The sequence below is a fragment of the Chelon labrosus genome (genome assembly GCF_963514085.1).
Source record: "Chelon labrosus genome assembly, chromosome: 15".
NCBI lineage: Eukaryota > Metazoa > Chordata > Actinopteri > Mugiliformes > Mugilidae > Chelon > Chelon labrosus.
Genome location: NC_140348.1, coordinates 25,308,054 through 25,418,955, shown reverse-complemented (window position 1 = coordinate 25,418,955; position 110,902 = coordinate 25,308,054). Strand labels below are relative to the sequence as shown.

Sequence of the window (110,902 nt, the reverse complement as noted above, 5' to 3'; positions counted from 1 at the left end):
TTTTTGAATCACAGAGCAATGAGTCCAAATAAGAATTTTCTAAAAGATGTGTGGACTATTTCTTTTATAGCCCGTAGATGTAAACGTTACCTGCGTCTATAAATGGATTATGAGATTATTATCAGTGTCTTTCCGTCATTTGTTTTCTTCGATCCGTTTCAGAAAAAGCTTTCAGATCACAGGGAGGGATGTATGTTCTGTGACGAAATTATTCCAATGTTCCTGTAGACAAGCGGCGCTCCAGCACGGCTCTAAAGAATCGATTTTAAAACGTTCCCTCGGCCTACTTCTTTTTATTGCCACTGTCAAGTCGCACATAGCTGAGCTGGCGGACGCTGCATTCAAGTTCAGTGTCGATTTCTTCGCGCATTTGCTTCATTCGGGCCCTTTTCTGAGACTGAAATAAGGAAGGTGTCAGTGCTGGTTTCAGGAATTAACAGTTTCCAGCAGGTGGATGCAGTGCCGGTGATGCACGGCTGCGTAAAAGTGAATATATATCGCGACGAAACAGGCTCCAGAGATTCGTAAACGACACAGTGCCGTGATATCCGCTTAGGGACTTGTCCGTTTAAAAGAGTAGCTGTGGATAAATGGGTGTTTTTAGCTTCCTTTCACGGGCGTCGTGGGCGGCCTGTTGCTCTCTGGACGGCGACAGGCGGCCAGCGCGTCCGGTGAACCTGATCCAGTAACACTAGAAGCGCGGCCGACACGGCGCAGAGCTCGCCGGGTACAGCCGAGTAAAACACTGAGCGGAGACTTTATCATGTGATGAGGATTTCCTGAGTCGTTTGATGCATTTCAGTCACTGCCTGGATGGCACTGGTGAACTTCCTCTACGTCCCCAGAACCCACAAAGTGCAGCAACAGCTGATTATGGTGTGTGGTGTGTATGCTGGTTAATGGTGTGTATAAATGTGATAATATACGAGGAAAACTTCTTCTGGTGGTTTTAAGGTTTTAAATGGGCCCCTGGTTTTATAACCTCTACACGCACATCCGGGAGCACCAACCTTGACCTCTCCCTACTCTCTTCCCCATCTGTCGACATCAACGAATGTATTTTCCTCTTCCCCCCCTTCTCTCCCTCTTCCGCCTCCTCCAACACACACATCCTCACACACACACACACACAGTCCCAGTCAAGGCGGGACATTGATCAAAGCCCGCAGAGCCTCTCGGACTCGGGGAGCGCGCAGGGGGAATCGCTATATGTAAATGGAAGCGCGTCGCCTGGTTCCGTCATAAATCAGTCAGGCTGCATGCGTAATGCTGTGGTGGAGGTGCAGCGGCACTCTGCATGCGCGATAGACGCAGGGGCCTGGCCGCACCTTGTGTGTGTGTGTGTGTGTGTGTGTGTGTGTGTGTGTGTGCGTGGATGTATTTCACGGAGGTTCAGTGTTTAATCTTTTATTATATCTTGATGTTATAGAGGGAGGAATTAGAAAAGACCAGCCGCAGGCCGCGCTCAGGTGTGTGTAGCTACAAATGAACAGGAGACACCGCGGTATATTTTCTGCTCCATATGTAGGCCACACTCTGCCATCTTTAACTTTATTTTTTTTCCTATTCAGCACTTTTATTCGCTTGTTAGGGCGCCTACAACTTTCATCAGCCTATATATTCAGAACATATATGCAGCACTGTGACCGGATGGACAGCGGGATACTCTGAGGGAGGTTTTTTTTTTTTTTAATTTATTTATTTTTTAAATGGTAAGGAGGGAGTTTATGTTTCATGAGGAGCTTGGAGAGAGCGGAGAGAGCCGACAGAGCATCGGACGGACGGTGGTCACATACGCGCCTTCCCCTGCACGCACGACAGCTCCGGGGAAATTGAAGGACTGGGGGCGCATTTCAATATATGGAAATGACCGGGGAGGTGGGGTGGGTGGGTGGGGGGGCTCCCGAGATAAATCAGCTCCGCACACAGTACCCCCCCCCCCCCCCCCCCCCCCCCCCTTTTCCACGCTCATCTTCATACCTTCATTTCTCTCTCGCCCTCTGTGTCTCTCTTTTGTTGCTTTTTTTTTTTTTTTTTTTTTTTGCTGTGAACCCGGAGTGTAAAAAAAAAAAAAAAAAAACGCGGAGCGTGAAGTGACTTTACCAAAACACAAAGTCAGAATTAAAAGGCAGCCATCAAAGTGAGTTCAGCGTGAGGTGGACGCGGCCTAGCGCTCGTGTTTTTTAGGAGAATGAGAGGATCTGAGCGCCGGTCTGCGAGCAAATATAAAAGAAGGCGACTAAAAATCCACGACCCGATATAATTTACACTCGGATGTATGAATACTGAATTTACAGGGGAGTGGGCTGCACGCAGAAACATAAAAAGAAAAGTGTTCAGTTGTTTTAAGAACCTTTCCAGCGCCGAACCAAACCTAATATTGGTTTTATGTCATTTATAACTAGTCAGAGGGATCCAGTAAATTAGAGGGGCTCTAGCTCAATTCTTTTACACCTGTTTGTTCTCTTATTCCACTGCCATCATTTATAAACCGATTGCATTATATTATTTGGTGTTAAACAAATCGACCAGGCTGAAACGTGACGATCTAGATTAAAAAGACATTCCGTTTTTTCGCGTTTCGGTTTTTTCGGTGTGTTTCTGCTGCGAATTTCCTCCAGATCTCTGTTAAATCTTAAGCTATTTTACGCAGGAATTTCAAGATGTGTGTATGCACACACACACCTATACACACACACAGCACCAGCACCCTTCCATCCAAAAAAGCTTTACAATAATAACGGGCTGGATTTTCGCAATTCGCCCATTATCACATCTGGGGATGTGCGCGCACGCCGCCGCGTCGGGCCGGTGGTATTAGATGAAATCAGGCGGGATTACACGGCTATAGAGAAAAAAAATAATAATTCAGATCCCTTCCACCTCCCAATCCCCATCCCTTCCTCAGTTTGACGTGAGAGGTAAGTTTCGAGTCAGACAGAGAGCACTGCGGTCCAATTAAGCAGACGCAAAGGGGGCGTCCAAAGTTTTGCGCAGATCACCATCGCAGTGCATGTTTTGAGCTTTTTCAATGAAAAGGGGGATCTTTACATTATGTCACACAGTGGGACCAGCTGGAGACCCCCTAAAGGGCCCCAGACTCCAACCAGCAAGAGTCGATGCCTCTCTTCACCACCTCCATCCATCCATCCATCCATCCTTATGCTCTAATGTATACAGGCGTGTTTATGACCCCCAGTAGTTAAGTCGTTGTTAATTTTCCATTAAATGGTTGTTGTGAAGATGAATGGCGGGGGGAGAATGGTACACTTGGGACGGCCGGGCATTCATTTCCCCCCCGTCCGAGAGGATCGGTGCACGGAAACCTAAAGCCACAGGGATCAGTAAAGGAAGACGCGTCTGGAGAGGCCTGTTTGTGGTGGGGATGTAAAGAGGCACCTAAACACACCACGGTTCAAGCAGTGCAGGTTTAATGTAACCATGTCAAATCATTTTGGGAGCATTTGTTTTATTTTTATTTTTGCAGGATTAAATGAACATTTTATTTGGGAATTAATTTACGCAAAATCACATCAATAAACTATATGTGAGATGTTGTAAAATGTAAACCTGTTCGCTGTGAGGTCGTCTGAACAGCTGATAAATGCTCGTAAATCTCCCACCGTTTCTTGCTCAAAGGAACCTCAGCAGCAGAACAGAGCCAGAGCTCAGCTGCTCGACTCTTGCATGTTGGAGGGAATGAACTCATCCTGTCAGCCTGTCATGTCTGACTGAGCCCTAACGTGTACAGAGCACCGCTGAAACGGAGAAAAAAAAAAAGCTCCGCTGCTTCCAACAGAGGAGACTCTGGAGCTCCAATGCTTCTAAACGCGGAGTCTAGCTCCCCCTAGTGTCCGGATAGAGCCACTGCAGGAGCGTGTCAAAAAATGTGAAATAGGGGGGGCCCCTCGGAAGACTGCAGCCTCCACAAAGGGCCCGGTTCTTACAGAACCGACCCGAATACATGATTCGATTTATCATATTAAAAAACGAACTATTAAAATATTATTTATTCCTGTAAAATATGGAAAAAACTTTTGAATCTTTTGCGGAAATTTGAGAATAAAAGCAAAAAAAAAAAAAATAATAATGATCTGATAAAGACATTTGTTACGACTGAATTAGCGGATTATTTATGAAGACAACAGAGCTATCAAATCAAATTCAGATGGCACGATTTACCGTCCAGAGCGCCGCTTCTTTGTTTTTGCCTCGGCAAATGTTTGGTGTGCGGAAACAAAACCCCTCAAAAATCCCCGAAATCCCCTTTCAGAGCTGTGGATCTTTAAGGTTTATTGTATGGAATAAAATCATGTTCAGATGTCGGATCAGTCTCCGGCGTCGTTTCCCCCACAACTTTATCACAAGGCGAGAAAAACGACGTCTCTCCGTGTGTAGGTGAGACGCCTGTTCTCAGACTGCTATTTAATTTGATTTATTAATGAGACGTGTTAGTCAAATTGTAGTATTGTAAAACTGTACAAGATTTTTGTTTTATTCTAAAACTGTAAAAGAAAAAAAATTACAAATATCTATTATAGCTGTAGTTATACTTTCTAATACCTGCATAGCTAATGTCAGTGAAAACATTGGTTGTGGATCAGTAATCCATCAGATTGATCCTGGCCAGTGATCAGAGTCTGTAAATGAAGTTGGATCCAGTTAATCTTATCTTTCTACCTGCGGAAGGAAGTGTGAGCGGGTCCCTCCTCCGGGAGCTTACCGATAAATCATGTCTTTTTAATGAATATCAATAGAAGAAGGAAAAAAAAAGTGGAAAGAAAGACGGAAGAGGGGGAAGCGTACGCAGGGGCCCGGCCATCTAATTAGATTAAGCGGCGGTGCGGGCGGCCGGACGGACGGACGGGGGAATACTGCGGTAATGACTGCTGTGGAGGCAGCCGCTTTCTAATGGTTTCTGGAGGAGGGGGCTTCAAACTATTAACACCGAGGGTGGCGGTAAAGGGGGTGAGGGTGGGAGGGGGGCGCATAACAAATCTAATCTGACATGACAGCCTTCGGTTAGACCCGAGCCTCATCGGCTGACTGCAAAACTTGTTCACAAACTGCGTGTGTGGACGAAGCGCGACGGCTGACAACGTGTTATTATCACAAGAGCTCAATTAGCCATCAGAGCCTATTGTTACTGGAGCTGCACCATGAAGACTCTGAAACCACGGATTCCGGTGGTTTCCCTCTTAAACAAGTCACCACACTAAAGACTTTAAATTAACGAACGACCGCAGCCAAAACCGAGCCAATGATTTGTGTGGCCCCCCGAACCGAGCACCATTCAAAATAAATAAATAAATCAAGTTAAAACAAGACACCAGGATTGCATGTTCTATTAAAGGTGATGCTTCTGTTCCAGTCAGACTGGAGGACTCCAGGATCTGAGGACAGGCATGTACCTTCTACACTAAGAGCTACCAGACATGTGCAGGGCAACCAAAATGACAACTGACCTCGTTTGTAATCTGCATCTTTCTGTAGACGATAGTAGAAAGAAACACTGAATCATAATCCACAAGACATGAACCTCACTTTAATACAAATTAGAGCAGATTCAACTTTATTGTCAGTGCATATAGTACAGGTACATACACACAACGAAATGCAGTTTGGCCTCTAAGTGGAAATAGTAAAAAGTGCAAAATGAACCCTTTTAGTAATTGAAAATGTAATTTTGTCTTATGATGATTTATTCCAAGCTGAGGGTGGACAACTTCCATGATTTCCAGCTATTTTATGGCACCCATTAATATCATACCAGTAAGTTTATTTTATTTATTTTAATGTTATGATGTTTTCTGGTGAAGTTGAAAAGGAACCCAGTCAGAGCGGACCTTGTTAAAAACATTGGTTAAATAAGTAAATACATAAAAAATTTATAAAATAAAATAAAGCACAACCTGTTATTTTGAACCTTATATAGACTGTTACAAATGCATTAACACAAGCAGAACAAATACAGTAATGGACAGGTGCACACTGTGAAATCTGCATTTGTTTCAAACAGCATATGTTCGTTTTTTCATTTTATTTGTCCTTTTTATTATTTGTCTCCACAACAATGCTTTCAATGCTCACTAAACTATACTGAAATAAACTAAAGAGGAGCGACATCAACACTGACATCAACACTCTAATGCAGTTCTCTATATTCACCGCATGGTGGCAATAAAGAGCTAGAAATTTTCACCTCCTGCCCGAGACAAGAATCTAAATTTATTTATTTATTTATTTATTTAGTGAGCTGTTTTACACGTTTACCAGACTTTGAATGTTCCAGTATTTTTTAGTCTACCTTCCGGTTGAATTGCCACATTTCTGTTTCATTCAATATCAGAACAGTCATGAAGCTCAGATTTAATGCAGGACTGTTATAGTAGGATGAAGTTTCACTGGTGTACCTAATGTTTTGGTTAAGACGCTTTATTGTTATGTTGCACTCTACTGAGGATCAGGTTTCTTGGCCTGACAAGTCGTTCCGAGTCCCGCCACAAGGTGTCAGTATTGTCCCGGGATTAGAACCACAACAGTTCAAATCTAAACCGGAACTAAAACTAAAACTAACAGGGGGGACGTGGTGCTAAATTACTTCTGCTCACTTACTATAACGTTGTTAAAACTTTAAGCATAGTCTGAGAAGAAGAAGAATTGAGTCATTGCACATCTTCAGGCTCTGGATCTGGACTCTGAAATGCAAGATGGCGAGTGGACTGGAGAAATCTTCACAGAAAACGAGGCAAGTGTCTGATGAGCTTGTGTGGTTTAGCAGCTGTTTTACACCAGACTTTAAATGTTCCAGTATTTTTTTAGTCGACCTTTTTGTGCAAGTCCGTGCTTTTTGAGTCTTTTCTGAGTTTAGCCCTTGGGGACAATAAAGTTTATTTTAAATACATATATTTACATATACACAGTAAAGGATAGTTTCATATATTTCAAATGCGCCTTATTAAAATGCTCATGGTTCAGCAACATTATGTTGCTCAAAGAATGAGGTCAGCTGACTACCTCAATATACTGAATGACCAGGTTATTCCATCAATGGATTATTTTTTCTTCCCTGATGTTCACGGGCATATTCCAAGATGACATTTTCACATTGGCCACCACAGAGTCCAGACCTTAACCCCATTGAGAATCTTTGGGATGTGCTGGAGAAGGCTTTGTGCAGTGGTCAGACTCTCCATCATCAATACAAGATCTGACAACACTGGATGGAAATAAATCTGGTGTCATTGCAGAAGCTTATGGAAACAATGCCACAGAGAATGCGTGCTTTATTCAAAGCTAAAGGTGGTCCAACGAAATATTAGAGTGTGTGACTTTTTTTTTTTTTTGGCCAGGCAGTGTATTAACTACCTAAAATGACAGAAACCATCTTTGAAAAGCATGTGTGGAGCTTATGACCTATACTGCAGCCAGCCACCAGGGGGAGCCTGTATCCCTGGGAAAATAGTGTCAGTTTTTTCAAGGAAGTGGGGACACATTGTCCATGTTTATCTACAGTCTATAGTCTATTATATAATTGATAGAATAGAACATCTTTGATGTTATTGAAACATGTACAACAAAATTAAGTGCAGTCCGTTCAGTGCAAAAGTTAAATGTAATAAAATATATGCTAAGACATGAAAGACAAACACATCGACATTCCGTATTTATTGCGCAATCCCTTAAGGAATATGAATGAATTATGCTTTAGCAGCCTTTAATACAATAATAGCTGTCGTATAGAGACGATTTTCACTTTCGTTAGCTCCAGTTTTTATCGACCTGTATCGTCTGCCATCAGACTTTGTGACCAGGGTGCGATGAGTCCTTCAGTATATTTTTGGCCTTCCTGAGGTGACGTGAGCAGTTCAGACAGCTGTGGATTCAGGCTGTGGTTTGTAGTACTGGTGAATTGTTGACACACGTTTCTGTTATTTTGACAACCCCAATTTTGGTCAGTGGGTTTGGCTAAATAACAGAAACACTTCACTCCAGTGTAACAGCACCACAAACTACATCCTCCAAAATGATCTTCCCATTGAATTACCACCTTTCCTTTCTGTTTCATTCAACATCAGAGCAGTCATGGAGAACAGATTTAATGCAGGACTGTTATAGTAGGATGAATTTTCACTGGTGTACTAATGTTTTGGCTAAGACGCTTTATTGTTATATTACACTGAGGATCAGGTTTCTTGGCCTGACAAGTCGTTCCGAGTCTCGCCACGAGGTGTCAGTATTGTCCCGGGATTAGAACCACAACAGTTCAAATCTAAACTGGAACTAAAACTAACAGGGAGGACTCACAGCGAGACAATGTGGTGCTAAATTATTTCTGCTCACTTTCTATAACGTTGTTAAAACTTGCAGCATAGTCTGAAAAGAAGAAGAAGAGGAACTATGTGATTTCATTGCACAACATCAGGCGGCTCTGGATCTGGACTCTGCAAGATGGCAAGTGGATGGAGAAAATATCTTCACAGAAAACGAGGCAAGTGTGTCTGTTTGATGAAATGGATCCGTTGCTGTGAAGAAAGAGTAGAATATACTGCGACACTATCAAACCAAACGTCAGCCCTACACTGGTGTAGAACGAGAGCAGAGAGTTCAGCTAATGGCAGCTAGCCTGAAGCTGCAAAACTGTTTTTATTTCAAGCTAACAAAGCACAAGGAAAATGCCACAATAACCAATTCTGAGGTCCTCATCTTATTGACGGACATGTGATGCCTGTTGGACAACAAGAGTGCGTCACTAAAGTTGCAGGATTAATGTTCCTGGAAGAGAAAAAGGCAAGCAACATTAGCATGTCTAGAAACACAGTTGTGCCAGACTCGTCGATTGCATTGCCCATCGTGATATATCAAGCATCATTTATCTACATTTATTCGCAGATACACCTCACCTGAGTGGCTCATCACTGCGTTTATGTTTCCGTATATGGCCCTCAGTGAAAAAGGATTGGGCACCTCTGCTGTAAAGCGTCTTGAATGATTGGACTAAACCATTTTGTACGTAAGCTTCAACAACACAGGAGTCATTACAAACCTTTCCACTGCACCACCTCTCTTTGTGTTCTGTCTTGAAGTCAGTGGATGCAGGAGAAAGCTGAAATATGAAATATCTTTATATAATGACAAAATGTATGTATAACCACGATAAAAACATAAAGGCTCAAAATTTGTTTGTCTGTGTTAAAAAAAAAATGTCTCCGAAGTCACGGGCTTCAGAATAACTTGAGACCACTCGGTTCGAAAAAGCCAAGATCTTCTTCCACACAGTCTTTTATTTGTAAATAATAAAAATGAACTCTTGAATATAAAACATACACATCAGTAGAGCCACATCTGTTATACAAACAAGAACTGTTGCAGTGAATACTTCATCTTTCATCGAGAATTGTGGTTTGGGAGTGGGGAGCCATGGGCTGTAAACAATCAGTATTCCTGGAGTAATACTGACAAAGGAAAGGGCAGTCGGCCGTACCGCCAAAGGGTTTCAACAAAAATACAAAAAAAAAAAGAAACAAAAACTGCAAAATATGTCTGCAAAATCAGATTTCTCATTGGCTTTAGAAGTCCAGTCCAAACCAACGTAAACGTGGGAAAGAGGAGATTTAAGGGCGTGAACGTAAAACTTTATTTCCGATTTGTTCTGCTTATATTTTCTGCAACTGGGACAAAAATAAAGGCCTGCTAGCGCCCCTCGTGGCTCGATGCCGCTCAACGGCCCGAGCACTAAAGGTGAGTTTCCCTCAACGAGACCAGGAATGTCGTGTGTCAGCGATGTTTTGTTTGTTCATAACTTAAGTTCAAGCCGCTCATCCTGATTCGTATGTACAAGGTGTGCATGTGTGTGTGACGGGCGTACAGTCGGATACTCTTTTTATATTCATAGATCTATATCTTTTATAATTTCTGTCAAACTCATAATGATACTTCATATACATTTAGCTGTTATACACACATTCTCTATCTCTGTCTCTCGCCCCAGCTGTCTTAAACTACAGTTTAGATGCCTACATCCTCAGATACGCTGGGGGCTCGAGTATACTCAGTACTACAGAACAGCACTGGTTTCCAAAGGGTTCAAAGAAAAAACTTAAACAAAGACAATTTTTTTTAGGAGACTTCCTAATATGGATATTTAGACCCAGAGTGGTAGGCGTGGCCTGGGTGGAGTTGATTCCCCCCCTCTTTATTGGTCCGCTCCGGCTAGGGGGGCGGGGATGGCTTGACTTTTCTCGGTTTGTATTCATATTCAGTACGAGCAAACTGTACAAGAACATGCAACATACAAGCTGGCCTAAAAGTATGTGGAACTAACACACACACAGTCTAGTCTTTTTTTCTGGTTTTTGTTTTTTTGAGAATTGTTCGTTTAATTTGTCTCGTCTTTCGATTTTACAAAAGAGGAAAAAGAAAAAAATAAAGAGTAGAGAACGGAACGAAAAGAACAAACGAACGGAAACGAAAGAAACGTGCATGCAGCTTGGGGCCGGGGGCAGGGCGTCCCCGAGTCATGCTGCTCCCTCCTACGGGGGGATGTGGGGGGGAGTCTGAGGGGTCGGGAAGGCGGAGGAGACGGGTTTTTGGGGGCTGGGGGGGCGGGAGGTGACAGGGTCTTCGAGCAAATGCGACCGGGCCTTTTATTTTATGGTAGGCCTGTGGCACACCGCCGCTCGAAAACCAAACGTACACAGAGGGAGTCTGCACCTTGTGGTACCATTCTGAGCTCTAGGTCAAACAAAGACAAATAAAATGATACCAAATGAAAAATCAAAGCAGGTAATAATTAATTTGGCCTCTGTTTTCTTTCTTCTTCAGACACAGAAAAGTTTTTGCCTCTATCCGAATGAAGGAGCCAAGCTTTCCTTGTGCTTCTTGTACATCTCACAACAAGGCTAAGAATGTGCACGTGCATGTGCAGGCTCCCTTTTTTTCCTCAAAGGTTACCGAACTGTGCCACACCACTGCCCCTCGTGCTCGGCTAAGACACTGTAAGCACGGTAACACCTGCAGAGACGACAGCCGACCTCTAGATAGCTGCATGAGGCTGCAACAGTTTGCTACTTACTCCCCACACATTGTTGACACCACGTTTCCCTGTGGCCTAACAGTAAGCTCTACTCTGATTGGCTGGCTGGAGGACTATTAGATAGAGGACTCCACCGCTTCGATCTGAGGTCGTGATAGGGGCTGCACAAAAAAAAAAGAATAAAGAAACTGAAGAATGTTGGACGGAAACCTCTCACTGCTGCAGCCCAGAGGAGAAAAAGAAATTAAAGCTCTGAAAACAACAAAGTGTAAGGAGTAGGAAGGGGGAAGGTGTGAGACGTGATTGTCAGACTCCAGCTAAGCTTTGATTGGCTAGTTCTGTCTCTCCCTCTCTCTCTTTCTCTCTCTCATTCCCTGTCTCTCCGTCTCTGGCTTTTCATTGGTTGACCGAGGGCTTCCTGTTGTCGTCCTCGGTGGGCGTGTCCTCGCCCTCTGCTCAGTTGTGGTCCAGTAGCTGTGGTCCATTTATTTATTTTGTCGTTTAAGGGGCATTGGAGGGGGGCGGGAGTAGGCGGTCCCCATCCGGTCACTAGGACCGAACACCGGGCGGCGGTCCTGAGCTGTCCAGTGACGTCTGAGACGCCAGCCGCGTGAGCGGAGCTAATGTAGGGTCCACCAGCGACGACGGCGGGAACAGTTTGTACCAGCCGATTACCGTGCTCGAGAGGTCCAGGTCCTCCAATAGGATCTGTGCTACACCCATGAAACATTTGTGGTCCAATCGTCCGTAGTCGCCCCATACTATTACCTAGAGGAGTGAATGGTAGATGAGGTGAATTAGTGAGTGTTAAACTGGGAAGAGAAACACATTCAGACAATCACAACCCGTTTTAGGGTTAGTGTTTTACACCTGCGGCATTTAGACCATTTCAATCAAACCATACTCATTTGACTGCACAGTTTGGTCTCCATGTTAATTTACATAGCAATGGTTCCCTTACAGATACATGCACCGGTCCAGAACACAGAACTTTCTCCTTTTGCTTATTTTCTTGCTCTTGATTCAGGCTTATCGGAAAAATAAGTGGGGTGAATGTTTTCACATGACTTTTAGTGATGCAGTTAATTTGCTTGGATCTTTTCCCAGGGAAACCAATAGGAAAACGCTCTTAAGTTTGAAAAACTCATTCACTGATTGCAGACCAGATTGTCTAAATCAAGTCTCAGACCATTTAAGAAATATACTAGTCATTATATGCATGTAATATGCAAGTTCAAGAAACACAGAAGCAAAAATGGCAAATCAAGTCTTAAGTCATCCAAAAAAAACCTTCAGGTCAGGTCTCAAGGTCTAGTTTCAAGTCAACTAAAACATGTAAGAGAAGTCTCAGTTTGTGTAAATGGAGACAAGTCTAATGAAATTCCATTAAGTGAAGTTTCAGGTAACTCTAGTGAAATTAGGGATGTAATTTGAAAAACAAAAATAGTTTAGTTCTCCATGTCTCTGGGACTCAGCTTCAGATTGTTCTTCCAGGAACCAATAATTTCATTAGAAGAATTACAGGCTCTCGCAGCTTTTAATTCTAGTCTCTTGTAGTGCAAGCTAACTATGTCCCTGTTCAGACCTGGTATTAACATGACTCCTGGGTGATCCGATCACAAGTGGGCAGCTTTAAATACAGGTGTGAACACACCCGAGATGCATTGAGGACACTATTCTTTATTCCAATAATCAAAAGCAATTTTGTTTATCCTTCATTTACATCCTTTAATGGGCATACTCATGCCCATCAGTGAGTGATTAAAAAAAATTGTTGGTCATTACCTGAAGCACCTTGCCCTGGGGACTTTCATCAAAGAGCAGGTGCTGCTGGTAGAGCGGCTCCAGCGTCTTACGTGCAATCTTGGTTTTCTTTTTGGCTTTACATGTTCCGTTATCCAGCAGGTACACCTTCACGTAGGGAGCTGAGGATAAAGTTAAGAGGGAGTAAGCAGGAAGAAGAAGAGGCAGGATCTAACGGCTTTAGGGTGAATTTTACTGCGAGTGTTTGGTCTAAAGTTGGAGTCTGTTACCTGGGAGGGATTTGGAGCCTGGTTTAGGGGTAAGGCCACGTGCCCTGATCACCTCCACCTCCAGCTGGCCTTTCTTATCCATCAAACCAATCTGAACATCACCTGTAATGGTACGGGTGGTATGTGCAAACACATTTAACGTTCACGACAGCAGAACCTGATATGTGTAGTTTCTTTTCTGCACTACAAATAGAAATGTTGTCTGATGGAGCTGTCACTCACCCATCGCAGGTGTTGCCAGTGTTTGCCGGCCCACCAGCTGACCGGGACCTAATCCGTCCAGGAAGTCACTGAACTGACTGTCGGCACCTAATCGCATTCCTGAGAAGATCAGACTGAGACAAACAAACACTTGTTACTCACTGACCTTATGGTGCAGGGACATGTACACTGTGCCACAACATAGTTTAATCATCATGTGATTAATAGTACTGTAAAACAATCAGGTAGGTTGAAGGTTTTCTGGACCATGTCCATTTTGAGAAAATGACCTAAATTATCGCGCATAGGATATGTTTCTTCTTGGATCTTTAAGGTGCCTGTAGTATCTAACACCAATACATCAGGAGCAGATCCTTTAAGTCCTGTAGGTTGTTTAGGTCTTTACACCTTCCAGGTTCTCCCGATTTCAACAAACTGACTATGAGAACGGACATTTACCATCAGAAACATCTCGGAGCTTTTTGCTTGATCTTTAAGGCTCATTTAAAGTACAGCTAGACATGGATGCCATAAGCTACGTATGTAGCCTACGCCGGTGCAAGCCATTTATACTTGCCATTTATGTTTGTATCTCCAAACCTCCTGAGTTAACCTTTTCTCAATGTGTTCCATCTTTTTTGATCCAAAACAATACTGTAGCTACGGCGTCAAATTGACGCAAAGGTATAAACCACACGTACGTAGCGTGTACGTACTTCCCCTCAGAGCTGTAGCTGTTCATGCTGCCATCGGTCGATTCTCTGCTGGCCTGCCGGTTCATGGCCGTTCCTCCTCGGGGATACTCCACCGCCATGCCGGTCTCCACGCTCCTCTGGATGGTGCTGCTGCCGGCCTTACCCGCCTTCTTTCCCGTTGGCGCCTCTGCGGCAAACACAGAAAAATTATGTTTAGCTTATAAACCTGGCGCCAATGTCTCGTTTTAACCAAGGCTCTTTCTCAGTTATCAGGCATCTCTTGTCATACCTACCCAAAACTCAAATCAGACGTGTATTTGAGCACAATAAAAATAAATTACCAGGTAAATATTTTCACAGGTTGAGCATTTCCACTTGTATAAATCCAAGGTAGCCATTTTGAAAAGCCTGATAACTATAGGCTGAGGTTTATCTCTGTGCAGGACATCCCATGCAAAAAACATCCATGGTGACCTCACCAACGTGTGAAATGAAAACACTAAATAAACTACACTGCTGTACAACTGTGTGCACATTTTATTTTAAGATAATCACATCTATGATCTTTTGAAATTGGAAGAAACATGTTCTTTAAGGTGATGAGGTCACTGCAGGAAGATCTGGATACAAATAAAAAAAAATGTCCAATGACACCTTGAATGTTTAGCAGGGTTGCAAAGGTAAAACTCAGAGGGTTGAAGAAATCAAACAGTGAACGTTCAACTGTAAAGGAAGGGTTCAGCTCATTTTAAAAGCCGCTGCTCCATTAGATTTAGCCAAATTCTCACATCTGTATCCACAATTATCTGCCGTAAGCCATGCGTGCCAGCAAAACCAAACTATATAATATATTTAAGAATCAATCCAGTCGGGCTTTTCTCTAGAGCTGAACCAGCCTTTGAACATACTGGAGGAAGAGGAGGGTGGAGTAAGGAAGCGTGCCGGAGACAGTTCAGGAAGGGCTTACGGAGAGCTAGGAACATTTATCTTCTAAACAAAACTACTCTTGCACTCGGGATTGTTCTTTCTGGGTCTAACACTCTGCCTGAGTTTGGTCTATTTTGTCTGCATCTGTACATGTATTCAGCACTTAACATTCTAAAGCATGATATACGCATGGTTGTATGATTATCACACACCCCCTAAGTAATATATTACACTGTGTGTGGTCTACATGTCACCGCTGAACTCTCTCCCTGTGGTGTCCTGTAATGTTCCCTACAGTGTCTGACTTCCTGCCTTTTTGCTTTACCTTTCTGTCTTTCCGCCGCCTTACCCGCCGCCTCTGAAATAACACACACAACAACAACAAAGCCAATAAACAACAATAACAACAACAACATCAGCAGCAGCAGCGCGCTGGATACGCTGTTAAACTATGCACTTATTGAAAGATTCTGCAGGACTTTGTGAATGTGTGAGTGCATGTGTGCGTGATAACCCCCTAAAAAGATGAAAATCTTCAAGTTATTTCTGAAAAAAGGAGTGTCATTGCTATGGGGTGGGGGTGCCTGGTCTGGTCTAGGTGGGTGCTATATGTCTAAGTAACATCCACACCAATGAATGCCAGGTCCAGAAGTTTCCCATCAGAACACTGAATTATCACGAGATGGTCAGTGTTATTTACTTTACTCCTGTCAGTGGTTTTAATGTTGTGGCTGATTGGTGTATAATATAAAATGATTCATTTGATAAATTGACTAGTAGTGTTATAATGTAACACCAGCTCTCAGTGCTGACCTTCTTACCTTGATGTGATGATCTAGAATAGATCTGTCTGGTTATAGTTACACATACAACACAGCCCACGTCTGATCACCGTAGCTACTGTTGAACCAGAGAGGGCAGTAGAACACTGCTTTATTTAGCCTGGCAATTAGATGATGCTTAAAAGCCACCCACACCCTTTTAATATACCTTTCCAGCAAAGCTTGTCATTTCTGCTTTAATGACCAACACTGCACTGGTTTACTTTGTCCATCATCTGCCAAAGACAAAGACTAAACGATTTACTACACAATATAAAACAGACTACTTGCCCTTAGAGGCTGCCAGTCTTCTCTGCAATGATATGCATTTAATGTAATTACACTGATGGACTGAACTTCAATATAGAAAGGAAATATAGATTTATTTGCGTGTCTGTCTTTGTTTATATGATTGTCCTGCTTGCGTTTCCTCCTTTGACTGTGAGTGTGCACGATGACCTCTCGGGCCGTCTGCCGGTCTGCCCTCTGACCTGTCTGGCTGAGCTGCGAGGTGCTCCGGCTCCGTCTGGACGGCAGGATGGCGACGACACGTTGGCTCAGGCTCGAGCGCCGCTTCTTGATCCCGCTCCCCAGGCTCCCGAGCGCCGTGTCTGATTGGCTGCCGTCCGCGTGCTCCATGCCGTAGATCTCCCCGCTCACGCTGGTGCTCTTCATCATGTTGCGGCCGGACACGCGGATGGCTCGGCTGATCGTCACAGTGCACAGCATCGGCCCAGTTCATTTCACGTTAAATGATTAGCATGAGACAGAAAGTTAAAAGTCAGCATGTGTGTGTGTGTGTGTGTGTGTGTGTATGTGTACCTGAAGCGTCCCCGGGGTCTCTCTGACTGGATGGACATGTAGCTGGTGCTACTGATGCGTGAGGCACTGCTGGTTCGAGAGATGGCTGACACGTCGCTGACATCACTGTCTGAGGACTTATGGGAAACATTTTCACTACTCCTCCTGTGGTCCTTATAGTGCTGCAGACAAAAGGTTGTTAGCAGACAGAGAGTGAAAGGCTGTGAGACTGAATCGATCATTTTTACATTAACAGATGAAACGTAATGTAAAGAAAGTTGTTCAAGTCATTTAGATTCTGATCTGATCCTGTCAGTCCCTCTGGGCTATGGCAACTATAGATCCATTCATAAGTAATTGCTACAAGTACAGCAATATATACCGATCAGGCATAACATTATGACCACCTTCCTAATATTGTGCAGGTCTCCCTTGTGGTGACTCATCAGAGAATGGACATGGGCCTTCTGAGGGTGTCCTGTGGAGTCTGGCAACACAATGTTGTTAGTGGGGGGGCCTTTGAGGGGAGGGGCCTCTGTGGATCATCCCACAGATACTTGATCAGTTTGGGATCTAGTGAATCTGGAGGCCAGGTCAACACCTTGTGCTGTTCTTCATGTTTTTCCTTTTTTTTAGTTGTTCCTAAAGTGTTTTTGTGTGTGTGTCTGTGTCAGGCTGCATCCTGCTGGGGATGGCTGCTGCCATCAAGGAGTGTCATTGCTATGGGGTGGGGGTGCCTGGTCTGGTCTAGGTGGGTGCTACATGTCTAAGTAACATCCACACCAATGAATGCCAGGTCCAGAAGTTTCCCAGCAGAACACTGAACTGACACAAGATGGTTTAAATGTTATTTACTTCTCCTGTAAGTGGTCATAATGTTGTGGCTGATCGGTGTACATTATCACAACCACCACGTTCAAGCACTTTTTCACCTTGAAATAAAATATTTGAATATATCAAGTACTAGTGTAGAGAAACGTTAACTGTTCTTACTATTAACATCCAGTTTAACGTCCTTTATCAGGCTCTCTGCAGTAACATTATTTTACATCCTCACTTACATTTTGTTTTTTGTTATTACTTCATACACATTTTATTCCCTGTCACAGATTTAGCTGACAGGCCCGTTTTAGCCAGATTGTGCTGATCATCAGTACTGTCAGATTTATATCATTTCACATTTAGCCAAACAGAGGACAGTGTCAAACTACAAAAACACAACAAGATAAAATGTAAAGCTGCTGGCATTTACACGTTTTGCGAGTCACAATATCACCTTTAAACTGTCAGTTAGAGATAGAAAAGCAGCCAGAGTGGATTATATATACGTCTGTATTTTAAGTTTAAGGTGATATTTTGAGCGACTGCCCACTTGGAACCGATTCATTCTATTGAGTGGTCTTCGCCATTACTGTAACATATTTTATTAGTTTCTGGAGCAAGCCGGTGCACTTGGCCGCGGTGCACTTCAGCCGCATCACGGCTCACGCTCTCTGGCGGGAATCTTTATTGTCTCCCTCCACTCTCCTGATGAGTTTATTTTAAAGTGAACTGTCAGGCTGAATGAAGCCAAAGAAAAACAAAATTAAAAAAAGTTGTTTCCCCACCTCCCGTTTGCTCTTGAGCGCTCGGTCCAGGTCCTGTTGGCTGGAGGTGGTGGCGGCTGACACCCGGTTGGAATGAACCCTTATCTGGAGCTCACGTATCCGCTCCTCTGCTACCAGGGCTGCGCGACACAAACACGAAGAAAGTTGATATATAAACTCCAACGTAATCCGATGGTGAAATAAAAATTTACCTCGTACGGTGCAAAAAAATTACGTCACATCGATGAATTGGGAAGAAAACAGGAAGAAAACATAAAGCAGTCTGTGATGGCTGAACTTACTAATCACCCCTCACACACAGCTCATTGAGAGAAAGATATTGCACCGATAATGTACATTTACCTATTTATTAGGCATTCATTTGCATTTTCTCTATTCTTTATAGTCCAAACTGGCAAAACACATGATGAATTAGCAAAAAGGGCTGGTTGGGGTCTTTCTGTGCAGATGTTGCATGTTCTCCCTGTGCCTGTGTGTGTTTTGTGTCTGTAGAGGATAAGCGGTAATAGACAGATATATGATGCTTTATGATGCCGTGGATATTTCCGACTGTTAGCAGTTCAGCCATGAGCAGGATCAATAAATGTAAATGAACGGTTACAGTGACTCTCCGGCCCCGTTCAGACCTCACATTAACATCCGACCTGGGCAAACCGATCTCAAGTGTCCAGCTTTTAGTGCCTGTGTTCAGACCTGGAGTTAATAAACGTGTCTGCAGCCAGCTCTAAAGATCTGATCTGAGTTCCTCTGTGAGCAAATAAACTCCGACATCATCTGGGGCGCAGCAGAATATTTCGACAGTGGACGGTCGGACTATTCTTCATACTCATACCTTGTTCTACGGTGCTGCTCTTGGGGGGAAGCTGTGGGAGCTGCCTCACTTTGCGGCCCGATGAGGACGTCACCGAGGAAGACAGAGACGCACCGCCTTGGAGGTGGCCCCTAACACAGAATGAGATGAGAGTAAAGCAGACGGAAGTGAGAGTGACATGAGAGAGAGGCCAAGAGTGGGTAGAAACAAGGATGAAAAGAATGGAAATGAAAAGGAGAGAAACTTTATATTTGATGTCCAGGGACACTGCAAGTCATTCACTCCAGTTCACACATTATTATTTAAACACACGAAGAAGAGAATGTAAAAAAATCTGAATATACAAGCAGGGAAAAACTTCTCATAACAGACGACCTATTATTATTTCATGTTACTAATCTGAGCAACATTACAAAATAAAATAAAGAAAGTGACAGAAGGAGCTCGAGGGAAAGCATCGATTTTGGAAACGACAGAACAGCAACAGTTGGCGAAACATCAGCGGCGGTGTCATAGTCACAAAGTGAAGCAAAGTGAAGCTTGTTCAGGGGGGGTTGACAGTGAGGGATCCCGGCGCCAGAAAAGAGCAGCAAATCAAGGTTTAGGGTGAAACGACAGAGGGAGAAGGTGAAAGCCTCGGAGCGTATAAATCCCAGCAAATCTGCTGATGTTCATTCACTCGCATCCGTTCTCACAAAAAGACCCAAGGACGGGGACCGTTCACAAAAGCCTTCATGTTCAAGTTCATCAGTTTCATTAATGTAAGATCAATTTGTTTTCCTTCTCTAAAAACTATAGAGTTTCTCATTGTATGTAATGTTTATAAGTGTGAATCTTCCATTGAATCCTGTAACTATTATCAGATTTTATTAATTAGCTAAAAACATTACCCCCTTACCCTTACGTAAATGTATGCATGTATTTAACACTAACTAAAGCATTTCCATCCACTCAGAAACGGACACAGCACATGTCCATACAACACATACACAATAAAACACACAAACACTGAACAGCGGCAGCAGCATCTGTCGCAGCAAAGATCTTCCACAGAAACACAATCATACACATACTGCACTGATAAAGGTATGTAGGACTGAGGGGGGCAGACCTGTCCTTATCCTCTCCACCACAGTCTCTACAGTAAACGAATGAGGATCAGTGTAAAAGGGGAGGAATCCCCTTACCAAGGGGCTGCAGAGGGGCCTTCTTTCCTCTGGAGCCCCTTAAGATGGAGGTGGGCTTGAATCTGGTGCACGTACAAACACACACACAAGTGCGCACAATCACACGATACGAACCCAGTTAGATTGTGTAAGAAGCAGCAGCAGCAGCATGCAGGATAAAGAAATAAATGGGGTTGAAAATATGGGGTTGAGAACAAAAATATGGAAGGAAGGGAAAAAAAAAAAAAGCAGAATATAAATAAATAAATAAATAAATAAATAATAATGCCAAAGGAGATGTCAGGTTTTTAAATCTTTTAAATCAGTTCATTTGTTCAATTGTAACCATACATACAGTAAAATACACACTACCTGACCACGGTTTGTGCTACATTAAATCTAAGACTGCTGATCTGCAACTGCAAAATTATTCCCAACAGTCTATGCTTTTCATGTTATGGCTTGTCTGTCTCTCAGCTGCGGTGCTTCTGGCAGTGTAATTTTTGCGTTAGAGCTTTTATAAAATCATATTTTAACCATCATATGTTGTCAAAGAATTCTGCCTGGGCCTTCACAATTAAAACTGCAGGCGGCTGAAGCTTGAAACACATTGTAATGACGCTGTTCCTTTAACCAATCACATTTCAAGTTTGTATTCCTAGGCCTTCTCTGTGGCCTACAGCAGCGTCAGCGTTTTCTGCACAACCAAATTGTCACCATTAACATTTTGATAGCTATTTGTTGAACCCACAATGGTGGCAGGTGGAGAGGTTGCAGATCTTCTTAGACATTTTTACAGCAGACTTTGAAGGAAAAACTGGATATTATGAGGAAAGGCTGCCCAACCCTGGAGCTAGCTAGCCTGACCCAGCCAGGGAAAGGATGTGTTCAGCACTTTCAGGTCAGCAACTATGAGCGCTACCCTTGGCTGACAGGCTCCGAGGAGAAGTCTAAATAGTTTCTTAAGTTCTGGTGAGTAAAATGAATTATATTTACATCTTTTAAGTATATTTTTGTCATTTTATTGGGCCGACATTGTTGCTTCTGTTGGATTTGACGTATGTGGGTGAGTTTCTTGCTTTGGAAATGACATTCATCTAGCTATATGAGATACCCGTCTACAATGCAACGTCCTGTTTTATTGCATATACGTATGATGTTGATGGTTTGTACAGCAGTGGCATCATAACGATCGTATTAAGAGGTGTTTTGAATAAAGTTGGAGGTCATTGAAAGCCAAGGCGGAAAATGCCGGCCGGCCAATGATCAGAAACATATCAGAGGTGTTGCTCTGTGGTATTTTGCAAATTAAAATCAGGTTTGCAAGGGTTCGTCTTTAAGGTTCTGAGCCACTGCACATACTAGTGTGTTCTTTAACTATATTTTTATAACATATATTGCCAGCCACTTCAAACCTTAAAGTACATGCTGTCGTAAAATCTTTGTCTTATTCACAGGGATGCTATCCACCATCATTGTACTACTAAAAAATGTCTTCTTCCAAACTGGGTGAGTGATTTTCTTTTTAAAAAAGCCCTCAAGGTCTGCCTGTAAATAATCCTGTTTGACATGTGCTGAGTCAACAGTACATGTCTTACCTGCTACTGTCAGAGAGCTTCCTGCCAAGAGTGTGACATTCAGGTATTTCCAGGGTCCGAGGCTGCCTAAAGAATGGTGGATGAGCAAAGGGGACAATACAGAACAGAACAGAACAGAACAAAAAAAAGATGGATGTATGGGTGGATGAGAGGATGGAGGATAAATCATTTAGATTTAGAAGAGCCCGTCATTGGCCTTATAAGTTTATGATGTGGAAAACAGGAAATAGGAGGCATGCCGTGATGGATGGTATGACAATGAGAGGAGTGAGGATGTCACACACTCATGCTTCATCTGTAACTGTGTGTGTGTGTGTGCATAGATGTGTGTGTGTACCTCATCTTTGTACTGAGGTGAATTAAACTCTCTTGAGAAGGAAGCAGCATCCATATTCTCCATTCACGGACATGAGGATGACAAGGATGATACGAGCACAGCAACACACACACACACACACACACACACACACACACACACACACACAGACACACACACAGTCACACCACTTATGAAATGAATTATGGATATTATGAAGTCTAAGTCATTGCCGAGCACTAAGCCTTGAAAAGGAGAGAGGGAGAGAGGCTTCTCAAAGACTGAGAGAAGAGGGGGCGAGCACACAGAAGCTGCGGATGTAAATTCCCCGAACAAAAAGAATACTCGGGAAGGACTGCGGGAAGCAAACGCAGCAGGGGAAGGAGTTTTCACACCATAGCCAGAACAAACTACCTTCAGTTCAACAGAGCACAAGAACCTGGCACTGAAGATTTGCGCAAGGAAGGAAGGAAGGATAGAGAGTCAACAGAACAGAACCACGGCGACGACAATCACAACCAAACACTGCCGCTACGACTCTGCTCGAGGGGGGAAAAAAGCAATACTGAGCAACCCTTCACACAATGGGAGTGACAAATTACGAAACAAAACAGAACTTGGCTACGTCAAGTTCTACATTGTGTTCACTCTCACTGTGTTCAGCTCATCTACTACCACACAGTTCACAGGAGGAAGCTAAGTTGGGGGGGGGGGAGAAAAGATCCAGGAATTGCTCGTGGTTTTATCTCGTATCTGGTCAAATGCACAAACAGTGCAGCTTCTCTAATTTCAGTTTAGAGCAGTTTTCACTTAGCTATGCCAAGATGTTAGCACAGCCTTGCAGTGAGAGGAAACAGATAGCCTGGCAAACACAATCTGCCCATCAGCATCTATAAGACTCACTAATTAACAGATAATATCTTTCTATATTTAAAAAAATGGAAATTTGGACTAAGCCAGGCTGATCGTTTCCCACCTGTTCAAGTCTTGATGCTACATCCATCTTGAAAATATTCAATGGTGCGAATATGCCTACATCTCAAAATGTCTATGCAAAACTCTCTTGCAAAAAACAACAAACATTAAACTGAATTTGTTTTCTGTGATACAAGATAAAGCCACTCACTCCACTGTTAGCAGAATAGGGAGATTTGGAAGAGTTTAAACTGAAAATTCACTCCCAGCTATCACATCAACATCAGAACTCAGCAAAGAGATTAGTGCAAATATGAGGAGGAAGAGCTTGACATCTGCCTGAACCTAATAAGACCCAACTGGGAATGTTTTTTTCTGAGAATGAAAAAAAAATAGAAAAAAATATACAAAAAATACCTAAAATTCTGCTTTGGTGTTAAAAACTCAACAGAAAATCTTTAGGGTATGGGTCGTTGTGGCATCAGATTTAGAGGCACAAGTCAAGCTCCAAGCGGAAGCAGCTGGGGCTCCACGAAAGGGTACCTGTCATCTTCTGGGGAGGCATGTTGGATAAGAATCCTGGGACTTGCCGGACGTCTTCGGGGCAGGGAATGGGACAAAGTTTTTCTACGTGTACACATACAAAATACGTCACCCATATGACCAAATCAGCAAGCCATTACACAGTCAGAGAGCCATGTTATTCCATTGCAAGGTATGCATAGTCAATTGCTTCCTGCGGTTGCCACGACGACTTGTATAGTTTGACCGCTTGGGGGCAACAGGACAAACTGCAAAGTCAGTAATACTGTTCCCTCTTAAAGTTCTTATGGCTAACTTGTTAGCAGACATGCAGCACCATCGCCTTTAATTTGGAGTTGTGTGTTCTTGTCTAATGCGCGGTTTATGCTTCTGCGTTAATTTGACAGCCCAGACCCTAAGCAGACCCCTGACGTGCACCTCCTCATGAATGGAACTACGCGACGCAGACCAAAAGTGATTGGTCCATTTGGTAGTAGCTTGTTTCCACTTTAGTATTTCCGGCTGCTTCTCCATTTTCTAATTGATTGTTTTGGATCAATAAAGATGCAACATATTGAGGAAAGGTTAACTGAGGAGGTTCGGAGATACAAGCATTTGTACTTCCAACAAAAGTTTCAGTTGCATGGTTGAAAGTGAAGCAGGAAGTGGAAACAAAAATGAACCCGACTGGCAAAAAAGACACAGCACCGACTGGAGTTTGGGTGGAGTTATTTCAGAGCGAGTCAGACTGACGAGCGCACAAGTATAAATGAGTTACGGCATTTAGTCTTGCAGAAGCATAAACCGCACTTAGCTCCTAATTTCCCCATTTTTTATGTTTTCAAGGACAGTGTTTTCTTGTTGAGATGAAAATTCAATCGTGTAATTTTGTTGCTGAAGCAAAACACCAACAATAAACCTACAGAACAGCACGAAGACCTGGTTTGCAGTCTGGTCACACTATGAACGTTATCACTTCACAGTTGGCATAGAAGATGAACGATGCACACATCTTTCAATGCACATATATAATGTAGCGTGAGTTTTAATTTAAGACAGACAAGAAGAAATCCAAAAACTTGTGATCAGACCTTGACAATGGTGGGAATAGATATGCTGGTATTAGTAGGAAATGACGCTGACCAGTGAGCACTTGACAAGTCAACCAAAGCCTGGTTGTTTGGGGCTAAGCAGGATAAAGTGTAGTGTTTAGCCAGAGTAGGTAGCAGGTTTGGTGAGGTATACAGCGAGAGGTGCACCAATTCTGTTGTCAGAGGGTCAGTTACACCAACTGAATGTCTGGGAAGGTTCTCAGTCATCCAGGTCATGGTATATCCAAGAAGCGTTAAAGAGAGGCAACTGGACTTGGAGTTTTTTTGAGAAGAGATTTCGCCACTCATCCGAGTAGCTTCTTCAGTTCTAAGGGACAGGGGGGAAGTTGAGGTCAAATAGGAACAAGTCAAGCAGTTTTTTGATGGGCTACACCCACAGATGTTCCTTTTTAACCTCAACAACCCACCAGGCCCTTGCAACTGAAGTAGCTACTCGAATGAGTGGCGAAACGTCTTCTCAAAAAAACTCCAAGTTGCCCTTCTTTAACGTATGTTGGATACACCAAATGAACAAGAAGCTGTGCAGAAACCTGTATTTTGATACTCAGAGTTAATTTTGGCACAGTGTTTCTAAGACAATTCTAACATTTAATAAAAGTACAGAGAATGCTACGTGCCCATGTGAATGATCGCTGCACCTTCAAACAAAGTTTGAGGATTGAAGCAATGTACAGGAGTTGCTGGGTGGAACAGCAGGAAGACTATAGTGGTGCACAAAAGTGTGGGTGAAGTGAGGAGGGGAGGGGGCGTTTAATTACGCTATAGTGTAGGATCATTCAGAGGAGAAGGAACTACAAAGACCACGGAAAGCTGAAGACAGGAAACTACAGGAGGACTACAGGAAAGGGTTTGGGTACAGAGGCTGGTACCTTTCAGTCTCTGGTGAGGGGGCATGAGTGTCTGGAGTCAGACAGTTGGCACTAGCACTCCTAACCCTGTCCAGAGAAGGCTGCAGATCACTAGATGCACCACAGCACCACAACATGCCATCCAATGGAGGAAGAGAAGGGAGGAGAGGAAGGAGAGACAGGAATAAGAGGAGGAAACAATCACAAAGAGAGAGAAACAATGGACAAACAGAATAAGTATTTTAAAAGAAAGGTTAAGATTCCCAAAATCATGATGCTAGTCTGAGAACTAAACCAAGGCTGACTGGCTGGCTGTCGAGGTTGTTATGGAGATGGAGTGAAAATGTGTCTTGTAACTGTCACGGCCAAGGGTGGAATAACTGCACTTCTCTCTCTCGACCTGTTCGGCTTAAACCTAAATGTTTAACCATCAGTATGTGTGTGTTTGGCGTCTTACCTAAGTGCCACCTCATCAGTGGACATTAAAACGCGGTGTGGGATGGAGTGGCGTGTTGCCATGACCGCTTTCAAATGCATGACAGAGCTTTGTCTTATGACATGCAGGAAACTGAAAAGAGCATGCATTTGGAAATTAAAGAATAAACTAAATCCGTGAAGCTCCTGCTGCTGTGGAAAACACTCACATAAAAGGAGCTGCACAACATTCCGTGTCTCCTTTTACTATGGGTATGCAGTTATTGCTAAAAGACTAATAAACGCTTGTATGCAAGTTGAGAAAAGTTCACACTGATACCAGAAAATGTCTAAAAGCTTCAGTATTCTTCAAATGAAGCATTAACCACAGCTATGTCATGAAGCCACTGGTTAAATGTACTGACGTGTGAAACTTCTGGCATTTGTTTTGGGAGTCTTTCATCTTCCTTTGGAAACGTGCATCATCATCCTCCTCTTTGCACGACTCTTTTTGAACAGAAGTAGTGTTTGCACGACTCTTTTTGTACAAACACACATGATCCTTTGAGTGAGATGGAGGAGCGCATGTGTTGCAGCAACAGGACGACCATGACGGCAGCCACACACCATCTTTGAGTGTCCCTGTTCCCAGAAGTAAAAGTTCTGCTTATTTTACTTTATAGACGGTTTTAGGTGACTCAGAGTTGGGACTACTGCCACGGCTTGCACGGCCATGAAGCTCTTCTGTTAAATTAGTAGTCCAAAAAGATGACTGCATTAGTCTCTGGTTCTTTGACAAAACGTCGAAGGTGCAAACGTGTGCACAAAAAGTTCAAGGGAGACGTTTAATCGTCACGCCCCCGTGTGCATTTGGACAAGGAACGCCTAATCTTCAGGATTAAAATTTGTTTTATGCTCCAGCCACAGCGGGCAGAAGCCAGAGATGACGTTGTGGAGGAAGGTGCTCTTTGCAAATTGGAGGTTCTGGGTCAGTTTTGTTGAATTCAGTGACTCTGACGTCCTATTCTTCTCTCTTTCTTCTAAAGTCACTCTATTTCTGATTCATCCCACTGATGGGATTCCTCCCCAAAGCAATGGGAGTTGACATGCTCATGGACTTTGCAGCATTTAGACCCATCTCTTTCTATGCTCATGAACAAAACATGATTTCTTGTAAATAAAACCAGCAGAACTGTCACATTATCCGGTACAGCCCCGTGTTTCTACATATCATCTGCACCGAGGAATAAAAAGTGACAGACATCCTTCCAGATTTAAGCACTTTGTTCATTTGAAGCATACTGAACCCACGACTGGAGACTTACCTGTTTGCCTGTCTGCAGAACAAAAGCGGCATCTTAGGAGGCAACGTGTTATTGTGGCTGGAAGATCTCCTGACGATAGCATGCATGCAGCAGACACAAGTAGGAAATGAAGGAATGGGCGAAAGAGGAGGGGAAAAAAACAACAAGTGTATGGGAGCGCTTGGAGAACAGACAGAAAAATACTACAGGGTAAAAGAAGTGGCGACTTATCCAGTGATTTTATATGACATACGCAATATTCAGCACAACTGAACCCTGAGTAAAGTTTGTGGTGACGGTCAGTTTAGCCCACTGGAAGCTTTTAATCACATTTTACTTTAAGATATTCACCATTAAATCAAGGTATGGCATGTCATGTTTAACATCTGTCAGTTTCATTCTCATACAGCCATCTATCTACATGTTCCTAGAAAAGTGCATCACTGCACTAAAATCACTGGCTAAGCTTGTAGCTGCAGCGCCGCATGACAAGCAGGAAAGCATCGAAAGCTCGCTCTCATCTCTACAAGCAACCACGCTCTCGCAAACACATCCGTGTGTATGGACAGACAAACAGCTTATTATTATGGTCCCATCGGTTATGTTTGCATGAGGAGAACTTTTATCTAATGAGACACACAGATGTATTCTCAAGAGTGCAACTTACCTCTTTGGCTAATATGGCAAACTGAGACCCATGTGGATGTGACTACAGTGCATGTGATACTGGTAAACAACTTGCTGATCTTAAACAGGGTAATGAAAGACAGGATTGATGCATAATCATTGGCTTGATTTGTACAAGCAGGGAACCAGTGAGGGAACACTTTGTCTTGATTCTAGCCTAAGCAGTTCTGATGGCCTGGCTGCAGGAAAGCATCAGTCTGAGTGGTCCTGTAGTGTCCTCTTGTGGATTTGAGACAGTGGTGCAACTGAACAACCACCAGCTCATTGGCCTTGTTTTTAACTTACAGTATAGATATGGTGCTTACATTTGAAGTGATTTTTTTATATATATATATATATATGTATTTTTGGATTTGTCTTACTGTCAATAAATCCCATGAGCAGAACCAAAATTATTAATGAATGCATCAGAGAGGCTTAGAGAGTCAGGGTCCGTGTACTTTTTGATATTTCAGGTTTGGTTTTAGACTCTAAAATAAAAACAAAATAGGATTTTATTTTTTTTAATATTATTTTGATTTAAAAAAGCAAAAAAAAAAAAAAAAACATGCACAATTTAGCTTTTGTTCTGTAATATATGATAAAAGGGAAACAGTTATTATTTGATTCATATAAAAATGGAAGTTTTTGTAGGTGAAAAACAAGAAGAACTTTTCTGTAGGTCAAAACGGAGCACGGGCGTGACTTTTAAGCACTATTTTAGACTTTATGACATGAGGTGCGTCATCTGAGTTTATCTCTGAGCGATTGTCTGAAGCCTGAAGGTGATGCCCCAGGCTGTCGTAACGAGAGAGAGTGCTGTACACGTGTTGATTGCAACAAATTCCAGACGTATTTCCTATTTCGTTTTTGTCTTTGAATTGTTGCAAAGAAAGAAAATTAAGCTTCTCTTTTTTATTTTAGACTGCACAATAAAAGAAAGGTGTATTTTTTTTTTTTAATTTTATGTTTTTGGATTTAAAAATAAAAATGAAATAACAGTAATTCTTTCAGCTTTTGTTTCTGGTTATAAAAGCAAACTTCCCAAAACTTAGCAAAATACCAAAAAATGCATGGACCAGTCACGGACAAGGTCAAAAGTTTCACGGGATTTGTTGACAATGACAAAAATATACCTAATTTTTAATCCGTCTGATATTTTCCTACTCTTTTATCCTTTTCTAAACAATATTTTCAGCGGTAGACATTGTTTAAGGAGCTAAAATAAGAGAAAAATAAAAAAAATAAATACAACACACATTAAACTACGCCTCTCCCAGAGGTTAAGTCCTGAACCAAAGTGTAAACAGCGTGTTGGCCAGCAGTTTACCTGGTGTGCAGGCACTCAGCACTTTTGCCTCGCATTGATTGGTGGATCATGATGACCTCACTGTGGTTACCATGGGGATGGATGACACATGAGGAAATCAACAACAGTCAAAAAAACCAGAAGAGCAGAAGGAGAAGAGGGTGAATAGGAAAGAGAAGCTTTTGCTGATTTCTCTCTACACACACACACACACACACACACACCCACACACACACACACACACACACCCACACACACACACACACACACACACACACACACACACAGATGCCACAGATTCTTTTTCTACCAAGGCCTTTTTGTCTAAACACATCTTAAGGTCACTTTAATCAATATGACAATCAACCGACAGCTACAACACCACACACTTCTCAAGATACTAAACAGAAACAGAAAACATGGAGACTGTGTAACCTCACATGAAGTAAAAACAAAGGACTGCTTGATAAAATAATGTTTGGAAATACTGTCACACGTCACACACTTCTGCAGCAGATGCAGACTTGCACAAAAGTCTAAAGCCTCAATCCACAAAAAGAAGCAAACATTCAGAGCATTATGGACCTCTGATGGTATTTAATGTGGTTATATAAGACGTGGCGCGCACACAAACGGACACGCACCTGTCATCCACGTACTCTTCCCCCTGATGGCGACCTCTGGCAGAGTCGTAGTAGCGGGTCGGAGAACGGGAACGACGAGCGTGAGGAAGCTCATCATCCAAACTCCTGTAAGACAGAAAGAAAGAAAGAAAGAAAGAAAGAAAGAAAGAAAGAAAGAAAGAAAGACCTATGTGAGGTTAGCGGTCAGGCGATATTGCAGCAGACTCTTAGTGGGGCTTACTTGGCTGAGCCAGTAAAAGCAGAGCTGGCAGTACTGTGTGTTCTGCACCGGACAGACATTTCATTAGCGGATGGACTCAGTTTGCTGGCTTCCAACAAACTCTGTCATTTTCTTCTTTCTCTCTTCCTCTCTGTCTCTCTGCTGAATGTTGCTTTTCTCTCACCCTTACAAGTCACCAGCATCCTCTTACCAGGCTTATATCAGTCCTGTATTAGTAATCATCACCTTTGAACACAAACCGTTACTGTAATCCATACAGAAACCAACGTCACGCAAGCGAGCAAGGAGACTGAAGCAGTAAATCATGAGCATAGATGAAACCTTTTTTGTCTTATTCCACCCTCACCTCTGAGTGGGAACGTTGGGCGGCCGCGACCGGGTGCGCCCCTGCTCCTCTCGGTGCGGGGACACCGAGCGGGAACGTATGTGATGGGCGGGCGTCCTCTGCTGTTCAGGCACCTCCAGGGTGGATGTGGGCTCCCGCTGCCTCTCCCTACCATGCCCGTCGGCTGAAGGGTGTAAAAGGCGACGCATATGCACGAACAGACAGTTAAAACATACATGTACATAATTAACTGGGTAAAAGAATATACAGATAATTGGCAAAACTACACAGTACAACCTAAAGTTTGGGTTTTATGAGTATAAATTACTAGCCAGTAAAATGCTATGTCTTTATTGATCTATTTAAGGTGATATTCTATAAGCAGGCTGCTTATATCTTTGCCCAAACCACTTTGATCTTACTGTATAGAGTTAAGTGGCAGTAAAATATCCTTATGATCCTTAGAGATCAATGAATCCAGAGCTCTCTTTCCTTAAGTTCCTTAACTGTAATGACACAGAATAACTACCATTAACCAAGCTGGAAAGATGTGTGAGACATTAAGCAGTAAAGATTTGCTAATGGTTTCTGAAAGTAGATTATGACTAATAGAGTTCTGTAGTAATGGGACATGGGTAACACGGCCAGGAAGAGCTGCAGTAGTAAATTGTATTTTTCTGAAATATATTCAATCTGTACAATCTCGTATCACCCCCACAGTTAAGGCCAAAGGTTTCGTTAGCTGCAGTCAAGATAAATTATATTGGACTGAAGTCATGCTACTTATCAACATGTAAGCAGAAGTAATGCTAACACCCTGCTTAGATAAGTTTAACATCGTGCTTAACCTGGAACCCCACAACATATGTTTGAAGCCATGCTAGTACACATAGGCTAAGTTTTGAAACCATGCTAACACACTGCTACCTCACAACATCGAAGTTTAAGATGATGCTAATAGGCCTACCCAGCAAACCCACAACCTGTACATTTAAAGTCATGCTAACACTGTTACCTAACAACATATCAGCAGAAGCCATGCTAGCACCCTGCTACCTTACACCATGTAAGTTTGAAGTCACACTAGTACATAACTAGCTCACAATAAAAACTCCTTGAATCATTGAATCCTTGAACATAAGTTTAACATCATTCTAGCACACTGCTCCCTGCTACTTCACAAAATCTAAGTTTAACAACCTGCTAATATCCTGCAACCCCACAACATGTAAATTTGATGCCATGCTAGTACCCAACTAGCTCGCATACGTTTAACATCCTGCTAATATCCTGCAAGCCCACGTGGAAGTTTGAAGCTAACACTGTTGCCTTTCAACATAAACAGAAGTCATGCTTACACCTTGCTACCTCGTATAGGTTTATCATCATGCTAACACCATGTTCCCTAACAACCTGTAAGTTTAGAGTCATGCTTGTACCCTGCCATCTCATAACGTGTAAGTTATGCTAATACCCTGGTAATTCACAACATATAAATTTAACAACACGCCTAACACCGAGTACATTTAAAGTCATGCTAGTACCCTTCTACCTCAAACATAAGTTTAACATCATGCTAACACCCTGCTATCTAACAACTTGTAAATTTAAAGTCATGTTAATACCCTGCTAAGTTACACCATGTATGTCTAAAATAATTTTAGTGGCCTGCCACCTCACATTTAGTCTAGTACACAGAAGTGCTTGCACAGAATTTACTCAAAATAGCGTGCATGCTAACTTGAACCTGGTAACACTGAACATCTTGCGTTGCATGGAGAGAATTTGTGTCTTGGCTATAAACTATTGAGGGATTACACTAATAATAGATTTGCAGTTGGCAGTGTTATGTATTTTTAAATTGTGGTAAAAGGTATTGCTTTGGTCTGAAGATAAAAACAGAAATAGAAAGATTGATCAGCCTTGAAGGGATCTGTGTGACTGTGTCAGGCTTTGTAGTGGCCCCATAGTCAGCTTCTTTGCCAAAAGAAAAGCTTCTCAAAGCTCAAGTTGGCTTTTAGTTTTTTACTTTGGAAAGTGAAACCAGGGTTTTTCTTTTATTCCAGCCATGCACGGAAATCAAACAAACAGTTGGTCAAAATAATGTTGTGCATTTCTCAATTTTTAACTGAACTACCCATAACCAACAAACACAAAGACGATAGGAAGGGTTTGACTGATATATGGCGGATAGACGGTGATACTTATGTTTAACATATCACGTTTCTTCTTGAATTTTTTGGTCAAATCCATATACCAGTCTGACCTTAACATACACAGACGAACGCTCAGACACAGTATACAATGGCCCACGAATACACACAGACAAAACACACAAGAAGCTCCGTATTTCGACCATAGACTGTATATAAATATGGAGCTCTACTTGCTTTGGCTTCACTTCTGAGGAGCAGTTCTGCTGTCCATCTTTATACGGTCTATGGTTTCGACATTGTGTTAAACACAATAACTCTGCTGCCAAAAGAAATTTAAAATGTTGCTTTTAGATTCGAGTCATCTCCACAACAGAACCATGCCTGACCGGTGCATGGAGTCCGGATTGGTTCAGCCCCATGTCAACACATTGTCGACAACATGACAGCGTTTCCAATTCACTGATTTATTTGTGATGACCGCTCGTTCTGTCACGTACTGTATATTGTTATTTGTGTTTTTATGCCCAGTATTTAATTGTGATTTCTGTTTAGTCTCAATTGATTTCTTCTTTTCATTTTTATGATACACCTCTAGTTTTCTTTAGTTTCTGTGAACCGATGACACATTGGGCAACCAGGTGCAAAACTACTGAGGTGAGGAGGTACCAGACTTTGGTTGGCACCCCCAATGCAGCATCACAAATAAAAAATAAAAAAACACAAGCTCAGGGAAACACCGCATGTAAAGCTAGGAAACGGTCCCCACCCACCTTTAGATACTACTGCTGTACCCTCATCAAACTCAGGCTCTGTTACACGCTGAGAACCTAAACAGTCATAGTCACACACAGACACACAAAGATGTGTATATACACCACGTACATATATATACACACATGCACGCATCCATGTGCAAATACAGTATTAGGGAAGGGTAGTGAAAAGAGACATAGACACTGACATTCATGTGTTATACTTTGCTCATTGAAGGTAAAACGTTATTTCTTTTACAGTGATGAATGCACGCTCACAAACAGAGGACAGGAGCTCGTATATAAATAAACATGAAGACTTACGCTGCAGCTTCTTGCCGGGGGCGTCTACGTGTCGTCGGGGCAGGTAGGGGGACGGTCGGGGGAGCGGTATGGATGAGACATCATGGGTTTGGAGTGGATACCAGTGAGGTTTGTCGTCCAGTAAGGCCGTCTCCAGCTCTATCAGGATCTGTTCAAGTCACAATCCGTGCGGTAAATAAAGACTTTGCAGCTGTTCACTGATCTGACTGACAGTAGACGCTGCATGTGGAAATACATAAGCACGAGGAAAGCTGCTCAAACATCTGCTCTGTGGCATTCAGTGTTAAAATATTCAGGCAGAGATGAAGTAAATATTGTTTAAATGATGCATTTAAACTTGCCTCAGTTTGTGTTCACAGTGGAATCAAGACAAGGCAACCAAGACTAAATTCTGACATGCCCTCAACACAAGTTCTTGCTAACAGTTTTGTAATCAGTCATAATTTTGCCGTGTGCTGCCAGACACTTCTATCGAGTGCACGCTCTTCCAAATATGCATCAGGTAAGCAACTTAGTTAAATAACAATAAGGCAGTCGCATCGGTCCGTGGGTAACGTGTGTTCACGGTGCAAACAAACGGCTCCGGGGAGCAACTGCAACCAGGCTGAGACCGCCCTCTCTAACCGGGGTCGGCTGGGTTCATGTGTTCCGATAAAGGAGCATGGTTTCTGTGTTTACACCATCCCAAACAAACCGACCCAAGAGGGGAAACGCTCACGGCTCCAGATCAACAACCTAGGTGTGAAAGCATCCTAAGTAAATTCATCAACAAAGAGCAAATTATTCAAGATTGCGTCGAAGTGACAAATCTAATTCCCTCTCTTTTTGGCTTTTATTACGTCTCCTCCGGCTCCTAAGAAAGATATCTGCATGTTGTTCATGTAGAGCGGTTTGGTGCTGGGCAGCTAGGGATTTATGCTCTGGGATTTAGAATTAGGGTTGACACCTAAACACTGATGATTCAAATCACAATTGTCTTTTTGAACTGTTCCTTGTGCACACTGAGAGAGAGGTTGATGAAACTGAAGGCAGAACTACTTCGCTAGTTGGCTAGACTGCTTCTGAACAATGGCATAACTTCCTCCTGGTCAGCATTTCATTTTACAGGCTGTAAGGAGCCATCCCATGTGTGCTGGGACTTCATCACTGAGGTATGGCCAGGACAGGTTCTTGTGTGGCAATCTTTATGTCAGAGTCCTGCAGAGGAGCTGCATGCACACCATGAAATGTAATGTTACACACAACTAAAACAACAAACACATTTTGTTCACTACTACATCGTGCATGTGAAAAGTGATGATTAAACACTGAGGTGACCACTGTGATCCAGTCTCACTCTGTCCAGAACAAACTGATTTGTTTTTGTGCGTTTGGTACCTCTCCCATAAAGGTGCTGTCCTCCTCCGGTGACCTGGGCTGGTCCCACACAGTCAGCTCCAGCATGTGGTTCCGAAAATCCCTGCGATGGACGTGAGTGTAGACGAACGTCTGGTTCCACTTGGGCTCACAGGTCTTCTTCACTGTTTTTGTCCTTCGTTTGCTCTTGTCACTGCGTTCAACGATATAGACGCTCTGATAGTTACGTTTCCTTTTTCGGGGTACCACAGAAGAAGACGACCCGAGCTTTCGAAATGCTAAGTAACAAACTTGCTTGTGCCACATTCATCTACATTTACTGGGCTGGATTCACTTATCCCTTTTAGGGTTACAAGTGGAGCTACTTTAACTTGGACTTCCTGTAATGGACACTAGATCCGGGTTCTAACTAAACTCTCTGGGCGAATCCTTAGATCAACTAAACAAATGGCAGCAAGTATGACATAGGCAGAATTGTGACGAATTCTGCAAACACAGTTCTGCTATTTTTATCAGGGGGACTCCCTGTGAAGGGGCTGTCAGGCGTACCTGCGATCAGGAAGGAAGTACATTTTGATGTAAGGACTCCTGGGCCGCCCGTCAGGCCGAAGAGGAAGCTCCACAGCCTGCAGCACGTTGACTATCAGCTGGTGACCCACTTTGTCGTAGCACAGCTTCACCTGAGTGGGAGGCAGACGGAAACAAATCTGGTGGTGATGTACTTATTTCAACAAGTCAAAAGAGACCCAACAAGGTCAACGTGCACACACTCACTGAGAGTTGTCCTGGCATTAACTGTGGAGCATCTTGGAGCATCCCGGGACTGGAGGGAGATAGGACATTTAAGGACGGTCTCTCCATCTTCTGGGATTCAAAAGAACTGGAACCTGCTACGAAGACGAAGAAGAATATAAGAGAAACCTCAAGAAGGAAATAAATGACAGCTCTCTGTCAGAGTCAGAAACAAGAGTCATAAAAAAATACATATCTTAACGCTTGATGTACAGATCATTGAACTAACAGCCGTGGTTGTATTGTAGGCAGTATGAGTGAATCATAAGACTGATATATGGTCATAGCAGCCAAACATCTAGACATAGATATAGACATAGAGGTCTCTAACATCTCAGAGGAGATACCTACTAGATTCTAATGGAGGGTGGGACGTGTCGGGGATTCTTGGGATATCACTGAAAGAGAAACAGCAAAGACACGTCAGTCAGTCTCACACTGGCATCTAAGTTGCATTAAACAACGTTCAAAGTAAAACTGACACACAGGCATACATGCATATCGATGTGGTGGTTATATCAAACAGGGAAAAAGTAGCGCTGTAACCAAAGTTTTTTTTTTTTTTGGATGTTCAGAATCACGTGGTTAAAAAAAAACAAAAACATGGAGAAGCAAAGAGAAGATGTGAGCAGAGCCGAGCTCTTCTAGTGACTGCAAGCGTTTCCCATTCAGACGTTCGCATTGGCCCAATCGAGATTTGAAGCAATAATGGATAAAAAAACCAAAACAAAAAAAACAATAGCTCAGTTCTGTCCACACCGCCATCTTTTCTTGTCCATCACCACCACCACCACCACCACCAGCACCACCCATGGGAAACACTAGAATCCACTGCACCAGCTCGATGCCATGTAAAGGAAGCATGGTAATCTGGCTAACACTTATCAGTTTAATTTGTCGTTTTTAAATTTTAAAAAATGACGTGCTTGAACTTGCAACCACGGAAAGGAAATAAATTCTTTAGTCACTCATGGGGCAACAAACTGAGGCTGCAGGATTGTTCTTAAAGCTTGTTCAGTTACAGGAGAAGATGTACGCCCCTTAAAGATCTGTGTGTTCGGCACATAGCTGGAGTTAGCTTAGCTTTTAGCATAATGACAGGGAGAAGCCTCCCAGCTCCAGCTCTGTACTTAACATACAAAAATTAGATTTAAATTCACCTTCTGGTTTCAGTCTTCGTTTCATTTTAAATCCAAATATTAAACTGATAAGTGTTTCATGGACCGGGGATTTGCCTGGGTGCCCATTCCAAAATGAAAAATTCCAAAGATGTAAATGAAACAAAACAAAAAAAAAAAAAACGTAAAAATAAAAATAGCTTGCTTGATGCATCCCAATGTCCCAGCCTTTAAACCAAAGGGTTGAGAGTTAAGGTAACAGGGGATACTGTCAGTGCCAGAGTTTACTTTTGGGACTCGCAGCCTTTTACCAGACGCTGCACGGACAGCTCAGAAGCTTGCAAAAGCGCTGTTATGTCAATGGATGTTTCCCGGCGGCCATTGTGCATCCCATCAGGCGAACTTTAAAATTTAATTTAGTTGGAGGTGTCACAGCGTAGTTAGGCGTCCGTGTTTGCATCAATTGGCATCTTCGCTAAGTACGAATCTGTTCGGTTCGTTCAGGGATGCGAAATGGCACGAGCAAAACCAAAAGAGTTTCCAGAAGCGTGACGGGATTAAAATTATCCTAAAAAGATTACTTACTGATATTTTCTATACACCCTTCGTGAGTGTTTGGAGAGAAATTAATACATTCAACTTTTTTTTTCCATCAAAAGGCAAATGAGGTTGAGTCTTACAGCTGCGAACAGCAGTTTGCAATAAAATGTGTGGAATATAAACTCACTTTAACGGTGTTTTCACACCTCACACAACCTAGTTCATGGTTAACACAACTTGCATCTTGTATGTGAGGCGACCCGGACTTAAATATCTTTAAGTAAAAATAATATACTTATTGTTTTTCATGTCCAATTTCATGTTTTACAATTTTTGAGGCAAAAACTGTACAAAGTTCATTTTAAAAAAGACATTTACTAGAATATTTGAAAAAGGAAAAACTCTATTTAATGGGTCTGGAATATGTGTTACTTAAAATAAAAATAAAAATGCTATTAATTAAATAAATAAAATAAAGATTGAGAAATGGTTATCTGCTAAAAAACTAACTTTCAGCTTCCAGGACCTGAAAATGTGAAGTCTGGCTACCAGACTGACATGTAAAATAAAGTCCTGGTTTTAAAATACAACAGGATATGTTGAATATGTGTCCCAGCATCCATTCATTGTGAAAGCAAAGATTTATTTGAACTGACGGATTTGTTTTTAAGTAAACCGGTCAGAGTTCAGCAGGCGCGTCGTTTATCAGCCCGTGTTCCTCCTTCAGACCTGACACAAATAAATAAACTCCTCTCTGCCGTCATTTAGATCCACTTCCATCGGCCAAATGCGCCTCAACAAATTGTCAGCGCCGTTTGAGATTTATTCAAATAAATGACGTGTCGTAAAAAATGACGAGTTGAGACCAAATTAAACATGAGAGACGCTCGTGAGTGGATTTATGAGGCTGTCTGAGTGAAATCTGAAACAGAAAATCTCTCTACAGATGAATATAGAGCATCTACTGGATCAAATTAATGCCACTTATGAAAGAAAAGTAGTATTTCACACAGTCATCATTTAATACAACCTAAATTAGGATGCTAAATGTTCCTTTATAGACTAGTGTTGTTTTAGAGAGCATTATAGACACCTATATAAACACATTTATAACTAGGTAGGTCACTTCCTGTAACAATCCCTCTTCTCTATCCTCCCCACACGAATATTCTCGGGACCGACTCAGTTGAGTTTTTACAAGGCGTCAACCAAACATATCTGATGCAGCCACTTCCTGCCTTTTACGGACCGCACAGCCGATTTTATTTGCTCGATAATAATTCACCTTTTATCGTCCCACAAATAAACGCAAGTGCTTTTTTAAAGGGGACACATGAGACAAAATGGAAACGTCCCATTCCAGAAGTTGGCAGGGCCCAGCCGAGCATAATGACTGGCTGTTTTTAATATTTCCAATGCAGCAGCAGCATCGGTCCCGGTCAGAATACAAATACACGCCCCAGTCTGAGGTCGGCCAACTCTGAGTCAGAGCCTCACTCGGCTAGCGACTAGTTAATGCAACGCACAGTGTTATTTATTAGTGGCTGATCACTGAGGCTGAAGGGTTGCATTCACGGCGCTGACAGTGTACTGGATGTGTTTCATTCCTGACTTACCCAATAGGCCTGGATACCACCAGCTCCACTTGAGGCTCCGCTTGAGACTCCAGGATGATGTTGTAAACTTCCTTCATAGTCGCCCCCGGCAAAAGCTTCCCGTTCCACTGCAAGACCTCATCACCTGAAATCAGTCAACCACGTAGAGTACACGCTTAATTTTTACACGAGCTGCAAAGCACATTTTTATATTCAGACATGTAGAGCAGGGGCCACATACGGCCTAATTTGAGGCTGGCGGTAACATAATTGCATAATAACCTATAAATAATGACCACTTTCCCCTTTGTTTTAATTAATTATTATTCCTTTATTGATCCCACATGGGGAAATTTAGTGCAAAGAAGGACACGCACATTATGAAAATGTTTGCTTTCACAAATGACCTGAAATGTCTTTAGAAATATAGGTGCAATTTCTGTACATTGATGGATATAGAGCAGTTATTTTTATTAAAACTTACAGTTGAAGTCTTTTATGTCTTTTTGCAGAAAAAGTGGATGAATTTGCATTTTGCAGACCCTCTGCAGTGTTTCCCACCAAATTTCATGAGACCATGGCGTTTTTTTATTTTTTTTTGTTTCCCCTAATTATGATGTTCTAACAGCTATTAAAAACAGTTCATACACTATATGAAATATCTGGACATAAATTAAGATGCGTTTTGTATCCGTCCATCTATAAATTACCGTAATAAGCGGATATTGGACTTTGCGCCAAAACTTGTTCCCTCCGGGTTTTGATCAACTCTCTTTAAATAACTGTAAATCTCCATGGTCTAAAAAATCAAGAGCACAAACATCGGGATTTAGGCTTTGGGAACGTAATGGAGGGAGGGATGGTTTTGGAAGCAATAGGAAAAAGAATGCAAGCACAACGTTGTTTGAGACGTGCAAAAATATTTCCGATTCGTTATGAGACCATGGCGGAGTAAATCAGACCCCGGGAAACACTGCTCTGGGGGGCCAGTTTTGGCCCGCGAACCGTATGTTTGACACCCCTGATGGAGGTTGACAGAAAGGGTTTTCTTCTTCATGACTGCAGCGGTTCTCAACAGTTTCAAATCTGTACGAGTTAAGCTTTCCAGGTTTGAAACTTTGAGGATGACGATCTGAAAACAGCTCTGCATAAAATATAACTTGCAGAGATTTAAAAAGAGACTTTTTTGATATTATTTATTTGCATTTTAAACATTTAAACACTGGGTTTCAACTTATCACGTCTTATTTTTGCAGTTTCAGATTATGGCATGATATTAATCCCATACCTGTGTATTTTAAATCCCACCATTGTAAAAACAGGGTAATATTAAGATAAATAAAAGCTAATCAAAAATATAAAACTACAGTGTTTGTTCTTTTTAGAATCAACATGAAACAAATCTGTCCCTCAATGATGAAAATATGTCTTTATAAAGTTTTGATGCATACAAATCCCTTTTATTTATCCCTTTTTATTTCTCCAGTACTGTTGAGGACCTGCTGTGACGGTTTAGTCTGTACCTGCTCTGAGGTGTCCCACCACGTCAGCCAGGCTTCCCTTCTTGACCTTGGTGATGAAGGCACCTAATCTCCCTGACTCCGTTACTCTGCCTCCCACCACCTGAACACAAGCAGACAAGAGAACGAGGCGAGCTGTCGTACGACGTGTGGACGTCACCGACTGAATCATTAATAGACAAAAATCTTTTGCTTGTGACCTCTGACCTTTAACCCCAGCAATGCTCCTGCTTCTTTGGGCATGGTGGCGCTCCTCTTACTGAGCGTGATTCGTCCAATGAGGTGGTCTCCCTCCTTGGACGGTTGCCAGGTTACGGGATGCTGCAGCAGAAGACAGGATGTAGGAAGAGGGTGAGAAACGTGAAACTCAGGAGACACGTATATGCAAAGAAGGCACATCTTAGACAGTATGAAGATGGATGACGGAACTGCTCCTCAAAAGTGAAGCTAAAGCAAGTAGAGCTCCCCCTGGTGCCTGGCTGCAGTATAGATCATAAGCTCCACCCCCTCCATGTTAGTGGGTGGGACTTGGGTCAAACTAAAACACTATTAATAAGGATGGTTTCTGTCATTTTAGGTAGTTAATATAATATTGATGCATCTTCGGGTGTGAATGATTTGGATAAGTTTTGTTTTAGTGAGTTATTTGACGCTATAGAAACAGGATGCGACCACCAGTTGCCATGCCAACCGCTCAGTAAAGCGGTCTGTGGGTCCGTGTGAGTTGTAAGAATGAAAAATTAAAAATAAGTGCAGTGTATAATCCAACATTTCCTTGTAACTGGTGGAGATAGAGCAGAGCATAATATTAATTAAACGAAAACACAAGTGAGTCTGGAGGAAGTGTGGGTGGGGCATCAATATCACGGCTCCGCGTGGCTCCACTCTCGGACCGTACTGATCAGACTCTGGCTCTAAATGCACAAGATGGCGCCGCACGTATCTCCGGGAAAATAGCATCTGTTTGGTCAATGAGAGGAAGTGGTGACGCACTGTCCATATTTATATACAGTCTATGCTGTACATCTACTGTACATATATAACTGTATATTCCATAGCCATGTGTTGTATTCCACAGTCGTATTTATATTTTTATTCATATTTATATTACATTACATTCCAATTGAGATTTAGATAGTATATTTTAATACACTGTTGATACTGAGCATCTATTAAATACCATTTAGCTTTGTTAGTAAGGGAAACTTGCAAAGTAAGAATTTCACTGCATGGATGATATAACTGCTGTTTGTACTGTGCACATGCCAATAAACATCGTGACTCTTGAATCTTAAAAGCCGAACGAACGTGATTGTGTCGCAAATAGTGTGTGATACAGAGGCAGTCAAAGACAAAAAAAAAATTATCTGGAATCGGCTCACGTAAAACTACTGCGTGTAGCTACACATAAAGTTGAATTTACAGAGAAGGCAGAGGTCACCGTGTGCTCGGCTAACGACCGGTTGTCACTGCTGAGCCTGACTTCATGTGTTCCCGTGATCTGAGCGGCGAAATCTGAATAATCCAGAGGGTTTTGTTTTGGTGACATATATAGAAATTAAAACACTTAATCCAACATAACATAACGTTTCCTGTGAACGGATGGTTCAGAACTGTTTTAAAGTTTACCACTATTTGTCTTCTGGCAACACTACTGATAAAAAGATCCAAGCATCAATCAGATCAGTCCAGACCTGATGTGTGGATGAGAAGCAACTTCATGCATCATTTCATACAGGGTTCCCCTCCTCTAATAACAATATCATTACGGTCACAACCATTTTCTGCAATTTTCCAAGAAGAACATTTGCTAATAATCGATAGTTTGGATAAAACACGTCAGCAAATGAACACTAGACTCGTTAAAGCCTGTTTCTGCCGGGGCAGCCGACACCAAGATGTGCTAAACAAGAAGTGTTTGTTCCATTAATTTATTCATTGGAATAAATAATTATTAAAAAACACATTTGGATAGCTAGCACTTAAATATAATAGCAGAGACAATGAGAAGGGATCCACGTAGTTATACATTCACCTTTTTTCTTCTCGTATTCAAATATAAAGCCTGGACCGCTTCAAGGTTGTTGAATATTAAAAGAAAAACCAGAAATAAAAAGCAGTGACTTACGTGCCACACGGTGGGGTCATGTGGGTAGCACTCCCAGTCGCCTGCAAGGGGAAAAAGAGATCGGCTCAGATACTGTAACTGTAACATATCCTCTCTATACACACACACACACACACACACACACACACACACAGGAAAAGCGTACGGCCGACGCTGTATACACAACACATACCAGCCTGCGTCCTCTCATACACGGCTCAGCCAAATTTGGGGGCTCGTCGGAGGGGGTGTGTTTACAGTGGAGAGGGTTAAGTTTATTGAATATTCAAGCCTGGGCTAGAATTAGACATGCATCACCCGCCGCAGCAGGACGCGGCCTAAAAAAAGCTTTAAAAAAAAAAGAGTAGTCCACAGAGGCAGCTATGATACCGAAGGATGGCTAAGTGTTTTAAAAAGCTTCAAATCCCTCGTAGATGCTTTACAGATTAGATGGTGTGGATTTACTCTCAGGGTAAAGCAGAGATGTAAGGCAATTAATACATAGTTTTCACACTATTTACACCGATCAGCCACAACATTAAAACCACTGACAGGAGAAGTGAATAACATTGACAATCTTGTGACAGTTCAATGTTCTGCTGGGAAACTTCTGGACCTGGCATTCATTGATGTGGATGTTACTTAGACATGTAGCACCCACCTAGACCAGACCAGATACCCTGGTACCCCACCCCATAGCAATGACACTCCTTGATGGCAGCAGCCATCCCCAGCAGGATGCAGCCACAAAAACGCCTTAGGAACAACTCAAGAAACATGAAGAACAGCACAAGGTGTTGCCCTGGCCTCCAAATTCACTAGTTACCAGTCAGTGTAAACTGAGTTACCACTGGAGTTCAACGATCTGAGATACCATCAAGCACACAGCTGATGTAGGGATCCCTCCACCCTGTCGCCAAAGGCCTTGCCTCACTGCAAGAAGGTGTGGGTTCTAATCCAGGCCGACAGGGGCCTTTCTGTGTGGAGTTTGGTTCATTCGTTTGATCGTGATTACATACTTGAGTCGATTAGCAGACACATTCCAATGATCGTTAAATGATTTTTCTCAGATCCAGCGTTTCAGCCCAGAGCCTCCTCCTCCTCCTCCTCCGTGCACATGGGCAACGTGTGCAGGAAACTCAGCGACGCTGTTATGACACGCAGTAAAACAGAGCCAAGCGCTCCTAGGAGCCGGGGAGCCGTGAGGTTAACGACTTGTGACAACTTATAGTGACATTATGTAATCTTAAAGAAAACGCTCTGACGACAGGATCACCCAGTTCTCAGTTTCATAACTCGAGCGGGGGACGTGGTTCTGTGCAGTGGGTGGGCGGCATGGGCGACTCCGCCGTCTACTCTTACGAGGGCTTGGGATGAAAAGACAAAAAGATCAGATTCAGGTCAGCGTGCAGGGTCACTGGTTGTTCACATAGCATGGTATGGGACTAATACAACAGTATTATTTCTTATTAGCACAAAGGAAATGTGGGTCAAACTACGAGCGATCTTTATGTAAGAGTAGTGCTCACAAGAAGTCATGTGACTCTAAACATACCTTTGCATAGAACGGATTGAGCGTTCACTAAACCAACTCCCAGTTTCTGTTTCTGACTTTTCAAAACCAGAAACAGAAGGCAAAACAAAAAAATCTATATTTTAAGAAATATATTTTTAAAAATAAAACACGATGGGATGAGGCTATTGATCCCGGAAGAGAAATTAAGAACGACCTGGCGGTATTTAAATGAGCTCCACCTTTGCAGATGAACACATTAATGCCTGATTTAATAATGTCACCTGTTCTTAATGGGTGAATGGGTGGGCCACATCTCCACTTTGCACCCTAACGTGTCCAAACTTTGATTTACAGCACATCCTTCATAATTCTTCACGCCGATTCACACTGGATTAGTTTTATCACAGGACCTCTGCGTTACGAGAAACAGGGTTGGTAATTGGCGGTGTAATTTTTACTTTACAAATTATGGCCGATTCGCATGGGATTAAGATCACGGATGACGTCCGCCATTATTACAAACTTCTAGAGCTCCCCAGGTAAAACTAGTCCAGTGCCAATAGGCCTACAAAAGCATGCATGCACTCGTCCAGCTAGCAAGTTAACGGCCTACAGTGACATGATTGTGCATGCCGTGTTGACGCCGGAAATTACCAACGTGTGAATATTTTCCTCAATAACATCAAAGTGGCTGTGGGTTTTGCTAAAAGCTGCATCCCACAGTGCAGGAACGCCGGCAAAAATCAAGCAAACATGAGCATTCTGTGTGTTAGCAACCATCGTTTAAAGGTCATTAAACACTTTCACCCACTCTCAACCTGCACGGATTATCTTCGTGGTTATCTTATTTAATCCTAGCATTCAAACAAGGTAACTCACTGTTTCTTTACCCCCTTTACCTCCCTCAGTCATAAAACAAGCTACACTAGTTGTAGGTGTAACAGCACTGACAGTAAAATTCTTCATTATTGGCTTTTAAGATAAGACTATTAATTAATTCATCTTCTGTAACCGCTTGTCCTCTGGAGGGTCACGGGACGGCTGGAGCCTATCCCAGCTGTCATTGGACGAGAGGTAGCCAATTTAGAATCACCAATGAACCTAACCAGCATGTCTTTGGACGGTGGGAGGAAGCTGGAGTACCTGGAGAGAACCCACACAGACACAGGGAGAACATGCAAACTCCACACAGAAAGGATTCAAACCTTCTTGCTGTGAGGCATCAGTGCTAACCACCACAACACTGTGCCGCCCAGATAAGACTATTAATCCCCAAGGAAGTTCTTGTGCATAAAGAGGAAAACACAGTCAACGGCAAATACGACAAAATACACTTTTAGAAATCATAAGCGTTAAATATAAAATATAAAAAGCCAAGATCAGAGCCTGATGGTGGTTAGTTTTTACTTGTTATCAGAGAGAAGTGTCCATCCCTACTAAAGAGTAAGTTACAGTGGTAAGTGAAATACTGCGCCTAGTGTTAACAAAAAGGGGGGGGGGGGGAGTTGTTTAACTTAATAGCTGTAGGAAGGAATGACTTCCTGTAACGCTCTGGTGGGTCGGTCTCCAGTGTGGCATGAAATATGACCCGTATAATTAACTGGATTTTAAAAAAAAAAATAAAAAGCAATAAAAAGTATATAAATTAATATATTTTGGGATGTATAGAGGATTTGTGGGATAATTAAAAGATTCACATTAAAAACATGAATTGATAGATGTGGGATAAGGAGATAAAAAGTGAAAGGAATCAGGAGTCACATGCATCTGCTGTTTGGTTGTTTTCCTTTAACAGAGTTGACAGTGTGTGATTGTATATAGCGGCAAACATGCACAGATCACAGTCGGATCCAGTGTACTGTGACTCTGTGTGTGTTTGTGAGTGTGTGTGTGCGTTTTCCCGCTCTGATCTTACAATGATTTACATGCCTGGACGCTCCTCGGCTGCCAGCAACCACATCTCGGAGCTGACCCCGTCTCAGTCTCGAGCTAAAAAAGGAAGCAAGCGCCTCGCCTGCCACGACGGCGTGTTTAAAACCTGGCCCGACAGAACACTCTCACACTGAACCGGCAACTGATGGATGTCATAACGCCTGGTCCCGGGCCAGGCTTGTGCTGCGTGCACAGTGTGCTCCGAGGAACACGATGCGCTTTGCCGTTGCCAGCTTCCGGTGAAAGTGAAGCTTTGACGTGGCATGAGCGCCGCCGCAGAGGGTTTGTGCGGAAAGTGCCAAGAAGCGGGAGCAGAAGATGAACTCTTTTAGTAACTTTTATTCTGTTGAATAGAAGTTATTAGAGTTTTCAATCATTAGATAGTATCTTCATGAGCAAACTTGAAGTATACTTGAAGTTCATTTTATTAAGTATGCTTGAGTATAAGTATACGTATAGCAAGTATACTACAGACCATGTACTTGTAGTGTACTAGAAAGTATACTAATTTAATACTTCTTCGGACTAAATTGGAACATTTTTAAGTTTATAAAAGTATACTTTAAGTATACTTTATAAGGTAATTTTAAGTTTACAAAAGTACACTTTCAAGTATACAACATGTACACTCATATATATATATATACTACTAGTGTACTAGGTATATACTTCTAGTCCACGTTTTAGTTTATAAAAGTATACTTAAAGTATACTTTTATATACTTAAAACGTTCCAATTTAGCCAGAAGAAGTATTAAATTAGTATACTTTCTAGTACACTACAAGTACATGGTCTGTAGTATACTTACTATTCTTATACTTATACTCAAGTATACTTAATAAAATGAACTTCAAGTATACTACTTTTTGCTAAGGGAAATCATGGTGTATGAGGTTGTAGATTAATAATGAATACATCAAATTGGTGAAATCACAGGAGCACGCATGGAATTATGTAGTAAACATAAAAAGCGTTAAACAAACCAGAATATGTTCTATCTCGTAAATTCTTCAATGTAGTCAACTTTTGCTTTGATTTAAAGTTTTGCACATTCTTTATCGGCTTCATTGGGGGGTCGGCTGGAATGGATTTCAGCTAAATGTCAGATAATGAGAAGGTGCATCCAAACTTTACAACAAATAGCTGCCAGGGGCTGAGAATGTACTCGTGACGGTGAGCGGCGCAGAGTGTAACCAACGTGCACGCTGAGCCTCCAGTGGTTTAGCAGGACAGAGTGTGACCCGAGTTATTTTCTGTATGTTCCCTAAACGCCTCACACACAGGTTATAGGTAGATGCCGGACAGCTCGGTTAATGCAGTGCACAGAACTTAGTGTGTGTCCAAAAGGTGAGAAATACAAGCACAGTCTCAACACACCACTGTTTGTCTTCAGTGCCAGTTATATTCACACATGTCGGGATGCTAGCGTGCTAAGGTAACCGTAGAAAACAGCTGAGGTATAAGGCACCTTGTGATGGTGCTTGATGGAAGTCCATCTTACAGATGACCGACTATCAACACACACTAAAGCCATCCCTAGTGTATCTAAGAACTGCAGTCAGCACAGTGAGCGGGGCAGTATTTAAGTCAAGCTTTGAGCATATTTTCACAATAACCCCTCAACCTGTAAAATGATGTTGAGTGATGACCCTGAGGGGTTTCCCAAATTAAATAAAATTCTGCAAAATCAGTCTGGGGTTCTGGGACAGCGACGTAACTCAGTTGTTCATTCTGAAAACTTACACGGCGGGTTGTTCTGAGATTTCAAAGGATACAGTTCAAAATCTTAATATTACACACATCGATCAGGCATAACATTATGACCACCTTTCTAATATTGTGCAGGTCTCCCTTGTGGTGACTCATCAGAGAATGGACATGGGCCTTCTGAGGGTGTCCTGTGGTGTCTGGCAACAGAATGCTGTTAGTGGGGGTCTTTGAGGGGAGGGGCCTCTGTGGATCATCCCACAGATACTTGATCAGTTTGGGATCTAGTGAATTTGGAGGCCAGGTCAACACCTTGTGCTGTTCTTCATGTTTTTTTTTAGTTGTTCCTAAAGTGTTTTTGTGTGTGTGTCTGTGTCAGGCTGCATCCTGCTGGGGATGGCTGCTGCCATCAAGGAGTGTCATTGCTATGGGGTGGGGGTGCCTGGTCTGGTCTAGGTGGGTGCTACATGTCTAAGTAACATCCACACCAATGAATGCCAGGTCCAGAAGTTCCCCAGCAGAACACGGAATTGTCACAAGATGGTCGATGTTATTTACTTCTCCTGTGAGTGGTCATAATGTTGTGGCTGATCGGTGTATATATCACAGATGCCATGTCTTGTCTCAGTAATATGTCCCATCTGCAGCCACAAGGCTTGCTCAGTGCAGCTGTGTGTTAGTGTGCAGGATTAGACCCGTCGTTAAAAGCTGTTAAAACCTCCTCTTGAATTTAACAATGAGACATCTCTTCACCTCCGGCTATGTCTATTTATTTATAGTTTTTATTATTTTTAACACAGTGGAAAGCAGCAAACCCAGGCGCCTCGCAATGCTCAGCAGCGAAGTGACAGAACCCAGCTTGGACGTGACAAGGTTAGAGAGTAAACAGTCGCGTGTTCTCAGGCTTGGGGACATGGTTGCAGCCATGCGAGGCCACACAAGGTCAACCCTGGGATTAACTGGGGTCAAGCTGCCCCATCGCAGACGCACTAACGCGCGCACACATGTGCACTCGGTGTGGGATCGTCCTCCCGTAGGGGCCCCGCTGAAAACAATACAACATGACACGCAAGGGAAACATTCAGACACACACACACGGCCTGGCACGCTTGTTAACATGCATGCCGGCTGCAGCCTGCTGCATGTGTCCTGCACAATCCGACCGAATTTTGCAGGAGGTGCAGGGTTTGTGTTCAAACAGAAACAAGGAAAAGGCGACACATTTCTGCTTAGAAAGGCATTTTGTGCGGCACGATTTAGATTTCAGCGCTACTCACAGCTGTATTTCAAGGTGAAATCAGAGCAGCCTTACCTGGTTTGGTCGGCGAACGCAGAGTTAAGAAAGAAAAGTGAAGTGTGAATGAAGACGGAGGACTGAGACTAAACAGCCCTCCCGTCTACATTCACATCACATGATAGAGCGGTCAAGTGGGAGTGTTCAAACACACGCACACACGCGCACACACTGAAAATGCAGCGCCTCATGTCATAGAGTAAATGACATTAACCAAACACACATGCGGAGCTAAGTGTGTGAAATGAAATGCTCTCCGTCACCACTTCTTAAACTGATCCCAGAGTCCAGGTGAAAGGGTTTTTAAAAAATTCTTGACAACAGTCCAGTAAACAGTGTCTCAGCGAGGCGTTTTAATTATTGACTCTACATGCTATAGTTGCAGGAGACACTTAGCTGCTGGAGGACTGGGATAAAATAAATATTAAAACCACATTAACATGATGTTCTGCAGGGATCACTGGTTTCAAGTTATTCCAACAACAACTGGTGCTTTTTATTTGATGATTGGTTTCAAATCTTTTTTTTGTTTCCTGAGGGTAATCATTGTTATGTACCTAAAGTGATCCCTGTCAGCTAGCTGGGCTGTGCTGCATTGAGTTTATCGGTTCATCATGAGGAGGTGGATGGTGGCGTCTTTACCTCCTCCTCAGTGTTTGACATGAAAGATGGATGTCCATTCTATTACAACGATGTTCATACTGTAGCTGGGTCCCAGCTCCATACTGTATATGTACTATAGTGTAATAGTGTTCACTGTTCTCCCATGATGCACTGCACCAAAGCAAATGGAGCAGCTTCTTAAAAATATATTGAATGTATTAAGAAGTTGCAGGGGGTGGTGGTGCATCTAAGCAGGCACGTCCTGAAAAAGTTTTCTCTTTGACAGGTTGAACTAAAGCCCCGCCCACAATTCGGTATAGAGTCTTGGCAGTCGATTATGTTAATTAGCCAAAGATCTGCCTGACCAATCAGATCACGTGGGCGGGTTTTATGTGGTGATGGACAGAACTACAGTCATCTGAGCGCTGCAGATTTGAATTTGTTTAAAACTAAATGGCTGTGATTGGCTGTCCATTTGCATGCAGAGGTATTTTTTTTTTCTCAGTATCCGTTGAAACATGCCCCATAATGAAACTGAAATGGTGCGTCACTAGACTCGTATTCTAATAAAAGTTGAGTCTCAGACCACCTGGTTAGAGTATGATTTTCCTGCAGCATGTTTTCAGATCAAATGTTATGTCATATGATCATGTGACTTGTGACTGAGAGCTGTAAGTGGCTCCTAAGTTTCACAGTGTTGTCCAGAAGTACTTCCAGCCAAAGCAGTGTCAGTGTTCAGATGGGTCATTACCTCAAATGTCATCAGACTAAAAACTGCCTCATTTAACGGATGATAACATGTCAACACGTTCCAGACTCTCTTCACAAACAGAAGCTGATGATTGATATTCTCTCACCTCTCTCGCTGACACTTTCGATCTCGGCGTCCTCGCAGCTGCTGTACTCAGGCGTGGTCCCTCCCTCCTCCTCTGAACTGCTGACGCTGGTTTGCCTCTTCCCTCCGGCCCCCAACCCTCGTTTTGATTTGTAAGGCCGTGGCGGCGGCGGCCGCAAAGACTCCGACTGGTCAGAGCTTAACGAATCGTTACGCAACATGCTCTCGGCCTTCTCCCTTTTGGTCCGTCTCACTATAGGTCCCTGACCTGAGGCTGAGCCAGGGCCCAAACCAAGGGGCTCTCGGAGTTCAGGCGGAGGGGCTTGTTGTGAATGAGTGTGTTCTTGCGGCCCGCCTACTCCGCCCACCGTCCTCTGACCAGGTTGAGCACCGTTCCCGACCTCCACTCCCCCTACACCCCTGCCTCGCCCCTGCCCGGGCACAGGGTGGCCCCTGCCTCCGGGAGGGGCCGGCCCCGTTTGTCGAGGAGGTGCACCACTGTGGTCCATGTGGTGGTAACCCCCCTCTTCTGTCCGTCTTACACCGCCACCTCCTCCAACGGGATCGTGCTCCAGAGAGCGTCCCTTTGACAGCCGTCGGCTTTCCCTGCGCTCCCTGGACTCGCCCCGGAGGTCCCGGTCCATGGAGACCTGGGTTTGCAGTTTGGGCTGGCCTGGATGCCGCTCTCCCCGACCCCTTCCATTTCTCCTGGGGTGCAAAGAAAAGAGAAGGATACAGGTAAGTGTTGTTGAGAAACTCATCTGTGTTATTTTTTTTTAAACCAGGCATGTTTTTAAAACCTTTACTACTGACATGACCATGTTTCCACAGTTTTCCTAAGGAAAAGTTGATGTGATATTTACTTTTTTTTATGAATTATAGATTATTAAACAACCTCAGTACATATACATGTAGAGTTAAGAGTCGTATATATTTGGAGTCTGTTTTAGCTGTTTGCCAAACACATCCAAGTTATAGTTGTGTAAGTGCAGACTCTCGTCTTTAATCTCAAGGTATTCACATTCAATCTAGAGCAAAGGTAGAGGAATTACAATCATTCTTATATACAACCCACGACTGCCAAAGTCTCGTGAATGTATTTTTGGGGTATATGAGTGATTTGCACCTTAGACTGTTATCACTGACCCACCCATACGTCCTCTAGGCTCACTGGTGTTTGTCTTTAATTAATACTACGCTCTGCTCTACCTCTGCAAGTTACAAAGAAATGTTGGATTTTTTAATAATTTTTCCTACTGTCGCGGCCCTACGGGACAACGTAACAGAGCGATTGTCAGTGGCAACTGTCAATCATTGTGATGTCACATCCTGTTTCTATAATGACAGAAAAAATACTTGAAAAAAATGTATTTGATGTGTACTTGAGTGTTTTAGTTTTGCTCAAGTCCCATCCACTTACATGGAGGGGGGCGGAGCTTATGACCTATACTGCAGCCAGCCACCAGGGGGAGCTCCGTGTGCTTAGGCTTCACTTTTAAAGAGCTGTCATTGCTTCCACTTGTTATACAGTCTATGGTTTACACTTTGTGGTGAACCTTCTGTAACCTTCTGTAACCTCCCCTAAAGTCTTGGATGGCTAATGATATTTCTACCTCCCAGAGAGCGCTCTTCACATGTCTGGATGTAGTGAAGTTTTTTTTTATTTTTGGAAAATGATTTGGTTCGTATATTTAAATCCTTTTAGGTATTGCTACCCCTTACAACTAGGGATATACTCATACAAAACAAATACTTAAACTCAAGTACCGATGTTGCAACATTAGCGTCCACTAATAGAAAGTCCAGAGTGAAAAACCACTTCTACTACCCAGTGTGTTGGAACCGACTGCATTCTTCCATTACACTGTGAATAGCATAGGAAACTATGCCCAAGAGACATAACACGCCGCTGTATAAATGGACCAATTGAGGAATGCAGGGAGATGATGTTCAATAACACAAATATTAACATATTTAACAAGGACTGCTTTCTTTGTGTTGGCTGAGACAAGACAGGTGCACGCATTTCATACATTCAGATCACAAGTCATTGTCCTCTTCTGTCAGCGGGAATAACATGGTCTTATCCTTTCTTCAGATATGAACCTTGTCATCTAAATGGGGCAGAAATTTTACACGTTGGACTCCATCAGAACTGGAGTTTGATGTTTACGTTGTTTCTACATATGTGCACAGCTTCTATGGCTAATTGGTTTCAAAATCCATCACAGCACTTCCTTTATATCAGCTCACATGCCTTGAGTCTGAATAACGCCTTATGTGTGGTAAAAATGTTTCAGAAAGTGTAGCACATCAAAAGACCAATGATTCGTCACCAATCTAGACGTGTCTCCAGATGCAAAAGGCCCAAAAGGTTTTCAGCCTTGTTGGCAACATCCCTGTCGAACATATTCCTTTTATTAACCCGCATCTATCCCTGTATGCTACCTTTGAGGTCTCCTTCAAGATAAGCTCTACAGTCATCTTACGTGTCTCGTGGTGGTTCGCTGAGCGACCGAGCATCTGTGCCGGGTGCGGTTCCGGGAGCGCTTGGCCGGTTGGGGTCCTGGATTGCAGCGGAGGAGCCCGGGGGCGCTTGGGAGCGAGATCGGAGCTTTTTGTCCCCGAGCGTTTGGCACACAGACGGCTCGCTGACGGCCGAACCGAGGCCGCCGGGCTTCCCGGACGGACCGGTGAACCACTCGCCGGGCTTGGTCAGGAGCTCCTGCTGCTTCCGGCAGTTATTGCACACCCAGATCACCTGAGAGAGAAGGAGCAGAGCCAAGGATTACAATCATGGAAATATACCTTCCAGTATTACAGACATCAGATGATATACACCAACCAGCAACAACATTAAAACCACTGACAGGAGAAGTAAATAACTCTGACAATTCAATGCTCTGCTTCTGGACTTGGCATTCATTGGTGTGGAAGTTACTTAGACATGTAGCACTCACCTAGACCAGACCAGGCACCCCCACCCCATAGCAATGCCTGATCGGTGTACATAATCTTACAGAGAACTCGAGAAGAGGAACAGAGCGCTGCTGATTATTAGTCTCACACTGAGGTGTCCAACAGGAGAGAACTCTTCTTTACTGCAGCCACTGACGACCATTTCTGCCAACCTCTAATCTGAGGCCCAGCTTATCGCCGCGACTGTCAAACAGGAAATGGAACAATGCACTTCCTAAAGAGCTGCACCGCTGCCAACTAGTCGTCCAGAAAAAGGCTTTTATGGAAGCTTTTTAAGATCAACATCACGGCAGTTATACCGGGGAGCAGCTTGGCTTGCACTGTGGGCTGCTTTTGGCCTCCACATGAGGAGCGCGAAGCCAAGTGGATAATGAAAGAATACTCAGCTCGCTGCCAAAATAATAGCTCCCGTCTTCCTTCTATTCTCTCTCATCACACATATGCACGCCGGCTATACGTTGGCTGCGTTCTTACACCACAGCTGAGCTGTTCCGAATTCAGACACTCTTCAGACGCACACTGACACTAGAATTACATAAAGGATTTATAGTTGTCAGCTCAGTCATTAGTACTTGTATTTTAAGCGATTTTGAGCAGATTTTGCACCATGTACAGCGCAGTTTTTCTACAGAATTTTCTACATTTCTGCACAAAAATGACTGAAACCTTCAGAGGCTTTTCACACATGTCTTGACAGTAGACAATGAGAACCTAATCAAACAAATGAAAGAGAGATATTATATGCAAAAAAAACACACCTGTCCAGGTATTCTGCTAAAGATTAATGACAACTACACGGCATCTGCTCACCGTTAAAGCCGTCTAGCATCCAATAGACTAGTTCACTCTGAAGACGTTAGAGGAGCAACTAAGATTTCTGTTTGGGAAGTGGGAGTAGATAGATGTAAAAAGTCCTGCGACTACTTTGGATGACCTAATGGAAGTCCAGTCGAAAACTGGGAATTTCTGAATGGTTAGAGATGAGATAAAGTTGTGAAGACTTCAAATCCACTTTAGCTGAAAAGCTTTAAAAGCAAATGCGAAGTCTCTAGTCAGTATTACTCTGTGCACGTGTCTTCCAACGTCAACGTCAGTTGAGGTCATAGACTGTATAAAGATGGACGACGGATCGGCTCCTCAAAAGTGAAGCCAAAGCAAGTAGAGCTCCCCCTGGTGGCTGGCTACAGTATAGGTCATACTAAAGCTCCGCCCCCTCCATGTTAGTAGCCGGGACTTGGGCCAAACTAAAACACTGAAATACACGTCAAATAATTTTTTTATGCAAGGATTGTTTCTGTCATTTTTGGTAGTTAATATAATACTGGTGCATGTTCAAGAGTCAATTTTTGTGCTAAGTTTTGTTTCAGTTAGTTATTTGATGCTATAGAAACAGAATGTGACATCATGATGACTACAAGTTGTCATGCCAACTGCTCCGTGAAGCAGTCCCGAACAATCGTGACAGTTGGGGAAAAAAATAAATAAATCGTTAACCTCATAGCATAATTGCCCAAGTAATTTTTGGCCACTGTTACAATATCAATAAAAAATATCAATGCGCTTGCTAAAAATTGTGTTTTCTCTTGTTTTCCCGAAAATGTTAAAATATGACTTAGGCAATTATGCTATGCGGATACGAAATAATAATGAGTACAGTGTATAATCCAACGTTTCCCTGTAAGTGGTGGAGGTAGAGCAGAGTGTAGTATTAATTAAACGAAAACACAAGCGAGTCTGGAGGAAGTGTGGGCGGGGCATCAGTATCACGGCTCCACCCTGGGACCTGGGACCATACTGATCAGATTCTAGCTCCAAACTTGCAAGATGGCGCTGCTCGTATCCCCAGGAAAATAGCTTCAGTTTGGCCAGTGCACTAAGTGGTGACGTGTAGTCCATATTTATATACAGTCTGTGCTTCAGCTAAATAAGGGGTGTGGTCTACATAAAATAATAGAGGATGCCGTAGTAGTGATAGCCATGTTGATAACGGAGCTGAGTGAGAGAGGAAGTGATGTTGAACTGGAAATAAAGAGACTGGAAGGCTTGAAGAAGAGAGCAAGGGGAGGTTAGAGTCGGTCCCACTCCTCCAGCCACCAGGGTTCTCATTACTCCTGAACGCTCCCCGATGACTCTTTAAAGAGACCTAACCACCCCAATATTCTCTTCCTCCTTCCCTTCACCCTCTCCATCCTTCTCTCTCTCTCCCTCTCTCTCTCTCACCCCCACTTTCCCTTCCATTCCTCCCTCCTCCAGATTGCTTTTGATTAAAGCTACAAAAGCCGAGGAGAAAACAGCTTTACACCAACGCAGCTATATTTATCCTGCCAAACACCCCAGCACCACCAGGGAGAGAGGGAAACGTGTGCACACACAAACACACGTACAAAGAAAGCAAAGGAAAAAAAAAAAAAAAAAAACACACTGCCATCATTATTGCTTCGGTGAAAACATCCAACAATCTGTGATTTTTCTGCGGCCAGACCGACGAGGTGGACGGCTGCCAGATCGACGCCGCAGCGCTAGTCTACTTGTCCGTACTTTCGCAGGAAGGCGGAGGTGCTATGTGGTCACAGAGGAGTTTTTAATAGCTTTTGTTAAAGAATATTGATGCGGCATCTTAATTTAAAAGTTGTAAAGTTAGAACAAAATGATGTTTTTAAGTTTTATTCCAAAACCCAGGAGTGTTTTTGCTGTGCAACCCAACTGGAACGCAACTGGGGATGCAACCAGCAATTATTTAAGCATGTCATCAAAATGACCTCGGCTTACTTTTCTTCAAACATCTAAATGATATGACTTTAAATGTACATTTTTGCAGTTACACAAGCAGCAAGCAGGACACCCCAGAGGGGGTTTTAAAGGCTCTTTAATTTAAACGTGTCATCCAGAGCTACACTTAAATGGCGATTTTACTGATGGGTCACCCACAGAGTTTCCTATTTAAACCTCAACCTCCCCCCCAGTCCCCTAGAACTGAAGAAGCTACTCAGATGACTCGAACTGCCTTTTCCAAAATGCTGTTTGGATAAATAACATCAATCATCTTGTGATGATTCAATGTTCTGCTGGGAAACTTCTGGACCTGGCATTCATTGGTGTGGATGTTACTTAGACATGTAGCACCCACCTAGACCAGACCAGGCACCCCCACCCCATAGCAATGACACTCCTTGATGGCAGCAGCCATCCCCAGCAGGATGCAAACACAAAAACGCTTTAGGAACAACTCAGAAAAACATGAAGAACAGCACAAGGTGTTGACCTGGCAGGTTCAATGATCACAAAGCATTCTGGTTGTTGTATTTCTTTGTGGTATAAAGCCACCGAGTTAAAAAATAAATAAAACACAGACATTCTCGTTTAATGACTTGCATTCAAACTGTGAAATTTCTCCTCGAGACGTAGATCCTTCTGCACCTTTTTACGAGGATTTATCTTTTCATTAAAAGTCACTCCTAATTCTTCCACTAGGTGTTGCACTGTTTTAGTGAGAGTTGCCGACATAACAAAACACTGAGACCCAGAACTAAACAGCAGATGGCAGCAATGTGTAGAAATTGCACTTATTTTTCCTAAAAAAGTTCAGGTTGCTCATAAATAGTCTCGTAAAAAAACAGATTTGCGCTAAAACAAAGCGAAACGTCGTTATTTCTATGTTATTGTACACTGTTGAGATCAAATCGGGCTGTATGTGGCCACTGAACGAAAATAAGTAGCTCTAAAAGCATGTTTCACTCCTTTTTGGGAGGAGTTATTGCGTGTTTCACCCTCGTGTGTTGATGCCGCAGAACAAATGGCCGGCGTTGTGGAGACAGCGAGCGGTGAGCAGTTATTTTATAAGAGACTCACTTAATCCAGTAGTAATCCCTGTATTAGATCACACTCAGATGGTGAAACAAGCACTGGAGAGGAGGAACTGTAGGCAGGCAGAGAACAGCCTGACAGCAAAACACACACACACACACACACACACACAAAGCACAGATATAGACAGCTTGTGCATACTTACACAAAAGCACGCATGCAGTCCAACACACAGATAAGAGCAGCGATGCACACATGCACACGAATGCTTGCTCTTTTCCACACGCTCAATGTGCAACAACAGCATCAACGTGTCACATGATCACAGTGGGACCACCACTACTACCCCCCCGACCCCCCCCCCCCACACACACACACACACACACACACACACTCCTGAGATGAGTTTGTGAGAGAAGGAGTAAGCAAGAGAGAGAGAGAAAATAGCTTCCATCCACAGATGGAAACTAGGACACCAAACCCCTGTGTGTGTTTGTTTTGCGTCCCGCTGCATCCGCTCGCGTTTGTGCGTGTCCGCCCGCGTATGTGTGTGTGTGTGTGTCGGTTTTTCCGTGCCTGTCGAGGAGCAGGGCGGCGCGTTGCTCATGTGTGCATCGTCGCTCGTGTGTGCACATGGGTGCTTGTGTCTGACGATGAACAATCCACTGATGAAATGTTGAAGCTCGTTAAAGCCGAGTTTGTTTCCTGGAGAGAGCGGTGGCTCGTTTACGTTAACACACAGACTGAACGGTGTGTGGAAGGGGACGAGGCAGCGAGGGGTTCAATTCCCCGCCAGTGCTTTTAACTTTTTTCGGCATAAATCTATTCATACACACCGATCAGCCACAACATTATGACCACTGACAGGAGAAAGTGAATAACACTGACCACCTTGTGACAATTCAATGTTCTGCTGGGAAACTTTTGGAAGGGTGGACATGTAGCACCCACCCAGACCAGACCAGTCACCCCCACCCCATAGCAATGACACTCCTTGATGGCAGCAGCCATCCCCAGCAGGATGCAGCCTGACACAGACACACACCCAAAAACACTTTAGGAACAACTAAAAAAAACATGAAGAACAGCACAAGGTGTTGACCTGGCCTCCAAATTCACTAGATCCCAAACTGATCAAGTATCTGTATCTGTGCACAATATTAGGAAGGTGGTCATAATGTTATGCCTGATCGGTGTACTGTACCTACTGAAGCTAAGCTGAATTGGCCTAGCCTAGAACTTGGAAGTGGCTATCAAGACCTAGCGGGACTCCTGACACAGAATCAGGCCACCAAGATCTCCAGAGAACGTCCATCATGGCGTCTGACGGTTTTAAAACGCTGTGACAGCATTTGTACCACAGGTGAGAAATATAATTACATTTACACCAAAAGGAGGGGAGGGGAGAGGGAGAGGGAGGAGGGGCCAGGAAGTAGCGTCAACCAATGACAGCTTGACGTATGGCTTGCGTGCGTCGTAACCGAGGGCGTCTGTAAATCCTGCGCTAAGGATGAAAGACTGCCACAAAGGAGATTAGTGCCCACAGCAGCTAATGAGGTACTATATCAGCACGGCTGCAGCAAAACACACACACACATATACAGTACACACACACACACACATATACAGTACATACACACACATACAGTACACAAACACACATATATATATACAGTACACACACACACATGTTCTGAAAGCTCACACACAACTAACATGCATTTGCAGGCGTCCGAGTGCATCGTATTTGTATATGAAGCGTACAGTAACATATAGAACATGAGTCTTACAGGCACAAAGCATTATGGGTACACACACAAACAGTGTGTGTGTGTGAGCAGGTATTCACACACCTCCTAATAGGACTGTGTTAATATTTTATAGTTGTGTTGCAGTTGCTTCCCAGTCGGTAACATGTTTTTATTATTTCTATTTGGTTTTAACACTAAATGACTGTAGTCTAGGTCCTGGGTAAGATTTGTATGCACTTCATTTAGCGGAGAATATCTCAACTGTTATAGACTAATATGACCCCACTGAACAACGTGGGATGTGTGCCAAAATCTCTACCCGGGACGAAAGTCCTGAAAATGACCACAATAGGTGACACTATTATCACACTACAGGTGAATGGGACTTTTTTTCCCCCTTTATAGATATCCTCATAAACATCTACCAGTTTAATCTTCATATTAAGAGAAATACTTTTTGTATTACACTTTGTTTTAAAAATAAAATAAAATATGCAAATTAGGCAATATCTCATTAAATATGCGTACATATAAACTCTTGAAGCTACAGATTTTCTGAGGTGTTCACAATGTTTACAATGACCATGTAGTGTAAGAATTTTGGTTTGATATGTTTAATTGTGTTTCTGTAGATTTTCAGTGTGGATGTTGTGTGTGTGGGGCTTTTTAAAAGAAAGAATACAAGCATTTGATTAATACAGACATTTTATATCCAACCTTGCTATTGTCATTGGAACATTAACTTAAAGTGAAAAATACAGAACAACATGTTTATTCTCTGTGTTGCAAGGTACAACTTTCAACTTTTTCTCAACAGAGTCCAGGTATGGGGATGATGAGAACTCATTCAGTGATAGGATTTTTACAACTATTGCCTCCTTTGCATTTGCAGTACTTGCAGCAACGGATACCAGCTACCCGACAGGGGCAGCCATTCATGTGTGCACACTTGCCACACGAGCAGGGATATGGCAAACCTTCAGGTTTTGAGATTACAATCTCAGGGACTAATAAACTGCCCTTTCTTACAAAACCATAAGCATCTGCATTTAAGATCGAGGTGGCGTCTGTAAATGGTGCTTGGACCCAAAGCTGCAGTTGATAATAGGCTCTTTGTATATGTTTTCTTGCATTAGTTGAGGTGCAAGCGTTCCTCTCAAAGTCCACCTTAAGGGCATTACTATCGAATGCAGCAATGCGCAGGTTGTCAAATGTCTCCATGTCCGTTGATGGTTTGAGACATTTGACCAAGAATGTTTCTGCCATTTGTATTGCACTCTCTGTTAGATGTGGACAGTTGAAATTGAGAATCAAAGAAGAGTTGTCTGGTTTGCGGACAGTGTTCAGAGCTGCAAGTTTGGTTGATATTTTGCTGGTTGTATCGCACCCAGTCAGCGCATGTAGTGCTGGGAGACACTGTGTGAGCTCGTCTCCCAGCGCTATGCAGATATCATGAAGTGGTAATATTGAATTATGAATTATTAATTATATAAATACACAAAATTACAACTCATATGATAATGACAGGTAATAAGTGTACACCTCAACACAAAAAATAAAGAGTAGATTTCCTTACTTTTCTTGATCTCACAAGTCATCTTGCTTGACAGCCATGCTCTGCTATGACCTCAGGTCACTGTGGCTGCCAAATAAACTTTTGCTAAAAAAAAAGTTGTGGTGATGGACGTGATGAGAACAGGTAGGAAATGTAAGCTTTTAAAGTTTAGGTTAATAAATAACTGTCAATTCCTGTTTGTTGCTAGTTTATATATGCATATTTAATGAGATATTTCCTCATTTGCATATTTAATTGTTTTTTTTAGACAAAGTGTAATACAAAAAGTATTTCTCTTAATATGAAGATTAAACTGGTAGAAGTTTATGAGGATATCCATAAAGGGAAGAAAAAGTCCCATTCACCTGTAGTGTGATAATAGTGTCACCTATTGTGGTCATTTTTCAGGACTTTCGTCCCAGGTAGAGATTTTGGCACACATCCCACGTTGTTCAGTGGGGTCATATTAGTCTATAACAGTTGAGATATTCTCCGCTAAATGAAGTGCATACAAATCTTACCCAGGACCTCTACTACTGTAGTTAGTTAAAAAGCCGAGGCTTAAACTCTCTCTCCCCCCTCCCTCTCTTCTCTCCCCCTCTCTCTCTCTCTCTCTCTCCCCCTTTTTCTTGCTCTCTCCGTCCCTTCTCTCTTCTTTCTCTCCCTCTCTTCTTCTCCTCCCTCTCTCTCTTCTCTCTCCCTCTCCCCGTCTCTACCTTTCTCACTTTCCCTCTGACAAACTGCTCCTTCAAAATAAAAGCAGCCAACTCCCGTCACTCATCACAAAGGACTTTGTGCACGCTTGTATTTTCAAAATAAAAGCCCACAACTGCTTACAATAAGTAATACTGCTGCCTGGAAGAGGCTGGACTTTCAAAATAAAACCTCCCAAATGCTAAAAGTAGCTCATATGCGTTTGTCACAGATGCACAATTAGACAATTGGCAACTGCATTACAAAATGTCTGGTGCATGATAAAAAGGCTCATGGGTAATGAAGTACATAGGGTTTGATCATCACGTAAAAATTATAAACAAAACAGAAATGTAGCTGAGATAAATGGGCGTCTACAGCATATACAGAACCCTACAGGGTCATTACATTACCAAGGAGAGTCACGTGTTTCTATGTTCACTGACATTTAGGACATGGAGAAAAGAAAAAAAAAACTTCTAGAATCAGCAGTCCCTCCACAGGGTTAACAGAGGACTGTGTTTGAAGGCTGAGGTGGACTGAACATGAAGTACCTGTACACCAGCATCATGTTAACTATAGGATTACATGTCTAAGTAACATCCACACCAATGAACGCCAGGTCCAGAAGCTTCCCAGCAGAACACTGAACTGTCACAAGATGGTCAATGTTATTCACGTCTCCTGTCAGTGGTCATAATGTTGTGGCTGATCGGTGCATAGACAGACTCTGTGTCTGGTTTGTCATAGTGTATATAATGTATGTTCATGTATGTGTCTTCCTTTGTGTGCGCTATAGTACGTACGTACAGACAGACCAGATACAGTGAATATCTACTTGTTGTGTGTGTGTGTGCGTTCATAAGTGTGTGTGTGTGCAGCAACAACCAGGAGAGAGATGGCCCCCTTAAGACCAGTCAATGAGAGACGGACGTGGAGACGGACGCAGCCAGCGAGACTGGAGATCAATAGTAATCATGAGGCGCTGTGGCGTTAACAGCAGATGACACATCGCTCGGGCTTTTCCACCGCGCCGCACCCCCGACACAAAGCAGCACAAAGTCATAATTCCTCGCGGGCTCAGATCAATACATATACATTTACACAAGTATCAGGGACGCAGGTTAGGTTCTATTTTGCTTTTATTTGTTCTTCCATTCATCAGTTTTTTTTTGTTTTTTTTAACACTGCAATGATTCAAACTAATCTAGGCAAGCATGACAAATGCTGACCTCATAAAGGCCGCCCCCGCCGCCAAGGGTAATACACAACTCTCAGATTAACATGATGGCACGATAAATGGACACAAGTGATGGACGAGCATCCTCTGTTGTTATTTAGTAGAGGTGCATGGAGGAGGCAGTGATAGAGGCAGTAGTGATGGAAGCCAAGAGGTCATGTTGGTTTATGGTCACTTGTATTGAACAAGTGATTTAACACAATTATTCAATGATTTGTGGAACACAAACAATTCATTTTTCTTTCTGACGAGACTATGATGGCTGACACCAATCTAATATCCATGCGTTTTGCCACATCCTGTGGGATAGTCCTCTCCTCCGCAGCTTCTCACTCGCTATGACAAATCGGTCTGAAAGGCCGGACATGTGATTGGCAGAGAGTTGAGGGCGTTTGTGAGGGTGTGGGACTGGAGGACGCCGGACAAACTGCTCTCTATCGTAGGATAATCCGTTACCCCCCCCCATACTGGACTATATCGGGGCAGAGGAGCTCATTCTCCAACAGACTGATCCAGCTACAGGACGTCATTCATACCAAACTCTATCCAGCTGGACAACAACTCACCTTTCTGTAACATGAAACTAATGTTAATGCACATTATTGCACCTCATTAATCCTATTACGTATATAATTTCTATTTATTCTATTTTATTTTATTTGATTATTTTATTTGATTATTTTATTGTATTTGATTTGATTATTTTATTGTATTTTATTATTGTATTTTATTTTTTATTTTATTATTTTATTTTATTATCTTATTATTCTATTTTATTTTATTATTTTATTTTATTATTTTATTGTATTTTATTATTTTATTTTATTATTTCATTATTCTATTTTATTTTATTATTTCATTATTCTATTTTATTATTTTATTGTATTTTATTATTTCATTTCATTATTTCATTATTCTATTTTATTTGATTATTTTATTGTATTTTATTATTTTATTTAATCATTATAATTATTTTTATCTTAATTTTTACTTGTGGTTCTCAAGAGTGTTTTTTTTTTATGTACAACTAAGCTACTGTGACCAAGAAACTTCCCTTGTGGATCAATAAAGTTTATCTAAGTCTAAGTTACTGAAGATTCCTGCTGTCTAAATAAAGACAAACAGAACTCAGACACTAACGTTAGCTGCGTTTCTTCAAAGTTTATCGTAACACTGAGCAAGTGTTTGATTAAAGCGCTATTAGTGGCTACAGGAGGGTCATCTGGTCAAAGTGTCACAAGGCTGAATGTTTGTTTTACCGCTAAGCTTGACGTACGAGTTTTAAAAATAACAGCTTGCCTCCTTTAAATGTGGAGCCAGCCCTGAGAAACAGCCGCTACTTGAATTCAGTCAGCCCAGCCCTCCTTTTTCTTGGAGCTCCAGCATGTGTTTGTTTTTTCTAACCATCCTTCTTCCTCTGTTTCTTCAAATAAATTTCTCACTTCTCACACGTCCCACATCTCCCCTCCTCTCTGCTGCCCCCTGTCCCATGCACGAGAAACTAACGCCCCTTTAGCTGGATTAATGTCGGGTTCATCTGTCTGAGTTTTCATTTTTATTCCCCCATTTACAGAGCTGGCACACACAGAACAGCCTACCATGACAAAATCTGAAGGTGCGAAGTTGCCATATAAACAATAAAAAGGTGGGAAACTGGCCTCTGAAGTTACTCTGATATGAAGCAAACATGGTATAGAGTACTACGTCAAGGCATGTTTAGTCTATTTAACTGAAACGACTGAAAGAAGCTGGAAAGAGACAGACTGGAATTGGTCCAGAGCATGAAACGTTAGATCACAAAACAAAGAAAGGCAAGAAATTGTAATTTTAACTTTTAAGTTTGAGTTTCAATTAAACACTACAAAAAATGCATTCATCTTCTGTAGCCGCTTGTCCTCTGGAGGGTCACTAGGGGGGCTGGAGAGGCAGGGTACACCCTGGACAGGTCTCCAGTCTATCACAGGGCTAACACAGAGAGACAGACAACCATTCACACTCACACCTACGGCCAATTTAGAATCACCAATGAACCTAACCAGCATGTCTTTGGACGTTTGGGAGGAAGCTGGAGAACCTGGAGAGAACCCACGTAGACACAGGGAGAACATGCAAACTCCACACAGAAAAGAACCAGTCGCGTCATGGATTAGAACCCAGAACCTTCTCGCTGTGAGGCATCAGTGTTAACCACCACACCACTGTGTGTATTTACACACCTAGTCATATTTATATGTCTTGTTCTGTTTAAATCATGAACACAAACTACACGTATCAGCATTTTTTATTTTGTTGGGTCGACGTTTTTTTTTTTTTTGGAAAAGCACAGACCGATCTTCAAACCTTCACAGCCTCGCGAGCTTGAGAACATTTTCCTTTTCACTCATTTATTCAGTTTTCACATGCTGCCTGTCGTAGCAGGGACAGGTCCAGGTGGGGGTAATAACGCTGACCGTGGCCTTGTGCAGAGCAGCGGTTAATAATGTATTCATTTACCACCGACAAGCACAAGGATCTGCTGTAAAAATGTTTTCTACACAGAAAAGACTAATAACTCGAAATGAAAAATAATTATTAGCTCATGCTCCCAAAAGTGTTGTGAAATGTCTACAACTCAATCAGACAAATACCAGTATCCTCTCTTCCCTCTTTGTCCCCAGCAGGAAAAGTTTGGTCTAAAACAGAGTTTCTAAAAGGAACGTTACGCCGCTGGTTTAAAAGCATCGCTGGTCTAAAAACAGTAACCTAGCAGCAGTCTGAGTTAGAGGAAGATAAAAGCACAGACCCCCTGGAAATACAGCCCTGGACATTACAATTAGAGACAGGATGGGAAGGGGGGGTTGGAGTAACACACAAAGCTCTTCTCTGGTCTCTCATGAGAGGAGGAATCAAGACTTCAAAAATGTCCCTTTCTGTGAGAAACACTTGGCTCCAGCACAACAACGCACTCATCTCTCCACTAGAGCTCAGCCACCGCCGCGGATAACGAGCTCTGAATGTCATTAACGCAGCGCGCCAGGCAGCGAGCGCCACACACACACCGCGCTTCCCCGTGCCCGTTAAAACTTTATTTATCTGTGTCGCCGTCCATCTACCTTCACAGATGTTCTCTGGTACACAATGACTGCACAAGGCAGATAATTATTAAGCTTTTTTTTTTTTCATTTTTACTCTATGTGGCGAGCTAAAGTGAAATAGATCTGAAAAACCCAGAGCATGTCCTTGAACCGTCCTGTTGAAAACATTCAGCTAAATTAGTATTTTGCAGTTTATTTTCTTAAGGATGTTTGTACTTGGAGTTTATACTTGAGTACTTTAGCATCATGTCTGAATGAGTGTCGCTGTCCGTGGTACTGAAAACTGAAACCAGCATTTAATTCATGTTAAATTAGCTTTAATAAGGATTTAAGTTTGTATATGTCCACATGAGGATAGGACACAGTGTTAAGGTGGAATTATCCCTTTACTTTATGAATTTAATAATAATCATAATAATGAAACATTTCTACAAATATTATTTTAAAGTTATTTTATGTTGTCATTTATGTTCTGTTTATTCTATGTTAAACGTTAATTTAGAGACTATAGTACAAGCTCCATATTGTACTGTAAACTTAAAACTTGGCAGCTGAATGGATGAACAATCTACACCCATTCACCGATCAGCCACAACATTATGACCACTCACAGAAGAACTGAATAACATTTAAACCATCTTGTGACAATTCATTGTTCTGCTGGGAAACTTCTGGACCTGGCATTCATTGGTGTGGATGTTACTTAGACATGTAGCACCCACCTAGACCAGACCAGGCACCCCCACCCCATAGCAATGACACTCCTTGATGGCAGCAGCCATCCCCAGCAGGATGCAGCCTGACACAGACACACACACAAAAACACTTTAGGAACAACTAAAAAAAAACATGAAGAACAGCACAAGGTGTTGACCTGGCCTCCAAATTCACTAGATCCCAAACTGATCAAGTATCTGTGGGATGATCCTCAGAGGCCCCTCCCCTCAAAGGCCCCCCACTAACAACATTCTGTTGGCAGACACCGCAGGACACCCTCAGAAGGAACATGTCCATTCTCTGATGAGTCACCACCACAAGGGAGACCTAGACCATATCAGGAAGGTGGTCATAATGTTATGCCTGAGACCAATAGTCAACTATAGTAACTTGATAACTCACAAATTTATCAAGTTATCAGCTAATTTGTGGTTGTCAAGTGTTTGCAGGTTCACTAAAAGGAAGCACAGCAATAATCATAAGACAGCTACAATCATAGTGAATCATCTGATAAACTGTTCTACCAACTTTCAGCTATTTTCAGATCCTGTGTCACCTTCTCAAACGTCTTATGAATAACATCTAGGGAAGTGAAATAAAACTGGAGTTAAACAATACCCTTGTGTGCTACATATTCCCAAGAAGTGTCCTTAAAGACTCCTCGAAACTCAGTTTAACACACAGCGTTAAAGCGTATATCACGCAGGACCAAGACAACCGTTGCCAACTCTTTTACTTTAACTTTCACTGTTTGATTTAAGTGGAAATAGCCGGCAGAGTAACTTTGGACTTTTGGAACGGCGTGCCAGAGAAGATTAATCAATCCCCAACTAATTAAATGAATCCATGTCAAACAGTAATTCAAACCTGGTCTGCTGTCCAGCTATACAGCCAGCGCTACATAAGGCCCTCCGTTCTGCCAGAACGTTCCTCTTCAGAGCCAGTGATTGTTGTACCGAGCTCCAGCGAAGGAGTGAGACGGCTATGTGCGGCACACCAAAGCACTCTTGGACAGCCGTGGCGTTCGAGCGCAGCCAAGTATCATCAAAGTGCCGGGCTGGCAGCTGCCCTGGGGGAGGAGAGCCAAGGCCAGGCCAGGTTCTAAACCTGACACGGCTACACTAGCAGAGGAATGTGTTAAGGCACGTCCACCGGGTGCACTTCATCCGGCAGGATCATGGATGATGCTGCTTAACCCTTGTTATACCAGGCTAGATCACTATGACTGGGAATAGAGTAATACACCAAACACTTTGCCAATTTGCCAAATAGGGTTTTAAACCCATCCATCAATATCTAGCTTTCAATTTTGTGCAACTGCCCACGCAAAGAAAACTTGCGAGAGTCCAGATGTACTGTACTACAGGTTGCATGGCTACATGGCTGGAGCCTATCCCCAGCTGTCGTTGGGCGAGAGGCGGGGTACACCCTGGACAGGTCTCCAATCTATCACAGGGAGAACATGCAAACTCCACACAGAAAGGCCCCAGTCGGCCATGATGGATTGGAACCAATAATAATGATAATAATAGACACACAGGCAGATAGAGTCATGGTTACATTCACACAAATAGACACACACAACGTCTAACTCCATTAAGATACATCATCTTAAAGGTTGCAGGCAGAGCTACACTGAAGGAAAAATAAATAAATCACAGCACTCACCACTTTGTCCTCCTGCAGCCCAGTCAGCCATCCATGTAAAATGAAAAGAAAGACAGAGAGAATGTGAACAAAAATGATATCTGGGAGCATGGCAATGATCCTACAGCCCCGCCTGGAACAAACACAGTGAAGCACAGATAACTCAGTGTCCAGTAACGGGAAATTTATTGGGTTTTTTTTGTTTTCTTTTTGGCTTTCAGCACATACACAACTCCTAACGACAAACGGTTATATGTCAATATGTAAGGTCTTGTTAAATTTCACTGTACGTCCTTAAGAGCGATGTTTCCCAGGTATGCTGTAACAATAACTGTTATACACATGTAAGAGTCGTTTCATTTTCTAACATGACGAGATTAACTCCACTCTCACGAGTTCAGCTTGGAGCTCGATCTCTGTTGGTGATGAACCTAGCGTAACGGGTGACTGGAAACAGATGGAGCCCGCCTCCACTGAAGACCACAAGTACGGGCCTATCAAAACTCCTCACTAGTTAACACATTCCTTTTGATAAACGTCCACAAACATAACTAATGCAAATAGACAAGCACAGAACCTGAAAACAAGAGCAAGCAGCCTCAAGTGGCGACCAGCACAAGGCACAGTTTGTTAAATATTGTGATTTAGAGGTCAGTCCATCCACTAAGTATTAAAACTTGTGCTCAGAAGGGACAAGGGGGGCACTGAAGTTTATCCCGGCTATCTGAGTGAGAGGCACAGTACACCTTGGACAGGTCTATCAGAACACAGAAACACAAACAACCACTCACATACACAGGCACAACTACAGCCAATTCAGGATCTTAACCAATGTCTCTGGACTGCGGGAGGAAGCTGGAGCACCAGGAGAAAGGCAGCAGCTGTGAGTGGACAGCGCTAACAACTGTACCACCATGCTGCCGGATGTAGAGGTGTCGGACATATTCAGTCATCTTAGCTGTTAACTCATTTGGATGCACTGTAGGGAAACTGGTGCAGTGGGAATGCTAAACTGTTTCATATTTGAATCAATTAAAATGAGGTTTAACTGATAATGCAAGAGACAAGGGTAATGCTAATGCTAAACTAGCATATCAGAAGTGCAGAACACATTTCAGCACTGACTGACAGTAAATATAGAAAAAAAGAATCCTCTACTGATAAAGTTGGTGTGTCGATGACATAGACTGTATATAAATATGGACTACACGTCTCCACTTCCTTGCATTGGCCAAACTGATGCTATTTTCCCTGGGATACGGGCGGCGCCATCTTGAAACTTTGGAGCCAGAGTCTGATCAGTACGGTCCGAGGGTGGAGACACACGATATCGATGACATGGCAAATGAAGTCGCCATTATGTCACATCCTGTTTCTATAGCGTCAAATAACTAACTAAAACGAAACTTATCCAAAAAAGTGACACTTGAACATTCACCAGTATTATATTAGCTACCTAACATGACAGAAACCATCCTTGAAAACAATTTATTCGACGTGCATTTTAGTGTTTTATTTCGGCCCAAGTCCCGCCCACTAACATGGAGGGGGTGGAGCTTATGACCTATGCTGCAGCCAGCCACCAGGGGGAGCTCTACACGCTCCGGCTTCACTTCTGAGGAGCAGTTCCGCTGTCCACATTCACACAGTCTGTGGTCGATACTTGTTGTTCATCCGTTGCAGATGAGGAGCCGCTTCCAGCTGAAGTATGGATCAGACCGTGCTTCAGTTGGTGAGACGTGTCCCGCAGCTGTTTGCTGTGCAACTCTCCGAACGTCGCAAAGCCACCGACTGCAGGCGAGAGACGAGAGAAGGACCTCCAAAAGTCTCGGTAGAGTTTTTGAAAGAAAAGTGTCACTGGGGAAACATCTGCGCACTTTATTACTGTGTGATTTTAAATATCTCATGCCTGGACTCTATGCATCTCAACCATTAATAATAAGAAATAATAACAATTTTGTTTGTGGGCGCCTTTCAAAGCACCCAAGGTTACCTGATATTATAAATATAAAACATACAATGCAATATAAATAAAAGCATATTAAAAAGTGTATAGTTATTAGATTAAATGGAGTATGCTATTTTAAAAGATGAGTGTATGGCTGCCAACTGCTTCACATAGATGCGTTAAATGCACCAATTATCTGAATGTGCATATAAACTTGGAGCAATGAAGCTGATTTACACGTACATTAGAAATGATTAGGAACATTTGAAAAATGCTAAATCCACCTTTTAAAGATCTTCTGGCACCTTCCCCAACACACCACCCAGGACCCCCTGCAGCTCAACTCTCCCCACGTCAGCCCCCAACTAATTAGGATGTACTTTGCTTGGCGTGTGTGTGTGTGTTTGTGTGAGGTCATTAAATGCCACACCGGCAATGTGGGAGGGAAAGGGGAGGAAGACGGGACGTCACTTATTTCAGGACAAGACTCGCCTCACGCACACACGCACACAAACACACACACGCCCCGCTGCGTGCGTATAGGGCACCTCCGGACCCCTGGGAGACTGAGACAGAGTGGGAGACCACCCCCTCTGTCCACATCTCAGTCTAATGCCCAATTAACCTTTACCAGCCCTTGCCTGGGTCACACACATGCATGCACAGCTCACACACACATGGGTGGAGGCACGCACAGCTACACACACAGCACACACGGCCCCGCACACATCCACAAACAGCCCACTGTACGGACACAAATATGCGCCACGGCTCATCACCTCGGCCTGAGTTCCAGCACCTGAGACCTGATCTGACGTACAGTATGCGGCCCCCGTGAACAGCTGCATGTGATATAAGCGTGCAGAGTTCAGGTTCCAGGTCACTAATGAACGTGAACCCGAGCGGCTGTGCAGCGGCTCCATCTCTCTCTGCTCTGGGAACAGGATTCACGTCCGCGTGCACACGCCGCGAGTCCAATAAAAATGAATAAATGTGCACGAAATCATTCATCAGATAATAAGGAGACGAAAGGGAGGGTTTGTTATCCCTTCATTCTGGAAATATTAAATCAAAGGGAAACAAAACAATGAACGAGATGACAAATATTTCTTATTTTATTTATTGCTTCGTTTTATTTATGCATTCTGGGAAAACCTCGACTCAAAGCCGACTGGACGGGTTATTAATTCAGCTCTTATATTATGTCTTGGATATTAGTACCACCTACTGTACAGTACCTCATTAACATCCATGAAAATAGATAAATAAATTCATCAACGCTAGAAAGTACCAATTAAATAAAGATATTTATTTAATTTGCATATGTTTTCCTGTATTTATTTCAACTTGTACTGTTAATTTTGTTTAATATGAGACAAAAATCTAAAAAATATATATATATTAAAAGAGCAATTATATTATTTCAAATATAGACTATGATATATTTAAAAAAATTATGACAAGGTGTTTTTAGAGGCTTGAATCAACCAGTTTCTTTTAATTTGCCAAATAGTGTCAGTGTAGATGTTTATTGTTTTTTTAAACCCTTAATAATGTGCCATCCCCCTTTATTAATTAAGGCCTAAATGAGAAAAATCTTTACACAAAGAGGTGTTAATTCAGCTTCATTGGACTTTTTGAAAAGCCACACTGATTTTGTCCACCTCATTTGTGTCGGCAGATTTAATTTGCTCTGAGTTATCCGACTTAAAAAAGTATAACCTCCGTGCATCACAGTGTGCGTCACAGAACACATATCTGAGTAAAGAGCAATAAGAGAGCGTCCCCTCACCGTGTTGGACCGCAGGGACACCCGCCCCCCACAGCGGGCGCAGAACTTGGTCTGGCAGTACGAGCACAGGTTCCCGCAGCCGTCCGCGAACTTGGTCTTGTGGCAGATGCCACAGGTCGGCGCGTCGTCCCGATGAACGGCCGAGCCCGCAGCCGCCGTGGCCTGCCGGATCACCGTCTCCCTGTAGCTGGACAACTGCTGCTGGATACCGCTGGAAAAAAAAATGAAAACAAATAGAGTGAAGACGCATCAAGACTTTTTTCTTGACAGGCCCTGTCACAAATGAGTGAGTGGGAATACAAGGCAAAGACTAAAGGTCCACAAATGTATGTGTGTTCATGTTCAAAGTACTCGTCTGGCCGAGTACAGTCTATGTGCCAGGATGCCCTCCCAGTTTATCGAGGACATCAGGAGGTAACTCGTGTGGACTTGGTGCACCCAGATATCCCAGAATGCATTTTGCAATGGCGTCATAAAGAACGCTGCTGTTCCAATTCCAGACTGACCGTACTTCAGAGTCAAGTTTCCAAGTATCTGAACTTCGAGTACTTGGTATTGGGACGCTCCACATACAGTAGTTCACATGTCAGACTGCAGAATGTAGCATCGAACAAAAGTAGCCATCATTCAGGGAGAAGACCCCCCTCACAATCCCCTGTGCAGTTCTTAACACCCGAGCTAAGTCCCTCCTGTCCTGTCCCGTGCAGGTCCCACACCACACTGTCACACTGAGACAGACAATGGGTTCTATTGTGGTCCTGTAGAAGTTCATGATGATGGCTGACTCTTCACCATGCTGAGCTTCATCTCTAAACTTCCTCTCTCTGCCGTGGTCAATTAACAGGCTCTACTAACTGCTCCCTTTTTGATTACACTGATTATCCTTCAAGAGTCTCTCACTGTGAGTCTGTGCAGCAGTGCTTTGAGCTACATGCTAATGTCTGCAAGCTAGCCTTCGTCTTGGCATGCTAGCCTTTACTGATTAGCATAAAACAGGAGGGCTGTCACCTGCTGAGGTAAAACATGTATTTTATGTCTGCAGGGCAAAGCGATCAAAAATAAGACTACAATTTATTTAAGACTGCCCCTGCCTGGCACTAAGGCTTTATCACTAAAGGACAGGTACACAAGATGCAGATGCTTTGGACATATATACATTATTCATAAAATATTACGATGGAGCAGCATGATCACCAGTGCACCAATATTTTGAGGGGTAATCCAAAGATTGTTAACCCCATAGAGACAGTTGAAATCTAGAAGATCCCTAAGATCATCCTCTGGGGACCTTGCATGTCTGTAACAAAGAATTGTGCTTATGTATCTGGTACGTAGAGATATTTTACTGGATAATTAAAAGTTGAGGTGTATCGTGCAAATCCAAAAACCACCAGATTTACTGGGATTTGTCCTCTGGCCACCACACACGTCTCATGGCCATCCATCCTGCAGTTACTAGAGTTAATCTGGAGGGGAACAAAGCGGCGTACCAGCTGATCAACAGCGTTCATGCCAGTGAACAGTGAGGCTGCAGCTCTTAAAATACAACACAATGAACATCTTGGCTTACTTTGATTACTTGATCCAATTAGTTTGAGCCCTCCACAGTAGCTCCCCGGACTGTGACTCACTACAAATCACACGAGTTAAAGGCTGATAAGACGCAATAAAAATGAGAGAAGAGCGGCCGTTTTATTGGATAAATAATAAATAAAGGGGAGGAGAAGGGAAGCGAAACCAGAAAGCAAAGCAGACAATCGTTGCATTAAGTCCAGTCGATATCACTGCTCTCTCTCTCTCTACTGTTTGTGTGTTTTGGTGCAATCAACTTTTTTTTTTTTTCTTTTATAGTTTGAGGCTGCTTCGTCGACACGAGAAACTCTTCAAATCGATATGAGAAGGAGAGGGGAAGAGTATTGGTTTTATCTAAGGCGTTACAGTATGCTGATTAATTGGATTTCACACTGGGCAGATTGAGGAGGAACCGGCGGGGCCGAGAGTCACGACAGGAGAGGACGTTTATTTTTTTATTTGAGGCCGTCGGGTTGCTCCATTCGAGCATTCGAGTAAGGCAAACCCCCGATTCACAGAGGAGTTTGAAGACGGCTGGGGAGGGAACACGTACACGTCTGGATATTTAACAATAAAAGAGGATCAGCCAAGACACGTTATACTGTATATAAAGTAGGGATGTCCCGACGGGGCAGATCCAGGCATTTTTAAAGTGATCGCATTGGTATCAAGTTTCCTGGAGACGGCGTCAAGGAGAAAAATCTTCCAGAGAGGGTTAGGGAGTTTATGGCAGCGTTGGATGACCAGAACATTTCTGGAGTAGAGAACACAAGGTACCAGCTACCCTCTCCACACTACATTAACTTTGACAGAAAGATTTGTTGGACTGAATCCAGTCCAGTTGGACCGGATCGGCCGATACTAAATATTAAAACCCCTAATATAAAGTGAAGAGGAGAGGAGGAGGAGGAGGAGGAGAGAAGACGTTGGAGGGTGTTGGAACAGCGAATGAGCAAAGATACAGAAGCAGAAACGAGAGAAAAGAGGTGAGGAACAGGCAAAAGAGAGAGGGAGGGAGGGAGGAAAGGAGCGATTCGCAGAAATCCGTGCTGCTGACCCACGGTGAAAGACGACCTCGCCTGCTGGACTGAAACTCAACTGTTATGTGACCTCAAAATGCATCGGTGCAATACCCCCTGCAGTGAGGCTGATAAACAGCTGGAGACGAAGCGGAGGCCTCAGGTGGAGACGGGCAAAGCCACCGCCACCGCCCTTTGGTAGGACGGGTGATCACAAGAGGGAGAGAGAAAGAAGAGTGAACGAAGGGGGGGGTGGGGGGGGGGGCAGAGAAGGAAATGAAAGGGTGATGGGAGGATGGAATAAAAAGGAGGAGACATTCTAAAAGAGGAGTGGTTCCTTTGTCAAGTTAAACTGCTACCTATCGGAACTCAAAGCGCTCACAGACACATCTACCCATTCATTCACACAAGCTAGCAACTTGGGGTTTGTGTGGTCCATGCACCGGGATGGAACCCCTAACCCTCTGGTTTGTGGATACTGTGATTGAGCCACAGCCCAATACAATACATATCAGTCAGGATGGCTAAGTGGTTTAAGGTGCCATGTTCAGGCTGCAGTCTCTCCTGAAGGCATGGGTTCTAATCCCACTTCTGCGCTACTCGTGGAGCAGCGCTGAGACCATGAGGTCACTGGTTCCATCCATGGCCCCATTTGCATCCTACCTGGACGAACAGATCACAAGTGACCAACTTAAAACACTGGTGTGAACGCACTGAGGGCAAAGACGGAGAGATACGATCTCTGACCACATCTGCAGGTGGTCCGGGACACACGTGACCTCCTTCCTTTGGTAGTGTGAACACACAAGGAGTCCCGGGTCACATTAAAGACCACCTACTCGACAGAGGTGCACTTGCGTAAGCTTTGTTTTGCCTCATTCATTCAGAAAGAGAAGCGCTCTGATAAATGCTGCTAGATCATAATTAATTCATGTTCATTAAGAGATGGTGCAATGACGCTGGAACCTAGATGCATGTGGTTTTTTGTTTCTTTTGTGTCTCGGCGTATATTTTAGATCATATTTTATACGTTTAACTGGCTGCACTTAATTTCGTTGTACATGTTACGATGAGATATCCTGTTCTAAATGAACACCCAAAAAGGAAAAAGCACCATAAATGACTAATCCAGCGGTAGGTAGAGATCCAACAGAGACAGCAAACTGTCACAAACTGAGATCAGATGTCAAGTGCCACCTGGGGTACGAACGTGGAGACACATTTTAATGCCAGGTGTGAACACAGGTACTTAAAATTGATCAGATTGTCCAGGATGGATAATAATGCAAGGTATCTGAACAGGGCCTATCCTGTCCAATATCCTAAACCCCCCACCCAAACTGCTCCGGGGGTACCCTGCATGGCCGCCCACTGCCCAATCTGTGCTCACCTGGATGAGCTAAAGGCAGAGAACACATTCCTGGTACGTGTGCACATTAAAACACGGCGAAATAAACAACCTGATGTGCAAAATAAGCAACACAGACGCATGCAACAGTTCACACAGAAGCAGCTGTAAAATAATCCAGTAAAAAGTTTGGTTATAATTTCCTTGCTGTGGCTGCAGAGCCGCAGTAGTCTACTTACAGACCGGGGGTCAGCGGTGCACCCTCCTCCCCCATCGGCTCAGCTGTTGGAAAAAAAACTACAAATCCCAGCAGCAGAGGCCGGAGAAAAGGGAGTCCGACATCCAGTTGTTTTCTGGAGCTTTCGGCATCGCTCCTTTGGGTGTAACGGGACAAACTGTTCCTCTAAATACATCCTTCAGAGACGCCGAGCACCCAGTGGGTGAAACACAACCAGCCTGTGGAGATGTTAACACCTGCCCACAGACACACACAAACACCTGTAGCCTCTACACACAAAAAGAGCATTAGCATACGCGCTAATACACACTCGTGCAAAGTCGCCACTGATGATGCCAGGTGCACACACACACACACACACACACACACACACACACACACACACACACACACACACACACAAACACACAGGGGAGCAGTAGTCAAAGGTCACGGGGAGGTCACCTGCTGCTGCAGCACGGCAGGATCGACTTCCTGTTCATGGTTCTCACTGAGCCTCTAACGACCCCTGGCTCTGTTCAGCAGCTAATAGAGTTAGGAGGATACAGAGAGCGGCTGGAAACGAGCCGCTGTGGCTGTCCATGAGAAGACTTCAGACTGAACTGTCTGTCCGTATGTGGCGACGCAGTCAAGACTCAACATGAATCTGTTTAGATTCTAATCCGGATCCTTGGCATCGGCTCCTTTGGTCGTTATTTCAGAGGCGTTACTGTTGAAGGCACAGGTGGCTTTAATCCAAAACGGCTTCTATTGGTATTACTCTTAATAAATCCATGTTGGCTGGAGGTAACTACACCGAGTTCATGCACCTCATTCATTCTTGCTACATCCCATTTGCCTCCGCTCTCAATCCCACCGAGTTCTTTTAATTATTTCCAAACTCGCCTACTTTTCCTGTTGTGACGTCAAGTGCTTTCTTCTATTCTCGCGGCGCTATTTCACTCCAGGTTTTTTAATGCATGTCCGGTTTATCTCGGTTCATGCTAGGTGAAGCAGAAATACACGAATATTTAATTCCCGGTGGACAAACGTGAAACAGAAGGCCTTTCCATTTACTATTTAAATGTAATCATAGAGCACGATGTACAATACGACTCTGGCATCTCAGAGAAACATACATTAAACTTTATAAGTCCTTAAACTGGAGTTTTCTTAGTTTCAAAGTTCAAAAATTCTCACTGTGGCTGGTTGATGATTCTCCACGACGCAGCCCCAACCCTGTTTATACCGAATCATTCCTTCAACACATGCTAACTGCTAGCTTGTATCCCACCGTCTCTTAATTTAAAGCTTTTACTAAACTTTAGGTACAGATGCTAGCAACCAGTGAAGGCCAAAAAGTGGTCATCTCCTAAATCATTCATCATTTTAAGCTCTAATCAGGTCTCCAGACTAACCCTTTTTACACAAGGAGCAATGTGATCCTATACTGAAAATTTAGGGGTGCACTTTAAATCGACCTACAACACAATTATTCACACTTTTCCCCATTTTAACTCAAACAGAAATGACAATATGTCCAGGGACATATTCTCAGTAGAATTACAGTCACCACAGTGCAAGAACTACAGCCTAACAAATGTACCTCCATAGATGCAAACAAAGTATGTGGTCAGTAGAGAAAACAACTTTATTCTTCTTTATTTTTATTTTTTCCCTACTTGCATGGTCCAACTGCTGCTGCTTCATGGAGCGGCTGTCAAGGGCAACTATCAATCACCATGACACCACATCCTGTTTTTATAGCGTCACATACGCTATATCGCCAAAAGTATTCACTCACCCATCCAACTAACTGAATTCAGGTGTTCCAATCACTTCCATGTCCACAGGTGTATAAAACCAAGCACCTAAGCATGCAGACTGCTTCTACAAACATTTGTGAAAGAATGGGTCGCTCTCAAGAGCTCAGTGAATTCCAGCGTGGTACTGTGATAGGATGCCACCTGTGCAACAAGTCCAGTCGTGAAATTTCCTCGCTTCTAAATATTCCACAGTCAACTGTCAGTGGTATTATAACACAGTGGAAGCGATTGGGAACGACGGCAACTCAGCCACGAAGTATCAGGCCACGTAAAATGACAGAGCGGGGTCAGCGGATTCTGCAGAGTCACAGACTACAGACCTCCTAACTTCATGTGGTCTTCAGATTAGCTCTAGAACAGTAGAGAGCTTCATGGAATGGGTTCCCATGGCCGAGCAGCTGCATCCAAGCCATACATCACCAAGTGCAATGCAAAGTGTCGGATGCAGTGGTGTAAAGCACGCCGCCACTGGACTCTAGAGCAGTGGAGACGTGTTCTCTGGAGAGACGAATCACGCTTCTCCATCTGGCGATCTGATGGACCAATCTGGGTTTGGTGGTTACCAGGAGAACGGTACTTGTCTGACTGCACTGTGCCAAGTGTGAAGTTTGGTGGAGGGGGGGGATTATGTAGCTAAAATAAAACTTCTCAGAAAAACAGAATTATATTAACTACCTAAAATGACAGAAACCATCCTTGAAAAAATACATTTTTGTCGTTTACTTTAGTGTTTCAGTCACCAGGGGGAGCTCTACTTTCTTTGGCATCACTTTTAATGAGCTGTCATGGTGTCCACTTCTTATACAGTCTAATGGACTCAGTCGTATTTGGAACCAGGCTCAAGTCTTCATTCAGGGAATTGCAGTCTTAGAGGTGGACTGTGGATCCATGTATGATGTATCAACAGAAACCTGGCAGCCAAAGGACAGTCTACCTCAAGTGTGATGTGTTACTTTTGTTTGTGTTTTGCTGCAAATGTGGCAAAGTGGGACATAATACCGGAGAAACTGAAAACTGCCAGCAGGAGGAGGAAATAGATCAAGTACATCTCGACAAATCAGTCAACCACAACAAGCCATCAAATGCTTCGACGCAGACAAATCTTTACCACATCAAATAACTGTGCAGCAGATCATAATGAGCACGAGACGGACAGGAGGACGGAGCGCAAGGAAGGGAAGGGAAGGGAAGGAGAGACGGAAGGACACGGAGAGAAAGATCAGAGAGAAATGTACAGTGTGACGAGGAAACAGATAGCGAGCTCATTAAGAAAAAAAAACAGGAAAATATCCATATTCAAATGTGGAAAAGACACAAGGTTAAAGCAAAGTGAGAATAAAAGCTTCACTTTCTCAGGGAAACACACACACACACATATATATGTACACTCCAACCACGCTTCCTTCACTTCCCCATCAAAACGTTGGAACAACTAAAAAACAAACCCGTTTTACATATATATGTGCGTGTGTGTGTGAATATATAAATATTTTAAACAAAGGCTCCATGATTCAAAGCAGAAAACAGCATTAACATAAGGCGTCCCATAATTAAGCTGTGCGGCGCTAACAAGCTCTCCTCTCTGACTCCACGCACAAAGACAACCCAAAGTTTTGTCCGTTGGATTTCATACAGGAGATGAACACGCCGAGATTTAAACATATTTTTCACATTTCACTCACCAAGTCCAGATTTTAGTGAATGAAGTCGTCATTCACTGTTTTCTGACTTTTCGGAGGACAAATGAGTTCTTACCGAGTCAGAATGACATTAAATTACTTTCTAAGAGAGAGATTTTTTACAGTATAAAGACAAAATTACAATATAATGTCAATCTCAAGAATCCATTTCATCTCCTGTTGAGGCTTTAAAAGTTTGTTTCTCACACAAGGTGAACACAGAGACAGATTTATTTTTCTATTTGAAACCAAGTTTATAATTTGTAAGTTTGCTGGCATGTGTGTGTTTTATAATATATTAGTGAGAATTCAAGAGGTATTAAAAAAAGGCACAGTAATTCTTCAAATAGCTGGCTACTGTTATTTCCTCCTGTAGCAAAACAAAAGAGGGCGCCATGATTTCTCGACAAAAGTGACAATAAAGCACCTAGAGCTCCCCCTGGTGGCTGGCTGCAGTATAGGTCTTAAGCTCCACCCCCTCCATGTTAGTGGGCGGGACTTGGATCAAACTAAAAGATGGTTTCTGTCATTTTAAGTTGTTAATATAACGCTAATGTACACTGATCAGCCACTGACAACTCAATGTTCTGCTGGGAAACTTCTGGACCTGGCATTCATTGGTGTGGATGTTACTTAGACATGTAGCACCCACCTAGACCAGACCAGGCACCCCCACCCCATAGCAATGACACTCCTTGATGGCAGCAGCCATCCCCAACAGGATGCAGCCTGACACAGGCACACACACAAAAACACTTTAGGAACAACTAAAAAAAAAAAACATGAAGAACAGCACAAGGTGTTGACCTGGCCTCCAAATTCACTAGATCCCAAACTGATCAAGTATCTGTGGGATGATCCACAGAGGCCCCTCCCCTCAAAGGCCCCCCCGCTAACAACATTGTGTTGCCAGACACCACAGGACACCCTCAGAAGGTCCATGTCCATTCTCTGATGAATCACAACTGTTTAGGAGTTACAAGGGAGACCTACACAATATCAGGAGGGTGGTTATAATGTTATGCCTGATCGGTGTATGTTGGAGCGTCAAGTTTCATTTAAGCTTTTGACGACGCTATAAAACAGGATGTGACATACTGATGAGTAGATGATTGACATTTGACAACTGCTCAGTGAAGTGAAGAGGCCCCGTAGGAATGTGAGAGTAGGAAGGAAGTGTGGGCAGGTCATCGATCGCGGGGCTTCACTCTCTGACAGTGCTGCTCAGACTCTGGCTCCAAACTCGTTTGGAAGACGAGATGCGTCGTCCATTTTTTTCTACAGTCTATCTAGTAAAGTAGAGGAAGTGTTGGGGACTATTTTCAGCTGCGGATGTACACACATGAGCTTTTATAGTGAGTATTTAGAGCAGGACTGAGTACGAGTTTTATTGTAATGAAGCAACAGTCTGGTTTACTGATGTGTTTTTAATAGTTTTCGGACAACAATGCCATCACTAAAACCCAGGTGACCTACTCTTAACACCGTACTTGAACGCCTCCTGTTCACACACACACACACAGATGATGCACTCGATGGCGGCGCTCTGCTAAATGCGCCTCTGCTTCCAGAGTCGACGCAGCGTGGGGAGGATTGATGGCAGGATGTGTAAATAGGACGGACGGATAAAAGGTGAAGAAGGATGGGGAGGTAGCTAAGGGGGGAGGAGAGGGGGTGTTACGACGCACCGTAACTCAAAGCTGGACGGCGTGTGGACCCTTAGCCAGCAAGGACAAATGGAGAGGACAGCCGGTCGTGATTCTCACAGGGATATCCCTGCGGCTGTTAAGAACGTGGTGCATGTCAGCTGGTGTGGGACTGACATTTTGCACAAGACAAATAAATAAAATGTCCAACAGCGATGCAGTTTGAGCACATAAATTCTCCTTTTTATGTCACAGGTGATTACGGTTTGATGGAGGTTTGGAGGTTGGTCGTTGACCTTTTCACCTGCTCACTAGATGAGTTCAGGGCGAATACTACAGTGTGTGTGTGTGTGTGTTTGGCAAAGTTAATCAACTTCAGTGAACCCCTCAGGAACACATATAGTTCACACACTTTAAACTCACAAAGAGGGTGTTCATCAATGCCAAGGATGCAAACTTGAGATGTGCATCCTTGGTAGTTAAGACTTGACAAGTTTGACAGGAGGAAAATGCATTCTGGGATACCTGGCTGTCCCAAGTCCATACAAGTTACACCTCCTGATGCGTCCTAAATATGTTGCGAGTACACGTTGAGGACTTTTACTTCAGATGCATACATTGAATGCTGCAATGTTCTGATCATCCAACGCCATAAACTCCCGGGTCACGTCTGTTCCAGAGAGGGTTAGAAGTTTATGGCAGCATTGGATGATCAGAACATTTCTGGAGTAGAGAACAAAAGGAACAAGCTACCCTCTCCACACTACATTAACTTTGACAGAAAGATTTATTGGACTGAATCCAGTCACATGGTGCACAAGTGATCTAGGAGAACCAATAAGATTTTAAAAAAGCCTTTATGAATCTCCAGGGGAGGACATACTGAATACTAAAAGCTCGGTATTGGATCAGGAGGATAAAAAACCTTGAGTGGGACATCCCTAGCCACATGCGTCCAAGCTGTTACAGTTTCAAATCATTTATGCTCCTAGTTGGTATTCTTTTTATTTCCTCATTACATGCAGGGATTCCTCGTTAGACTCCCTATTTCCCTATAACTTTAGCTCATCCCTGCATTTTGCTTGCATCTACCTCAGCCACTTTGCTTGACAGCCTTGTACCAACTTTGTTTTTTCACCATGTCCAGCAACTGGGTCCTTTTTTCTTGAACTCTGACAAAAATATTCAGACTTACTGAGGACATATCAAGTTTGAACAAAAACCTCATTATTATATGTCCACTCATTCTCACCTCTTGTCCAAAAAAATGTTTTGGACTCCTCTCTGCCAGGGCCTGGCTCCTCCATCAAAGTTTAAAAGTTGCACTTAACTTCAAAAAGTTAAAGAGCCCTGCGCTTTTGACATACAGTAGATGTGTCCAAAAATGAGGCTGATTAAAATAGCTGAGTCCTATAGTCCTTGAGCCCCGCCGCTGCCGCTAAGCCAAATGTTGGCACTGATCTGTCCAGTCCTGGGCTTTCAGAAACCCGGGGCGGCGTCAGGTTGGGACAGGGAGCCAGCTTCAACTCTTTCCCCCCTAGTGACTCAGGCCTCTGTGGCAGTGCATGAGTCACTCCTCCAGTTCCGGGATCGATATTCAAAAAAGCGAGCAGACATGAATCAAATAACAATGAGTCAGTGTCGGAGACAATCACCTTGTGGCCATTTAGAAATTAAGCCCGCCAACTTTCTCGTTTTCTGTCCAACACTTATTTTTAAAGTCACTTCAGTCCCTTGTTACTAATTCCCGGAGCAAGATGTTCCAGCCTCTCCAGGTTCTCAAACTTCGCCGTCTCTTTGTCAGCATCCCCTCTTCACTCCCGTCTTTAATCTAGTCCACACACTGTAAAGGACTCATCTACAAGATTGATTGGAACTCAATTGAAGCTCCACAATAGAGGAGTATTAAAAAGTTTCTTCCCTCTCGTGCTATTTGTGAAATTGAATGGAAGGTATAATGCACGCCAGGAATAGAACGGTTTCCGGTTCGCAGCTGCTCTCTGTGTGTGTGTGTGCATACAGAAAATCTATTTGTTTGCATGCAAAGGAGATCCTCCTACACTCACTTTAGCACCTTATTTACTTACTTATCGCTTTTACACGCTAATAAAAACCCTTGATGATTCAGATTATGAAACTGGTCTCATACAGTACAGCGTGTGAGGCTGCATCAAAATGACAAACATCCACGACTGACGGCATTTTAAGACTTCTGTGATGAGGAAAAGAGGCTTTATTGACATCAGGCTACTGTGAGCAGACTCAAAATTTTGTTGTTTTTTGAAAAAGTACCAAATGCTCTCTGGTTAAAATGACAAAACTCAGATCATGAGAGTATAATAAAGAGGACAAACCGCCCGCTGGGGCTCCATAGGTAGAACCAGAGGGTTAGTGGTTTAGTCCACAAACTAAAGGGACCATTGACAAGACACTGCACCCCTGATTGCTCCTGGAACTGGTGTGTGCTTGTTTGTCATTATGACTGTAAATAGTACCATTACAATCACATCAACCATCTTGTGACAGTTCAATGTTCTGCTGGGAAACTTCTGGACCTGGCATTCATTGGTGTGGATGTTACTTAGACATGTAGCACCCACCTAGACCAGACCAGGCACCCCCACCCCATAGCAATGACACTCCTTGATGGCAGCAGCCATCCCCAGCAGGATGCAGCCTGACACAGACACACACACAAAAACACTTTAGGAACAACTAAAAAAAAAAAAACATGAAGAACAGCACAAGGTGTTGACCTGGCCTCCAAATTCACTAGATCCCAAACTGATCAAGTATCTGTGGGATGATCCACAGAGGCCCCTCCCCTCAAAGGCCCCCCCCACTAACACCATTCTGTTGATGGACACCACAAGACACCCTCAGAAGGCCCATGTCCATTCTCACAAGGGAGACCTACACAATATTAGGAAGGTGGTCAAAACAAGACCTTACCCAACCTGACTAGACCTGGGGCCTCATGTACAAAGACTTGCGTGGAGTCCAGATCCCTCAGACTAATTGTTTTCACATTTATGACAGTTTCCCAGCATCACCTTTAAGTGTTGCCAAAAGATCAACAGCTGTAGAAGCCAGCCAGAACTTTTCCGTGAACGAGAACGTACGCAACGTTTTTGTGCGTACACACCCTTCGTACACGAGGCCCCAGGTCCTTTAGAATCAGGTAGAGCCGAGTCGACCTCTAGAGTGTTTATTTAGCATTGCTCGGCGATATTTCATCTGCCTTATTTTGCCCTTTAGTTACTCGAATTTTTTTTAATGCAATTTAAAGTGGCAAACGACTAGATATTGTTAAATATGACAATCCCCCTTCGTGTGCCTCCCTCTCCGTCAGTGCATATATGTGCTGTGCTGTTGCCTGGCTGCTCACCATATGGCTGCGGGGACATGGAGAATCTCTCGCTCTCTAGTTTTCCCTCTCTGTGCCAAGCTCTGCTGTTCCTCCTCCATCCCCGCCCCTCCCTCTCTTCTGTCAGAGAACTTACCATGCTGGGCTGCCCGGGTGTACTCTCACCTCCCCCACTCCCTCCGTCTATCCTCTCATCATTTCCTTACTGCACACTTTCTCTTAATTTCTTATTTTGTTTTATAATTCACAGGAGGACATATTATTGCTTTTTAAAGCCCTGGAATTGAAGGTGTTGGTTTTAAAATCTAACAGAGAAGAACAGGTTAGGATTTTGGGAAACCCTACCAGAGTAGAGAAGTGATGCATGTATTTTAAGCTTTGTGCGCATTAAATGACACACCAAACAGTTGGGGGGCGTTCCTCCATCACAACATGCGTACTGATAGCATGTGACATGACTTGGCGCGTTGCTAATGCGCCGTTAGACGATACCAGGCTCGTTGTAATACATAACAGCATGAGTGTACAGTACGTGAAGCTTCTCAGCTCTCGCTCCTCTACATTTGTCTTTTCTCCTCATTTCCTCCTCTACTACTTCTCGCCTCCCTCCCCCTCCCCCCTCCCCTTCCTCCTCTTTTTCTCGATATACTTCCCTGACTGCCTTTCCACCTACTCACTCTTCGTCCTCGCTCTTTCTCTGTTTCTCACTCTCTTTCTGCCGCTCTAATTGTGCCTTCTGTACTCCTTAGAAACTGTACTCGCCTTGCTGTCGGGAAAAGTGTTTGTCTCTCTAATTTATTGTGGTTCTGATTGATTTCATCACTGCCTTGTTGTTACACCAATGAAGAAAAGGCTTCTGCTACGATGAAAGCCACTGGGACTATAAATAGGTCCTCTGTTACTCTTACCTATCAGTAATCCTTCATAGGAATTACTTTCACCAAGGACCTGACAATATGTTCCAATATTACATCTTGTTTTATCTCGATTCTAATGTTTTTTTCTCTCTTTCTATTAAAAAACATTGTCAATGTGAGCTGATCTTTAGCTATGGTGGGAGCAAGCACCCGAAACTGTGGAACTAAACATGGTTGGAAGGGATACAGTTTTGCAGCAGAGCAAACAAACTGAAAGTTGCACTGTCAGCGATGCAGGAACATGAGGTCTGACAACATCCTGGCTAATATGCATTTTTGACTCATTAAGGTCGATAATAGATAAACTGCAGAACAAAGTCTCTGACGTCGCTGCAAGCAGGATCCCACAATAAACTTGACTGGACTAATAATATTGAAGCCCAAGTCCTTCAACGTCTGCAGAACTATGCTGCAGATGTTTTATCACTCGGCGGTAGCTGGTGTCATGTTCTACGCTATCGTGTGCCGGGGGCAGCAGGGTGAAGGCAGCTGACGCCAACGGACTCAACAAGCGCATCAGGAAAGCTGGCTCTGTTCTGGGAGTGGATGCTGAGGAAACTTCTCAGGATTCTGAACGATGCGTCTCATCTCCTGCATGTCACACTGGAGACCTACCCGGTCATAGAGGACCACCACAGAGCCTTACAGGAAATCACTTACCACGGCAACTTACTCTTTAGTAGTGATGGACGATGATAACAAGAACATTAAACACGTTGACTAGTCCATCAGGCATTTGTCTTGGCTTTCCACCGATATAAACACCGATCTCTATAGTTTGCTGAGATAATTCTTATAAATGTTTATTGTATTTGGCACAAGAATTTCATTCAGGATTAATAAACTCAGTTCTTATCTTATTGAGACTGATGTACACAAACTCAAGCTGTTTTCATTTCTTTGCTGCAACATAAGTTTCGTATAGCGTTCATGGTTTTCGTTATAGTTGCTCAGTAGTATGAAGCTTTATACGTTATGCTGTCAAGCCTTATAATCCCATCTGAAACTGTAATAAAATAGCTTCAGGTTTACATAATCACATATTTCTCAGGAATCCTCCTGGACTTGTGGACATCTAGGATTTCACTCGGTATCTGGGGAAACATTTGGATGGAGCAGCTCAAAATATGTACTGTGCTACCGCCCCCTCCCCTCCAACCTGGCCTTTGGATAAATGGACCAGCAGCAGTTCTCTACTGAAGATGATGTCTTAGTCAAGGTCTGCACCTCGTCGCCATTCTCTGGTGAGTGGAAGTTAAAAAGCACAGCAGCCGTGAGAAGATAGAAAAAAGAAAAAGCTTAAGAAGAAGAAGAAGAAGTGGAGTGTGTACACGAACATACCAACACACACGATTATTATTAGACAAATACCTAAAGGTGACTATTTTTGGCTGAGATAAAGTGTGGAAGAAGCAATGGAAGGGAAGGGGAGGGAAATGGAAGAATAAAAGACAGAACGAAAAATAAAGACGAGGAGAGAAAGAGCAAGGGAGGGCGAGAGAGAGACAGAGAGAGAGGGAAGGAAGGAATGAGGAAGAGAGAGAGAGGGAGAGAGAGAGAGAGGAGGGACAGATGGAGAGAGCACCAGAGCCAACAGCAGAGCTAAGTGGGTAGTGTGCTCCCCAGACAGCGCTCCATATGGCCTGGCAATGCCATACACAGCCAGGCAGCACAAACACACATATCCACAGCATGTATACACACACACACACACACACACACACACACACGCTAATACACACAATTACTCCTCCACATAAAACAACCAAATTCACACACATATTCCATATTCACACATTAATTACCATGTACCCACACAAATACAGAGCTCGGCTAGGGGCGAGTTGTTCAGTTTTTTCGTCTTTTTTTTTTTTTTAAATCTAAAACCATCCTATTATATATAAATATATATATACTGAAATCGACCAGTATATTGTAAAAATGTCGTCGAGTTTTAAACATCCTCTCATCCAACTTGAGAAGGGGAGCCCTTGACACTCCCTTACGATGTGCACCGTTTATTTGTGGGATTTGGAATGGAAACGTACCAACAAAGGGTTTTGTGCTTTTCTAAATCGTTGCTTCCGACGAATATTTTTGTCCGATAGTCCAGCTATCTGTGGGGGGGGGTCGTTGCAGCAAACTAGCAGCATTTCATCAAGTGTGTGGAAATACTTCACTAAAGATGAAGCCCATACTACCATGACATGTCAGTCCTGAAATACAACTAAAGTACTACTGCAATGCATCTGAAAAGGCTAACGCTAACGCTAGCAGAGGAACGGTCCAAATCCTCTGGACAGCAGTCAGTTAACAACTTCACCAAACGTCCTGTGGTAACAGAGAGAAGGAGGCTGCACATCAACTAGAGCCCGACCGATAAAGGATTTTGAAGGCCGATACCGATACAAATATTTGTTGGTTTTACAAACCGATATTCCGATATATCGGCCGATATTTTTTTTTTTCAGAAACGCGCAACAAAACATTAACTGATTTCCCTAACATTAGTTATTTGTAGTTATTTATGAGTTTTAACTAAAATAATATGATAATGCATCCCTTTACCTGCACTTTTTAAATTCTTTCCATCAAGCTACATCAAACCATTTTCAATCATCAGTTGCTGCCTGCCTTCTAAAACCTACTATTTAGCGATCTAAATCCATTATGTGACTCGTTAATGCTGCGGCTGAACGACAGTCTGCAACGCACACTTGGCGTCATTGGATTTCACACACGTGTAAAAGAAAAACTAACTTTTATGCACAAGCTACGTTTGATACTTTTTCTCTATGTCTAAATGTTCATTCCTCGCAAGTCTAACTTACATTTTACAATGCAGGGACTGTAACTAGAGATATGCTAGTTATAAATACAGTAATCATTACAGTACTTTATTTAGGCAGAATAAGTTCGTTGTGGTTTCCAAGCTCATTAATGTTAACGTTAGCGGTCTTCCGCTGATAGTGGCATTAGCTAGCTTTGTGGTTAGCTAGTCTATGATGAGCCATAATTTAGCAATGGATAACGTCATACTGCAAATTGTAAAACATACATTTTCAATATAACAGGCCAAGGAGAGATGATACCTCTCATTGCTATAACTGTCACGCTATTAAAGAAATACTTCAGTCACATTGTCAAAAGTTAAAAGGACAGTCAGTCAACTACACTGTAACAACGTAACGTAATTAGCTAATTCCGCTTCACTCTCGGCTTATTTAACAGCAGCAAAACTGGACATGATAGTCACGAATTTAGTCATGCTTATTTGAGTTAAGAGAACTGATGGGGATGTTCTTTTAATTGTTATTCAAGCAATGTATGTCTCGTGACCAACTCACCATGAACACACTTCACCGATGATCTTACTCGCGGATAACTGGTTCTCTCTGCCGACTCTGGCTGGATCAGCACGAGTTATACACGAGTGTTGCCAACAGGGACGGTGCAGAGTGCCCTCTGGTGGACAAATTAAACTATACAACGCCAACACTCATGACATGGTTGAAGTGTGTTTCGTTCTTATTTTATTTTTGAAATATTCATTTATCGGCCATTACAAATGCCGATACCGATAGTTTTGAAAATGCCTAATATCGGCCGGCCAATATATCGGTCGGGCTCTAACATCAACTATTTGATAAAGTTATTAGACCTTTAGCTGCTACACTATCCCATCTAACAACACGCTGTGGAGTACTATTAAATGCTACTGATGGTGCTGAGGTGCTGCATGTTTTTATACAGGCTATGTCTGTTCTCAGCATATGTATTCAGGCCAAGAATATAGATTTCATTACTTTCTACTGTGTTTTTATTAGTGTCTACTTAAATTTCATCACATATCAGTCAACTTTCTGAATCTGAAGTCGTGCAACCCCTAGTAAGATGTAGCTTGATTAGCAGTTCACTGAGCTAAAGGGAGTTCTGGGAGTATTTGTGCCAGAATACGACCGCCCACACTTCCATAAAAGTTGCTGTATCTTCCATTTGAGGAAGTAAAGGAAGCTGCTGTGATCAAAAGAAACAAACATGGACCAAGGAATTGAAACCAAGAAGGCAACCTTTGCTACAGCATATCAGAGACCAAAGCTATAACGACCTGAAGTGTTTGAAGTTAGTAATAAAAACAATATATGATGCTCGGTGTGTGTCTCCAACATACAGAAATGTGAGAGTGTGCCGAGGCCCTTCCAGATCCCCGCTGGAGCAGAGTGCTCATGGGGAGACCGGGATGGCAGCCAATCCCTGAAGGAAGTGAGGAAGTGACTCCTCGCCAATCCCAGGGTTCACAGAGGTTACCACGGGGCTGCTGGGCCATCGCCATGGTACCCTGCTATCAGGGGACACCTGGCCAATCCCATTTGTTGACGGTGGCGTAAACATCCTTATACCGCGGTACATCCATGAAGAGAAGCGTGGGGGGAGGGGGGCGGACCTGACCAGTCTGGTGCAACAGTGCCAACAATGAACCCGCTTAATCTGGAGAATTATTATGTGTGAGCACAATGATTATTGCACATAATGTGTATATTAGATGCGTAATATTAAGATAAATAGGTTGCTAATGCTAGTATGTAACATGAATGCATTAATAAACCCAGGATATTGCACCATATTGAACTGCAACTTTAACTAAAAATGCTTATTGCATTGCATTTGGTGATCAACTACAGCTGAAGGATTACGTGTTCCCCTGCAGACCAAGAATACCTCCACAACTCCTGGTCTTATTAAAAGTTGAACAATCTCAAGAGGTTAACATAAAAAAAAAAAAAAAAAAGTACATGGCATTCAGGTTTAAAGCGGGTCATTGTCTGCAGATTGCCGGCAGCTCAGTCAACAGAACACCAGAAGTCAGTTTCTGTCCCGACTAAGCCGATCAGTTTGACACACACTGGCAGGAGCTGACCACCAGCAGCCAGCTTTTCCCTGCACACTTTATCTCCCGCAGGTGTTTCAGTAATTCGGTGAATAATGCCAGCTCCGTGAGTGGTCGGTGTCTGCCATCAAGGGATTTCCCGAATGGATGACGGTCTCCTAGGGCTGGGCATCACGACTGGTTTTCTGAATCCAATTCACTGGGTCCCAATTAGATATCAGTGAACTAAGATATGTTCTATATACTTCCATATTCTAGTTTGAAAGAATTTTACTTAACTAAATGTTGGTTCCAGAGATTTGTGGTATTTCCACAATATTTTACGTCTGGTTTCACGTCTTGCACGTGGCTTTGCTTTTGTCCAGCTCTTCTGTCGTCATGCTTTTTAAATCCAGTCAGCTGTCAGGTCTGACGGAACTTCTGACATGTTTTGGATCTCCCTCACAGGCGAACTAATCTCTTTGCGTGGTCTCGCTGGATTTGTCTTGCAAGTTTTGCGAGACAAACCCTGCAAGACCACGCAACGAGATTAGGCAGGACCTACGTAACCACGTGTCTGATACCTTAAAGATCGGATTTCAATTCATAAAGTCCTCTGATCGATTCTTTTTAAAATGCACACCCATTTCCTGTATCCTCTCGTTAAAAATTTTGCAAGACTGGGTAAATCCAAGGTAAATTTAGCACATTCACACTATAAAACTGGTGCAGAGTCTACAACCAGATGGGGTTACACTATTGTTAGCCTCCTGCATCGGAATCGCTCTGCAGTCATTTTAAACTAGGTTTGCATGACAAATCTTGCGAGGCCGAGCAATAAGATTAGTCCACCTGTGATTAAGATCCAAAACATGTCCGAAAGCTCCAACTCTGAGAGCAGCGTCAGACCTGAAAGCTGATTGGATTTAAAAAAAAATGCAGCAACAGAGAAGCAAACATTAGTTTTACGTTAAACAGTTTGGAAACTTAAATATCTCAAATCGATTCAGGACATCCGCGGCGAAACCCAGCCCTAATGATATTATCTCTCAACTGAACTGAGCCGACTGTAACGCCTGGTCATCCGAACACTAAAAGCACAGATTGTACAATGTTAGAAATGTGGGGCATGTTGTGGGATTCCTCAGAGAAGCACATGTGCTCCAGCTGACTAACTCTGTAATCCCACCTCACGCACACACGCTCCAACACACAAATCCAATGCACACAAAACCATAAACAAGCTTTATCCTTTGATCATTGTGTGACAGAACGCGCCGCCATCATCAGGAATGCACGGAAAAGCTGCATTTCACCGTGCCAGTGAGAAAGCAGAGGCGGAGGCCCTCGTATAACATCAAACTGTGAAAACGACGGAGTCTGTTTCAAGCGACGCTGGCGGCTCAAGTTTGTATTAGCGACCACTGATCAAATAATCAGACTTCACTCTCACGCGGCGCTGAAGGAAAGACGATCACTGAGCGGTTCCATTATAAAGAATTGCTCCTGACCAACCCATCAAACATGCACTCCCCGCTAATTGGACACGGGATGGGAGGCCTTATTTCAGAGAAAGCTAACCTCTAACCGCCAGCATTCTCAGCATGATGTTCGCTGGAAAGCTTGCGCGTGGACAGAGGAGGTCGGTTTACACGTTTAGCGGAATATAGAATATAGAAGTGATGCTGAAAACACTTCCCGCCTGTAAATCTGGATATGAGAGTTGACTTTTAGTGGTACCCATAAAGAAAGTCAAGAGAAACAAATGAGTCTCCTTAATAACATAACGCTGCAGGACTATAAATGAATGTTTGTCACATTCAAATGAGTTAATACAACATTGATTAAGCTCATCAGTAGCAGGTTAATCTGTCTTTTAAAGAGTTTTAATTCCATATTTTTTGTTGCACTGTTAAGAACTGTTGCACTAGTAAGAATGCTTCGCAGGCACGCCATGAAAACATTTAGCTTAGCTCGCCTAAGGCTGAATCATTTACTGCAAACCAACTTCTGCCGATCGGGTCGGAATCGGGCTTCAGCCAAGCCTGATCTTTTGTCGTTATTTATTTTAGGTCTGCCATAAACCGAAAGCAGAGGCAAAACGTCTTCTTCTTCTGTTTTAAAGGCGGTTGGCTAGCGTCAGAGCTGCCAAAAATCAAAGAAGAAGAAGCAAAATCACGTGGAAGAAGTTTACTCTGGAAAAATGAAGTCAGACGGACAGAAATTTGTAAATTGTGCAATGTGGATGTTTGGTGAGGTGTTAGTAGGGGATCAAAGGGCAATAAACAGAGTTCACTCAGGTTAAAGGCTGCACCGAAACACTGATAAACAAACACTGAACGTTTAAAAGAAGAGAAAAGTTTCCTGGAGGCAGCGTCAAGGAGAAACATCTTCCAGAGAGGGTTAGGGAGTTTATGGCAGCGTTGGATGACCAGAACATTTCTGGAGTAGAGAACACAGGGAACGAGCTAACCTCGCCACACTACATTAACTTTGACGTCCACATTTTATGGTTTGGGAGAATGCAAGCAAGAAAGGAAAAGCCTTTATGAATCTCCAGGGGAGGAAATTTATTTTATTTAAGATCGGGACTCAGATTGTCCAATACTGAATATTAAAAGATCGGATTGGGAGGCAAACAATTGAACTGGATTCTGTTATTTAGCCTAGACTAAAACGAGGTTGTCAAAATAATAGAAACGCGTGTCAACGCAACACGATTCAGTGGTACTACAAACCACAGCCTCCAAATTTAAAAACACAGGTCAATCAGCAGCTCTACAAGTCATTTGAACCACGATAACCTTCGTGAAGCTAAGACTTAGAGCTGGACTGTTATCTTAGATTGCATTCATTTTCACACACACATACAAACACACACACAGTCATTCCTCCCTAGACGAGCAGCTTGGCAGGAGAGTCCACCAAACTGAGAGACACACGGAGACTCTGAATCCAGCCTTAAGCCAGCCACTCTACGGAGGAGGACGACAGCATCAGCTCCTCTCTAATGACTCAACAGGCTCTGGACTAGATCTATCAGACTGACCGTGTACATCTTATCAACATCAGCGTCCTACAACAGAAGCTGATAGGTGACAGTGAGTGTGTGTGTGTGTGTGTGTAGGTGGATATAAAGTCACTCAGGAGGTAAAGAAGTGCAGATGGCTAAAAGATAGCTTCAGTGACCGAGGCGTATTTCCTAAATATAAATCTGAACGTCTAAATGAGATGGCGTTCCACTAAGAGCATCGTGCAAATTGTGTAATAATGGCTTGAGTCACACTCTGAAAAGACGGTCACCGGAGTGCTGGGTTATCTTTTACACCGTTGACTCATCCGAGGTGTAAAATGGTTTCTCGCAACCGAACATAAATGTGAAGCTAAAGAAGAGAGTGGGATGACGTTCAAGTGACGCTAAAAGCTCATTTTTAACTCCCGTTTAAAGCGTCAAAGTCTGTTGGGTATTCTGTTTCAGCCGGGTGGTGTTGAGGCGGAGGCTGGAGGAACTCACCGGACGTCGTTTTGCTGTGGAGGTTTCTTCTGCCCGACCAGGTTCACCGTTCTTGCTTGGATAGGCTTCTCTTCTCTGAAACATACAAAATGAAAAAGAATATATACAGTTAATGCAGCACTTTAGCTGTTAATAAAGATTAGTTTCATTTAAAAAACAAACTGTTCTTCCAATCATTCCATTCACTCATACGGTACGTAACCACCAAGATGATCCGCAACACGGAATCATCTAAGAACTCGTCCTAGGGCAGTGTTTGGTTAATGGTAAGAACTTTAAAACAAAAATACTTTGCAGGTGATTGGGTGAACAATCTGCACCCATACACCGATCAGCCACAACATTAAAACCACTGACAGGAGAAGTAAATAACATCGACCACCTTGTGATGATTCAATGTTCTGCTGGGAAACTTCTGGACCTGGCATTCATTGGTGTGGATGTTACTTAGACATGTAGCACCCACCTAGACCAGACCAGGCACCCCCACCCCATAGCAATGACACTCCTTGATGGCAGCAGCCATCCCCAGCAGGATGCAGCCTGACACAGACACACACACAAAAACACTTTAGGAACAACTAAAAAAAAACCCATGAAGAACAGCACAAGGTGTTGACCTGGCCTCCAAATTCACTAGATCCCAAACTGATCAAGTATCTGTGGGATGATCCAAAGAGGCCCCTCCCCTCAAAGCCCCCCCACTAACAACATTCTGGTGCAAGACACCACAGGACACCCTCAGAAGGCCCATGTCCATTCTCTGATGAACTGTTTTGGAGGCACAAGGGAGACCTACGCGATATTAGCAAGGTGGTCATAATGTTATGCCTGATCAGTTATGCAATGCTTTCATATGAGTAAGTAGTTACTGTATTCATGTTCTCATAAAACCTTGAGATGTGATGGAGTTTTCTCAGGCTGGTTCCAGGACAGAATACAAACCCCCTCCAAATTCAAACAGAACTGCTAATACCTCTCATTTTGCCTCCCAGCCCAGAGTCCTGGATACCTTCAGGTGTCGCTGACAGGCCTCGGGACGACAGCGACAAGCTTTCAATATGTCCACTGACACATTCAAAAAAACCCTCTCATCCATAAACATGAACAGTGGGCTCTGATCGCTCTGATCACAGAGAGAATCCCCCGCCAACGCCCACGCCGTCTAAAACAGAAGACATCTACCGTCAATACGGCCGGGCGCTCCGCTCGTTCGTTAGGAGACACTTCTGGCAACGCACCGACCGTTTCAGCGACTGTGCAGCGGCGATCGAGTTACGCGTCTGAATTTCATGAATGAACAAAAGATTACAGATTCATTTCGATATGAAAATCATTTCCGACGCGCTGGGTGGGGCGGTCCTCCTTTACAGTGTCACATTATCATTACATGGTCTGCACTGTTGTTAGACCTCAGAATTATCTTTACTACCAATACTGACCACATACAACTAATGCATTGTGGGTATACTATGCAATTTCTAGAATCAGAGCAAACCCTGGACCACTGGTACATTATATAATAACCAGATGGGTACTGGATTAGTACCCTGTATCAACAGAGATAAGTTGATCTTTTATTTATACGGCGCTTTTCCACCTATTGGTGCTCGAGAGCTTTACAGTCACAGCGTCACATCTATCCATTCATTCACACACACTCATTCACACACAAGTGACAAGCACTGGGAGACACTCGGGGTTCGGTGTCTAGCTCCAGGACAGTTTGGCATGTGGTCAGTGTACTGGGGATTGGACCGCTAACCCTCTGGTTACCAGACAACCAGCTCCTGAACCTTTTTTTTTTTTTTTTTTTTAAATAGACACAATTATGCATCAGATAACACATTTAAAACAGAACATATAGAATAAGGGATGTCCCGATCAGTATCAGTTTTGGGGCTGATCCAGGCATTTTTAAAAAGATCAGCCCAATCTTTGTAGTCATTTATTTTAGGTGTACCATAAACTAAAACCATGTCCCTGTAGTGTCAAAACGTCTTCTTCCTCTTCCATTTTAAATGGCGGCCGGCTACCGTCAAAGTTGCCAAAAACCTAAGTAGAAGAAGAAAGGGAAACTTCTAAACATGTCTGCTGTCTGGCCTTTATGAATCTCCAGGGAAGGACACTGAGATTGTTTGAGAGCAGATCAGAACAAAAGAAAAACTTAATCGGGACATCCCAGTACAGGATCAAATCTAAATGACCACAATAATGTCATAGCTTGTCTCGCACAGCAGGGAACAAAATTTGTATTTACTGATTTATACGTCTTTGTACGTTTAGGTCAATTTTTTGTTCTTTAAGTGTGTTGTTTTGTGCGTCATGCTGCTCACATGTGCATTAAACTGCCCCTATAAGTATAGAAGTATATACTGTATATACTGTCTCCACGGTAATGGGGCGGTGGCATATGCGAGCTCTCTGTGAAATGAAAAGAAGTGATCATTCATTGGTTCCAGAGAGTAAAGGCTACATTTATCGCTCAGTTTGTGGTTTCAGAGAGGAGGACTATGCACCTTGGCTATGTTTACATTACATACCGCTCACTGATGGTCAGTGATTTGCTATACTGCTGCTCTCTTTCCATTTTTGCACCTTTTACATTTAGACATTTAAAGAAGGAACGTCGACAGGATTGTGGTAAATGTTCGCCGTTTACTCGCAGAGTATTCACATTACACCGTCTTCGCAACGGCTGCAGGCCTGCAGGGAGCAGGGTTACATGCATGCAGCACACGGTGATCCCATGCTGTATGCTTTGATAGCAAAAAGAAAAGCAGCGTGTGAGCATATGTTAAACAGCTCATAAATGGAGTGTACTCTCTGCCTCTCTGCATTACAGCCCACACTACCACACTCCTGGTACATTCGCCGTGCATGTATTAGTCAACCAGTGCGGCTTTTCAGTGCAGTAAGGACGCGCACATACACACACACACTGCCTTGCTATGCTTGCAATCACCATCCAAACAGTGATGAGAGGAAATGGTGCTGAAGCCAATATAGGTTAGGACATGTATGCGCTGACAGCCTGCCCTGTTCGCAGCCGCTCCACTCTGACACGACTGAATCCGAGGCTCTTTAATACATTACTGAAAATGATGCATAGCCACTTAAGAGTCGGGGCAATGTATCGGACATTTCCTTCTTTGGATGCATTGAATCGATCTCCCGTTCCAGTGCTGGGCCGTCAGTCCGCGCAGAGGGCTTAAAATAGAACAGGGACGTAAAGCTGGAGGAGCGCCGTGCTTAGGTGGGTCGCTCCATCTCCCCCCATCTGCACATCCATGCATACGGCATCCGTCCGTGCAGAGGAAGAGAAAAAAAGCACTGTTTCAAGTTGATGCATTTTCTGGTCCTGGAGGTAAAACAGGAGGCGCACGTGGGTTCACGCCTGCACCGATCGCGGCGACACATTAAGACTTTTCTCCTTAGGCACACAGTGGACGTAAGTCACTCTCGATTCAGAATAACACCACACAGGCACCTCTCCCTACTCTGCAGCAGGCCTACTGTTACTACAACAGCCTGTGCGATGTCTGTTGCGAGAGCACTGGCCTACATACAGTACGTAAGGCTGGGAAAGGCTCAACCGCACCCCAGAGCTGAGAACAGCAGCTGTTGAGATGGATGCTGCACAGATAAAAGCCAACAGGGAGGCTTTTACTTTTACTCTTCTCAGCGGCCGGGGCTTCACTGAGGCTTTCTGTTAACGTCCCGCCGCATCCAGCAGCAAAATGTTTCAGGTATAGGATCAGGAGGAACTACTCCTGACACGGGCCCCCGGGGCGGGTGATGTTGAAGACACTGAGCGGAGAAGTGCAGCTGGGAAATGTGGAGTGACGACGGGGCACGGCGACACACCCCTTCACCCTCCCACATTCCCCTTTCTTCTTCTTCCTCTTCCTCCCTCCCCGAACAAGTTGCACCTGGCCCGTGACTGCCTGACACCGATCACGCTCACCGGGCTTCTCACAGAGCAGCAGCAGCAGCAGCGGCGGCGGCAATCTGTGAAGCCATGCAGTCCGAACTGGTCGTGCATGTTTCCTGCCTCTCTGCAGCCAAACCGGGCCTGAGAGTGTGTGTGAGTGTGTGTGAGTGTGTGTGTGGAGGGACCTGCAGGATGTAGACGCACACATGCACACACACACACACACACACACATATGTTCAGATAGAGTGGAGTGGATGCAGCAGAGGTCCTGATGCTGCAACGTTTCCTCCAAAAGAGAGAACGGAGGTGGATGGACCAGTGGGCCCAGTGTCACACACACACACACACACACCCAAACACACACTCTTACACAAACTATCTCTCTCTCTCTCTCTCTTTCCCCAGCTCTCTTACTTTAACATGGCCTCCTCCTTCGCCTCCTCCTCCCGCTGCCGAGCCAGCACAGCCATGATGATCTTCCTCTCCTCCTCCGTCAGATGGCTGAGGTCCGGCTCCGGGATTGCCGGGGCGACGGGTGGGCGCGGGCCGCCCCGAGGGCCCACCGAGGCGAACATCTTCCCCGCCACCACCAGCTTTCCTCCCTCCCTCCTTCCTTCCTCCTCTTCGTCTTCCTCCTCCTACTCCTCCTCCTCCTCCTCCTCCTCCTCGGTCGGGATCACGGATAGAAAACCCGCTGGCGGAGCCCACGGATCACGACATGGCCCAGAGCGCCGGTTGGAGCGACTGATGCGGAGTTCCCATGGCGGTGGCGGGGGGCACCCAGGGCGGCGGCGGCAGCGGCAGCAGCGGCGGTGTCGGTGTCGGTGCTAGCTCCGGTGCTGGTAGTAGTTGTAGTAGTAGCGGTGACTGTGACGGTAGCGCTTCGCTTCCCGGTTGCCGTTATCAGCCTCTCCTTCTCCCGCTTGCTGCTCCGCTGTCTTCTCCCCCCACCCCCCTCCCACCGCCCGCCCGCCCTCCTCTCCCCTCCACCACCTCCGTTTCACGGGGAGCCCATATCTCCGGCGGTCGGTCGGGATGATATAGCACACGGGAGCGTGTGTGTGTGTGAGGGGGGGGGATCTCGTTTCCTTCCTTCAGGCCGGGCAGAGAAGGAGGAGGGTGGGGGGCGAGAGGAGGGCGGGGGGGTCCCTTCGGAGCGGCCCAGGTCTTCGCTCGGTCCGGCTGGCCTCGCTCGTTGGGCTGCGGGGCGAGGCGGCGACTTCTTGCTCGGCAGCGCCCGCCGCTGATGCTGATGCTGATGGTGATGCTGATGCTGATGCTGCTGTCAGGGAGACGGAACCGTCAATGGGACCGCAGCCCCTCAAGCGCGCTCACTTCTCTTGCGGGCGGGAGCGCGCAGCCCTCATTTGAGAATGGGGGGCTCCGCTCGCCGTCAGGATGCGCGCTCACGGCAGCCTATAGCACACGCAGGAAATAAAGGGTTCCTCACGGGTGCATTGTGGGTTAGAACACAATGTGATATGACCACAGGTTCTTTATCTGGGCTTTTAGTAACAAGCTGACCAGAGAAACAGCAGATCATTTATTTTATGCTTGCTGCTGCAAACGGAAAAAATGACCAGCATGAAAACAGGAACATGGACCAACTACACCAGAGATGGTAAACTCATTTTTAGTTCAAGGGCCACAAATATGATCTCATGGGGGGTAGACAAGTGACAGAATAAATTAATGGTGTACCTATTTTCACTAACCTGTGCAATACCGATCAGCCATAACATTAAAACCACTGACAAGAGAAGTAAACAGCATATTGTGGCAGTTCAATGTTCTGCTGGGAAACTTCTGGACCTGGCATTCATTCATGTGGATGTTACTTAGACATGTAGCACCCACCTAGACCAGACCAGGCACCCCCACCCCATAGCAATGACACTCCTTGATGGCAGCAGCTATCCCCATCAGCAAAACTCACAAAAACACTTTAGGAACAACTAAAAACAAAAACATGAAGAACAGCACAAGGTGTTGACCTGGCCTCCAAATTCACTAGATCCCAAACTGATCAAGTATCTGTGGGATGATCCACAGAGGCCCCTCCCCTCAAAGGCCCCCCCACTAACAACATCCTGTTCCCAGACACCACAGGACACCCTCAGAAGGCCCATGTCCATTCTCCGACGAGTCACAACTGTTTTGGAGGCACAAGGGAGAACTACACAATATTAGGAAGGTGGTCATAATGTTATACCTGATCGGTGTATATCATAATGTAGACGGTGACGCGGTGTCCACTTCTCTTGCTGCTGATTTGCTGCAACTGGAGCCTGTGAAATGAGACATAAACCGGTGTAGTAGCGATAAGAACGAGTCCGGTGTGTCCAGGAGAAACAGAGAACAACATTTTTACATTCATCAAATCAATACTTGTGTATTTACAGTTTGAAAGGATGAGTGATAACGCATGGGAAATGAATAAAAACGTCAAATGTTCAGGGCTACGTTGAAGTAAAAATAAACATGGAAAATAATGAATGCAAGAACCCTCGGTGTTGCTCGGAACCTTTTGCAATAAGAGTGTGAACTCTCCTCCTCCTCCTCCTCCTCCTCCTCCAATCATTGCGTGTTAGGATGACGCGCATCCCCCTTTTTTCTCCTTCCTCTCTCTCTCTCTCTCTTTCTCTCTCTCACACACACACACTCGCTCTCTCCATTCCTTCCTCCCGTCCCTCCTCCTCCTCCTCATCCATCCTTACAGCAGCCCCTACCCCACGCACTCTGCTGCTGAAAAACAGTCTGAGGTTTACCACATACGCACTGTGCATGGCTATAGGGTGACATTTACAGCTGTGTCAGTGTGAAAAATGTTAATTACGGGCTGTGCGGCCTGCAGAGGGGTTCCCAAGCATCCTCGCGATTAAACCACAAACCATGTGAGACGGTGTGATCTAAATTTAGAAACAATTTTGCTTTCTTGTTCTATTTTTAGCCACATGGTCCAGATTTGTTGTAAACTCATGTCTGAGCTGCTTAAGATCACTTAGGACCACGATTTGGTTTAGGAATGTATATCTTTTTTACACAGCTAATGATTCAAACATTTAACTCTCCATGTTTTTGTTTATTTTTTATTTATTTTTTTCCTGGACCCCTCTATAAGGTCTCCACACATCATTCTGTAAATCCTGAGTCTAAATTCCTCTCAGCCGACGCGTTTGCGTTTCAGCACCACGGTCAGCTCACGGGACGGCAGGGACGTACACATCTGCTGAGGGGGGACAACGCGGAGGAGCCGCTGGAGCCGCCGGCCTGTTGACGGAGCAGAAGCCTGACTCAGCCCAAAGCTTTCATCACTGTCGCCTCACGACGCCGAATGAACACGACCGGAGACACGTAACGACACATATGTGCTGCATTTGCTCGACAGCTCTGGCCCGAGCATAAAGGAAGCCGACCAATACGGAGCAACAATTTCAAATAGTAAAAAAAAATAAAATAAATACTTCTCATCCAGGTAGATTCTTCAGTTGTAGATGACTGGCTGGGAATTTAGGTTTCTATTTGGGACATCTGTGGGTCGTGCACACTTGAAACTCACATGACTTTCCATTATTACTGCTACTTTAACCCTTTAAATGTCCAGAAGCTTTCCAGACTCAAGGTGTGAAGGTGTGATATTGGCTGATTGTTATGTCTCAATCTTGTTCCACGCTCGTAAATAAAAGAAAATACACAGCAGCATCAAGTTCACTCGGAGGACATTGCGAGAACTGCTATTTTCATTACATTATGCACTGATCAGGCATAACATTATGACCACCTTCCTAATATTGTGCAGGTCTCCCTTGTGCCTCCAAAACAATTGTGACTCATCGGAGAATGGACATGGGCCTTCTGAGGGTGTCCTGTGGTGTCTGGCAACACAGTGTTCTTAGTGGGGGGCCTTTGAGGGGAGGGGCCTCTGTGGATCATCCCACAGATACTTGATCAGTTTGGGATCTAGTGAATTTGGAGGCCAGGTCAACACCTTGTGCTGTTCTCCATGTTTTTTTTTTTTGCACAACAATAATAATAACAATAAATGATTTACAGATATCTGTGTCTAAAATATATATTTACATTGCTTCTAAATATTCTGCCTTTGTGCATTCATCTTCTAATTTCACTGTCTCTCCTACAGTGTAAATGGTCCGTTTCCACTTGTTCTTTGACAGATTGTTTTTGACCCTCGGCTATTGTTTTTCTTAAGCACATTCTCTTATTTTTACAAACATCTATCTTGTTATACTCTTGAGTCAGTTTGCAAATGTTAGAGAAATTTGTTCTAATCTGTGTATAGCTGTTGTTGAGTCAGTGAAATGTAATTTCATTCCAGTGTGCTCTGCTGAGCAATTAAACTACTTTGGCTTCATAATACAATTGTTTGTATATATATATATATATATATATACACATATATATTTTTTTACTGTCAAACTGTTAAATAAACAACAAAAAGAAATTTTAATTATTGACCCTGTAGATCAGGATACAACCCAATTTGATCTCAAGCGGGCCAGACCAGTAACATGATAGCCTATAAATAATGACAACTCCAGACTTTTTCCTTTTGTTTTAGTGCAAAGAAGTAAATTATGTTTACATTTAATAAACTATCCTTTAAAAAAATAATTTCTTATGAAAAATAAGTGCAATTTGGGCCGTCTGCTGTTTAGTCCTGGATTTCCTCATTGTGTTCCTAATTTTCACACTTTGCAAATTCATGCTGAGGGCCAGATTAGACCCTCTGGTAGGCCGCTTTTGGCCCGCGGGCCGTATGTTTGACACCTGTGCTCTAAAGGATTTTGCAATTTGTGAAATGGAGCTTTGTATCGTCCTACAAGACTTACCCCCTTCTCAGCCAAGCTTCACAACATGAAGTTTGAGGTGCTAATGCTAAGTGTATACACTCTCTTGCCAGTTCATTAGGTACAATAGTGAAAACGGTTGCATCCTAAAATCACAGTCAGAGAGCTGTTGATTCAGCTGTGTTTATATTTTGGAGGCCGTGGTTTGTAGTACTGTTCCTGTGCAGTACCCACACATGAGCTAGGCTAAATAACAGAAACACTTTAGTGTATAATTCAGTTTCATTTCTAACCCCAGCAGCACAAACTACACCCTCCACAATGATCATATAATTAAATTACCAGCTTTCTGATGCTGTTTTAGATTTAACCCCAGACAGTTACATTAGAATGCATTCATTTTCACAGTAGCCTATTTGTGAACCCAACATTTTGAGGTGAGTATATCTTTTAAAATACCGTTAGAGGCTTGTCAGTTTGACCTTTGTTCGGAGGCAAATTCCACACGTTTTGCCATTTATTAACTCCACGTGAAACAGCATAAAACAAAACAACTCACCTACCAGCCTTCAAGCTAGCTGCATTTTATATCCTCCCTGCGCCAGGTGTTTAACAGGAAGAGTCTATTTACAGGGGACAACTTCTAATGAAACACTTAATATTTATGTCAACCCTACACCATGTAAAACAAAACACAAAACAGAATTATTTACATAAATTTATACATCCACCAATATTTTATGTAGTATGAACACTCGAATCAAGCACATATATTAACAGTAAATCTGATTTTATTGCCCCCCGTTTTACGATGATGGTTTAAGCCATGATTTTGAAAGCAGGTAAACAACCAACTCTTTTGCACCAGACTACCAGAAAGATGTGAGCACTGACATTAAATAATGATTTAAAACTCAAAATCAATACATGTATGTAAATATTCATATATACTGTGTCAACATTGTACACGTGAAGGTGATTGTAAAAACCCTTTTTCATAGTTTTCAGATTTTGTCAAGAGCCGCATTTTATTTTGAAATGCACTATCCCGGATATGCTATACCGGAAGTAGTATATCCCCCGGAAGTTTCGATTTCTCCGTTATATTTTGGTAAGACGCTGTTATTTGTCTTTGTTATGTATTTATTATAAAATAGGTTTAATGCTTAGGATAATATCACGACAGCTTATATCCCGTCTGTCACAATACAGACGGGATAAGCTGTAAAAGTCTGAACTGAGTCTGTGTTCGGGCGCACTTTCTATTTACACGTAAACAAAAAATAAAAACTGAAATTAAACGCAGCTCTTTTTTAAATTTAGTTTCGAGACAAACTGACAGGAGTTAACGCTGATGCGTGTCTCTTAAAAGGAAACTCGCGGTGCTTCCGTGTTCTTTGAACAGACGTAACTGCTTTAAATTTTTATTTTTAATATTTTTTTTAATCTAAACTTTTAGAAGAGCGACATACTGAATGATGAGTTACAGTCTGAGAAACTAAAAAAAAAATAAGTCACTCGGTAAATTTTAACAATACACTCACTAGCCACTTTAATAGGTGCGCTTTTTTGTTTTGTAGTGCAAGTCAGCCACATGTCAGTCACAGTGCAGCAAATTTGCGCATAGTTGAGAAGATCTGAAGTATCGGTGATCTACTATTCTGTTTTTTTTTAATGCAAATCCATCTCAAAGGTTTACAGAAAATAAGGAAAAATATACAGGAATCAAACAAACATACAGAAGAGCGTCTCTGAACTCACAATACATCAGGACCACATGTCACAAAGCTGTAATCATCTTAAACTGGTTTCCTGAATGTGAATTCACAGCACTCGAGGGTTGCTCAAGCTTGTTTGGTTTGCAAACTACTATTACAATATTTTTTTACTAAGTAAAAAATTATCTACATAGTACATACATTAGCAGTGGCACACCTTGGATAAGAGAAGGAACCCTTATGGCACAATACTAACAATAACTAATTCAATACATCCATGTTTTTTTACTTGGTCCAGCACAACCACCAGGGACGACTGTTTTGGGGAGCTGTGGGGGAAGTGGTTGGGGACCAAAGGGTCCCAGGTTCGCGTCCCGCTTTTTTTTTTAGATAGATAGGTTTTATTTGTCACAAGCTCAGTTATACATAGCACAATGCACAGTGAAATGTATTGTTGTACCTGCAGCCGGTAGTAAAAGAAGTAATACAGTAAAACAGTAATAATTGCACTTAACACACAAGGTAAACAATATAAGTGTAAATGTAAAACTGAGAAAAATAATATAAAATATAGACTGTAAACTCGAAATGTAAACTTAGAAGGGGGTAGCTCGTATATATACACACATTTACAGTATTGAAAACAGCTATGTGAGTAAAGTGCAGTGGTGCAGAGAGAGTGTCCGGGGTGACTGGGCTGTTTGAGGATCTTGGTGGAACGGGATCTGATGGACCAAACTCTCCAGGGAATGTTTCCAGCACCTTGTTAAATCAATGCCATGAAGAATCAAAGCAGTTCTGATGACAAAAGTGGTTCCTAGCACCTAATAAGATGGCCAGTAGGCGTATGTTAAAAGACATTTGGAGACTTTAGGTGTAATGATCTGTTGCCTTTGATTTCCTGGTACTCAACGCCGTCTGTTCGGGCTTTGTCTCTTTTAAGTTTATTTGAATGCAGCAAATGAATCTTACTCCTCAGGTGACTAAAATGCATCCAGTGGTGGTGGTCCATGGAGGGGCGGGCCACATCCCAAAGGAGCGGTCAGAGCTCTCCACCGCAGGTGTGTGTGCAGCGGTGCGGGCGGGTTACGCCATCCTGCGGGGAGGAGGCAGCAGCATGGACGCTGTGGTGGAGGCTGTGACCCAGATGGAGAACAACCCCTCCTTCAACGCAGGTACGTGCACTTCTGCAATCGAATGAAACATGTGCAAGCATGTGCTTTTCTACGCACGTTGTTTTCCCTCATACATAGACAGAATTTACAACAGTGAGCTCATTCCTGTGTTCACAATACTTCTTTACACAATGGTCTTCATGAAAAGTTTTTGGAATCAATTGCAGATAATTGTCTCTAGATTATGAAGCCAATGACAGTCAGTTACATTTAGTTTGCCTTTTTAAAACTTGTCTTTTTTTATGTGTATGCAAAGCTTACATAATATAAGAGCTTGGTTAGTGGTGTCACTGTTTTACTTTACAAGTTAGCACATTTTCAAGAAGGCTTTAGCTGTTTTCCGCTCAAATAGCAGCGCTTGTTGTTAACTGAATGGATCACTTCCTTAAAGAACTCGGTTTCCGTTCTGCTGAGTTCCCCTTACAGACTAAATGTCAACTCTGCAAACAGAATAAGATTCTCCCAGACACAAATCATTTCTCAAACCATATTTCAGGCTGCGGGTCAGTGCTGAACGTCAAGGGAGAGGTGGAGATGGATGCCATTGTGATGGATGGGAAAACTCTGGGAAGCGGTGCGGTGTCTGCCGTACGCAACATAGCCAACCCCGTCCAGCTAGCTAGGCTGGTTATGGACAAGGTATGTATGCTGCATGACCAGTGGAGTTTGGACAATGTCCCGAAAGCCCCCGCTGTGCATTCCAGCCGTGAATGTCCCCGTAACCGTTTACAGATGTGTTACAAGTGTGAACTTTGATCTTTACTTCAGACCAGTCATGCGTGTCTGACGGCGGAGGGTGCCAATCAGTTCGCCCGGTCCATGGGAGTCCCTGAGGTGCCGCAGGAGTCCCTCATCACAGAGTACGCCCGCATGCGCTGGAAAAAGAACCTGGCGCCTGATGCCAAACCGGTGGAGTGCCAAATGTGAGCCATCAGCATTTATTCCAAAATACTGCTCCACTAGACGTGAATGTGCTGGCATACGAGTCTGCAACATGTAAGACACATAAAGACGTCAGGAAACCGCTGGATCAGGCGCCACTCTGCATGTGACCCATATGTGCAGTCACAAAAATCTCTGAGCACGTCCCATTTGACTAACGTGGCCCCTGACCTCCATCACTTGTGCAGTAAAGAGCCATGATGGCCATGACTAAGGAGGTCACAATCACTTTTTGGTGCCTAAGTTGTGTTTCCACTACAGAAGCTTTACTCAGGAACATCAGCTTTTTGAGGAATTTGGTTTCCCTACCGGACACTTGAGGAACCTGAGTCTAAATTAACTTCCAAGGTGATAGTTTTACTTCCAAAACATCCCTGTATTTTTCCCTGGAGTATTTTTTGAAAGTTCAGTAACTTTGGAAACTTGGAGTCACTGAAAAACAGCTCGTGCAACACAGCAGGGATGTCCCAATCGGTATCAGGGTCGATCCAGGCATCGGATTTGTTTTGTTATTTATTGTAGCTCTGCCATAAAGTAAAACCACATCCCTGTAGCATAAAAACATCTTCTTCTTCTGTTTTAATCGCGGCTGGCTGACATCAAAGCATGCATGAATCGAAGAAGAAGAAGACTACTTGTTCTTCTTCTTGACGTGTGATCTAGGAGAATACAAGCAAGCATTTATGAATCTCCAGGGGAGGGAATTGTGTTTATTAAAGATCGGATCTGGACGCGGATCAGCCGATACTGAAAATTAAAAGAATGGTATTGGATCGAGGGGGTAAAAAAATACTTGATTGAGATATCCCTAATAATCTTATAACTAACGGTGCAACTGTCGCAAAGGACAGTTGATGTAGTTGCTGAACGTTGTGCCGGAGAACTTTTATCCTTGGTAAAGTTCCTGGACATTAATTCTGGGGAAAATAGTTTCCCTACACTTAGAATAAACTCTGGTAAAGAAGGTGCACACATAGGAACTGTGGGTCATCATTAGAATGAATTGTTCTTGGTGTGAGTCTCAGCGTAGGCCTTCTTCTATGGAAAAGATAAATGAGTGTTTTTTTAGGATAAGCCGAGGGAACTCTGACGTTATTCTGCTGTTTTTACTGTGTAGGGGTAAAATGGGCACGGTCGGGGCAGTGGCAGTCGACAGTGAAGGCAACGTGGCCTGCGCAACCTCCACCGGTGGAATGCTGAACAAGATGCAGGGTCGAGTGGGCGACACGCCGTGCGTAGGTGAGTCCTCACACCACGGGAAAAGATCTCACAACAGTTTCTGTAAAGGTCTTTGTTCCACGTCTTCAGCGGCCTGTTGATCTTTCTCCAGCTCTGGTAGAGATGAGCGGTTAACCCGGCTAATGTTTGACTCTAAGATCTGTGGGGTTTTCTTTTTTTAACACCTTCTGATTTGGATTTTAACTGGCAATACGCATGCTTTATGTATGTGAGAAAGAGAGAGCACTAAGGTGATGGTAGTGGGAAAAAATGGATTAGAACCCAGAACCTTCTTGCTGTGAGGCATCAGTGCTAACCACCACCCCGCCACCTTTGACCTCTGGCGGTGGCTTCTGGGCTAAGCCGAGTGTTTCATTCAGATCAATGAATGATGACGGAAGAAGCAACAAAGCTTTGCTACAAGTTGCTGTGGCAACACACAAACACCACAACCACTGTTCTGACCGCACCTCGGGCCGACCTCCTCTGTCCTCTGCAGCAGCGGGAGGAGGAATCGATAACATCGGCGTACCAGTCCGTGTTAACTCGCAGATTTCCTCGTGAACACAGTTTTCAGTCCGACGACAGACAGCTGGTGTGGCTGCTCCTCTCAGAGCTGTTGCTGACAGGCACACAGCTGGTCCTGAGGACAGAGCAGCTGATTTGTTGTGGGCAGAACAGATTGAATGTGTCCGTTATGTTTCCCTTTGCAGTTTGCTTTTAACGTGGGTTTCCAGGATTATTTACTATCATTTCTGGGCTTCAGTTTTACTCCTTCAAAAAAAAAAAAAAAACACGCTGCACACAGTAGAGATGTTTAGTGATGGAAAAATCCCCCAGTGGTTACCTCTACTTCACAGTCACATGTCTGAGAGCTGTTGGCAGTAAAACACAGAACAGTTAGCCGCACTAAAAAGTTTCCCGTAAAGCCGCGGCATCAACAGCATCGTTCATCCCACCGTTAGACGCTCGAATAAACCGCAGCACAGTAGCATGTGCAAAAATAATTTCACAAATTCACATACATTATTATTTCATGCACTATTTTTTTATTTTCATTGCAAATTCACAAATCTGATCGTTCAGCTTCACAAAGCTCATCATTTTCAGTTTCAAAGGGCTTCCTGCGCACAGATCTACAAATGCACGGTGCGTTTAAGTGTTGGGAACTGGGAAATCTGGGCTTTTGTGACCACCCAAATTCAGACAACACACGTAGAAGCTAGCAGGTGAATGTAGTGGCGCATTTAGGAGTTAAAGAGTCAGATGTTTGCAAATCAAAGCTGGACTTGAATTCACCAGATGGACACAAGCACAACTTTAACTGAACGATCGAGGCAGCAGTTTGAATGCAGGACGCTGCAGTGTGTGCGGCACATGTGACGTTTGTGTGTCTGCGTTTCAGGGTGCGGAGGTTATGCTGACAATCGGACGGGAGCAGTGTCAACTACAGGCCACGGAGAAGCCATCATGAAGGTTACACTGGCCAGACTCATCCTGTTTCACATGGAGCAAGGTAACACACACACACAGAGCAGTGGTTTGATGGGGAGTGGATTCCTAGTTGCATCCCAGTCAAACCCAGGACACATGACCCCTTGATCAGTGAGAACTAATGATAAGACACTGCAGACGAAAACAATAAATCTCCTCCAGTGAGTTCAGGAACAGTCAGTCTCAGTTCTCAGACTTTGGCCATCAATAATAAAGCCAAGGGAACATAAATTGAGAGTTACCTGAGTGGCAAAAATCTCCGACTCAAATCATTCTGAACCTCCTCTGAAGCAGAGCTATCGAGGAAAACTAGAGTATCTCTCTCCAGAATCACATCTCCGTCCCTCTTATAATATTTAAGCGTGTACAGAAACGACGGAGATGTCCAGTTATTGTTGGTCTACCTCAGCCCATACGTCACCAGACACCTTTCATTCAGATTCAAAAGCTCAGCGTAGTCTTCCTCTGTGACCAGTGCTGGACACCATGTTCTGTGTCATCGGTCCTCTGTGTTCCCTGTTCCTCTCAGGTCAGTCAGCAGAGGCTGCCAGCGATCTGGGCCTGGCCTACATGAAGACCAGAGTGGAAGGCCTGGGTGGGGTGGTGACGGTGGACCCCCAGGGCCGCTGGGCCGCTCGCTTCTCAAGCCAGCAGATGTCCTGGGCTGCGGCCCAGAAAGACACCCTGTACTACGGGCTGTACTCTGGAGAGCGCTTCACCCAGAGCATCGACCCCAACTGAGAGGAAACGCAGCATCTGAGTGTAGATCAGCTTATATCGGTTAATACTAATACAAATCAGATCGGATACCGTCTAACGTGCTCCGATGGACCGGCTCTGTGGTTCTGATTAAAACACTATTCATAGTGTGAGGATGGAGGACTGTGTTCTAGTTTGCATGAGATTTCAATCGAACAATCTATTAATCAACCTGTTGAGAAATCATTTTAAAAAATAATTGTTGATCAAGAGCAAGATTTTATTTTTTTTACATATCTAGTTGACATTTTATCAACTAAGCCAGGGTTGTTAAACTCATTTTAGTTTGGGGGCCACATGCAGCCCAATTTGATCTCAGAGTAGACCCTCTGGTGGGCCGTGAGCCATATTTTTGACACCTGTGGACTAAGCTAATAACGGATGAATAAAATGAAAATGATAATCGCACACCATTATTAAAATGAAGTATTTTTCATTGTATTTTTTGTGATCTTTAAATGTTAATGCACTATCAAATTTAGTTTGACAAAAATGCGTCTTATACGTAGTGATCAGTTTACATTAATGACCAGTTCTGCTGCTACTGGAAGCTGCACTGAAACGGTTTGAAGCGGTAGTTTGCAAAGTGCCGAGAATCGTGTGACCGTTGTTGATTCTGAAGCTTTGAGACAGGAGAGCACTGACAACAATAAATGTCTTTAATACCTGATCAGTGTGTGGTTTTATTCTTCGTTTAACCTTCAAGTCCCCTCTCTTTAGGGGACTTTAGGAAGCTCCTTCAGCCAGAGACCGCTGCAGCCGCGGTGCAAGAAGGAACGCTTCAGGACGTCCTTTGTCCCCTCAGCAGTCAGACTCTTTAACATCAGCATTCCTTAGCTCTGCTGCTGCTGAGCTTCTTTTTCAAAGAACATAATACATCTGTCTGTACCAACTCATCCCTGTTATTATCTCATGTGATGTCACTTTGGTGCAGTTCTTGGTGCACCTCCTTTTGGTGTTTGTCGTTACTCATGATATTCATGAATGTTTATTTTCTCATCATGTATACTCAGCCTTCTTACCACTTTAACCCTCAGTTGCACACTAGTTGGTCTTTTTCAGCTTTTTGGTTAGCTACTTAAACCTGATGCAATATGTAAATATGTTTTGTACCTTAACATATTTACTTTTATATAGTTTTCTAACCCTAACCCTGCTGTAACACCCTAATTTCCCCACCTGGATAAATAAGTCAGCCGAGGAGCTCTGACTGGGTGAGGTGTTCAGTTTGAGCCACTAGAT

General features: G+C 43.4%; 2 protein-coding genes across 5 annotated transcripts; one reads left to right on the top strand and one right to left on the bottom strand.

The window, feature by feature from the left end:
- Positions 1-10,576: 10,576 nt before the first annotated feature.
- Positions 10,577-98,121, bottom strand: rims1a (regulating synaptic membrane exocytosis 1a; the record flags this gene model as incomplete). Of its 3 annotated transcripts, XM_084561805.1 has the most annotated exons (35): positions 10,577-11,803; positions 12,821-12,960; positions 13,069-13,170; positions 13,291-13,403; positions 13,986-14,151; positions 15,217-15,249; positions 16,204-16,418; positions 16,535-16,695; positions 18,121-18,239; positions 18,953-19,062; positions 21,696-21,761; positions 22,033-22,089; positions 23,470-23,553; positions 25,430-25,519; positions 27,148-27,216; positions 29,123-29,182; positions 29,746-29,850; positions 30,312-30,474; positions 33,217-33,273; positions 33,523-33,670; positions 34,900-35,071; positions 35,428-35,558; positions 35,653-35,768; positions 36,022-36,068; positions 37,374-37,391; positions 38,945-39,068; positions 40,447-40,546; positions 40,651-40,764; positions 42,572-42,612; positions 50,461-51,146; positions 52,928-53,199; positions 67,920-67,931; positions 71,639-71,849; positions 93,611-93,685; positions 97,961-98,121. In XM_084561805.1, 35 exons carry the CDS (start codon positions 98,119-98,121, stop codon positions 11,585-11,587), a joined length of 4,557 nt encoding a protein of 1,518 aa, XP_084417931.1. In that variant the 3' UTR covers positions 10,577-11,584. The 3 variants fall into 3 exon arrangements, with proteins under 3 accessions (XP_084417931.1, XP_084417933.1, XP_084417932.1); XM_084561807.1 differs by lacking the exons at positions 22,033-22,089; positions 27,148-27,216; XM_084561806.1 differs by lacking the exons at positions 27,148-27,216; positions 67,920-67,931.
- A 4,751-nt stretch (positions 98,122-102,872) lies between these two features.
- Positions 102,873-110,320, top strand: asrgl1 (asparaginase and isoaspartyl peptidase 1). Of its 2 annotated transcripts, XM_084561812.1 has the most exons (7): positions 102,873-103,465; positions 105,052-105,247; positions 105,744-105,886; positions 106,016-106,170; positions 107,307-107,428; positions 108,813-108,923; positions 109,431-110,320. In XM_084561812.1, the coding sequence occupies exons 2-7, from the start codon at positions 105,061-105,063 to the stop codon at positions 109,640-109,642; spliced, it is 930 nt and encodes a 309-aa protein (XP_084417938.1). In that variant the 5' UTR covers positions 102,873-103,465; positions 105,052-105,060; the 3' UTR covers positions 109,643-110,320. The 2 variants fall into 2 exon arrangements, with proteins under 2 accessions (XP_084417938.1, XP_084417937.1); XM_084561811.1 differs by lacking the exon at positions 102,873-103,465 and having other exon boundaries at positions 104,342-105,247.
- Positions 110,321-110,902: the final 582 nt, after the last annotated feature.

Bases quoted from the DNA above. Each gene is read 5' to 3' on its own strand.
- asrgl1 (XM_084561811.1), top strand. From the start codon at position 105,025: ATGCAGCAAATGAATCTTACTCCTCAGGTGACTAAAATGCATCCAGTG. The intron at 105,248-105,743 runs GTACGTGCACTT...ACCATATTTCAG, and splicing joins CAACCCCTCCTTCAACGCAG to GCTGCGGGTCAGTGCTGAAC. The intron at 105,887-106,015 runs GTATGTATGCTG...TCTTTACTTCAG, and splicing joins CTAGGCTGGTTATGGACAAG to ACCAGTCATGCGTGTCTGAC.